Raw genomic sequence first — 106,442 nt, 5'->3', positions numbered from 1 at the left:
CTATGTAAAGGTCAACAGTTTTCATCTGCTCCGACTTCATTTTTCCATTGGTTTGAAAAATTGCTTTTCCTCCCAATTATGTGAGTTACAATGCACAGTAAAACATTTATGGTCAAAACTCCGTGTTTGAGGCTGCTGTTTAAGACCTCGGTTTACAAAATCACATACCATAGACAACAAATCACTACCTTAAACAGAAACCAAAGCTTTCCTTCAACTTGAAGAGATAGATCTTCTTGTTCACCACAAACCATCTAGGCAGAAATTTAAAACTTTATAACCCTAACTACCATTTAAATATTTCTAGAAGTTTAGAAGACAATGATCTAGAAAACTCAGATGGTGATAATGTTAGACAAACATTTGACACATTCTCTCTTTGGCTGCTGTTAAACTTCAACTAACTTATTTATTGTAGGTGGGGTGATATCCCTGCTACTTAGCATTCAGATTAATGTCACCCCTTTGCAGTTAGCAATCACTTGCTAACATTACTAACAATGGTTTCTATGCAAAGAAGAATTTATTTGGTCATGACGCTAGTGGAAATAAAGATAATAACTTGGCACCTTCTGTTTTTGTGGAAATCAGCAGCTGTTTACCATCTGTTTTGGTCTTCCATCAAAGAATCTGTCTGAGTTGATGTCGCCTCTGACCAATCTCAAATGACAAGTGATTATTTATGAACACCAACAAACACAATTCAAAGATCTACTTCATTGCTTTTCTTTCCTCCTTTACTTTTGCCAGAAGGTAAAACTCATGCAGTATTTGTTAAATTACAAGTGACTATCGACACTGTATCACTAGAATCATGTGCATTTTCTTTCTCTTCTGATAGAACAGGAGAAAGAAATTGTACATTTTGTTTTAAACAATAATAGATTGATATCTCTTCAGGTTGAATGTTAGCAGAAATCAGCTAGGTGTCAGTTTTGGTGATTTTTATGCTAGGTTTGTCTCTGCAAGATCTGACAAGCTTTCTCATGCTTTCTTCCCAAACACATTGCGTATTGACTAAATTATTGATGCCTATGCCAGTCCACTCCTCATAATTCTCTGAGTGGGAGGTGCAAGTGGAAGTGCTGACCACTGGCAGGAGACATTAGGATTCATGCACCATGCTATCCCTGCATGCAGGGGTGGCACAGTGGCTCAGTGGTTAGCACTGTTGTCTCACAGTGCCAGGGACCTGGATTTGATTCCACCCGCGGGTGACTGTCTGTGTGGAGTTGGCACATTCTCCCCACGTCTGCATGGGTTTCCTCCCACAATCCAAAGATGTTCAGGCTAGGTGGGATGTCCATGCTACATTGCCCGTGGTTTTCCGGGATGTGGAGATTAGGAGTTAGGTCTGGGTGGAATGCTCCATGTGTCGGTGTGGACTTGTAGGGCCGAAGTGTCTGTTTCCACACTGTAGGGTTTCTATGATTCTATTCCAGATGTTCACCTGGTCACATGCTGGCAATCCAGAGCTGACCTGTACAGTTCCTATCAATTGGTGAGGGGGAGTTCCACGTATGTGCCTGAGGAATGTAATTACTATGTATAACATTGGACTGCAGCAGTTCAAGAAGGCAGTTCATCACCACTCTCTCAAGGGCAACTTGGTATAGGCATTAAATGATGGCCCAGCCAACAATGCCCATATCCTACAAATGAATGAAAATTTTTAAAAAGGGTAATCCAGGACTGTTGGATTTTTCAAAGCCATGATGCCCACACCAGATTTAAAACCATAAGACCATAAGACATAGGAGTGGAAGTAAGGCCATTTAATCATGGCTGATGGGCATTTCAACTCCACTTACCCGTACTCTCCCCGTAGCCCTTAATTCCTTGCAAGATCAAGAATTTATCAATCTCTGCCTTGAAGACATTTAACGTCCCGGCCTCCACTGCACTCCGTGGCAATGAATTCCACAGGTCCACCACTCTCTGGCTGAAGAAATGTCTCCTCATTTCCATTCTAAATTTACACCCTCTAATTCTAAGGCTGTGCCCATGGGTCCTAGTCTCCCTGCCTAATGGAAACAACTTCCCAGCATCCACCCTTTTTAAACCTGGCATTATCTTGTAAGTTTCTATTAGATCTCCCCTCAACCTTCTAAACTCTAATGAATACAATCCCAGGATCGTCAGCTGTTCATCGTACGTTAGGCCTACCATTGCAGGGATCATCCGTGTGCATCTCCACTGGACACGCTCCAGTGCCAGTATGTCCTTCCTGAGGTGTGGGGCCCAAATTTGGACACAGTATTCTAAATGGAGCCTAACTAGAGCTTTATAAAGTCTCAGAAGCACATCGCTGCTTTTATATTCCAACCCTCTTGAGATAAATGACAACATTATATTCGCTTTCTTAATCATGGACTCTACCTGCAAGTTAACCTTTCGAGAATCCTGGACTAGCACTCACAGATCCCTTTGTACTTCCGCTTTATGAATTTTCTCACCATTTAGAAAGTGGGTCATGCCTGTATTCTTTTTTCCAAAGTGCAAAACCTCGCATTTGCTCATATTGAATTTCATCAGCCATATCCGGGACCACTCTCGTAAACTGTCTAAATCTTTCTGCAACCTCCCCGCCTCCTCAGTACTACCTGCCTGTCCACCTATCTTCGTATCATCGGCAAAATTCGCCAGAATGCCCCCAGTCCCTTCATCCAGATCATTAATACATAAAGTGAACAGCTGCGGCTCCAACACTGAACCCTGTGGGACACCGCTCGTCACCGGTTGCCATTCCAAAAAAGAGCCTTTTATCCCAACTCTCTGCCTTCTGTCAGACAGCCAATCCTCAATCCATGCCAGTAGCTCACCTCGAACACTATGGGCCCTCACCTTACTCAGCAGCCTCCCGTAAGGCATCTTATCAAAGGCCTTTTGGAAGTCTAGATAGATAACATCCACTGGGTTTCCCTGATCTAACATACTTGTTACCTCTTCAAAGAATTCTAACAGGTTTGTCAGGCACGACCTCCCCTTACTAAATCCATGCTGACTTGTTCTAATCTGACCCTGCACTTCCAAGAATTTAGAAATCTCATCCTTAACAATGGATTCTAGAATTTTACCAACAACCGAGGTTAGGCTAATCGGCCTGTAACCTTTCATCTTTTGTCTTGATCCTTTCTTAAACAAGGGGGTTACAACAGTGATTTTCCATTCATTTGGGACTTTCCCTGATTCCAGTGACTTTTGAAAGATCACAACCAACGTCTCCGCTATTTCCTCAGCCACCTGCCTCAGAACTCTAGGATGTAGCCCATCGGGGCCAGGAGATTTATCAATTTTTAGACCCTTTAGCTTTTCTAGCACTTTCTCTTTTGTAATGCCTACCGTACTCAACTTTGCCCCCTGGCTCTCCCTAATTGTTGGCATACTACTCATGTCTTCCACTGTGAAGACTGACGCAAAGTATTTATTAAGTTATTCAGCTATTTCCTTATCTCTCATCACTAGCCTTCCAGCATCAATTTGGAGCAGCCCAATATCTACTTTTGCCTCTCGTTTGTTTCTTATGTATTGAAAGAAACATTTACTATCATTTCTAATATTACTGGCTAGCTTACCTTCATATTTGATCCTCTCATTCCTTATTTCTCTCTTTGTTATCCTCTGTTTGTTTTGGTAGCCTTCCCAATCTTCTGATTTCCCAGTGCTCTTGGCCACTTTATAGGCTGTCTCTTTTTCTTTGATATATTTCCTGACTTCCTTTGTCAGCCATGGCTGTCGAATTCAGCACCCCCACTGCCACCCCCCCCCCCCCCCATGGATAATCTTTCTTTCCTTTGGGATGAGCCTCTGTACTGTGTCCTCAATTACACCCAGAAACTCCTGCCATTGTTGCTCTACTGTCGATTTTCATCAGTTCCTCTCTCATGCCCCTGTAATTCCCTTTATTTAACTGTAACACCATTACATCCGAGTTTGCCTTTTCTCTTTCAAACTGCAGACTGAACTCTACCATATTATGATCACTGCCTCCTAAGTGTTCCCTTACTTTAAGATCTTTTATAAAGTCTGGCTCATTAAATATGCCGTAGGAAATAAAAATGGTAAATATTGCCATATCAAGTAAAAAAACACCATGTTGGAGACAAACTCACACCATATGGTAATGTTCACTAACTTGTCACTGAGCTCAGCAATGCAATGGAATTTCTTCAGTGCAAAGCCATAAACCTGGCGCATGGGATCTCAACTCTGTCAACTTCAGAGCAGAGTACTGATGATGCCAATAGCAGGTCTTCAGAAAGTAAGTTTCAACTGCTCTCTACTGCAAAACTTGCAGGAAAATGGGTATGAATTCCTTCCAGTTGTGCACCAAATTCAGTCCCCTTTATTACTGGATGAATACATAGAGGTTAAGCAAAGTTTGGAAGCCTATCTTAACTGAGGTGAAGGAACCTCAGGCCCTTGCAGTGCACTCATTTTCAATTTTCCTGAGCACACGCAGCTTGAATTGGCAGAATCGATTACGTGGCTGAAGTGACTCAGTGTACAGTATACACTCAGGTTTGGGTCATGCCTACTAGAAATGATCTTGCAAGTCCTGATTCAGGCTAGCCAAGTAACCACCAACAATAGTCTGCCAAGTTTAAGGAGTGCCCTGATTAGTAATCTACAAACAAAGCCACATTGCAGTACCTTCACATTGCAGACTGGCTTAAAAAAAACTAACAATGAACTGTTTATTTCAGGGCTCAGTGGAGCTGCTGCTTATAATAAGAAACACTAGCTTTATTAATTTCTGACACATGGAAACAATTCACATAAAAGGCACAACATCTCTTCATACAGGGAGAAACATGATTGCATGTTCATTGTTCCAGGTCTAATAACTGGAGTCGCCTATAGCAATCATACTAAGAGCCTGGTTATTAACAATGTTCTAACACTCCAGTTTTCCATGTGACTCGAAAGCTTGAGCCACTGGTTTCTCACATTCCTATGGACAGCTGGAGACCTTGAAAGCTAACCAATTCATCAGACAAAACATTTCCTTCAGCATAATGACTGTGTGTGGGTAGAGTGCTGAATAATGAAAGTACAGTTCAGTTTGCTGTATCGTGCCCTTGTTTTTGCTGACACCACTTCCTGTAAAGTGCTAGTTACAGATTAGGTTGGATTTAGCCATATTTTTGGATGAAGCATATGATCCAATCAATCCATAGGGGGAAGCTGCATGTTATGAAATGCATTACACAGAAAAGACACAGTTATACAAGACTATTGGTCAGAAGTGTTGATGATTACAAAGTGTTATTTACAGTTTTTTGTCAACTGATGCAGCATGAGTCCAAACGCAGCAAAATTGGGATAAAAATCAAGTTTTAGATGGTTAAGTGACAAGTAAGAATAGTCCCACATAATTGCCACGTATTGACCATCTTCAAGAAGAGAACGTCTACTCAGCTCTTTTTGGGATTACTGCCATTGAATCCTAGAATCCTCCATGAACATTATCCTAGGGATCACTATCAACCAGAAATTTAATTGGTCCAGCTGCATAAATACTACAGCTACACAAACAGGTCATAGGCTGGGAATTCTGCGGTGAGTGACTCACTTCCTCACTTCTCCAAGTTTTCCACCACTGAGAAAGCACAAATCAGGATTGCAGTGGAATACTCTTTGCTTCCTTGCATGAAATTCCAAATAAAACTCAACAGCATCCACTGCAGAGCAGGATAACAAAGTGTGGAGCTGGATGAACACAGAATGCCAAGCAGCATCTCAGGAGCACAAAAGCTGACGTTTCGGGCCTAGACCCTTCATCAGAGAAGGGTCTAGGCCCGAAACGTCAGCTTTTGTGCTCCTGAGATGCTGCTTGGCCTGCTGTGTTCATCCAGCTCTACACTTTGTTATCTTGGATTCTCCAGCATCTGCAGTTCCCATTATCTCTCTTCACTGCAGAGCAACCCACTTACTGAACCCTATCCACCAGCACAGCAAAGTGGCTGCAGTGTGTATTATCTAAAAGATAGACTGCAGCAACTCACTGAGGTATCTTCAATAACATCTATCAAACCTACATTTTCTACTACCTCAGAGAACAGCAGCAACACCACTACCTCCAAATTGGAAATATATTTCTCCTCATTTCTGGTTCAAAGTCCCTAACAGTACTGTTGGAGGACCTTCACTACCACACAGAGTGCAGTGGTTCAAAATGGTAGTTCATGTTCACCCTCTCAAGGGCAATTACAGTGCTGGCCTTGCCAGTGAGACTTTCATCCCTTGGGTAAATCAAACACTGGGTTTTGCAAGTTAGTACAGTACATCAGGGTGAGATACAGGGATAAATTTTTAAAGTATGAGTTATTGGACTTTTTCCCACTGGGAGCATATTTCCTCTAAGCTGTATGTCATTACATGCACACAGTCAATTTGGTGCTCTGCACATGGCAATCGGCCAGTTCCAGAGGTCACTGCTGCACATGGACCTCAGATGGCATGTGGTAGAAAGAAAAATTAGACGGAATACTGAAGGGGGAGTATATATCAAAAATTATGGGCAAGAATCAGCCCACTCTAATGTTCGATTCTTAGTGGAAAATTACAGGAATGCACACAAATTCTCAGGCTGCCAGATCAGTGTGTTTTTAAGTTTTATACTAGAAACTTTGCTTTCTGAATAACACTTCGCTTTATCATTGGACTTCTCCTGTTATAGCAAAGATAAATCATAAAAGAACACAAGCGATAGGTGCAGAAATAGCCCATTCAGCCTATTGAGCCTACTGTCTAGTCAACATGATCCTGGCTAAACTTCTGCTCTGGGTCCTTCCTTTTTTAGCAGCCCCTCAGAACCCTTCTTTCACTTGGAGGTTGTGGGTCTTGAGGGAGATTAACGAACAGTCCAGTGCTGGATCCACACATTCTGTCATCAGGGAGGCCAGGTAGTGTCTGAAGAGGTAGGTGAATGGAATGCTCAGCTTTTCACACACTCTGCCAGCCGTTTGCACTTGACCTCCAGCTGGCCCTGTCGGAGATGGGCAAAATGGTTGGCTCCTTCATGAATGCTCACTCTAGCCCAGAAACAGCGCAACCCTGTCAGCAGTGTATATTCCTTAAGCCTCAATGCAATGACGAGGTCAAAGCAGAATTTTACTCCAGCCTTGACTATCTGCTGTCGCATATTCCTAATACCAGATTTGGGAGAGACTCAAACTTCGGGAAAGGCATAATTGGCAAGAAGGTGGAAGAAAAGCAAACACCAAAAGCATCCTTCTCCTGATGAAATTCCCAGGAGAAATGGCCTGGTTACAACAAACACCCTATTTCATCAGAATGTTCACAAAAATGTTAAAGTCAATGGCAACAGTGTCAAACATGCTCGAGCATGTCATTGTCCAAGGGAGGGATTGCAAAGGTGTTCCCATTCCCCATACCACGGTAAGAACTCAATACTGCTGGATTGACCATTAGGTAATCCAGTCTATTATGTTCCTTAGCATGGTCCAAAAACAGTAGTGCAAACAGAAGTGCTGCTGCATGAAATTCAATGTTAATGAACTCATTGACTGTGTGAAGACTGGCTCAGTCAGCACCCCCAGTCAACCTGATGATGCTTAATTAACAGGAAACACAGAATGTCGACAGTGCCTGGTCTGGTGTTAAATCCATCATAAACAGCACTTGCAAGGAAACAGAAAACTTTAAGATTGCTTGCCAAGAATGACCAGGAGATCCAGAAACTATGAACACACTAGCATAATGTTTTCCTGAACTGCAAATGCCTGTATAATTCAAAGGAAAGAAAGAAGATGTATAGAAAAATCATAGAATCCCTGCAGTGTGGAAGCAGACCATTCGGCCCATTGAGACTGAACAAACCCTTTGAAGAGCATCCCATCCCCTTATTCTATCCCTGTAACCCTGCATTTCCCATAGCTAATCCATCTTTTTTTTCTTTTCATTTGTGGGATGAGGTCTTGCTGGCTGGCCAGCATTTATTGCCCATCCATAGTGGCCCATGAGAAGGTGGTGGTGAGCTGCCTTCTTAAACTGCTGCAGTCCTCCTGCTGTGGGTTGACCCACAATGCTATAAGGGAGGGAATTCCAGGATTTTGACCCAGCTAAACAGCATATCCCTGGAGACTATGGATAATTTAGCATGGCCAATCTACCCAAATCTGCTCATCTTTAAACTGTGGGAGGAAAGCAGAGCTCCCAGAGGAAACCCACTCTGACACAGGAAGAACATGCAATCTCCATACAGACAGTTGTCTGAGGGTGGAATTGAACCCAGGACTCTGTGAGGCAGCAGTGCTAACCACTGAACTACTGTGCTCAAATGGAAGGGGAGAAAAAGCATTCCACCCCATGGGGTGCCAACTCTTCTCTAAAAGCATTGAGTATCGGTGAGTGTCACATGCTCCCTCTCCAACAACATTCAGACACGAACATAACCATGGAAGAGAGATGGCACTTTATTAAAATTAATTACATACAGCTTACTATTTCCCCTCATTCTTAGCTGGCTTAAGTTCACTGCTATTTGTCTTTAGTCAATTCGAATGATGAATAACCAACCAAAAACACTCCTCTCCCTATGGCCTGCCAAATACTTTAAGAACTTCCTGGTTTTATTTCTGATTTCCAGAAGCCACAATATTTTACATTAATCTCAATCTGCTGTTGGACTAAGTGGACTGAAACTGCAGCTACATGTCAGATGCTAAGATGTTCTTGTTACTTTGAGCACAGGAGTATCACATTGTTGCAGCTAATTCACTCTTGACATAGCCACCCTGATGGACCTGGATCAGTGTCCACACATGATTGGAGAAATGAAGTCTAAGTAAGCGAGCAGGGTCTCAAGCTCCTTTCTGAGTAGAATTAGTCAAAATAACCAGTTGTTATAGGTTTTATACTTCGATCCTGAACCAGTTGGTCAGAAGTTTAAAAAAACTCAAATGTAATAGCTAGTTGGTATTTGTTATTCCAGTCGTCTAAAATGAAGAATGTGTACCACTAGCTTGTGGCGATGAAATCTTGAGAGTGTCAGAAATGAAGGCCCATCTACTACTAACGCTGAGGGTCAACAAAATGCCTTTGACATGAAGAACAGATTGTGGATAGAATAGCACAGGGAAATCCAGCAAATCACCAAAGCCATGACTTGCAAGGGTTTTTTTTAAGGCAGTCAAGGCTACCTACAACCCAAGCACCAAAGGACCTTTGCAACTCAAAGCCAAGAACGGAGTAGTGCTCATGCAGGACAGAGAAGTATTCAGTACTTTTTGGAAGGATCACTTTGACGGTCTCCTCAACCACGACACAGCCCTCAAACATTGATACTCTTCACCCCACCTCACAATGTGCTATCCACTGCCACCTCATTATAACCTCTGTCAGATATGATGATGAAGTGATCATCCAGCAGCTGAGAACCAACCGGGTCATTGGTGGAGATAAATTCCTGATGTGATACTGAAATACAGTGAAGACACATTCTTGGCAAAAATACATGGCCTCTGTGCTTCGTTTTTCCCTGTGGCTGATCTCACTATTTCTTATTGTTCCCACGCTACATTCTTGTTGCTTCAGCTCTGCCTTTATCTCCTGCTGGTCTCAATCTTTCCCATTTCTCCCCTGTTGTGTCCGCACGATCTCTGAGTCACTTTTATCCATGTGGCTGGGCTTGCTCTTCTCCACTGTTCCTCAATGGGCTTCAAATTAATTTTCCTGCCTGGTCCCCTTTGATTCCCAAAGAGACCAAAAATCTGAATATTCCTGCCTTAAATATATTCAACAATGGAGCATCCACAACTGTTGTTTGCAAGAATCACCATTGTTGGAGTGAAAAGGTCTTCATAACAATCTTCTTGCATGTTCTGTTTCAGATGTGAGTCATTTCTTTGTTAAGAAGTTTAATATTTCTCAATACTTAAGCAAATAGGAATACCTTATCTAATCTCCATTTTCTGTATTTTGCACTGTTACATTCAATATCAGGGAATACATTTCCAATCTGGAGGTTTCCCTTTTATCTCCCCTTTTGTCTACCCTGTCTTATGCTATATCCACCAGCAAAAGTTAGAATTACGAAAATTACGTGAAACATCGCCCAGACAGAATTCTGAACGCATGGTAAAATTAGGTTGTAATGTTCCATCATGTCAGTTTTAAAATCATGGAATTTTAAATGAAAGTTACTAAAATGCACTGTGTTTTCCAATAATGTGGAAAATATACAACTAGACAAAGTATGATTTATTCACAAATATGTATTTTGTTATGTCAAATAACACTTTAAATATTACATGTCTAGCAGCACTAAGACCTACCAGGAATAGATTCTTTCTCAATAAAGTAATCTTCTACAACAAACCACTCTAAGTTTTATTAAGTGCTAAGATTTAAAAATAAATTGTAATCTAATTATCTATGTGTTCCTGAAGTAGCAACAAGGTAAGTCAGATGAGTGATGTAACAACACAGTTCTGCCATCATTCTAAAAGCAAGTAATCTAAGCAGTGTCCAATCTCTGTGAAAAATGTGTTGCCAATCTGTTTTTAGAGACCAACATATTACTGTCATCCCATTTCATCAGGTGTTCGAAAACAAACTAATATGTGGTTGCCAAACATTTCTTCCACTGAAATTTTAATTATTCCTGTTTTATTTTACTTGCTGTCACTTCATCGTCTTCTGTGATTTATGCTTATTCAAATGTCTTGTCAGATCTTCAATTCGGAGATCTTTCAGCTGAACCAGATGCTCAAGTCTCTGCACTTTCATCTGCAGTATCTAACAAAATAAAGAACAACATTTCAGCATATGTGACTACATTTGCAGATAGCACAAAGATAGGAAGAAAAGTGTTAAGAAGACAACATAACAAGGCTGCAGACTTACAAATAGGTTAAATGAGCAGAGCAAAATTTGCCAGATGGATCATAATGAGGAAAAATATGTAGTGGTTCACTTTGGCAGGAAGAATAAAAAAGAAGCATTATTTAAATGGTGAAGAACTGCAGAATTCTTAGGTGCAGACAGACCTAAATTTTCTTGTACCTGAGTTACAAAAACTTAGTATGCAGGTTACAGCAAGTGATCAAGAAGGATGATGGAATGCTGAACCCAGTTCTGAAGGAGACTCATACTGGACTTGAAAATATTAACTTCATTCGTCCTTCCATTTATAGAGCAAGACCTACTGAGTTTGTCGAATGTTTTCTGTTTTTAAGTGGAAAGTTGTCCTTCACTATCAGAGGATTTGAACACAGAAATAAGGATGTTATCCTTCAATTATACAAGGCACTAGTGAAGTCATATCTCTAAATACTGTGTGCAGTTTGGGATGTAAATGCTTTGGAGGTAGCTCAGAGGATGTTTACCAGGTTGATAACTGGAAAGAGCGGATTGTTTTATGATGAGAGATTGGACAGACTAGGCTTGTTTTCACAAGAGTTCAGGAGAACAACAGGTGATTTGATTGAAATATATATTGTCTTGAATAGTGTTGACAAGACGCATGTGGAATAGATATTTACTTTTGTTTCCCAGTTCCAAACTGGCCCACATCATGAAAAAATAAGGACTCACCCCTTTTAAGACAGAGACAAAGGGAATTTTTTTTCTCTTAGAGAGTTGTGTGGCTTTGGGATTCTGCCTCAGCAGGTAGTGTAAGTGGAGTCATTGAATATTTTTAAGGTGGAGATAGAGAGATTTTTGTTTAGCAATGGAATCAAAGGTTATTATGGGTGAATGGGAATGTAGAATTAGGAACACAAACGAATCAGCATTGATCTTATTGAATGATACAGCAGAATGGAAGGGCTAGATGGTCTTTTTCTGCTCCGATTTCATATATTCTATAGCTGTCTCAGTTTTTCATTTGAATTTTTGTTATGGAACACAGACCTATCAAGGAATTTAACAAGGAATCCTCCAGCTCCCACAATCAGAATTAAATGAATACCTTGAACTCATATTTACTGCTTTGTGTGATTTAGCTTTTGAACACCGGAAGCTTAAAAACATTATGGAGTCAGGACCAGCAACATATTATATTGTTCAGTTTACATTTCATTAATATTATGTTGGCAATGAGTACATCAGTGCATGGGTCTCAACACAAATACAGTTTAACACCAAGCAAAGTCTGCAGCTTATTTAACTGTCTAAAGTGATGATGTAACTTTGCAGAAAATGCAGAGTTGGGTTTGGGTCAGAGCTCGAGATCCAAACCCATGTAATTCATGGGGATATAAGATAAGGTAACAATATGCTTATGCATCTTAGCCATGTCATTCACATGTTGGGCAAAGCTTCAATTCAAGCAGGACACAAACATTTGAATCAATCAGGATTAGACCATTCAGCCCCTCAAGCCTGTTCCACCATTAAATAAGACCATGGCTGATCTGGCCACAACCTTAAATTCAAGCTCCTGACTAACATAATAACTTCGCAACCCTTGACTTCAAGAAATCTATCTACTTCTGCCTTAAAAGTATTTAGGTCCTCTACTGTTGCCACCTTTTCAGGAAAAGTGTTACAAAGACTCAATACTTCCTGTGAGAAAAATAATGGTCTAATGTCTGTTTGAAATGACAGGTGACTCCTGACATTTAATCAGTGACCTTTAGTTCTATATCTCCCATCAGAGGAAAAATCCCCTCCACACCTACCATGAGAAGACTTCTCAGGATTTCATCTGTTGCAATTGAGTAATCTCTTATTCTTCTAAACACGAGTGGATATGAGTTTAGCCAGTCCAACCTTTTTCATAAAACAACCTGCCTATTTCTGGTATTAGTCTAGCAAATCATCTCTGAACTGCCTCCAACACATTTACGTGTTTCCTAAAATAAGGTAACCAAAATTGTGCAAAGTGCTCCAGATGCAGGCTCACCAGTGCCCTGCATAATTGAAACCTCACCTCCCTACTTTTGTATTCAATTGCTTTGTAGTAAATGATAATAACAATATCACTGTAGTCACTGAACAATCCAGTTACCAATTTAAACCTTCAACTATAATGATGCCTGTAGCAAAATATATATCTCATTTTGCATCAATCCCAACCACCCTTACAAATGGCTCTTCCTGTGTAACATCAGATTTAGCAACGGAAAAGATTAATCGTCCCTGAACCACTTTTGATTGATCACACAGCTCTTTGCACGGTTCTAGATTCACTTTGTTGTGAAGTTATCATTGAATATTGCCTTTGTCTGTTAATCGTAGGCTGGGTTTGTGTAAAATACTTGGTCAATTTCATCCATTGAACAAAATAAATAAGATTATAGGTTAAAGCTGTCTGAAACACTGATTCCTCAATTATACTGATGTGTCAGTGAAAGAGTCAAACAAAAGGAATGTAAGTTGTGTATAGACAAATACCAGAGGTCTTCACTGTTTAAAATACTAAGAGCTTAAAGTTTTACTTTTACTGAGTAAGCTACAAACATGTTGCTATGAAATGCTTGCTTGCTAAAAAGATAACTTACAGAGAGAAGATAGTAATTTTATAAACAAAAATTTGGATGAGACACAGAACATATTTAAGTTAACATTATGTCATAATATGAAATGGGGTTTCATTTGTGATTCTTGTTACTCATTGGTGGGACATAGACATTGCTGGTTAGGCCAGCATTTATTGCCCATCCTCAATTGACCTTGAGAAGCTGACGATGAGTTGCAGCCCATGTGGTGTAGACCTCCACCCTCTGATCACAACCAAACAGCAGGCCTGGTACAGGAAGTCCACATTTAGTGCTGCTTCACTTTTAATGTCAGTTTATAAGGTCTTTTCATAGAATAGAATCAGCAAATTTTACAGTCCTGAAGGAGTCCATTCGACCCATCCAGCTCACTAAAGAGCTAGCCAGCTGGTCCTATTCTCTTCTATCTCCACAACCCTCTAAATTCATCACTTTCAAATATCTATGCAGCTCTCTCCTGAAACCTCCTATGGAATCCACCTTCACCAGTCTCCCTGGCGGCACACTCCAAATCCTAATAACCCTTTCTGTAAAGCAGTTTCTCCTCATCTCACTCCTAGCTCTCTTGCTGACAATTAGAAATCTAGAGTTCCTAGACAATCTAGAGTTACTGATATATGAAACTAGTGAAAACAGAATATCCATCTTTACCCTTGTCAAAACTGTTCATTATTTTGAACACCTCAATAAGGTCACCTCTTAATCTTCTCTGCCCAAAGAGAATATGCCTAATTTCTCTAATCTTTCCTTGTATCCAAAATCCCTCATTCCTAGTATAATTCTAGTAAATCTCCTTCAAACTCTCTCCACGGCTTTAACATCCTTCCTTGAATAAGGTGCCCAGAACTGAACACAACACTCCAAATGTTGTCTGACTGATGATTTATAGAGTTGGAGCATCACTTCCTTGCTGAAATATTCTATGCCTCTATCTATAAACTCAGAGATCCAAACACCTTCTTAACAACTGTTTCAGCTTACCTGCCACCCTAATGTATGTAAAACCCAAGGTCCCTTTGCTCCTATAGAACCCTGAAGGTTGTACCATTGAGCCTGTATTGTCTCTCCATGTTTTGTCTACCAAAATGCATTACCTCACACTCGTCTATATTGATATTCATGTTCCAGGTGTCTGGCCATTTGGCCAATTGTCAATGTCTCTGAAACTGCGCAGCATCATCCTCATAATTCACTGTTCTCCCAAGCTTAGTATCATCTGCAAACTTAGAGATTTTGATCTCAACACTCATCTCCACATCATGTATTTAAATTGGAAAAAGCAAGGGTCCCAACGTTGATCCCTGGGGAACACCACTTTCAACTTGCCTCCAGTCTGAGAAACTCTCATCTATACTTATACTCTGTTTCTTACCTTTTAGCCAATTTCTAATCCATAGTGCCAAGGATCCATCAATTCCAAACAATTTCAATTTGCTAACCAGCCCACCATGTGACACCGTATCAAATGCTTTCTCAAAGTCCAAATATACAGTATCCATAGCACTACTCTCATTCATTGTTGGTGTCACCTCCTCCAAGAATTCAATTAAATGTGTTAGACATGAACTGCCCTGACGAGTATTAACCTACTTTTCTCTAAGTGTGTATTAACCTTATTGTGCCATCACAGTGTTGGGTTCATTTTAAAATTGTTTCACGCCAATCTGTCATCAGGTCACATGACCCAATTAGGCCATTTTGAAGTGGTCTTTCCCACTCTATGACCCATATCTTGCTGTCATGTTGTTGCATTGTGAGTTTCTATGAACTGTGCCAATGACAGTTGTTATGTAAGGAAGCAGGGATCATGATGGAGTAGTTGTAGAGATGATCTTTCCTGTTATGAGAGAATCTAGAACAAGGGTCATTTTAAAAATCAGTGGTCACCCATTTAAAAGAGAGATGAGGGGAGATTTTGTCTCTGAGGGTTATGAGTCTTTGGAACTCTTTTCCTGAAAAGGTGGTGGAAGCACAGTGTGTGGATACTCATAAGGCTGAAGTGGATAGAATCTTAATAAAAACTGAAAGAACTGCAGATGCTGTAAATCAGGAACACAAAAACAGAAGCTGCTGGAAAAGCTCAGAAGGTCTGGCAGCATCTGTGTAGAAAAATCAGAGTTAAACATAGAACATAGAACATTACAGCACAGTACGGGCCCTTCGGCCCTCGATGTTGTGCCGACCTGTCATATCAATCTTAAGCCCATCTAACCTACACTATTCCATGTACGTCCATATGTTTATCCAACGACGACTTAAACGTACCTAAAGTTGGTGAATCTACTACCGTTGCAGGCAGAGCGTTCCATTCCCTTACTATTCTCTGAGTAAAGAAACTACCTCTGACATCTCTCCTATATCTTTCACCCCTCAATTTAAAGCTATGCCCCCTCGTGCTCGCCATCACCATCCTAGGAAAAAGGCTCTCCCTATCCACCCTATCTAACCCTCAGATTATTTTATATGTTTCAGGTTCGGTGACCCTTCCCCAGAAAGACAGAATCTTTTTCAGCAAGGGAGTGAAAGATTATCGGGGTGGATAGAAAAGCAGATTTGCGATTACAATCAGATTAGCCATACTTTCAATTCATATGTTTATCTGTAAGATGAGAGGAGAAAAATTTAAAAAAGTCATGAGGGGCAACTTTTTTACACTGAGAATGGTTCATATGTGGAATGAACGCTCAAAGGAGTGGTGGATGCAGGTACAGTTACAACATTCAAAAGACATTTGAATAAGTATATGAATAGGAAAGGTTTGGAGGGATATGAGCCAAATGCATGCAGGTGGGACTAGTTTGGTTTGGGAGTATGGTCGGTGTGGACTGTTTGGACCAAAGGGTCTGTTTCCATGTTCTATGACTCCACGTATGTAACTATTTTGTACACAGCACAATCTCATAAGCAAGTGATAATGGTTACACTGTTTGATAGCTTGCTATTTGACTTTGAGGAGTACTGAGCGATTTCAAATATGAAGCTAAGTTCTAGAATATGGAGATTGGACCTTAGGTTAAAGTCTTACAATTACATACAGACTGTAAATTTATGTCCTACTTCAAGATCTGACCACCAGTTGTTCATAGAGAACGTGAGAAGCTTCAGTCAGGAAACTTTCTGACTTGGTGGACCAGTCTCCTTATTAAAAAGCCCCAGAAGCCATATCTCCATTCTGGGAGGTAGGGGTAGATTCTCCAGTAGCAAGCCTGAGGTGGCGATGGAGGTGGTTCTACAGCCAGGCTCTGTTTATGGAAATGTTGGCCCAGTTGTAATGATGAACTTCACGCACTTTTAATTATCCCACATGGCCAGCATGTCTCCTCATCAGCCCCATTTACCCTCCCATGCCATGTGTAGACCACAAACCCCAACTCAAACCCTCTGGGTCCCACATTGGGAGATCTGAGGTTTTAACTGGGAAGAAGCCCAGGTATGCAGGCATCGTGTTTCTAGAACAAAGTGTAGGTAGGGTTAATGCAGCAAAAAGCATGAACGGTGATCCTGTGACTGGGAACAGGAGAAGTTAACATGACCCAGACTGTGGTGATAGATTAGATTCCCCACAGTGTGGAAACAGGCCCTTCGGCCCAACAAGTTCACACCGCGCCTGAACAGGAACTTTAAAAATGGCATGAGTGAGCATTTTGGCATGTGATTTGAATTATGGTGTGTTTGAGTTTGAGAGTTAAACAGGGACCATTAGATCTAGATGTATTAGGAATGAGTGAATGTCTGAACAGTAGGTATGCTGAGAGTGCAAAGCAATGTCATTGAGGTGAAAATAGGTGGTCTTGGTGATGACTCCAAGTGAACTATGGGACACTGTTTTAAAATCATGGGTCACCCTTTTAGGACAAATTTTTTTTTTTCGCAGAGGTCTGTGTGATTTTGAAACTCTCTTCCTCAGAAGGCAGCGGTCATTTAAATTATTAAGGTAGATGTAGATGGCTTCTTATAAGGCAAGAAAGTTAAGAGTTATGGGAGTGGAATGTGGAATTTGGAAGGCAAACACATCAGCCATGATATAATGGAATGGCACAGTGGGCTTGAACAGCTGAATGGTCTACTTCCACTCCTAACTTGTATGCATGATTGTACATTCTCTCCATACCCACTGCTTTAATAGAAGAAAGCCTCAGGAACCACATCACAACAATGACAAGGCTTTGAAATGGACATGAGAAAGAACTTCTAACAATCTAATGGCATTGTCACTTAAACACAATGGATACTAAGAAACATACCAGATCCAATGAAAAATCATAAATCCCCTCAAGTGATCATTTGTTTGAAAAAGAATAATTCATGGGCCACATCAAAGATAGATAATGCTTTAATAACCTTATAAAACAGACAACTGTTCATATAAACCCCTACAGAGACAAATTCTTTAGATTTTTAAACTCAGCCAAGCAGCATTCATAATTATCTCAGCTGTCAAACTGAAGCACCACTATTTTATTACAGCGTATTAAAACACAAAGAATAGACTTTACTCTTTATTTCAAAATAAATGATCTATCAATCAAAGAATTCTAGAATCAGGTGGCTTCCTTTTTGGTTCCCTACTTGTAAGTGGGGCAGTCCTACCATTCACGACTCTTCTGGAGTAGCATGAAGCATGCCAACATATGAAATAACATGACTCCATAACATTTTCAGGATGGGTGGGAGTTTTGAATTGCCTACTCCTGTAATGAACCTAGAAAGGCGAGGAGTGCTGGGTGTAGTTGAGCTATGTGCACCCTTACTTCTTGCTTACACAAGTTGTTGGAAAAAAATAATAGGAGTGGGAATCTTCCTGCCTTTTTAAAGATCTCCCAAGTTGCCCCAACTTGACAAAAATGCAGATCAGAATCTGGGCTGACACTCCTTTGCAGCGCTGAGGGAGGATCAGTGCTGTCTTCCTTTCAGAGTATAAACATCATGTTTGCAAATACTTGAAAATTTGAAACAAATAGAAAAAATCAATATAATAAAACAGAGTCAATGCATAGTAGATAACAAAGTGTGGAGCTGGATGAACACAGCAGGCCAGGCAGCATCTTAGGAGCTCAAAAGCTGACATTTCGGGCCTAGGCCCTTCATAGATTAGACTTTGACCCCCAAAAAGAAATTATACTGAAATATACTAACCCCTGAATATTTAACCTGAAAGTCTTCCTTTTGTTACTTGGTGAGAGATTATTTCTGTTATGTGAAACACATATACACATGTAGAATTCAGAAAAAAATTGTTAAGCAACCATATTCTGGTATTTAATAATACAATTATGGCGTACGTGATCTTGTTAATGCATAATAAATTCTTTTCTAATCCTACGAGAGGTAAAGCAGGCAGTGCATTCATGCAAAAGTAATTGGCAAAGCATTTTTTTTGCATGGGATAAGCAAATGGTCTGAGGAATCTTACGTTAATTTGCAAAATGCAGGTGATCTAACAATACGTTTTAATGTGAGTCAGATCAGTACAACTGAAGAGTGATTTGCCATGAGATGATGACTGTTGAATGAAGCACAGCTTTATTTCCGGACAGGAAGAGACAGCCTCTTTCTTCAGCACATCACGCTTATGGTTTTCCCTCCCACTCACTGACACAGTATTACATGTTGTATGCAGAAGACAAGTTAGGTAAAAGGGATATGACTTATTTTATGAACTAGGACTGCTTGTCCTGCTCCATGCTCCCCTTACCACTGCTTTGTTGAGTCTAAAGACTAACACACTGCATAGTACTAGTCCAGCCCTTCCTCTGTAGGATTCAACATGGGAAATCAAAGATTTATTTCAGTATATTTCAGTATAATTTCTTTTTGGGGGTCAAAGTCTAATCTATGAAGGGCCTAGGCCCGAAATGTCAGCTTTTGAGCTCCTAAGATGCTGCTTGGCCTGCTGTGTTCATCCAGCTCCACACTTTGTTATCTACTATGCATTGACTCTGTTTTATTATATTGAACCTGAGGAGGTAGGGGAAGCCCAAAATGAGTTTTTTGCTTCTGTCTTTACGAAAGAAACCAACTTTGTAGTGAATGAAACCTTTGAAGAGCAGGTGTGCATGCTGGAATGGATAGAGATAGACGAAGCTGATGTGCTGAAAATTTTGTCAAACATTAAGATTGACAAGTCGCCAGGCCCGGATCAGATTTGTCCTCGGCTGCTTTGGGAAGCGAGAAATGCAATTGCTTCGCCACTTGCGAAGATCTTTGCATCCTCGCTCTCCACTGGAGTCGTACCTGAGGACTGGAGAGAGGCAAATGTAATTCCTCTCTTCAAGAAAGGAAATAGGGAAATCCCCGGCAATTATCGACCGGTAAGTCTCACGTCTGTCGTCTGCAAGGTGTTAGAAAGGATTCTGAGGGATAAGATTTATGACCATCTGGAAGAGCATGGCTTGATCAAATACAGTCAACACGGCTTTGTGAGGGGTAGGTCATGCCTTACAAACCTTATCGAGTTTTTTGAGGATGTGACTAGAAAGGTTGATGAGGGTCGAGCTGTGGATGTGGTGTATATGGACTTCAGTAAGGCATTTGATAAGGTTCCCCATGGTAGGCTCATTCAGAAGGTCAGGAGGAATGGGATACAGGGGAACTTAGCTGCTTGGATACAGAATTGGCTGGCCAACAGAAGACAACGAGTGGTAGTAGAAGGAAAATATTCTGCCTGGAAGTCAGTGGTGAGTGGAGTTCCACAGGGCTCTGTCCTTGGGCCTCTACTGTTTGTAATTTTTATTAATGACTTGGACGAGGGAATTGAAGGATGGGTCAGCAAGTTTGCAGACGACACAAAGGTCGGAGGTGTCGTTGACAGTGTAGAGGGCTGTTGTAGGCTGCAGCGGGACATTGACAGGATGCAGAGATGGGCTGAGAGGTGGCAGATGGAGTTCAACCTGGATAAATGCGAGGTGATGCATTTTGGAAGGTCGAATTTGAAAGCTGAGTACAGGATTAAGGATAGGATTCTTGGCAGCGTGGAGGAACAGAGGGATCTTGGTGTGCAGATACATAGATCCCTTAAAATGGCCACCCAAGTGGACAGGGTTGTTAAGAAAGCATATGGTGTTTTGGCTTTCATTAACAGGGGGATTGAGTTTAAGAGTCGTGAGATCTTGTTGCAGCTCTATAAAACTTTGGTTAGACCGCACTTGGAATACTGCGTCCAGTTCTGGGCGCCCTATTTTCAGAAAGATGTGGATGCTTTGGAGAGGGTTCAGAGGAGGTTTACCAGGATGCTGCCTGGACTGGAGGGCTTATCTTATGAAGAGAGGTTGACTGAGCTCGGTCTCTTTTCATTGGAGAAAAGGGGGAGGAGAGGGGACCTAATTGAGGTATACAAGATAATGAGAGGCATAGATAGAGTTGATAGCCAGAGACTATTTCCCAGGGCAGAAATGGCTAGCACGAGGGGTCATAGTTTTAAGCTGGTTGGTGGAAAGTATAGAGGGGATGTCAGAGGCAGGTTCTTTACGCAGAGAGTTGTGAGAGCATGGAATGCGTTGCCAGCAGCAGTTGTGGAAGCAAGGTCATTGGGGTCATTTAAGAGACTGCTGGACATGTATATGGTCACAGAAATTTGAGGGTGCATACGTGAGGATCAATGGTCGGCACAACATTGTGGGCTGAAGGGCCTGTTCTGTGCTGTACTGTTCTATGTTCTATGTTCTATGTTCTTATCATCATGATGTAAGTGGCCAGATAGCAGCAGTGCTATGTTTAAACAATGTATTCAATCAAACTGATTCTACATTTAAATGAATTAGATCATTATTAGCTGGTCAAAAAATCCTGCAATAATGCACATTGGAATCAGGTAATAAATAAAGTTCATTGCTGCCTACATTTGATTTCTCTACTCCTGACCATCACCCACTGTTTCAACGTATACAATGATTTCATACTCACATGCTAAGTACAGAATAAGTAGCATTTACAGTGAAGAAATGGGGCTGCTTTTTAAGGCCATGATGTTGGAGAGTACAAGCTTCAACTGACCATTGGATTATGCAATAATGATTCCGCTGCAGAATTTTATATTATGTTCTGTTAGATACTCCCTCACAATGCCATTTACCTCAAAAAAAACAGGCCTACCAGTGTTTGGCTTGTCTACAGACATTGTCTTCTTAAAGCTGTGCCACAGCTTTGAATGTTGACTGTTGACAATTTTTTCTTTTATTCAAAATCTATTGATATAAAACACAGGTAGCCAACTCATTCTTTCTACATTTTTCTATGTGCTTTATTTAACATAACTATCTTAATATAACTATATGTCTAAGCTTTTTTTTGCATTGTAAAACACTTTGCTTTGCTTACTCTCACACCGTGTCTCCAGCAATTCTCAGCTTAGGGTTTCCTTTGAGAATTCCAACAGAGTTCCATAACTTAGAGTACAGATTCCATTGTAACTGTTACTAATTATACCAACTGAACATTACATAGTTTGCATCAAAATTAAACTATTTTTGTTACTGTACCTACCTCCACAGTTTCACGAAGGGCTAGCAGTGCTTGATCTTTTTCCTCTAACAAGAGACGAATTTCAGGATTCAGATGGGAATACTGGTCACAAAATGACCTAAGATAGATAAAACAGTCATGGGTTATTCAAAAGGAAACACATTCTATGCCCTTTAATGAAGAATCTGCACCATAGCACTATGATTTACAAAGTTAATCTGGTACAAAGAATGTTCACCAGCCTGAAGATAGCATGGAAGTCAGTGCAAATTGAAGCAAAGTCCAGTGAATTTGTACTGAAATAAAAACAACACACTCTGTTCATGGACCTTAATGTACACTGTCCAGGACAAGAGCTTTTTGATCACAGTATGGCCAAAATTAATGGAAGATTGAATGTGGATTCTAGACAGGTGAACCTTGGACAACCATGTTCTTGTGTTTCTGTGGTGCAGACGATAATTTTCAGCATTAAGATGCTCAGGACCAGATTGTTTTCAAGTATCTCAAAACCTTTATCCCAACAGATTCATAATATAAATTCATTTACAGCAAACTTACAACATATACATTTAAAATAAGTTTCAAGTACTCATCTACAACAGAAATGCAAATAACATAAATCCTCATTTATTAGCCGATGCCATATATTTGATTGATATTGAAGAAAACATTATTAGTCCTTATTGTTCGATTTTTAGTTAAAAGCAAGATTCCAATTCTTCACGATCGGTTTGTTTTCCAGCGGTCTTCACTAATTTTGAATATTTATTAACATGTTCACACTTTTTTCACCATCTTGGTTGGAGATTTACTGACTGTAAAATTTTACTTTAGCCACGTATTCATCTTTCTTGCTACGTATTCTTGTGTGTACCTATGACTTTTATTTTTGAAACAAGTTGTAATAGGTTGTGATAAACTATGGCAAGTAATTGTAGTAATTACTACATTTAACAAAACTTTGCTCAGAATAAATTGCATATTGGACCATTGTGCACAAATAAGTAGGCTGATTATGCCATTGAATTGTCCATATCATGGCACTTAGCAGTGCCTGAACGAATATATTCTATTCTTAAATGTAATCCTGATTTATTCTGTTTACCTACTTCCAACTTCTCCCTGTGGTACATTAGCCAAGAGATTATTTTTCAAGTCGTGAGCCTAAACATTACCTCAATGTGTAATTTCAGTTAGGCTATAGATGGGAACTTGGCCATCTCACTTTCTTAGCGCATGAACACTGAGCCAGCTATAGTTTATTTTATACTGTTACTTTATATTGTTTGTAAGGCCTGATAGCATTTTCATTATTTTCTGTTATCCTTTACTTATTCTTTATCTCTTAAATCTACTGATGTCAAGTCTTGGTTCCATGGACCATGCCAGCCATATCCCTCTCACAGACTGATATTTTTCACATATGAATGTGATAAATTGCAGATCACTTTAAAAAATGGCAAAAAAGTCAATCACATAGAGTGAATAATGCTGTAAATATATTATTCAATTGCTGAGTGAACGCCCTGTAGCAAAAATACAGTTCAGGGCATTATGGTCATTGCAAAATGCTTGAACTGTTAACTTACTTGTAGTCTGCCATCACCCTGTGATATTGTTGCTGACTTTGACTTCTGCTCATTTCATGATGGACAGCCAAAAGAGTGTTTTTGACATGCAATACTTGCCCAATGCAAATTATTTTTACACATTACAAACAGTGACCTCAAAACAGTCAAACGGCTGCCCAACTTTTATGCTGTGAGACTTCAATTGGACTCTTGAATTCTTTCACTATAAACTACCTAAAGCTTGTTTGTATCAGTGTGAAAAAACAAAAATTGTTATCGTAAGTTCCATCTGGGTGTCTCAGATAAAGTAAAAACCACAATGTCATAAAAACAGGAATCAATAGGCCACAGATAAAATATGTGCTTCTAACAATGAGTGGTATTTTACAGTCTACCACACACACTAAATATTGAAGCACTGGTGCTACTGGAAGAGGCTTAAATGTGTTCATTTGACCTGAAATTCTAATTTTTTTAACAGCAAAATCTGGCTCGTACATGAATTAAGTAAAAACAATGGGATGAATTTTCCCAGCAATTGAATCACACAGGCAATCATAAGTCAGATGAGAAACTATGCTGAGTTCAAAAAATTAGTTTCTTGGTGCCAGGAATAAAATGTCTATTTTTCATGGCAGGCCAAGCATCATCTTAGGAGCACAAAAGCTGACATTTCGGGCCTAGACCCTCATCAGAGCTTTTCTGATGAAGGGTCTGGGCCTGAAATGTCAGCTTTTGTGCTCCTAAGATGCTGCTTGGCCTGCTGTGTTCATCCAGCCCCACACTTTGTTATCTCAGATTCTCCAGCATCTGCAGTTCCCATTATCTCTGTCTATTTTTCATCCAAGGTGTGAAAGGAGAGTTGAAAAGCTCACTAGTGAAAAGTGAAAAGCCTATTTGCATCTCGTTAGTGCTTCTTCTCACCTCATTTATAAGCAACCTTTTATTCTCCCAGAGACCAGAAGCTAGACAGGAACAATTTCCTACATGAAAGTCAGACTGTGTACATGGCCGTTCCAGATTGGGGCATGCTTCTCTGGACCTTCCTTTTGGCCATCAATCACCAGCATCTCCATGCATGTTCAGGGATAGCGACCACCTGCACTCTTTTCAATGGAGGATGGCAACAGACTTGCACCAGCCTCACCACATCACCATGGCACATTTCAGACTGACTTGGAATATAGTTCTCCTCTACAATGTTGCACTTTGGAATGCCCCAACACTTTACATTGCAATGCTCCTGCCAGGCTGCAATATGCAAAGGGACAGGAAGTCATTTGCATTGCACTATGGTGCATCTCAGGGCTCTTTACTTTCTTTCTTAACGCTCACTCACTTCATATATACTTGAATGCTCACAGGATCCCTGCCTGGCCTTTTTGCTTTGCCGCCTCATTCAGAATTTAAGGGTTCACTGTAATTCTGTCTTCCCTTGTCTTTTAACAGAGACAAATCCAGGCAGCTTGTCCTGGATGTCAGTAGTTATCAGCGAAGGGGATGTACAAGATGCTACATCAATGTCATACCTATCACATGAGCCAGCATTTTGCACAATGCATGTACTTCCAACAAATGGTCATGTCTCAAACACCTCAACATCTCAAATGTGGGGTAGGCCCCAGACAAGTCAAGGTGGAATGTTGTCAGTCAGGGCATATCATCACTGACAGTTAAAGGCAGTGTCTGATCTCAGTCCAGCAGCTTGGAAACAGTCAATCGTTCATTTGGGATGGTCAGGGTCAGCGGTTTTATACCACTACAATGTGGGGAGTGGGTTACTCCTGGAGGCCCAATGCAACCAATCCAGGGATTAGTGGTAAATCAGTCAGGGAGCTGTTCAGATTTTAGCCAGGGCTTTTGGTCACCCATCAGTCAGAGCTTTTCTTCCAAGTTGGTCAGGGAGTGGGTCAAAGTCAGTTCTTCGGGGTTGCTCACTGCAAGTAAAGGCTGGGGTATCATCAGAGGATGGTTGCTGTTATAGGGAAATTGTGGAAATTAATTGTGGGGATTGGAAGCAGCATGTGGGAATGCAGGGGGGAGCAATAATTGAGAAGAGAAGCAACTCAACATAAAATGGTGGCAGATGATAGTGCTTTGGAGGACATCAGTCACTGCAGGAGAGAGGTTCTTCATGGTCACCGCCTGACTTCTATATCAGGTCAATTTAGCATAAAGGTTGGCATGGCTAAGCTGCAGGGCTGCAGTTCAAGGGACAGTTTTGGAAGATGAACACGTAAGTTAAGTGAGAATGTGTAAAAGCTTAGAACTAATAGTGTCAACAGGGAGTAGGAGGAAGAAAGGAAGGCAGATGCGCGCGCGTGTGCGTGCGTGTGCGTGTGCGTGTGTGCGTGCGTGTGCGTGTGTGTGTGTGTGTGTGTGCGCGCGCTGGGGGCAAGCGGTTGGGGGAGCGAGATTATCATGTTGTGCCTATGACTCTGTCTGTGAAGTGTGACCTGTGTTGCCTTCCATCCCCATCCAAATGTGCAACGAAAGTGGAAAATGGCCGTGACCAGACTCAGAGTGTGCAGACTACGTTTTTTTTCCTGGCAAAATGTGGTTACTTGTGAATGATGTGTTGTCCTTCAAGATACTATTCCATTAGCTGGCAGTTATACAGTATAGGTTCAAGACATTTGTAAACACAGTACCTTGCATGTGAAATGCTTACAACTGTGTGGAATGCAAATCCTGGCCACAAGGAACCTTCATCATGTCATTGACCATTATAGATTATGATCATTACCATCTTTGTGAAGCAGAAGTAATGACAGGTGATCATAAAAGACTTATCCACGGGCCACAATTCACAAGAACAATCCAAGATCTCAAGAGCATGGAGTTGAGTTCTTCTCACCTTGAATGGTCAATATTTGACAATATGCTATCATATAGGGGTGAGCAAAGGTTTCAGTAATCCTACTGCACTTACAATCTCCTCTGGCTTGTGCTGTACATATTTGAATGACACCTACGATGTCAAAGGTCCAGCTCTAGCCTTCCATTTTAGAGTCCTCCATATCCCATTGTATTGAGAACTACATTAAACTCTCATCTGGATGTGACGTGAATCTTGACTGCTCACATTACCAATGAACTGTTCTGATTCTGATATTCCCCATGTAGGTACGTTGGATAAAGCTGCAGCAAGCATCATTGTTACTGTTGCTATGATGCAACAAAAGCACAGAAAAATTGAGATGGAACAGATGGGTCAGCAACTTCCAGTAGCTGCCAAATAGCCTCTACATGAAGAAGTCGCACCTGAAGGTCCTTTTGGACTTGCAGGGGAGGTAGAGAAAATCTAGAACCTATTGTCCTCTATGCTATTTCTTTCAGCAAAGCAAGATGCATTTCTGTCATAGACAGAGAATATCTCAGGACAATCTCATAGAACCATGCCATTGGCTGAAGCAGGAGCAGCGACTTGAAGGAGTGGGGTCCCTCCAATCCTGGTGCTGTCAAGAAGAAAGCTGCACTAAATGTTTACATTATTGGGTGTCTCCAAGGATCCACTTGGGATCTGTGTAGGATCTCCTCATCTTCAATCCATAAATGTACCAAGGTTGTTAACTGATGTAATATGTGCATGGTTACATTGCTACATCTTGTTTCCCTGTGAAGAGGTCAGTGCTGTGGAATAGGCTGTAAGTTTTGAAAATATAGCTGGCTTCCCACAGGTTCAGGGCTCTTTAGGTTAGTTGTGGTATATTCCTGTACAAAATGCAATAGCCCATAAGTTCTACAATCTTCTAATGGTACAAACTACAAACTAGGAATTTCTGAACTTGTACTTGGATGAAAAGACACACTGCCAGTGTTACTGGTGAACAGCACTTCAGATAAGTTGAGCAAAAAATCTACTCAGGGAAGATCATGACAGGTCAAATTAAATGCTAAGTATGAAAGTGCAAAGCACTGCGCATAAGAAGAAAAACAAACGGGTAGCACAAGTAGTTCATGAATGGTCTTAAGTAGCTCAGCAAGAAGTTGAAAGCAATTTAGCAGGCTTATTAATCTCTAAGGTTTTAGAGTAGATTTGTAGCTTGGGTTGTGGATGTTGTGGTTGTTTGGCTTGCCGAACTGGTTCTTGTTCTGCAGACGTTTCATTACCCTGCTGGGTATCATCATCAGCCTCCAATGAAGCACAATTGTGTTTTCCCACCTGTCATTTAAACTCTGGAACAGGCGAAGCAGAGACAAGCACAGGAATTCCTAGAGGTCCAGCTCTCCACTTAGAAAGCCATCAACTAACTCATAGAGGTAGACCCCATATACACTTCATTGCGAAGGAAAACCGGAAGTGAGGTAATCCAGCTGAACGGACACCAGAGTTTAAATGACAGGTGGGAAAACACAATAGAGCTTCATCGGAGGCTGCATTGATGATGCTACCCAGCAGGGTAATGAAATGTCTGCGGAACGACAAACCAGCTCAGTGAGCCAACCAGCCACAATTTATTAATCTAGCCAATATGGCGCAACAGTCAACAAAGCTATCACATTGCAGTTAAGCAGCCAAACACTACAAGTCAGAACTTGTAATCCATTTTATAGTGTTTTGGTCAGTTCCCATCTTGGTTTAATGTTCAGTTTGACTAAAATAAAGTGCAGGAGGTGGTGCACAGAAGAGCCACAAGTCCAATTTCTGTGTTGGAAGACTAAATTATGAAGAAAAATTTGGGTTTTTCGGCCCTTCATCAGGAAGGAGATGTGAACTTATAGAAATATTTAAATAAATCAAGAAGTGAAAGGCACAAGTGAAATATTATTTTAAATTACTTTTCAAAAGTAGGTCTGAGGACAATGAATTAGTTTAAAGTAGCAAAGTTTTTGATTGATCACTACAAGAATGGATTTTCATATATACTGAGCAAAATATCTCGAACCATTGAAGAGGAATTTTCTGCATGGATGAATTAAGATGAATGAAATTGTATTCAATGTGCATGATGCATTTCCATTCATTATACAGGATGAATTACATTTTGGATGCTACTCTGTTCCTTATGTTCTACACCCTATAATTCATTCTTTGCTTGAAAGACAAGATAGTAAAAAACAGAACAAATATGAAAGAAGGCCTTGAAATTTCATTCAGTCTCTATGAAAAAGCTACTTTGGACGTTATAGGTTGTAAGAACATAGAGGTAATACAGAAAGGTGAAGTTCAAAATTATCACTACCCTGTTTTTATTACATCTTTCACAAGGGGATATTGATCAGCACAAAATCAGCTCATAAAATGCAATTGCTCAATGAAGGTGGCTCTTCCATCATGGTAACATTGTCTATATTTTAGGTGTAGAAAAGTGGATTACCCAATGCTGCAGGTGGGCCTGAGCAATCTAATTCTGTGCAATATGCCTCATCACTTACACTGCCTGTTCCAAATGCCAGCACAGCTACACCCACATCAGAAGGGAACAGCAAGTTCTACTGTGAAAGGAGAGGAAGATCAGTGTTGTTGGCAGCAATACTATCGGAACCAGCTGGCAAGAAGGCCAAGTCATTTCCTTCCTCAGTTGTAGCGATTAAATATTAATATCTCACAGGGTCTTATTATAAAAACATGAAAGACAACCAATATATAAACGGACATGCTTTTGTGAGTTACTTGACTCTAAACAAAATGCATAAGAAAAATATACCTTTACATTACGTATATTTATTTATATAACATTATATGTTCTAAATACATAGTATACATTGTCTTTTGGGACATCTTTTGCACCGAATTAATTACTTTTGAAGTGTAATCACTGTTGTGTTGCATTTACTGTAGCAGTCAATCTGTACACCAGAAGCTCTCCAAAAAAAGTGAGAGAAATGAACAGTTAATGTCCTTCCATGCAGTTGGTTGAGGAATGAATATTGGCTGGAAAACTGGGAGAACATCCTGCTCTAGTTTAAAAAGTGACCAGTGAGCAGTTATTCCTGTAAATATCAATATGGGTCAGCAGTAACCAAAAATACCTCGTGGTTTTAGCATGAAATTGTTTCAAAATGGAATTACATTATAACTTTGAAGGTACTGTCTTCTACAAACTAAATTCAACAGGTCTAATTGGAAGGTTGCGGTGTGTACAGAATTTTGACAAATTAGACCACCTGTTAGGGATACATTTGCTCATGTAGCACCACTTTGAGTAACACATTGCAAATTTGCATCGATTCCCCAAGGTCAGATTAACAAGCTGCTGCCTTCATAGTATTTATTCATCGCTATATTTGAGGAATACTGCACAGATCAGACAGGTAATGGGTCAGAGCATTGCCTGCCTCTGGGTATTTGACATTTGGCTTGGAGCGGCACTATGTAAATATATCTTTGGCATGCTGTGTTGTTTTTTTGAGACTGTTTTAATGAATCACAGCTAAAAACATAAACAATTAGAAATGGATCATTTTGTACTTCCAGGTCCAATCCAGTATAAGGTAAATGCAAGATGTAATTCCATATGTTTCCCAATAATGTTGCCTCATCTGAGGACCCCACTGAACTTTTACAATATTTCTCTATTCCACATGCATTATTCACAGGACTGACAACTTAGTAGTGATAAGTTGCAAATCGGATCACTTTATTCTTAACTTGGAACTGGACTGAAACTGCCAAAATATATTTGAGAGCTTTCAGAGATTATACACATACAGTCTGGGCTAGATTCAAATTAAATATGCACAGGCGAAAAAATAGTCGCTCTAACTTTCTTTCCAGGTTTACAGTATTTGAGAGCAAACACATAAAATTAAAATGTTTACAGGCTACTTATTCAATCTCTACAAATAGATGGCAGGCAACCTTTTATCTTTATCAACTGGAACATATATTCTAAATTACCTCTGCTTCTGATTGTTGTACCACATTTCTGGTTGGGATTGACATTCCTTTGTAAACAAGTGCATGTTGGGTGATACATAATCTAGAAAAAAAAGAATAACTTTGTGCAGAACGTGTATTGCATTTTGCTTTAAGTGCAATAATTGATGGCACTCACACATTGAAAGATAAAGCTGCACCATTTTTTCCTGACACCAGGTATTTCTGGTTACCTCCAACATAGTTTTAATAGTGCACAGAGCATTGTACCTACATTTTTAAAAATACATTTATTGTTGAACTACCACGGCAGTTTAAAAAAGGTCAAGCGAATCAGTCATATATCACTCTGGTTTCAGCTTAACCAGAATGAGATCATTACTTCTGGCAGATTTTGATTCTGTTGATTAATATTAAAGGAAATCCTGTTCATTTGCATTTCATTTGTCAGTGCAATGATAGAGGAATTAGAATTGAACATCCAGATTTTATATAGCCAAGGATGGAGTCAAAGTCAAAAAGGAACATTCTGCAACTTTCACAGCTGATGAACTTATTTCCTTTACATCAAGCTATGCAATATTAAAATAATGCAATGCAATACCATAAACCTCTTAACTAGAGACTGATGGGCCATATTAAACAATCATGATTCAAATTTTAGAGCCACTAACATTTTTAAAACTCTATTTTTGTTTGGGTCAAACCCCAACCTCCCTGTTTTAACATTTAACATCCCTGAAGGTTTACTCCTGATGACATGATGGAGTATAATGCGTACATATTAATGGTACTCTCCTGAAATCTCAACTGAACTTTAATCCTTTAACAATGTTCCCAAGGAAATATTTTAACTTGCATTAAAGCTCAGCTAATCTCTTCAAATGCAGGGGCACAATGGACATCAATGCATTTTCTGAAGCTATTCATTTTATTTAAATATAAGCAATTTATTACCAAGTTTACTTTGACAGCAAGCCCATCCAATTCTAACTCTACCTTCAAGAAGGACAATGGCAGTAAAGTCTTCCTGACTTGAATATTAACTGCCATTACTGTTGCTGGTTCAAAAATCATGAAATTCCCTACCTTATACTCTCATGCAACAGTACCATCAAAGTAACTCCAACTGTTCAAGGAGAGGGATCATTGCACTTTCATAGGGTAGCAATAAATGCACTTTTATCAGCATCTCATCCACATCCCAATAACAAGAAAACAAAACATCAAGAAGTTCCTTTCCAACACAATATTGCTGCTTCATATTTTTTTTACAAATAACAAATGTCCTTAAAAAAACTCCAAATGTTTTTATCATAAAATGCCTCATTTATGCTTACTGCCAATGTATCTGTGTTAATTTAAAACATATGAATCAGTGTATTCTTTGTCTAGTGGCTGTGTAACTCAATAATTATTAAGCGCAGGAAAACAGCTTACCTAAAATGTTCTTGTCAGCGTAAGTACTGTAATTTTCCACCTCCTGCCAAAATAAAGGAATCTATTTATGAATTTGACAAACAAGTGAGCATTTAACTATGTTTAATGACTCCATAAGAATTTTCTTCAAGTTGTCATTCCCATTCCAGGGAAGAATGTGGATGGGATCATCTGCCGTAATGTTATGCCGCATTTTCAGAGTTCTGCTGAAGTTATGGTAGGTAGTCAAGACAGTTTATACTGAAACTAATGGTGTTGATTTACACTTATACTTAAAGCTGATCATCTTATTCTTATGAGGAAAGTGATTATTTATACCATCCTCTACACCAGCTGAGATTACTATGAAGGACTGTCCTTCTCAACCGTTCCCTTAGCCTGAGGTGTGGTGACCCTCAGGTTACACTATCACTATCAGTTGTGTGTCTCTCCAATAAGAGAGCTGCCCTAAAGTCTGACAGGACTAAGGTGTTTTACCTTGGCTTATATGGGATAACTAACAACATTTAATATTAGAAAATAGTTCCTTTAAGGGTCAATGCAATCTCCCATATATATCTCTATCAAAACTGCCCTTATTTTATTGAATATAGTTTTTGCAACAACCATATAAACTATGTAACAATGCAAATGCAATTTTTCACAATTTACTACTCATCTTTTTGCTGATACCTTGCTATGTGGCTGTGCAAAGCTTATGCAGAACAGTGGTTGCAAAATTGCTTTATGAACATTATAGAATATATCTTCCATTAGCTCCAGTACCAACATTTATGTAGACACTGAGGTGCCGCTGCAGGTGAAGGCATGGATATTAACTATATTCTTTGACATGGTGATTCCCATCTGTTGGCAGCCATGCTCACATTGCATAATTGCTGCTGATTTCAGGAGGTGTCATCAGCAGCAATTTGCAAACATTTTTCAAGCATCAATAAGTATGTGGACAATTGGTAAAATTCAGGATTTTATCATATCTTGGAGTATTAATACACTGAAGCCTTATCAGCACTGAAGCAGTGAATGCTTGGGGAACATGGCACGTCAATCAATGGATAATGGTGAAAAGACAAGGTTGCATTTCAGATATGTACTGTTATGACCATTCCCAGGGTAAGGGTAATTTTTATAGTTAGCACAAAAACAGACTGCCTCAATAACAAAAATGATGGTCGAGAAGTATTTTCCCTTGATTATTAATCCAGACATCCAGGTAATGTTCTGAGACCTGGGTTCAAATCTTACCATGGCAGATGGTGGAATTTGAATTCAATAAAAGTCTGGAATTAAGACTGTAACGATGATGATTGAAACCACTGTTGATGTTGGAGAAATCAATCTGGTTCACTAAAGTCCTTTAGTGACATTAATGAACCTTACCTGGCCTGGACTTCATAAGACTTGGGATGCACAGAAATGTGGTTGACACTTAACCGCCGTCTGGGCAATTTCAGGATGGGCAATAAAAGCTGACCCACCCAGTGATACCCACAACCCGTGAATGAATTAATAGAAGGCTATTTAATTTTCTCTGCTAATTTGTTGGAATTAATGGATAATTAAAAACAAAATATGCACACTCTGATAGAAAAGAGAACAAAGAACAGTGCATCTTTTTACTAGTAAAGAACAGTTTTGGAATAATAATTTGGGGCAGATCATATTGAAACACCAAGGAAATGGAGTGCAAAAATGTTTATCTGGATGCGGAAAGCAGACTATAAAATTTTGACTGGTGTCATAATTTCAAGGAATCAGCTCCAGTAATTCTTGAAAATAAACACCACAATATAAATGGTGACCCTGTGATCCTGCACTTTTGGGTAGGAGCGAGGTTGGCACAATGGCTCGGTGATTAGCACTGCTACTTCACAGCACCAGGTTCAATACCACCCTCAGACAACTGTGAGTATGGAGTCTGCACATTCTTCCCACTTCTGTGTAGGTTTCCTCCAGGTGCTCTGGATTCCTCTCACGGTCCAAAGATTTGCAGGTTATGAGGATTGGCCATGCTAAATTTCCCATAGTTTACAGGGATGTGTAGGTTAGGTAGATTAGCCATGGGAAACAGGGATGGGGTGAGTCTGGGTAAGAAGCTGTTTGGAGGGTTAGTTTGGATCTGATGCTCCAAATGGCCGATTGGGGTTCTATGTTTCTAACATGTGAGAGTATAAATTACAATCATCAACTTCATGTTCAAATGTTTGACATGAATACACAATTATATGCACTTTATTTTTAATACAGAAATTACCCAATTTGTATAATATTGAGTGAAAATACTGGAGTACATTCAAAACAATTTATGCGCTTATACATGAAGTTTGCTGATGGCAAATTCCACTCTATGGACTTACACCAGCAGAATAAAGATGACGGCAACAGACACAGATGAAAGGATTCTTGTAAAATGTCAGGTTTATGTTACAAAGCCACTACATGTAGAAAGAGTCTTAAAATATCAAGGGCTGCTGACACAGTGAAATCCAGCTGTGGTGAGGGTAAATACCACAGCCCCTGCAGGGGTGCGTGAGCACAATTACTGAGAAGTTTCAAAGATGTAATTTCTTTATGGATGCTAGACATACCTCGACACTGCCATCAGCAACTGGAAAATTGCATTGCTGCCGAGGTTGAGCAGGGTGAGCACTCAGATTGCTCATGCCTAGAATAAGTTCTGCTATATTAAACAACACCTATACTCATTGTCCACTGCTACTACCTCTAGTGATGGATGGTTACCTCTTCAACAAGGATATCAACTTGCATTTATATAGCACCTTTAAATGTAATGGAACATTCCAAGCTGCTTTAGGACACTATTAACAAACGAAATCTGACATGAATCACACAGGCAGAATTGAGGAGAGGTAGCCAAAATAGGCATGGTTTAAAGGAGCATCATAAAACAGGACAAAGGGGTTAGGATGGACAGGCTTCAAGAATAAATTCCAAAGTTGAGGACCTAGGCAGCCAAAGGTACAGTTGCCAGTAGTGCAGCAAGGAAAATCATTGAAAGAGAATCTTGGTACCTCTAGAGTCAGTTGCAATGCCTCATTTAAACTGACAATGTTGCTGTACAGAGCATGTCACCAAAAGCATCAAAGTAAAATAAATGCACCACATGGTAAAGACCACTGCATAAGATTAGCAGGGTAGCAAGGTAAACACTTAATATCTGAGTAGCAATTGAGTAAAATGCTTGAAATTATTCGATTGAACCATAACTGAAATTAAGGACTTCAGTTGCTTGTGTGGTTCAGTAATATTATGTCGCCTCTGCATCAGGAAGTGTAGATTTAAGTTCCACTTCAGAGGTTTCAGCATGTAAGCTTTAGAATATAGGCTGGTATTTCAGTGAAATACTGAGGGAGTGCAGCACTGTCATTAGCATTGTGTTTTGGATGGTAACTCAAGGTCCTGCCTCTGAGGTACTTTATTGTAAAAGGATCGAATAAATACAAGCATTTCTTTCTAATTTTACCTACGTTTCTGCATGGGAACACATCTGGCCAGCTGTCATTCATTGGCTGGAGAGGTAAAGAGAACAAAGCGCAAATTTACATTAAAGACCAATATTTACTTGAACTACTTCTGTCATGTATTTCTAGTGAGGTTGTTGACTTGCTTGCTGAGCTGGCTTGTTCTCATTCAGATGTTTTGTCACCATGCTAGGGAAACATCATCAGTGGAGCCTCCGAAGGAGCAATGTTATTCTACTCTGCTTGGAATTTATACTGTCTGGTCCTTTATGGTGAGTACTGTCATTTCCACTTTTGATCTGTACGTGTTTGTACTCACCATAATGGACCAGACAGCATAAATTCCAAGCAGAGTAGAATAACATTGCTCCTTCGGAGGCTCCACTGATGATGTTACCTAGCATGGTGACTAAACGTTTGAATGAGAACAAGCCAGCTCAGCAAGCAAGTCAACAATCTCCTCCACAACCCTAGGTACAGATCTTTGCCAAAGCTTTAAATGTATTTCTAGTACTGTGGAATCCTGCTTGATTGTACAATTCAGGTGATAACACAAAAATATCTGCAGTTATGAACTTCCTCATGCATGGATGGCTGTTTGAAATTTGTGGCTATGAACCTCTTTCCAGCCACAATTGTGCGCAAAGAACTATATAAATGATTATTGACAATAGTGCACCACCAGCCAGAACAGGCAGGCTGTAGTTGGGTAGCTTCACCAGTCCTTTTGAAGATAAACAAACAGTGGCTTCTGCTCTGTGTTTCACTGACAGTAAACTGAGATCACAATGTGGGGCATTGTAGGCATGAGATGTTCCTCTGAGCTGGCTATTGAACAAGGTATTTAATTAGTAACCATCTGGGAAGCCTGCTTTTTAAATGATTATTAGCAGCCTTGGATATAATTTTCAGAAAAGGCTTTCTGAGTAGATCATTACCATGAGCTGAAAATAAAGCAAGGTTTGCGTGCTTGCTGTCACTAGTTTAATGGTATATATAAATAAAGATTCACATCTTCACCTTCACAGTGCATTGTTGGTGATTAGTTAGTTACAGAGCTCCAATAAAAATAAAGACATTTGAATATTACACAGTAGTAAAATGTACCTGCATATGAAAAAAGTGTCTGTTTCTTACTTGTGTGCGATTGAGTTCTTCCTCAATCTTCTGTCTTAACATGTATAAAACTGTTTCAATAACTCCAGGAGAGCTCTTAACCAACTTTGTTAACATGTCTTCTGAAATATGAAAATGTAATTTGGAAAATACTTTCCTGCATAAAAGAATTGCGAAAGAAGTTTAAATGAAATATACTTCTAAATATCATACTTTTCATCAATGTAAGGCCCTATACAGATCTCACAAAAATTAATACTTTGTGACATGATCGTAGCAGATTGTTTTAGGAAGTCAATGTCATATATTATCAGTCATTGTTAACTACTTGATTTCCAGTTTCTAATAATCTCATCTATAAAAAGCTATCCTTGCAAATAGTTAGTGCAGAATATCTACTTTGAAAAAGTATGTAAAAGACCACATTGTGGGAACATGGGTCAATAATACTGATTTTGGATAGTATACCATGAACAGAGTGGATTCCATGATTGACCCCTTTACAGTGAGAAAATTAAAAGCAAAGGTAAATTCCTCACCTAGTGACAGAAGACGAAACTTTCTAAGCACATTAACAGTGCAGCAAATGGGAACATAACTATTATCCGTGTTAGGAGAAACTGAAAAATACTTGGCGTAAAAACCAATCAGAAAAATATTGAGAGAAGTTTGTCTATGAGAAAGAGTCACACGTAAGGTCTAATCAAGAGTGGACAGGATCAGGGAGAGAGAGGGAGACAGTCATATGAAAGAGCTAATCAAAGGGAGAGGAGATCAGGCAGAGAGAAAGAGAATCAATGTCAATATGACCAAGGAAAGATGAGATTGTGGAATAAGATGGAAAGATCTATTTAAAGATGAAGCAGCTGGTCACATGAATTGACTGCTCAAACATCATACTGGTGGAGTCTCTTGATCAAGAGAGTAGGTCTTCTCCTTCCATGCTTGTATCTAATAAAGTTGGCTCGAGTTGAACAAGGAGTCTGATCCTCAAGGCTTGTTTAGGTGCCAGGGCAAGCGCTCACCCTTTGTACATAGTGACAGGGAGTAAATGTACTACACTGGGACTGCAGTAGTGAGCAGATCATAGGTTGAGTATCTTTATTTTATAATCTGTCATTAGGAAAGGTGTACTTCACGGTCACAGCACTGGTCATTTAAGTAGGTGACGATGAATCATTGAGACCTATGTGCCAATACAATAGAGTGAGCTAGGGGTACAGGACAGCAACCAGATAGATCAGAACTGTGACATGACAGGTAAGCCAGAATCATAAGGACTTATATCCAAGCTGTTATATGAGAAGTCAAAATCACCATGGAGCAGTAGCTAGAGGCAAAGAGCAAGAATAGGGAGGAGCCGTGAGCTATCAGGTAGATTAGAACCATCACATTGCTGATGATAGATCAAGATGTCATAAGGGCAAGAATCATTGTAGGGCAGGGACTAGGGCAAGGAATGGCTACAGATATAATGTGATGCCCTGTAAGGTGGTGATCAGTGGGAACATAGTGATATGTCAGAAAACAACATCTTCAGTTTGGGACCTGAGGAGTCAATAGTTAAAGTTCTGATGGATAAGAGAGAGAATTGAATAAATAGGATGAAGAAAAAGGGTTGCAAGTCCAGAGCTACACTAGAGGCGCAATCTATCTGGTGGGATACCCAGTAAAGGGATGAGAAAGATAAAAGGATTGTTATCACTATTTGTTCTTGAGACTGAGGAAACAAATCCAAAAACAAAGCCAGACAAATAATAGAATCAGTGGCAAAACAGACTTGGACAGGAGTCAGGAAAGGTTAGTAAAATTTTTATTGGAAGCAACCACAATAGTCTGGAAGGCTGCTGAAAAGACAAAAAAGAAACAAAACAACTTGTCTGTGTAGGTCTTTGCCAGTGTTTAGTCTTTTTATGTGTTCAAAAATTGATAAATGGCAAGTGTGAATGAGTGGGAGTGTGTCTGAACAAAGTTGTGTTAAATTGCTGTAAATGGAGTTTCTGGGCTTGGTCTGGCTTATACAGATGTTGGAGGAGCATGTTGGTGAAGCAAAACAGCAGATGAAAGGTCCACACATAAAGACAGGAAAATGGAATCAGTCTGGCTGCTGGCTAAGTGCGAGAAGCAGGGGAATAAATGTAACCAGTTAGAAGAAATGTGTGCCGTAGTTGACAGGACAGAGTCCACTACAGAAAGAAAAACGTGAATGATGGCTGGAATGATACAGGCATATAGACAAGACAGGTTGGTGGATGGGGAAAATTGAGCTTATGAAGGCCTGTTGTGTGGACATATCAAGACTGGAGGGAAAGAGGCAAACAGATCACAAGTAATCGAAAGAGAAAAATAGCAAAGCTGAGCAGGAAAGAGAGATAACAAGTGTGGAGATGGATGAACACAGCAGGCCAAGCAGCATCTCAGGAGCACAAAAGCTGACATTTCGGGCCTAGACCCTTCATCAGAGCTTTTGTGCTCCTGAGCCGCTGCTTGGCCTGCTGTGTTCGTCCAGCTCCACACTTTGTTATCTTGGATTCTCCAGCATCTGCAGTTCCCATTATCTCAGGAAAGAGAGAGATGATTTCAAGGCTACCAGCCATTCCAGGTAGAATACAAGATCAGGGCAGAACATGCATTATGTATTAATTCATTCAAAGGCAAGTTACGGCAAAAGTGAGGGATCATTTGTGCTTGGCAACCAAATAGTAGAAGGACTCTGAACCCAGAATAGGCAACAGGGTTAGAAAAGGAATTTGTAATTCCATTCACGTCCAAGGAACTAGACATAGGAATTGGGAAGCTGGCACGTGGCCAAGAGCCATGTGGTAACTTTCTAGATTATCAAAATACCAGATTCCATAGTTTTGATAAGACAGATGAGAATAAGTTGTTGCTGGTCACACTAGACTCAGTGACTTACTCAGTCCTGCCTGAGTAAAGAACGGCACAAAACACTTAGGATGAAATGAAGATGTGGGTATGATGGGATATAGGTCTCAAAAAATGAGAATCATGTCAACCTGTTCAGAATACGAGGCAAAATCTGTAATATTGGGATGAAGCACATTCTTTGTTCTATTCCGGAGTGAGACAGAAAGAGAAAATGAGGCAGACAGCCTGGGCAAATAGTCCTTCCAGTTCCACGTGGATGCAGACTAATGTCTACATTACCCCTTGTGGTCTGTTTTGTGGCTGGTTTTAAAGTAATTTATGTTTTAGAGTGTCAATTGTTTTTTTCTCTCTGTTTTGCTTCCTTTAAAAGCATGTGCTATTCTTTCCTGTTTCTGTAGAACAAATGCATTTATTTTGTGGACATGATGTTCACGCGTTTGAAATAAGACTTTATGATTTGGATTAAAGGAGAAATGTATTATATTTTAAATGGTTTGAGTGATTATAATGAATTCTGTTCTGAATTGAATTTATCTTGAGGTTAAAAAAATATACTGCAAGATTTAAGGATTTGAGGATTTTTGATTCTTGCTCTAGCTCTGGGAAGACTATAGAGAATTTATTTTAATTTTGGACATTGCTAATTGGAACCTCAACATGAACATTTCAGGTGAAATAAATTAAAAAAGAAAAGAAACTGAGAAGGTTGGAGAGGCTTGAGGATTAATCTAAAATACTGCAATTAAGCTACAGAACGGAGGAAAAATTACTAGAATTAAAGATGTAAAATACTGTTAAGAGAGACAGTGTGACCTTCAATCTGAAACTCAGTGGCACAACTGTTGATGAAACTCTAGACGTTTTTAAAATTTGAAATATTCACATCAAAGTCAAAGAAGCAATTCAAATGCGATCAACTCCCAGGGATCCCTGAGACAAACAGACTGCCAATATGAAAAGGTTATTGTCTGTGATCAAACAACATGCACTTTAAACAAACTGATTACCCAGGCAATGATTTTAAAAGTTAGTGTAAGCCAGGTTGTAGAATTTGTAGCACTAATTAAACTCTTAAAGGGGAAGGAAAGCAAATCAACATGTACACAGATAGTAGATATGCATTTGGAGTAGTGCACGATTACCTGATTGTCTGGAGCAGTAAAGAATATTTATTGCCTCAGGGAAGTCATATAAAATGAGAAAAGATAATTCGGAAGCTTATAATGGCAGAAGGAATTTGTGGCAGTCAAAGCTGAAGTTCACCAGAAGATCATTATTCCAGTTGCAAATATATAAGGGGCAAGCAAATAATTAGGAACCCAGTGATGACCAAGGAGCAAAAGAAGTGGGGGATTGTGGGGTGGGGAGGAGGTAGTGCAGTGCAGTGAGTACAAAGTGAGACTAATGAATGGAGATCACGGGATATTTCTTATAAAAGCCAAGTTGGTAGTACTTTAGGCAAGCTGGTCTGTGAGAAAGACAGTCATATGAAAGCTAATCAAGTGGAGATGGGATCAGGGAATAAAAAAAGAGATTCCATTACAATGTGATTAAGGAAAGAAGAGATTGGGAAATAAAGTGGAAAGATCAAATGGAAGATGAAGCAGCTGATCGATGGCTTGATTGATGGATTGATTGATATTGTAATAAAAAGAACAGTGGATTCTGGAAATCTGAAACAAAAACAGAAATTGCTGGAGAAATTCAGGAGGTCTGGAAGGATCTGTGAAGAGAAAGGTGAATTAACATTTTGGCTCCAGTGACCCCTCTTCATTTAAGTTCCTGACTGCCCAAAAAGCGCCTCAAAAATCGAATGATCATTTGTGACCTCAAATCTGCATTGTCTATTCCTGATAATCCTTTATCCCCCTTGCTTAACAAGATTCTAACTACCTCTATTTTCAAAATATTGAAGGGCCCTGCTTCCATCACCTTTTCAGGAACAGAGTTCCAAAGATACGCATAGAAAAAAATGGTCTCGGCTCCAGCTCTGTTTTAGCAGACATTCAGTGAGGGTTAATAGGCCCTGGTGAACTCTGTTTTATCGCCTCGGATTTTCCAGACTTTGCTTTACTAATCCACTTCATTCAATATGTTCAGAGAAGTAAAACTTGCTGTTGTATAGCCTGGAATGGCCAGGCCATTTTTCTGACAACATTGCTGTTCGATCAATGCTGTACCACCACCCATTTATTCTGCCGTCTTAAGCTACCTTTAACATGAGCATTACTATGCAATTTAGAATTTGTACTCAACAAATTCAACAAAATAGCTTTTGAAAGGTGGACAAAAATGAGCAAAATCTCCATGACTAGTCAAGAATGAAATTGTTATACATTAACTATTACTGATTATGTCATTAGCTTCAATATTGAGGAATTTCACCCCTTTGGGATACTAATCATCAACACTAATGACTTGCATTTATATAGCATATTTTATATAGTATACATCCCATGGTGATTCACACAGATCATTCTCAGACAAGATTTGTCACAAGCCTCCTAAAGATGTATTAGGACAGGTGACCAAAAGTTTAGTCAAAGAAGTAAGATTTAGGAATGTTCTAAAGAAGAGAGAGAGAGGTGAGTAGAAAGGCAGAAAGGGTTAAGGAGAAAATTCCAGAGCTTATACCTAGGCTTATACCTTGGAAGAATTTGACTGCATTAGAGTGGGTGCAGAGGAGTTTCACTAGACTAGATTCACCAGAGTAGATTCTGAAGAAGGGTCACAGGACCTGAAATGTTAACTCTGATTTCTTTCACAAGTCCTGCCAGTTCTGCTGAGCTTTTCTAGCAATTTCTGAATTTCTGTTTTTGTTTCTGATTCGCAATGGTTTCTAATTTTATATTCACCAGATGTTGCCTTAGCTAGTGCAATTCAGTTATGAAGGGAAACTAGAAAAGCTGGGGTTGTTCTCCATAGAATGGAGAAGGCTGGGGGTAGACCTGGTTGAGGTCTGCAAAATTATAAGGGATGTAGACAGGGTAGGTAGGGAGAAACCTTTTCCTCCCCTTAGTAGAGGGGTCAATAACTTGGGAGTAAGAAGGTGAGAAGAAAGATGCTTGGGCCAGTTTTGAGGAAATTGTTTCCACTCAGAGGGTGGTGGGTATTGGGAATTCAGTTCCTAAAACAGCAATACGGTTGGAAAACCTCTAGATCTTTGAGGACCAGTTCAATGAACACTCAAAATGCCATAGCATACTAGGCACAGGCCAAGTGCCAGAAAGTGGGATTAGAACTGATAGTTACTTAATGCATGACATAGACACAAAGAGCTAAAGGGACTTTTCTTATGACTGTGCTCAGGCTGCTGCAGGCACAACAGCCAATGATGGTTAACAAAAATCATTCCAGAAAAAGGGGGGCACACGGGTTAGCATTTTTGAAAAAAGGTTGCTGACCACCCAAACATTTCAGAGTTTTTATCAGAACATTAACTGGCATCATGCTGCAGAACAGTAAACTGCAATAAAGCAAACTTTTAAAATAGAGTGAGAAGAGGGCAGAAAAGTTATTTCCTGTTGTTTTCTTCTGAAAGTTGAGGTAAATCGCGGAAGCTGGTGAGATAACTTAGAGACTTTCAAGGAGCTGTCAATCCAAATAGAGTTTGAGTTGTTCCAACTCCAAATGATACCAAGACTAATTTTAGTCATTTTATTCTAGACAATTCCTGAGGGCGCTGCACTGTGAAACAAAGAAAAACTATTTGTCGCAGACCATGAAATATTAAATATCAAAGCACTTGCCTGTCTAATATCTGCCAATTGCTCAGTTTTTGCTGGGTAGAGTTTGCTGGAATATAGTTGTGTATTTCTACCAGTTTTGGCAAAAAATGCTTCACCACTTCAGCAACCAATACTTGAAAGAAATGAGTAAAAACTATTTTGAGATTCTTTTCAGTTAGCAAATTATCATTAAGATTATTAAAATAATTCAGAATTCTGTCAAAATTAGTTTTGTAAAATGATTAAATCATTATATTTATTTTCTACATTTGCAGTATACATACATAAAACAACTTATTTCATCGAATTAAGTTAATATGGTTAATTTTCCAAATACATATTGATAAACAATGATGATTTTCCAAAATGTATCAACCACAAAAGGCTCAATGTCATTTGCACAGTAATAAACCTTTTATCTTTTTCAGTTAGGGGATGTGGTCATCACTGACTGGGCTAGTTATATTGCTTATTGAATGCCCTTGAAAGGGTGGTGAGCAGCATTCTTAAACTTCTACAATCTATTTGGTGTCAGCATAAGGAGGGCTATTAGACAGGAAGATTCAGGATTTTGATTCAGCAAAAGTGGAGGAACAATAACATATTTTCTGAGTCAAGATGGTGAGTGAACTGGAAAGGAACTCTGCAGGTGGTTGCAAGTCCCCTGTATCTGCTTTCCTTGCCCTTCTAGATGGTACTGGTTGTGGGTTTGTAGAGTGCTGTGTAAGGAGCTTTGGTGAATTTTTGTAGTGCATCTTTTAGAAGGTACACAATGCTGGAATAGTATACAGGTGGTAGAGAGACTAAATGTTTCTGGCTGTGATGCTAATGAAATTGGCAATGTAGTCCCAGATGGTGTTAACTTTCTTCAGTGTTGTTACAGTTATGTTCATATGGGGGAAACCAATCACATTCCTGACTTGTGCCTTATAGATGGTGAACAGACATTGGGGTGTCAGGTAGTGAGTACTTGATACAGGATTCCTAGTATCTGACCTAATCTTGGTGGCCACAGAATGTATACGGCTCATCCAATTGACGTTCTGGTGAATGGCATCCCCCAGTACATTGATACTGGGGAATTCAGCAATGGCAATGACATTGAATATTGAGGACAATGATTACATTCTCTCTTGATGGAGACAGTCAATGTCTGGCATTTTTGTGGTGCGAAAGTTTCTTGCCACTTGTCACCCTGAGGCTGGATATTACCCAGATCTTATTGCATCTGAACATTTACAGCATCAATGTCTGAGGAGCTGCAAAAAGTGCTGAACGTTGTGCAATCGTCAGTGAACATATTCACTTCTGACCTTTTGATGGAGGAAAAGTCATTAATGAAGCACGGAAGATGGCTGGGGCCAAGGACATTACTCTGAGGAAATTCTGCAGAGAAGTCCTAGAGCTGAGATGACTGACTCCCACAACTAAAACTATCTCCCGTTATTGTGAAGCAAGTGATGCTCCACAGCACTGTTGATGACCCTTTACATCACTTTATTGATGATCAAGAGTAGATTGATGGTGTGGTAATTTGCCAAATTGATTTTGTCTCGATTTTCTTGTATAGAACATACCTGGACAATTTTGCACACTGTCAGTAGATGTTAGTGTTGTGACTGCACTAGAACAGTTTAGCTACAGTTGCAGCAAGTTCTGGAGAACAAGTCTCCAGTACAAATTTTGGAATATTGCCAGGGCCCATAAGCATTGCATTATTCAATGCTTGTAGTAGTTGCTTGATATCACATGGAGTGAATTGAATTGGCTGGAGATGGCTATCTGTGATGTTAGGGACCTCTGGAGGAGGCTGATATAGATCATTCACACAGCACATCTGGCTGAAATCAGTTGCAATGTTTCAATCTTATATTTTATACTGTTATCCTATGCTCCTCCATCATTGAGGTTGGGGATATTTGTGGAGGTCACTTCTATACTGAGTTGTTTAATTGTCCATTTCCATCCATGACAGGCTCTGGCAGGACTGCCCAGTTAATTCTGGCCTGTTGGCTAATCAATCTCTAGCTCAATCTATCACTTGCTGGTTATGCTGTTTGGCATGCAAGTTGTCCTTTGTCATCGCTTCAGTTTTTTTTAGCTGATCTTGGCATGCCCTCCTACACTCTTCACCAGGCTGATTCTTCAGGCTTGATGATGTTGGTAGAGGGAGGATTATGAGATTACAAACTGTTTTAATTCTGCTGCTGCTGATTTTGGCCATTTGTCTCATGGATGCCCAGTTGCATTGTTACATCTGCTTGAAATCTATCCCATTTAGCACAACGGTAGTGACACAAACATGATTGAGGATTTCTTTAAAGTGAAGACAGGACTTTGTCTCCACAAGGAATGTGTGGTCTTCACTCCTATGATACTGTCATGGGCAGATACGTCTGCAGCAGATTGGTGAAGGTGAGGTGAAGTAAGTTTTTCCCTCTTGTTGTTTCTTCACTACATTCCCCAGACCAGCTCTGTGCTGTAGGATATGGCAGCTTGGATGGTAGTGATTTGAAAATCATTGTAGACATTGATATCCCCCACACATACTACATCCTACCCTTGCCACCCTCGGTGCTTCTTCCAAGTGATGCTCAACATGGAGGAATACTCATCTGTTGAGGGGACTGAGTGGGAATGATACATCTCCTAGAGCAACTCCCTTTCTTACCTGTATGCTAATATGCTGCCATCTCTGCTGGTGGGACAGGGCAAATCGTCATTTCCAGTGCCCAGGTTGATGCCAGGTGTTTTATGCAGTTTCATTCCTCTGAATCTTGTCAGTAGTTTTACAAATGATTGAAATTGTCTAGCAAGCCAGAGGGCAGTTTAAAGCCAACCACATTGCTGAGCGTCTACAGTCATATAGAGACTAGATCAGGTAAGGATGGTAGGTTTCCCTCCTTTAGTGAACCAGATGGGTTTGTTTGACAATCGACAATGGTTTCAAAGACTTTTCATTCCAGATTTTTATTTAATTCAAGTTCCACTATCTGCCATGGTGGGATTCGATCCTGGGCCCCCAGGTCATTATCAGGGTCTCTGAATTACTAGTCAATCATCGATGGTCTCGCACAGACAAGGATGACTGACTTCCATTCTCAGGGTGAGTTCCTAGGTGGACGTACAGACTGATGCAGCTACCGCAGGCTCTGTTACACTTGGGGCAAGTGGCGGTCACAGGCAGGAGTAGGTGGGGCATCGGTATGGCAGTGCTCTCCTTTTGCAGTTTTCATCTGGCTTCCATTTTTTCCCAAAGGCAACGCTCAAGGTGCTCATTGCCTTCCTGGTTGCTCTTCCTCCACTTTGGATGGTCTTGGGCCAGTGACCCCCACCAGTCTATAGAAATGCTGCACTGCACCATGATGCCTTGAGGGTGTCAGGGAAGTGCTTCTTTTATCCACCTGGGGCTCGCCTGCTGTTTCAAGCCTACTAATCGATACCGCAATGTCCTCTGTTATGACCATAGGTCAGATCCTCAAACTACTATGGGCATTCTTAACATTGCCAAAATGTGTTTTATTAAGAGAGCTAAATACAGCCAAAAATGGTTGTCGATGTGATTGTATGGTTGTCTGGAAAGAGAGACCCACAGGGCATCACAGCCAAAGATGTGAAGGGAACTTCAAATAACAACGCTACAAGTGGTGAAGAAACATGTAAAAATTGACAGGACTGTGACCTCTTGTGATACAAAGATAACAAGGGGCTGACAACCCCCTGCCCAATAACAAGATACCTGCTGAAGATTGTGGCAGGCATAGTTTGTGTTTTCCTTTGAAGAATGTACAAGGTTAATAGTTGAACTGGCAGTAAAGAAAACTGGACGACCAAAGGACTCTGTCTGACCCACAATTTGGAATTCAATCATAGAAAAAGGGAAACATAACAACCAAAACAGCTCCCAAGTTTTTTTGTGAAATAAATGATGGACTTATGGGCATATGCTGAAGTACAATTTTATTCAAATTTTCATGAGCTCTTTCAAACATTTTGTATTAACTTTACTTTGTTCCAAGTTGCATCAGATTAAGATGGTTAGCAAAATATATTTTTGTAAACATTGGGGATCATTTTGCTCCCTGCAATTTTGCTTTTAAAGATATAATTAAGGGTGCTCTTCGGTACAGTGTGCAATGCAACATGATCCTGGGTTCTGTCTAAACTACATTCGATACTAATTTATCCAGGAGTCTGTAGGGGCAGCAAGAAGATAGTAAATCAAGATTATTCTCTTGTCCATATCTTAACTGGGAGGTGTTATAAATGCAAGAGTTTAGATTGGGCTGGACAATGCAATGATTTGAATGAAAGTGTTCAGAGTAAAACCTTTGGAGCAGTAACATTTTCTTCAAAACACTTTCTTTCATATCCCATATGAAAGTTTTGGAGAAAGTTTTAGCTGGAATAGTTGACTAATCCAGTCCTTTCTGCCCACATACCCATCAAAACAGGAATAGGTAATTCAGTCATAGAGACAAAATCATAGAGATGTACAGCACAGAAACAGACCCCTTTGGTCCAACTCGTCCATGCAGATCAGATATCCTAAATTCATTAGTCCATTTGCAAGCATCTGGCCCATTTCTCCCAAAACCTATCCAGATGCCTTCAAGCCTTCTGCCATTTTCTTAGCCTGTAGCAGATTGCATCTTGAGCTGTCCGTCTTGGCTCTGTATCCCTTCAGAGTCTTGTCCATCAGCGTTAAAATTATCAGTACACCACCAGAGCTCAATAACATTTTTGGGAGAAATTTCTGCTAGCCTTTAGGAATCAGGAACATTTCTTGGCATCAACTAGCCTAGCTGTAAACATTAAGTATTTTGTTTGGGCTTCCACCAGAGGAAAGAAGGGGAAAAATGGCTTGTATTTTATAAGACCATAAGACATAGGTGCAGAAAGCGTCCACTGCATTTCATCCACCATTCAATAAGGTCATGGCTGATTTGACTATCCTCAACTCTACTTTCCTATCTTATCCCCATAACCCTGGCTAGCTGGAAATCTGTCTATGTGGCCTTGAATATACTTGACAAATTAGCCTCAACAGCTCTCTGTTGTAAAGAATTCTACAGATTCACTTCTTTGAGAGACTTTTTTCCCAAATCTGTTTTAATTGGGTTAATCCTTACTCTGAGACTCTTCGACAATGGAAACAACCTTTCTGCATTTACCCTGTCAAGTCTCCTAAGAATGTTATATGTTTCAATAATGTCACCTCCATTCCTTCTAAACTCCAAACAGCACATTTTCAACCTACCTAACCTCTCTTAAAGAGATAGTAGGAACTGCAGATGCTGGAGAATCTGAGACAACAATCCCTTTGAAGTTTGTGAAGTCCGAAACGTCAGCCTTCCTTATCATCTGATGCTGCTTGGCCCGCTGCGTTCATCCAGCTCTACACCTTGTTATCTCTAACCTCTCTTAAAACAGTTTAGTAAGCCTTCTCTGGCCTGTCTCCAATGCCAGTATATCTTTCCTTGTATAAGAGGCCCAGAACCGTGCTGTACAACCATGAGGTTTTGAAGTGTCGTCATTCTACTCAGTGGCCAATTTGTGGCAAGCTCCCACAATAAGCAACATGATAAGCATCTTATAATGTTTTACTGGAGTTGGATAAACATTGGCAGGGAAATTTGTGAGTCATTCCCTGTTATCAATTTAAGTAATGACATGGGATCATTTAAAGCCAACGGAGAAAAATGGTCAGTTTAAAGTCAAATCTGGAAGGCTGCTCCTCCGGTAGAGCAGCACTCTCTCAGTGCTGCAGTGGAATGGTCAGTCTTGAGACACTCTAGATTGTAGGTGAACCAACTAAGGGTTGCAAATAAACAATTTCTCTGTCAGCACCAATCACCCCCAAGGAAGCCTAGCAGTCCAGAGAAATTCCAGCACCCTTGCCTGTACCGCAGCAAAAGAGGACAGAGTACTACATAGTGAAACCAGGCCCACAGCTCTGGATCACCACGTGGAGGGTGCAAACAAGATCTCCCCACCCCGGTCCTGGACCCCGCCCCTTCAGCAATGGCTCCTCCTACCTGGGCCCGAGGTAACACGCTCTTAGCCAAGGCACCACCTATCCAGCCAGAGACCCCGCCTCCTCGGCTAGGACCACGCCCATTTCCCCCTGACCCCGTCCCTTGGTCAAGGGGGCAGTGACACAAGCAATGGCACCGCCCAGCCGTAGACCTTGACCCCGCCCCCTTTAGCCATGGTCCAACCCACCTATGACCACAACCCCGCCCCCACGGCGCCCAGCGGCTCATGCGTTCCAGGAGTGACCGTTAACAGTTCGAGGTCTGGGGAAGTGCAGGGTGGAGGGGGCAAATGTTCAGCTCAGTCTGCGCGGCTGCCCCTCATTCCCCCACCAACCCCCCCACATCACCCCCGAATCCCCCCTCGTACCTCCGTCACTGAAATCCCGGGCAATGTTCCGTTTCGGCCTGGACAGCGGGATTCCGTCAATCCAGGCGTATAGTTCCTGCAAGGCCTCCTTGCTGAGCTCCCGGGTCATGGTGAGCACTCTGTGGGCTCTTGGGACCGGCACTTTTCGTTTAAACTTGCCGTTAGTGGTGGCAGGCTGGCGGGCGGTTGTGTGTTTACAGTACGTTGCCTGGTTACAGCAGGGCAGGTCCTGAGTACGGTGCCAGAAGGGGGTCATACGGCACGGCAGAAGCCCAGACAACCTCAAAACCAAAAACAGACATTCACTTAACATAAAGAAGTGCCATGGTGGAAATCGAATCCAAATCCGAATATTGCTGCAGAAACTCATCAAGACTGGCAGCATCTCTGCAGACAGAAACTTTCGAGTCCATGCTGCCAGACCTGCTGGGTTTCTTTGTTTTTGCAGCACTGACTGATATCAGGTCTTTGCTAATCATTTAAACTTGATTTTATTTTAAATGTGCCCGTTCACCTACTTGTTTGCCATCAGCTGCCATGCTGTCATTTATGAACAGATTCATATCAAACCATTAGGGCATATTCTAACCTTAAAATGATTATCTTGATGTCACCGCATTATAACTGATTCTGCTTATAAACCACCTTTTTAAAAAATATCGTTCCTATCGGATAATTGGGCCTGATACAATTTGACTTTATCAAGTATCAAAAATAAACAATTAATATTCAAATTGGGTTCATTTAGTGCCACAGACGCCCTGGCCTTGCTTTCTTTTTATTGAGATGTGCTAAATTTAGGGCACTATAAAAATTTTTTACTATAAAAAATGTTTTCTTTTCTGCAGCTTTGATACTGGTGCTGTCAATGGTTGCCCACTGAAACATAGCCTCAGTCTCAGAGACATTGATTTGGAAACCAAGAACGTTGTAGGGAAAATGACTCAATTTCTTTTCTACAATGTATTGTCATGGTCTGTCAATACATCATTGTATGCCCATTATGGCCTTACAGCAAGAGTTGTGTCCATCATTTTGTCACTACCTCTTGTAATACTTGGAGATTTGTATCTTGGTGGATACCTTATTTGACTTAATTAGGGTGCTTCTCTATTAAGTTCAATGTACGTGCTGGACTTGTGACTTCCAGAACATGCTGCTTCACGTTGGTGCAAAGGCTGATTGGATGTGGAGATTAGAAGAATAAGAGGACACCTCAATGGAAAAAAGGTCCTAAGAAGACTCGATAAGGTAGATGTAGAGAGGTTTTTTTCCCCTTTTTGGAGAATCTATGAGCGGCGGGCATAATTTCAGAGTAAGGAGTTAAGACAGATGAGGAATTTCTTCTCAGAGAGTAGTGAATCTGTGGAACTGTTTATCACAAAAGACTGTCAAGGCTGAGCCATTAAGTATATTCGAGTCTAAGCTATATTTTTAAATCATGCAAGGAATCAAGGGTTATGGGGAAAAGACAAGCATTGAGCATTATTAAATCAGCCATGATCTCATTAAATGGCAAAGCAGAATTGATAAGCTGAAATGTCTACATTTGCTTGTACATCTTATGGATCTGGAACATTTAGCGTAGCGTAGTATCCTCTTACCTTCTTCATTGGTAGTGATGCTCTCACCAGTACATGTGCACATCTGCTAATCTGGTTTATATGCCAAATTCAGATGGTATATCTGTAACAGGAGTAATATTCTTTAAAATCACAATGGAACAGATAGCTTGAGGAAAATGCTTTAATTTCACTTGAGAAAACGGGTATTGTTTGAAATATTCACACAACAAAGCAGTGGCCAGGTGCTCTGCTATGATCCAGAGAGAATATGCCCAGTTTATATTAAAGATGTGGGTGTAAATGCAACTCGTTGTCTTTGCTGCATTTGGGTTACTCCATGTTCTGTTCTGCTGGTTTTATACTCCGCGGGTCACTTCATAATTTACATCATTGTATTTCAGCACTATTGTTTTTACTGGTAGTTAATTTTAGTGAGTGTTGCTTGTTATTCTATGCACAATACCAATATAATGTCCTTTCCCACAAGCTGGTATTATGAATCACCAACAATGAATTGGGCAATAAGTTTGCCAAAAAGTGGATCAATAAGTTGCTGCACTACTTTTACAGCTCTCACATTTTTAGGATTCAGACAAGGACTATTTTTTGTCACTATATCATGTACATACTTGATATCAGATGTCTTTAATTGTACCTTTTTCTTGTTCAACTTTAGATTCATCTGTTCAAGCCCAGTCTAGGAGTTGCATCAGGTTGTGTTTCTGCAGGCATAAACTAGCAGATCCTTCCATGTAGCTTCTACTCTTGAATGGTCAGTAACTAGATTATGATGTCTGCTTGATATTCCTTTGGAAAAGAAGCTATGCCAAACTGCATACGCAATCCTTATCTCCCAAAGGTATCCAGAATGGAAAGCTGTAGCTTTCACCCCCCTTCATTTATCAGTTACCATCCTTGACACCTAGGATAGTCAAGACTTTTGCCTTTTGCAAGTTGTGGCACAATTCCTTTAGTAGTTGGCATGGACTAGTGGGGCATCTTCAGAGCTTTATTTAGATTATTTAAGTCAGTGTATATTCTCAGCTTTCCAGGTTGTTTCACTGTTGTCATGCTGCTAATCCATTCTGCAGGAACTATTATTTTCTTGACAACTTAATTCTCTTCCAGCACTTCCGTCATGCCTTTAAAGCTCGCCTTGAGGGCAGCTGGAACTTTCCTGAGTAGATACAGAATTGTTCTTAACCTGATCTCATTTGAGACCATACTCTCTTGGAAGACAACCTACCCCTGTGAACACAATCAGTTTACTCCTCCAGGATCTATGCCATGGTCAATACTGTGTTGTGTTGCAAATCTCTTTGCACGTTAGAGATTGGACTGGTAATGCTCCAACTTGCTCTGGCTAACATGAGTGGCTTTTGCTTGCCATTTATAATCGGAAATGCCAGACTATTAGAGGAATCTTAACCTCACTTTCGAGGTTTTCATTTTTGGAGCACCACATTGAGCCATTTTGGACAGACCTATGAAGATCATAGTCTTGTATGACACACGGTGTCTATCTGACAGTTGATGTTCTCCTTCTGCAACCCTTATTTCAATAGTCTAGAACTACATTTCATTGGTTCACCTGACTGAACCAAATTGCCTATATGGTGTGTAGGGTACTTCATCAGAATCTTCAGCTAGTATCTCTCTGGTGGCCATCTGCTTCCTTCAGGCAAGACAAATGTGTGCGCGCGCACACACACACACACACACACACACACACACACACACACACACACACACACACAGCTTTTCTCATGCTGCTTTCTCATCTTTATCATCCTAATTTAAAAAATGCTATATAAAATGCTATAAAAATATATTTGCAACATATTAGAGTTGCATGATCGCTCAGCAGTTAGCACTGCTGCCTCACAACGCTAGGGTTCCTGGTTCACTCCTACCCTTAAGGGAGTCTATGTGTGGAGTTTGCACATTTTCCGTGTCTGCGTGATTTTTTCCTGAGGGTACTCTGGTTTGCTCCAGCAGTACGAATATGTGCAGGTTAGATGGATTGGCTGTGCTAAATTACCCTAGTGTCCAGGGTTGTGCAGGCTGGGTGGATTAGCCATGGGAATTGCAGGATTATGGGGATAGTGTATGGGGCTGTGTTTGAATGGGATGCTCTTTGGAGGGTCAGTGTGGACCTGAAGGGCTGAATGGTCTACTTTCACACTGTAGGGATTCCACTCTATGATATACAAGATCCTGAGGGGTCTTAATGGGCCAGTTGTGGGGTTGATATTTTCTGTAAGAGAATACTGTTGATTTTGATTGATCTTATTGTCATGTGCACCGAAATGCACTGAAAAGCTTTATTTATGAGTGGTACAGGCAAATCACAGCAAGCAAAGGATGTACATATCAAAAAGACTTGGAGGCATGCAGGTTACTTGCAGGCAACATTATTTGAGGCTAGAGTCCATTCAACAGTCTGATAATAGCTGGAAAAAAGCTGTTCCTGAGCCTGCTGTGCATGAGTTCAGGCTTCAGTATCTTCTTCCCAACGGAAGAGATTGTAGAAAGTCATTACCAGGGTGCGATGGGTCTTTGATGATGTCAACTGCCTTTCCACAGCAGTGAGCCATGTAAATAGAGTCCATGGATGGAATGTTGGCTTCCATGATGGTCTGGGCTGCACACACAACCTTTTGTAGTTTCTTATGGTCCTGGGCAGAGCAGGTGCAATACCAGACTGTTATGCACCTGGACAGCATGCTTTCAGTGGTACATCTGTAGAAGTTGCTGAGGGACCTTATGGACATGCCAAATTTCCTGAGTTGCCTGAGGAAGAAGAGGCATTGTTGTGCCTTTTTGACTGTTACATCAATATGGGAAGTCCAGGACTGGTTGTCGGTTATCATCACTCCGAGGAACTTGGTACTCTTCACCCTCCCAACCTCAGTTCTGTTGATGTAGATGGGAGTGTGTTCTCCTCCTTTCTGAAGTCGATGATCAGTTCTTTAGTTTTGCCGACATTGAGAGACAGATGGTTTTCATTGTACCACGTCACCAAGTCCTTGATCTCTCTTCTGTATTTTGATTCATTGTTGTTAGGTATTCGTCTCACTGTGTTGGTGTTGTCAGGGAACTTGTAGATGGCATCCGTTCGGAATTTGGCAACACAGTTGTAGGTTTACAGGGATTACAGTAGGGGGTTGAGGACGCATCCTTGGGAGGCTCCAATGTTGACAGTTATTGTGGAGGAGGTGCAGTTACTGATCCTCTCTGATTGTGGCCTTTGGGTCAGAAAGCTGAAGATCCAATTGCAGAAGGTGGGGCTCAGACAAAGGTCATGCAGTTTTGACCCCGGTCTGGAGGGGATAATGGTGTTAAAGGTGGAGCTGTAGTCAATGAGCAGGAGCCTTATGTAGCTGTCCTTGTTGTCCAGATGCTCCAGGGATGAGTGCAGGGCGAAGGATATGGCATCCTCTGTGGATCTGTTATGTTGGTAGACAAATTGTAGGGGATTGAGGCAGGCTGGGAGACTAGAGTTGATGTGGGCCATGACCAGCCTCTCGAAGCACTAATAATGATGAAGTCAGAGCTATTGGGCGGTAGTCATTAAGGCACACTGCATTTGTTTTCTTGGGTATGGGGATGTTAGTGGTCTTCTTGAAGCAGATGGGGACTTTGGCTTGTAGGAGGGAGACGTTGAAGATGTTTGTGAATACTTGCGCCAGTTGGTCTAGACAAGATCACAGTGCTCGGCTGGGGTCACTATCTGGGTCTGTCACTTTCCTTTGGTTGACTCCCAGGAAAACTGATCTACTTCTGAAGCAGTGACAGAGGGAACACATGTGTCTGGGCCTGTCAGGGCAGGCGTTGCCATGCCAGCGGTATTCTGCTCAAACCGAGCATCAAAAGCATTGAGTGTATCAAGGAGGGATGTGCCATTGTCCTCTATGTTACACGGTTTCATTTTGTATCCTGTAATATCATTTAGGCCTTGACATAGTCAGTGGAAGTCTGTTTGGTGGGTGTGGGCTCTAACTTGGTCTAGTACTGCTTCCTGGCCTCCCTGATGGCTTTGCTGAGGTCATACCTGGATCTTCTGCATTGGTCCGGGTCACCAGACTTGAATATTGCAAGTCTGGTCTTCAGTAGGGAGTGGATTTCCTGGTTCGTCCAAGGTTTACGGTTGGGGCACTCTCCGACTGATTTCTTTGGTACACAGTCCTCCACATATTTGCTGATGTAGTCTGTGACAGTGGTGGCATACTCGTCTAGGTTTTCAGCTGAACACTTAATCGCGGTCCAGTCTGCCAAGTCCAAGCAGTCCTGGAGACAGAAATAATGGGAACTGCAGATGCTGGAGAATCCAAAATAACAAAGTGTGGAACTGGATGAACACAGCAGGCCAAGCAGCATCTCAGGAGCACACAGTCTTCTGCTGCCTGGGACCAGCACTGTACTTCATTTTGTGAAGGATTCTCCCATTTCAGTTTCTGCTTTTAAGGTGGGAGGAGGAAAACAGTGCTGTGGTCAGATTTTCTGAAGCGTGGGCGGGGGATTGAGCTGTAGGTATCTTTAATGGTTGTGTAGCAGTGGCCCAGAACGTTCGGTCCTCTAGCGGGACAGGACATGTGTTGGTGATATTCTGGCATCATCTTCAGGTAAAATTCTCTTTGAGGGGATGATGGTCTTTGGAATTCCCTTCCTGAAAGAATATTTTTAAGTCAGAGTTTGATAGATTCTTGTTTAACTGGGGGTCTCAGTGTTGTCAGAGATAAGTGAGAACACAGAATTGAGATTACAATCAGATCAGCCATGATGTTATTGAACGATAAGAGCAGGCACAAGGGGTTGAATAGTTTCTTACAGCTTCTAGTTTGTACATTGATGTTTACAATTGCTTTTCTGTGAGTAACTTTCTCACATCTAATGCAATCAAGTCTTTAACTAGACCATCTTCTGGTTGGGCAAATTCAGAGCTGACCAAATCAATGGACTCTTTTTCAACTTAGACCCTCAACATATGAATGGTGCATATTTAATATTTGAGATTCAAAGCTTGTTTTTGAGACTTGACTTTCTGCAGGTTTATTTTGTTCTTCAGAAAGATTCAAGGTTCAATACACTTTGAGCCAGTCTCTTCCCAGCAGTGATAGTGCTGTGACAGGTAGCCGTTTTAGTTTGTTAAACTCAGGACTTATACTGGTAACGTATTGGGGAGAGTTGCTGAACAGAGACCTCTGAGTGCAGTTTCATAGTTCCTTTAAATTGGAGTTGAGGGTAGATAGAATAGTGAAGTAGTAATTTGGTATACTTGCCTTTATTGGTCAGTGCATTGCATAAAGGAGCTGGAAGTCATGTTGTGGCTGTATAGACCACTTTGAGTATTGTGTGCAATTCTAGTCTCGCTCCTATAGGAAGGATGTTGTGAAAAGAGAAGGGGTTCAGAAAAGATGTACAAGGATGTTGCCAGGGTTGTAGAGTTTGAGCTATAGGGCGAGGCTGAATAGGTTATGGCTATTTTCTCTGAGTGTCAGAGGCTGAAGGGTGACCGTACAGAAGTTTATAAAATCATGAGGGGCATGGATAAGGTTGATTGGCAAGGTCTTTTTCCCAGGCTGGGGGAAGTTCAAAACTAGAGGGCATAGGTTTAACGAGAGGGGAAAGATATAAAAGGGACTTAAGGGGTAACGTTCTTGTGTAGAGGGTGCTGCGTATATGGAATGAACTGCTAGAGAAAGTGGTGGAGGCTACTACAATTACAACATTTAAAAAGAATCTGGGTGTGTATATGAATAGGAAAGTTTTACAGGGCTATGGGCTAAATGCTGGCAAATGGGACTAGATTTTAATCTAGGAAAACTGGTCACCATGGACGAGTTGGACCAAAGAATGGGTTTCTGTGCCGTATATCTCGATGACAGAGCTGTCACTATTTTGTAATTTGCTGCAAAGGGAAAAGCTGTGGTCATTTTCTTTTTCCTCAATGTTTCAACTGTGGCCTGTTGCTTGATTTTTTCAGTTGCTTGCAGTGGTTTTTGCATCATTGAACATAATAGTGTAGCTATTGGCAGAGCCAGAATTATGTTTACAGCTCTTCAACACAGTCACACTTTCACTTTTGGCACTACATTCTGTCTTTGAGGCAGCTGTCTGGTCATAAGTGTCTTCATTGAAATGCTGCTAGGGTGGTTGTCTGTATTTTATCTCTGTTATGGTAGAGATCATGTGCCACAACAGACCCAGAGGACATTTGTTCATTATTGTAGTTCAATTCAAAGAAAAACAATATTGTTTGCCTAATGAATTTAACTCATGAAAATTGTCTTCCATAGCAAGATAGATAGGCCTTTGACCTCTAGATCCTGGTTCAAATGCAACATAATTGAGTGAGGTGTTACGGCAAGAAATAAAAAAATGGCACTAGTGCCATAGTAGGCAATCTTCTGAAATTAGGATTGGAGTAGTGAGAGTTTTATTGCGTCTAATATCAGTCAAAAGGGAAAACTTAAAAATCAAGTAACTCTGTTCTGCAATGGAAATGGAGTGGCAAATAATGTGAATATTGCTGCTTTGCTAATGGATGAGACCTGACTCAGGCACAAGTCTCAGTAATATATACACACTAACCAAGGTTGGCTGATCTGCAAAGGACCTGGATGGCTTTTTAAACAATGCAGCTTACTTGTGACAGGTTCAGCACTTGATTAATCTTGCAAGGAAGAAGCAGAGGCTTTAAAAGGAAGGCCTGGGTTCAATGCTACTGAGGTGTGTCATAACATCTCTGAAGAGGTTAAATCAGAAAAGGTTTCTATACTCTGGAATGGCTGATTCACATCACCCTAGTATGTTGTATTCTGTCCAACTGGAGCAGGTAATCAGGGAATATTACAGATACCGAGGAACCCAGCATGGAACAGTCTTCATCTTCATGAAAAAGAAGAGTTTTAAAAACTTATTTTTGAAAGGTTTGGAAAGACTATGAAAAAAGGTGTTTCTTTCAGATGCGCAAGAAAAATCTGGGTGTCCACAGTCCTGCAATGAAGCCTACCAGTGTTATCAGTCAATGAAAAGAATACTTCTAGGTTTTCAATTTAAAATCATAAGCAGCACCTCTTGGTTTTGGGATCGGAGGGTATCCTGAAAGGGGAACTTGCATAATTCTGATTTTTAAATCAAGGTATGAGAAAAGGCATAAAATAATGGCATAAGTTCCTGTGGTTTTGCCTATGACTTAGAATTCTATTTTCAACAATCACAGCAAACATTTCTACAGCCATTACATGGGTTCAGTTGTACTTCTGAGGCAGAAACACAAAATAATCAACTTCTCAAAAGCAACTGCAGTGCATCATTACAAGTACAATATTTATTTGCTAAATAAAAATAAATAACTCATTGCACACTGACAAGTATTTGTTCAGTCCAGCTGAAAAGTGCAAATAATTTAATTATGAACATCTGTGGGATTTGACAAAATAGAATTGAAAAGTCAAATGCTAAAACTAGATAACAATTGATATCACAGTTCACCAATTTTGGATTTAAAAGGTTAGGAAAGAAATGAGTAATTTTTGACAACATAAAATCAAAACTGTTTTTTGGCTCTGATTAAAATATAAACAAGATTTTAAAAACAAGATCAGTGCAAAATATAGGTTCCACAAATACAGTCAAGACCTGTTAATCTGAGGATATTCATTTTTGTTTTGAAAAGAAGAAAGTGCACCTGTAGCAATTCTGAATCAAATTTATGGAAATCATGTTTATTTAAATGGAAATATGAGAGGCCTCTCATCTCCACTACTATATCTTTGATATGCTCAAAAGCATTCCTACCAGTACAAATACCATGGAAATGCATTAGAAATTATTCTATTGTTCCTATTATAAATTTTACATGTATGTCATTAGCTAGCTAAAATACTAGTTCAATTCAGACATTTGCACGATTTTTCTCCTCAGCTTCATATTTATTACATTTTTAAAAAAACTCTAGCGAGTTTTGAGAGTCATTCAGGTGAAGCTACAGTTAGTGATATTTGCACTACATTCAAATTTATTTTCCCTCTGAATTGTCTTTGAAGTTGTTTTTGAAATCTGTTAATCAGGAATGCCAACCTCTAAATCAGAACTTTGACACTATTTTGTTTCCAGTATTTATCTCTCGCTTTCTCAAAGTGGGTGTACACAAACAAAAAATCAGAATTTTAAAAACTGTTCCTTGCATTAAAAATGGACAAAAGCATTGACAGAGGATAAGTACAATTGTAAATACTTTTGTCGCTATTAAAATTTATTTAAATATTCTTCAAGCATGTGTCACAATTCTAGCAATCTGTGTTAAGGCACAAATTTCAGGGGAAATAATGTACATTGTAATAATGAGTTCTAAAATCTAACTATATCTAAAACAAAGCATTGTGGATGCTGGAGATCTGAAACAACATATACAGAAATTGCTCAGCTGGTCTGGCAACATCTGTGGAGAGAAGACAGTTAACGTTGAGCCAAGCGACCCTTCAAAATTCAGTGCTGAAGAAAATACTTGAAACTTTAACTGTCTTTTCTCCACAGATACGCTAAAATTCTCCAGCATTTTCCGTTTTTGTTTGTTTCTGCCTAAATCTAAACTGATTGGGATTTGCTTATTTAAGATTGGCTAATTGAGTCACCTGTAGGCTTACAGCTATATTTCCAATTTCAGTAATTAAATCCCTGTAAAAAGATACCCAAGGGGACTGTGCAATATATTCTAACTCTTTTTTATAAATAAAATATGTACTTTGTCCTTAAAAGTTGTAAACTTGCATAAATGAAATGGTTCAGTATTATTGAGCGGAGAAAATGGTAGGACAATACACAGCAAAGATAAATCAACCAGCATTGGGAGGGTTGTTCAAATCATGGGCTATTTAAAGCAAGGTCACACTGACATGCAGACAAAAAGCGTTCCAACATGAATCTCATCCTAGGCTGATTTCCAATTGTTCTAAATGAAAATTTATTGCTGGACAGAACAGAGATTTGCAATGAAGACAAAATGCTGGAAATCTCAGGTTTGGCAGCCTTTGGGGAGAGTGTAACAAAGTTAATGTTTAAGGTGAGTGACCTCTCACCAGAGTTTGTTGGTTCTGTCCTTGGCATTCTGACATTTAGCTTTTATGTTAGAGACCAATTTCATCAAACCCTAATGAGATATAGTACAGAAGCAGGCCACTTGTCCAGTTAAGTCTATAATGTATTGTTCTCCATATGAACCAACTAATTTAAGCAAACCTCCAAAAATTGAATCAATTGACTTTAAAAAATCCTTATTTTGATCAAGTCAGACTAATGACTTTAACTGGACAACTAAGTACAAAGTTGGTCCTTCACCAATACTGGAAAGAGGGCTTGAAAATGATCCATCTGATTCACATCCATGTATAGTCTTCGTGCAAGACCAAATCAAGCAGACAAATGTAATTTATTACTGGATTTCCTTTCTTCAAAATAGCTTCTTAGAAGGATCGCTTCACAAATTGTATCTCAATACTGTTTATGGGAGAGGATATTTTAATTATGTAAATTAAAAGAAAAAATCCTTAAATCGTACCAAGACAACAGTACCATGAAAGCACCATTAGAAATATTCAGTTTTTTTTCCCCCTTGTTGAACCTGTCACTGTCTTGTACTGTTCAATTGTTTTTTCCAAAAAAACTGTACAAACTTGTAGGACAAGGAACCAAAGATAATGCTTTTATCCTCTTCCTGACATGACAGAAAAAAAGACAGCGAGTCTACCAGCTCTACAGCTGTGCGTCTATAAGACAGTGGTGTTGATGCATATTTCGTCTTCATCTGGGCAGATTTGGTGGCTTTAAAGCCACTTTTGGCTTGTAACCAACCTAGCAAGACAAAGAGTATATCGTTTAGTCACAATGACACTTTATATTTGACTTCTGTTACAATCATCTTCAAATTTTTTATCTGAAGGCAGGTCCAACTAGCGAGTTGAGAAGATTTGTAGCTCAGGTTGAGGTTCTGGATGTGAGTTTGCTCGCTGAGCTGGAGGGTTAGTTTTCAGATGTTTCGTCACCATTCTAGGTAACATCAGTGAGCCTCTGACAAAGCGCTGGTGTTATGTCCCACTTTCTGTTTATCTGTTTAGGTTTTCTTGGGTTGGTGATGTCATTTCTTGTTCTTTTTCCCCCTCAGGAGGATGGTAGATTGATTTGGAGCCAATGTGTTTGTTGATGGAGTTCCGGTTGGAATGCCATGCTTCTAGGAATTCTCGTGCATGTCTCTGTTTGGCTTGTCCTAGGATGGATGTGTTGTCCCAATCAAAGTGGTGTCCTTCCTCATGTGTATGTAAGGATAGGAGTGATAGTGGGTCTTGTCGTTTTGTGGCTAGTTGATGTTCATGTATCCTGGTGGCTGGCTTTCTGCCTGTTTGTCCAATGTAGTGTTTGTCAGTTATCTACAAAACATCATCTACAAAATACCTTGCAAGAACTGTGACAAACACTACATTGGACAAACAGGCAGAAAGCCAGCCACCAGGATACACGAACATCAACTAGCCACAAAACGACAAGACCCACTATCACTCCTATCCTTACATACACATGAGGAAGGACACCACTTTGATTGGGACAACACATCCATCCTAGGACAAGCCAAACAGAGACATGCACGAGAATTCCTAGAAGCATGGCATTCCAACCGGAACTCCATCAACAAACACATTGGCTCCAAATCAATCTACCATCCTCCTGAGGGGGAAAAAGAACAAGAAATGACATCACCAACCCAAGAAAACCTAAACAGATAAATAGAAAAGTGGGACATAACACCAGCGCTTTGTCGGAGGCTCACTGATGATGTTACCTAGAATGGTGACGAATCATCAGAAAACTAACCTTCCAGCTCAGCGAGCAAACTCACATCCAGCAGGTCCAACTCTCAGCATTTCGTGAAGAGGACAAGAGGCAGGTCCCAAACCCTCTCCAGATCAACAGGAATCAAACCATGTAACTGTTGGTGCCAATTTGATCCATACCAGTTCTCTGGCCAACTAAGCCAATTGGCTCTTAAGAAGTCAGAGTTGCTACAGCAACATACATTTCTAGATGCATGTTGTACTGTAAAAATGGTAGGGGCTTCAACTTCTTTCCATCACATTCTGACCTGGAGCCTCTCCCACTGTTATCACCTGCCATTGTTATATGCTTAAGTTGACATTCAGTTGGTTTGGCCACATTATGAAAGCATCTTCCTCGAGTGGGACTTGAACCTGGAGACCTGGCTAGGAGTTGTGAATGCTACCACTGCACCCAAAAATTCTCACATTTCAAAACATTTATCAAAATGATTCCAAATGACAATTTAACCCCATGCATCATCTCCACATAATAACAATTCCTGGTTATTAATGTATTGAAATTGCAGAATAACCCGATTTCTCTCTCTCCAACCCCATTCATCTTCCCCCTGTCTGTTGGGTTGACTCTGGAGAACCCAATATTGAACTGGCCCATATCGAGCACCTGTTTGGAATATGGATCATGGTAACAAATTGCTTTCAAGTTAAAATGCTGGAGGGATTACTGTCCCATTTATATGATAAATATAAATTTTAGGGTCAATTTTAATGTTGTAAACAAGTAAATAAAAGCACACATACTTATAGAAGTTTTCATTTAGTTTTTGTCATCTTTTCTTAATCACTGTCTTTATATAATGGCAATGCAAAAGAACATTGATTGTTTCTTCATTTTCATCACTGCGGAAAGAGTGATGTATCTTGAAAGTTACAAACCAATCTTCACTAATTTGAGCAACTCACTTTACTTATAAAGTAAAATTCTTTGGATTTCAAATATTGATAATTCAACTGGTAACAGATGTCAGAGGTAGTTTCTTTAGTAAGGGAATGGAACGCTTTGCCTGCAACGGTAGTAGATTCGCCAACTTTAGGTACATTTAAGACGTCATTGTATAAGCATATGGACGTACATGGAATAGTGTAGGTTAGATGGGCTTCAGATTGGTATGACAGGTCGGCACAACATCGAGAGCCGAAGGGCCTGTACTGTGCTGTTATGTTCTATGTTCCTGATCATTATCTATAACTGAACTGTTTATGTTTGAATGATATAGCTTTGTTCTTCAGGGAAGTTACCTCAGATTTGAGCTATCAAGAGGTGCGATATTTACGCTAGGGATATGGAGTCTAATTCTAATTGGTGTATGTATTATTTTTTAATATTAAAAAGATAGCCATCATAACAACTAGATGAAGAAGTCACAGACTGAACATTGATCATCCAGCACAAATTATGCTATTTATAACTGTAAAATAAAAGTAGAACTAAAATGAATGCTCTCAGTTAGCAGATTAGAATATGATATGGATATTTTCTAATCAACCTGTTCAGAAATGTTATTACACACCAGGTTGGACTTGAACCAGGTAGACTTCATAATTAGGCTCATCTAGCTATGAACAATCCGAATTCAACCTATGGCCTGGAATTACAAATCAGTCCTGGTTTATAGGGTGGAAGTGGTAGTTTTTTTTAAAAAATGTATTGGAGAGACTTACCTGTGTGTATTTGGAGGATGCAGCTGGAAAGCATGGTTTAACAGGTGGTAGGGGAGGCTGAATAGTAGGTTTCACCACCTGGAAAGCAAAAAAGGTTACATTTGTCATCTTGTAGAAACTAGTTATTTCCTAATTTTTTGCTAACTGCATCAATTTAGATCATGTAGAAAGTTAACTGCACAATTTATTTAAAAAAACAAACTCAGTTTTGAAACAGGAGCATCAAGCTAAAATTAATAGCATGAAATGAATTAAGAATCTAATGTGTCTAACTTGGCTATTGATAGATAATTTAAATGTGTGCATAAATATATTGTATGCAGATGCATTGACAGTTATACAAAGAGGCACATGTGAATGCACACGTAAAAAGTGTTTTTCTTTTCAAGTGTTTCTTGAATAAGTTTAAAATTTAGAGCAAAGGCATTCTGAAAATATAATGAAAATTGTTTTATTGTTAAATAATATTACCATACTTTTTGAATTCAGGTCTTTTTAACTCTTGAGGAACATGCATTTGAGATTTCATTCTGACTCTCAGTTTTAACTTAATGTTAGCCACTCCAATTCTCATCCTCTAAGCATCACAGTAGCACTGTTTCACCAAAGTACAGTAGCAGCCAAATATTTTAGCAGTGGTGTTACTTCCCCAATATTCATTAAAATTGAATAAAAGTTGAAGTGCATGGGATTGGTCGTTGTATATTGAAATGGATTGAGAACTGTTTGGCAAACAGGAACAAGAAACAAGATAGAATAAACAGGTCTTTTTGAGAGTGGCAGGCCGTAACTTGTGGAGTACTGTAGGGATCAGTGTTTGGATCCCAGCTATCCACTGCATATTTTGATGAGAAAATTGTCATTATCTCCAAGTTTGCAGATGACACAAAGCTGGGTAGAATGCCAAGATTCAGTGTGATTTGGACAAGTTACATAACTGGGCAAATATGTGGCAAATGTAGTATAATGTTGATAAGTGAGGTTATTCACTTTGGTAACAAAAGCAGAAGGCAGTATTATCTGAACTGTGGTCAAATCGGGAAGGCAGGGGTGCAACAAGACCTTAGTGTTATCATGCATCAAACATTGAAAGTAAGCATGTAGGTGCCGCAGATGAAGATGTCAAAAAGTATGTTGGTCTTCATTGAGAGAAGGAGGGTACAGGAGCAGGGCCAGTTTCCAGCAACTGTACAGGGAATTGGTGAGACTACACCTGGGTATTATGTACAATTTTGGTCTCCTGATCAGAGAAGCAAGTTCTGGCTACAGAAGGAGTGCAAAGAAAGTTTGCCAGACTTATTCCTGAGATGGCAGAACTGACATAAGGGGAGAAACTGAATTCCAATCATATTTCAGATAATCTGCCACCCTGTTTTTGCTTGTATTTGGGGAACTAGGAAGAGACTAAAAAGCAAGGGACGTCCAAATACAATCATCTCAGGATTGTTCCAATACCACAGGTTGGGCGAGTACAGAAATATAATTGAATGAATTCACTCGGTAGGGAAGATAATGCAGGAGAAAGGGCTTTAACTTCTGGGGCATTGGGACCAGTTATGGGGCAGTTGCAACCTGTGCAAGAGTTAAACCTTAGCAGGAATAGGTTTAAATATTCTTATGGGGAAATATGCAGGTGCCATGGGAGAGGGCTGAATCTAGGCTTTCAGGAATTGGTAACCAGAGAGGAAATTCAGAATTGAATAAAAACAAAAAGTTTATTATGGCAAGCAATAAGCTGTAAACAAAAGTAAAAAGCAACAGAAACAAATGCTGTATTCAACCAGAGTCAATTACAGAAGTGCTAAAAAGGCAGATTTTTTTTTTAAAGTCTTAATGCGCACAGCATTCACAATAAGATAGGTGAATCGATGGCACTAGTACAAGGATATCATTTAATTGCCAATATGGAGATTAGTGGAGGCAATGACCCAGTGGTATATCACTGGACTGTTCAGAGTCCCAGATAATGTTCTGGGGCCTGGGTTCAAATCCCACCACAGAAGATGGTAGAATTTGAATTCAATAAATGCCTGGAATTAAGAATCTAATAATGACTGTGAACTCATTGTCAATTGTCAGAAAAACCCACTGGTTCACGAATGTTCTTTAGGGAAGGAAACTCCCATCTTTACCTGGTTTGGCCTACATGTGACTCCAGACCCACAGCAATATGGGTAACTCTCAACCGCCCTCTGGGCAATGAGGGATGGGCAATAAATGCTGCCTAGCCAGCAACACCCTCATCCCATAAATGAATAAAAAAATAAGACATGGCTGCAGCGTGACGAAGACTCAGAACTGTTGATAATAAGAGGTAGGATCAGTATTTTAGTGAAAGAGGATCTGCTACCAGAAGAATAGGATATAGAATCTGATGGAGTGAAAAAATATCAAGAAGCAGAAAACAGTACTCAATAGTATGAGCCATTGTACAGTAATGGTAAGGCAGGGTAAGGTTTAAATCAAGACGTTAGAGAGGTACATATAGTAAAGAGCATGCAGTAAGCATGGGAGACATCAATTTACATATAGACTGGGTAAATCGAATGAATAGCAATACTGTGGCAGAACAATTCTATTAAGCTGTTCATGTTGATTTTCTGGAGCAATTTGTTGGCACACAGTATTTTAAATCTAATGTTATTGCAATGACAAAGGGGTATTTAATAATCCAATTTTGATATCAACATTGTTGAATAGTGATCATTGTAGGATATAATTTTCCATTGGAAAAGTAGTAGTTAAAACTGAAACTAGGATCTCAAATCTAAACAAGGACAATTATGAAGGTATGAGCATGAGGTTGGCTGTAGTTGATTAGAATAATACATCAAGAACAGAAGGCCGCCATTCGGCCCTTAGAGCCTGCTCCACCATTCAATAAGATCATGGCTGATCTTTTCATGGACTCAGATCCACTTACCCACATTCTCACCCTATCCCTTAATTCCTTTATTGTTCAAGGAAAATACCTACCTTAGCTTTAAAAACGTTTACTGAAGTAGCATCAACTACTTCACTGGGCAAGGAATTCCATAGATTAACAACCCTCTGAGTGAAGAAGTTCCTTCTCAATTCAGTCCTAAATCTGCTCCCTCTAATCTTGAGGCTATGCCCTCTTGTCCCAGCTTCACCTGCCAGTGGGAAAAATCTTCTTTACTCCCATCTTATCAATTCCCTTCATAATTTTATGTTTCTATAAAATCCCCCCTCAATCTCCTGAATTCCAATGAATATAATCCCAATCTACTCAGGCTCTCCTCATAAGCCAACCCCCTCAACTCCGGAATCAACCTAGTGAACCTCCTCTGCACCCCCTCCAGTGCCAGTACATCCTTCTTCAAGTAAGGCGGCCAAAACTGCACACAGTACTCCAGGTGTGGCTTCATCAGCACCTTGTACAGCTGCATCAATAACCTATGCTTTTAAACTCAATCCCTTTAGCAATGAAGCGCAAAATTCCATTTGCCTTCCTAATTACTTGTACCTGCAGACCAACCTTCTGGTGATTCATGGGCAAGGGCACCCAGGCCCCTCTGCATAGCAGCATGCTGCAACTTTTTAACCAGTCAAGTAATCCCTTTTACTATTACTCCTACCAAAATGCATGCCTTCACATTTATTTACATTGAGTAGGAAAAGGTCTGGCAGATGGAATACAATGTATCTCTGTTCCTCTGCTAAGTTTCACAGTCCTCTGCACACTTTACTCTGCCACTCATCTTAGTGTCATCTGCAAACTTGTGGTCCCCAACTCTAAATCATCTATATAAAATTGTAAATAATTGTAGTCCCAACACCAATCTGAGGCACACCACTAGTCACTGATTGCCAGCCAGAATAGCACTCATTTATCCCCACTCTCTGCTTCCTGTTGGTCAACCAATCCTCTAGCCATGCTAATACTTTATCCCTAACACTATGCATCCCTATCTTATATAGCACCTTGTCGAAGGCCTTTTGGAAATCTAGGTACACCACATCCACTGGGTCCCCACTATCCACCTTGCTCATAATGTCTTCATAGAATGCCAAAAGATTTGACAAGCAAATGCATGTGAAAGAGGCAATGGCTAGTATATAAAAGAATTAGTGCTGGTTTTCAAAAACCACACATTCCTTTCAGGCAGAAATACCCAAAGGAAAAGAGAGAGTTCTATAGCTAACAAATTTTAAAGATCATGTTAGATCAAAGGCTTATAAAGTTGTTAAAGGAAGTTGTATGCCAGAGGATCAGGAAAATTTTAGAATTTAAAGGAGGATTAAAACATTGATTTAAAAAGATGAATGTAAAACAGCAAGAACAGAAAATAGATTGTATATCTTCTATCTGAAGAAATAGGATAGCAACTTTAGAACTCTTAATGAAAAGGACCAAATGAAGTCTCAGTTAGTATTGGTAGATTCAATGGAAAACCAGATACTGAAAAGAAAAAAAAACTTAGCTTGAGAGAGGAAAAAAAAACAATATCTTCAACCACCATTGGAACTTGAAGTGAGACTTCACAATTAAGAGTTCGTTTGCAAGGCCAGAAACATTGATTTATTTCTAATAAAATCATTAAATAAAAGGTTACTTAGGTTGAAATGGACTCAATTTCCATGGCAGGCTTAGTACATTTCTACCATTCAAATACCATGAATCCTATTCTGCCCAATTTATTTCATTGATAAGGCCACAAAGCAAGCAGTGAAGTGGCACAATTACAACAGAAACCTTTGAATTTCTACTTGAAACCACACATCTACCCTTGTCTGAAGTCACCGCAATATTTGCTTTGCCAAAATACAGTACTGTTAACTTCAGGCCTTTTTTTCATAAAATCAGGCAGTTGTTTCCTGCTACTTAAGTATATTGGTGTTTAAATGGAGAGAGAGAGAGAGAGAGAGAGAGAGAGAGAGAGAGAGAGAGAGAGAGAGAGAGAGAGAGAAAGAAAGAGACTGCATCACCAGCCTGAAAATGTTGTGTGCGCCGACTGAGTCTGTAACATTTCATACCAGATGAATGACACTGTTTCATAAGCAGTGTATCAGATATTTCCTGTTGAGTGCTATAATCATTTCCCCCCCAATTATACTTTAAAATAAAATGTGACGTTATAATGAAACAAAATGAATAATAATCTTAAAACTCACTGGTACACGTGAAGGTGGATATTGTTTGGAAGGTGGGACTGGAGGTGATGCATGGGGTTTTTCAACTTTTTGCTAGGATTAAAAAAAAGAAAATTTAACTTTTTGTACTTACTTTTTCCAGAAGCTATTATTTGAAAAAAAAAAATCACAATAAATTCAGTTTTGTGCATGTTTAGCTGTCTATGGTTGTGGCCACTAGGATTATTTACAACTTGTCTGGATTGGGGGGGTTCACAGAGCCAGTGAGCATCAAGTGCTTTATCCAATAATGGACTCATGCTCACTCTCACTTTGAATCAATAAGTAGTAGTATATAATTACAGCTCTTTTCTAACTGTCTAAGCCACTGCTGAATCCAGGATTCAAGATATATAGACTAAAACAAGTATTGAAAATATTCACTGACACATGGTAATAGTTACCCAATAGGCTAAGACAATAATGTAACAAGGAAATAATAAACTGAGCATGAAACAAAAAGCAGTTTACAACTAATATCCAAAAATATTAAGCTGCCCTTTTGAAATTCCTCAAAGGAAATGTTTTATTTTTGTTTAAATAAATGGTGTGAACTTTCCAGGAAATGGTTTTTGGCTTTTCAGTTTTAGCCTACAGAGGATGCTGAAACCTTTAAAAAATTACCTCTGGTGAAATATCATTGACCAGATTTATTGACTCTTTTTGTTCACAGATACTGCCTGACCTGCTGAAAATATTTCCATATATTCTGGCTTAATTGTGGTAAAATTGATAATGCAACAAGCACAGGTTTATTGCTTACCCTGTATTAATAACAGTTTGCAAGACGACATATTCACTCTCACTCACACGCACATACCTGCACAGGTCTTGCTGTAACGGTTGTAGAAAAACTCTTAAGAGGAGCTGGTTTTGGGGGCTGGAAGGAAGTTTTAAAAAAAACAAAAAAAAAAACTTTGATTATAGTATCTTCTGTATTGTCACAACCTTTGCTCATTAGGGTTTTATTTGACGTGTCATCAGATACTGATTCTATTCTTCATCCCTGTAATTAACTAATGATTTCAGATGACAGGACATATTTTTCATTTTATTAAATATGCATATTATTAACTGTCATTGTGCTGCTATTTTTCATAAAATGAGGCTCAAAGATCTGTTCACCAGTCCTAAGTCAAATGATTGCAATAATACCAGTAAGCAGACTTAAAGTAGCCAATTAAATTGGCCTTATGATCAGTGGGTATCAATTACAAACCAACTACATGTTTCAGATCAAGTTTTCCACAAGGGAATTTATTGCATTGTAGTGTCTTATTACACTCATTATTTGCTAACTGTTCCTACAGATATAGTTTATTATCCTTTGTGTTAATGTACAAACTGAAAGCATGACAGAAAATCATGACATTTATAAGTCTAGATTTGCAACCAGAAAGCTATAGCCTTTTTTGGGACATACTCCCTTCAGGTTAAATAGACTAAGAAACTGAATGTTTTCTGTCCTCACTTCTGATGTAAAGGGTTAAGCAACATTACAATGCAGCAGGTATCTCAAGTTTTTTTAAAATACAAAGCAATCAATAAGAAGGGGCCCATCATAGTTGATCATTCCACAACTCTTTCCCATTATTAAATTGCAACTATAGCACTATGCCCTTTAAGTTCAGGACAGCAAATTTGAAGCGGGAAATCAGATCATGCTCTGTTTGTTTAAAGCTTGTAAAGTTCTGGGTGAAGAGGAAGATTGAACAAAGAAGTTTGATTAGCTTTCAACCTGCTATCCTACCCATAACCAAACCTACTCTGTATTAATCACATGACTGCAGCCACCACACCACTTGCCACTCACCTCTCATCCAATCACCGAAATCCTTGGGCATGCTTTTGATGTCAGCTCCTGACTGGTGTGCAAGCGCTCATGGCTGACTGCTCATCTTTCACTTGTCATAAACCTCTGCTAATCAAGGGTTTGGCTGGTCACATCCTAACTTGTCCCAATCGAATTAACTTAGCAACGTGAGGTTGTTGACTTGCTCACCACCTGCCTTGTTTTCGTTCAGATGTCTTGTCACCATGCTGGGTAACGTCATCAGTGAGACCTCCAATGAAGTGATGTTGTTCTACTCCACTTGGAATTTATACTGTCGTCTGGTCTGTTATGGTGAGTAGTGTCATCTCCTATTTTGTTCTGTATGGGTCTGTATATGGGATCCAATTCTTTTGATTTGTTGATTGCATTACAGGTTGAGAACCATGCCTCTAGGAATTCCTGTGAGCATCCACATTAGACTTGGGTTACTTTGGTCACGTTGCCCAGTTAGACTGATGGCCTTCATTGTCTGAGTAATCTGGATCAACTACTCACCATAACAGACCAGACAGACAGTGTAAATTCCAAGTGGAGTAGAACAACATCATTTCATCAGAGGCCTCACTGAAGAAGTTACCAAGCATGGTGACAAAACATCTGAACAAAAAAATAAAGGCAGCTTGGCAAGCAAGTCATCAACCTTCCCCTCAGAAAGGGGAGGCAATGGCTAGTAGTATTATCACTGGACTGTAAATCCAGAGACCTGGATAACATTCTGGGAACCACAGCAGATGGTGGAATTTGAATTCAATAAAATATCTGGAATTAAGAATCTAATGATCACTATGAAGCCATTGTTGAATGTCAGGAAAAATCCATCTGGTTCACTAATGTCCTTTAGGGAAGGAAACTCCCATCCTTACCTGGTCTGGCCTACATGTGGACTCCAGAGCGACAGCGATATGGTTGATTCTGAACTGCCCCCTGAGCAATTAGGGATGGGTAATAAATGCTGCCTAGCCAAGGATGCCCACATCCCATGAATGAATAAAAAAAGCCTCTTTACCCTTCCTTATCCCTAACATCCTCCAATTCTATAATCTTTCCTAGAATTCTGCTGTCCTCCAATTCAGGACTCCTGGGCATTTAATTTTTTTTCAGCTCTCTGCACCCAAATAATTACAGCTCCAAACTTTGAAATTTCCTCCCAGGCCTCTCCAAATCTCTTTCCCTCCTTAAACAGTCCCAAAAACCTAACTCCTTTCTCACCCTTATGGTTCAGTAGAATTGTGTGTGATAGCATTCCTTTGAACTGCCTTGGCTAGTTTCATGTTACAAGTTACCGTTTGAGTTTTGTTCGAGTTGTTGGGTACATTACACTGATATGCAGGAAAAATGTAAATAGCAAATTTGAAACTTGAAGAACAACAAGAGAAGAAAGTTCACAAGAGCACTCAAAGGTTGAACTGATAAAACAGAAGGTCAAACAATGAAGATGTGAAGAACTGAAAGAGTATAGTTTCCTCTCCCTGTGAGAAAGGGAAATACTGGGGTGAGGTGGCCTTGGAGAAGTACTTGCCCACTTATCACCACCTCAGCAACTGAGTGCTGGGTGAAAACGTCCATCAGAGGTTCTCTCAACTCAACAGTAACTAAAGCCTTTAAAATGATCAATTAATGGAAATTTCTTGGCCTCAACTCACTACCTCCCCAATCACCTGCCTCTTTAGCAAGAGAAAAGGTGGCTAGTTTCCACCTAGGAAACAAAGTGACCTGTCTGCTGTTTTGAAAAGCAGTCCGGTGGGGTGGGCACGGTGCCAGAGCAGTGGCATGCAGACCCACACATTTTCCCCCCCCCCGACCATGGCGAGAAGAAAAAAAATTCTTAACTTCTCCTGCTGGATCCCCCAAAGTGCAGGCCTCAAGTAGCATGCTTTGGGATCTAGAAGCTGCCAGGGTCACCAATGTCAAGGCCTGTGATAAGATGAGAAATACACTCTCTCCTGTTAGGTCTCAATGAGCTGATTAACATGAGATACAGTAAGTTACAGTAGAGGTGTGCATTAGCCACCACCTGACATGATTGCCGCCACAACTAGAAAACTTGAGAGAATGCAATCTTCAAAGTGAGAAAAGCATTGCTCAGCAATAAAAAAAAAATTCTCTTAGGCAGGAATGAGAAGCTTTTAGATTTAGGATCAGTATTGAACATTTTGGAAGGACAACTGAAAATGTTGCAGATGTAGAAGAGTGCCTGATTATATTAAATACATGTAACAGTGTCATGGAAGCAGACCACAGATAGATACATAACAGAAGTGTTACCAGAATTAACAGGAAACAGTTGAATTTATCATGGTGACGGATTTACCTGAGGTGGTGGACGTTTGGGTATCACTGTAATCTGCGGTCGTTGATCATTGCTTGAGGCAACAAGTAATGAATGTTTTACATGCGGACTTGTGTTGCTAGAATACATTGCTTTTGATTTGGTTCGGTCTTTTCGTTCAAATGTTGGATTTGACAAACCACACGAGCTAGATTTTGTTTGCATGGGGGCAAAAGATGAAAATTTATGAATAACGTTTGAACCCAAATTAGTCACTAATTTTAACTTTGGTACCATGGGGTTTGCAGTTTCATTGCAACTCTCACAGGGTGCAACAAAAAGCTGTGATAAGCAATTCCAATGTCTGCTACTTTCTAGCAGTGGAATTATCTATACAGTGCACATAAAGTTAATATTTTAAGCATAACAGTTACCTTTTCAATTACTTTCAATGCTAACATCACATACTACAAATTCAATAACTCCAATACATTTTTGCAACCAGAATTCAAAATAAAGCCAGTAGGAAGAGTACTAGATCAATATTGTTTAAATATGTTAAACAGATGGTTAATTGGGAAGTGATTGGTAATGAGGGTGTGGGGGCATGGTGGCTCATTGGTTAGCACTGTTGCCTCAGCTGCAGGAATCTGGGTCCGATTCCAGCTTTGGTGACTGTCTGTGCAGTTTGCACTCTGTGTCTGTGCAGGTTTCCTCCCACAGTCACAAAGATGTACAGGTTAGGTAGATTCGCCATGCCATATTGTCAGGTGGTGTCTGGGGATGTGCAAGTTGGGTTGGTTAGTCACAGTAAATTTAGGGTCTGGGTAGGATGCTCTTGGGAGGGGAGGGTCTGTGCAGGCTCTATGGGCCATTAAGTCTGTAGGGATTCTATGAGGTGTGGCTGATTATCTACAATTCTAAATACAAAAAGAATGCATAATAGAAAACGCTCTTGCTCAAGTATCTTCAATACTCATTCGCATTTGTAATTTTGACCTTTTATCATTTAATTAACGAATATAAAAAAGATGAAAAGCAGAGTGTGATGGTGTATTTTATCTTTGGTTGCTACATAACACAAGGGTGAATTAAACAGGTAAAAACATCATACTTCAGCATCATAAGACACTAAGGGCTGCAGTAGCGCAGTGGTATAGTCCCTACCTCTGGGCCAGAGATTTTGGGTTTAAAGTGAGAACTGCTCTAGCTGAATGTCATCATGTTAGAACTGGTTAAAATACTTGAAAAACACTTCACACTACAAGGAAAGGGAAGTTGTGACTGTGATCAGCTGAACCAAACTACCAGTAAAGAGCAGTTCCTACATCCTACAGATGTATCCTCACCCCATGGACTGCAGCAGTTTAAGGCAGCAGCTCATCTGCACCTTCACAGGCATGACATCAGTGATCTAGACAAAATTCTTGGTCCTTGCTGACAGAATGAGAACATGCAATTCTACTTTAAACAACTGACCATAGAATTAGAAACAAAGATTTTTGTTTGCTTGCTAAAACAGAAGTGAACTTGGTGAATAAAGTGGTGATTCATGTGTAACATGCAAGTGTCAAGATTAGTTACTTTTTCATCGATGTAGCATTTTAAAACAGTTGCATTAGGATCACTTTGTGGATGATTCAAACTCAATCCTGATGGGTCAAAATTCAAATGTTGCATCATTTCTGATTTTGTTAACTTGTATGCACTTGAAAAAAGTATTCATGACAATGGAAATCTGCTACTGCTTATACACTACTTCTCAATTGCCTGAAAAGTAGGACAATTCCTTGTTTAAACCACATTCAGGTAACTTTTGAGTATAAAAACAGAACTATTTTGAAATGTGCACTTGCAACAACAGCATAAAAAAGCAAAACACTGCAGATACTAGAGAAACTCAACAGGACTGGCAGCATCTGTAGAAAGGGAAATGCAGTTAATGTTGATTTTGTAATGTCAGATCTGACGACTTCCTCCAGCATTTTCTGTTTTTATTGAAACAATAAAACCCTTGATTCACACCAAGATTGTCATGTCTAAAAAAAACAGTGCAATGCTAGTAACAGTGACTGAAGTGGGGAAAACATTGGTTCCCATTCTATACTCACATTTTGCTTGTATGGTTCTTCATCAAGCATTTTTTATAATACAGAAGTGCACCGCTTATTAGGAAAAGTAAAATGATGAAGGGAAGGACCACTGAGAGAATGATTGTGGCAGCATTTCCTAGTAAAAAGAAGAGTATAAATTAATTCATTTCTGCAAGTACACAACACTGCCCTTTGGGCTGTACAAACAGAAGGCAGAGCTAAACCCTTAAAAATAACTTTCAAAACCTGGAAACACAGAAAAATCATGGGATGTGTCTCAGAAACTACAAAAGAAATTTGTTAACCCAACTCCTCACATTATCAATTGGTACAACATTGAGAGAAATTGCAAGAGTGAATTAATGTTCTTCCGATCTCATTCAAAATGTGATGACAGGGACAGTACATTCACACAAATGGAAGGGAACACAGGGGGAAGGATATGGCATAGCAAAATGGAGACTAGCATGCCGTCTTCTTACACGACTAGCTCAAAAAGCAGCTTGGACCCCATCCAAAGGATTGTCATGGCTTCATATGCAAAGTTGTCATAGATAACACAGTCACAATGCTCAGCTATGGGTTCTGAACAAGGCATTGAGCGGAAATGAGGCTCTCTTTCTGTCAGGCTTGTCATAATATAGCATTCATGCCAGTTATGCAGAAATGCCTATCAGCAGTGAACATTAGGGTGAATCTTCAAGTAAATTCTAAGAAACTCATATTTGGAACTAAATGTAGTTTTTGAATCTTGTAGGGTTGAATAAATCAAATTATTACACAAATGTCTTGGGGGAAAAAGTGTGTCTTGTGACTATTGTGAATATTGAAGGAAACTAAAAAAGTTAGACTAAAATTCTATGCAGATGTGGAAATGCTAAAATAGTAACAGCTTTTTGGATTGGGTGAAATTGAACATTTTTGAACAGTTATATTCTTTAGCCTAAAATGCATCATGTGTTGTGGAATGATTATCATTGAATCAGACAGGAGGGCCATTCAGCCCATCATGTCCATTCTGGCTCTCTGAAGTAACCAAAAATAAAAGTACAAAAGAGTCACCTCATTTCTGTAAGGCTGCTGGGATTCTTACCTGTGGATAAGCTACCATTTTGTCTAAGACAGTAGGGTGGTGCCCAACCTGCATCACAGTGACACTCTCTCTTGTGATTACAAACCTGAAAAATAATTTAGAACATGAGCAACAACCTCACCTGAAATGGAATAAATTTACAAACATGTTACATAGTATTAAGTGTAGTTTCTGAATGCCCTTTCCCCAAAATGTCCTGCAAATGTATCTCCTTTAAGTGCATGTTGAACTTACTCTTGAATACTACTATTAAATTTGCTTCTACTGAGAGTTCTACATCAAAAACATGTAATGTAAAACCTGACTCATGGAAAGATTACCAACAGGAGTCTATTCAGCCCAGTCATGCCTGAGCTGGCTCTAAAAGAAGAAGAATTCTGCATGAGCCATACCCCATGATTATTACATTTTCCTGAACAGTTTCTTGATCCATAAAGTACAACGCTCTGGCAAAAACCATGGTAGCAAACCTGGAAAAAAATAAATACAATGCATCATAGGCACATCTTAAATGTTAGATAGTCAGCTGTTTAAGATTAATATATCAGTAACCATAGTGCATTTATATTATTGAAACATTGCTTTCTCAAATAAAGAGATTTATGCGTTTATGTAAAACTTTAATGATCTCCTCAGAGCCTTCCAAAGGACAGCTCTTAAATTGCAATCACTAGTTGCGAAGGCAAAAACAGCAACCAATTTTTAGGCAGCAAGCTGCCACAATGAATTTATAGACTGACAGACCCAGACAGTCAGTTAAATTCATTCCAACACCAGTGGAAGTAAAGAGGAATTTTGTTTAAGATACTATTCTTCTTCAAATTGTCCCATGAGCAGAGAGTCTTTCAAACCCAGATTGTCTCTATCAGAACGAAGGTACATTGGAATGCAGAATGCAGCATCCTTAGCTCGCCAGTCTAACTCATAGGACTGCTGAAATCCAATTTCAATAGATCCTGTCTGTTCAGGTACAAGGATTGCGCCCAGATGCCAGTTTTCACTAGCAGACTGGTCCTATACTATTTCTACCAAACAAAAAAAAACTTAGTGACTTTCCATGGTAGTTCCTGCTATTATTTCTTACCATCCCATCTCCACATTTTGTTCCTGAAGGGACCAGCCCAGGGTCATTTGTTGAATCACTCCTTTCATTTATTGTTGCAACTCTGCATAATTTGTTCCAGGACAGTTTCACTTCATACATTGCTTGAGTGATTGGAAATTTGTTTCCTCCAATGCAGTGCATTTTACCACATTTAACATCCCTGTAAAAAGAATAAATACATCATGGAGAATTGAAAAGAATGATACTCTCCAGACCAAGCTCTAGAAGTCCACATAAATAGATACCTTGAAGCTACATGGTTTCCAAAAGCAAATTCATGTAATTTCTAAATATTTACACAGCTTTAACATGATTTTCACAATGTTTCATTGAAAGCAAGACATTCCTAATGAGATTTGCAGTGCAATCCTCTCACAGTAACTGAAATACTTGAATTCTGTGTATTACAATAAATGGCAGACTGTCTCAGAAGTGTGGAGACAGGGTTAACTACACACTTATTTTAAAATTAGTCCAATCAGTCCATGCCAAAACATAATCCCAAACTGAACTAGTCCACCTGCCTGCTCCTTGTCCTTCCAAACCTTCCCTACACATATAGCGATCTAAATTCCCAACCTTTTCAGCATCAAGGCACCCTTCAGAGAGACAAAAAACAAAAACCATACACTCACTTTTATTTAGCTGAATTGATAGCAATGCTCATGTACACGCAGTACTAAATTACCACAAGCGTGGTATCAGGTGGTTAGGGACATGCAGCGTTGGAGGCTTCTGTCAATGGGGTGCCTGATGTCAGACAGTGTCTTCAACAATAGACCCGGAGGCTCTGGAGGAGATCCGAAGCACGGACACAATCGATGCTCAGATAAAAGTGGCAATGCTTCCCAAATCTTTCACACGCACTTCTCACTGTCATAATCCGGCATACCATATGAAATACACTGTTGTAGTGATCTGGAGGCCGAGTCTGAGATAATAGGAACTGCAGATGCTGGAGAATCTGAGATAACAAGGTGTAGGGCTGGATGAACACAGCAGGCCAAGCAGCATCATAGGAGCAGGAAGGCTGATGTTTCGGACCTAGACCCTTCTTCAGAACCCAAAACGTCAGCTTTCCTGCTCCTGTGATGGTGCTTGGCATGCTGTGTTCATCCAGCTCTACATCTTGTTATCTTGGAGGCTGAGTCTGTAGGGTTCCTGAAGATGTCCTCTCTTACCATCCCTGATTCATAGTAATAAAATGTGAGGCTGGATCAACACAGCAGGCCCAGCAGCATCTCAGGAGCACAAAAGCTGACGTTTTGGGCCTAGATCCTTCATCAGATTCATAGTTATGTTTAACAAAGTGTGTTAATGTTCACTTGCAAGTGTGTAGACCTCATCTTACTTCATGGCTAGTGATGACCTCACCTGCAGAAACAGAGGCAAGCAGCAAGGAGTGCCTATATTAAAGGCCAGAAGCAGCACAGGGCTATTGAAGCAGGGTGAGGCTGGCCCAGAAATGGGAGCTCTACCTGAAGAGAAACTCAGTGGTGACAGGAGGGAGCTGGTGGTCTTTCAGGCCTTCTTGGGCCATAGAGGGGGACTACCCACACAAAAGCTGAAAAATCATGTGGAAATCCCACAGCAAGCAACAAAAGTAAATAAATAAATAAAAATTCAGTCTGCCACAGCAAGTAATAAAATCCTATTGCAAGTTTCTACCGAAAGGGATGATGCCACAAAGGTAGAAAACCCACATTAATAAGGAATTCCTTATTCTTTCATAAGATAAGAGCATTGCTCACAAAGCCAACATTTTATTGCCCCTCTCTAATTGCCCTCCAACTGAGTTGCTTGCTGCACCATTTCAGAGCACAGCTAAGAATAGACCACATTGCTCTGTGGGTCCAGAGTCACATGTAGGCCAGGCTGGATAAGGCCAGATTTCCTCCCCTAAAAGGGCATTAGTGAACCAGATAAATTTTTCTGGCAGTAATTTCATGGTCACCTTTAGGCTTTTAATTCCAGATTTAGGCCAGACCACGTAAGGATGGCAAATCTTCCTCCTTTATGGGCCCCTGAGAACCAATGAATTTATGACAATTGACAATGGTTTCATTGTTACCATCAGAGCTGTTTTCAAACTAAAAATCCAGATTTAATTGAATTCAAATTCCATCCTCTGTCCTGGTGCAATCTGAACCCATGTCCCCAGAGCATCAGACTGGATCTCTGGATTATTGTACAATATCACTGCCCCCAAGAATATTATTAAAATCAACATACATAATCCATGTCGAAAAAGCCTTCTCTTTATCCTCTGGGCCCTAACCAGACCATATGTTGAATAAACTGGTACAACGATTTAGCATTTAGTCTAATGCTTCAAGGTTTAATAAGGTGACAGAGAGAGACCAGGCCAAAATACTGTTGTATTCGATCATCGGCAGTGCAAATGCTACTGCCACCAGAAGAAATTGCAACAGTGATGTCATTAAAACCTTTGACTCCTATTTCAGTTTATGAAATACTGACCACTATAGATCAGGCAAAGATTAATTGGCTCAATCAGGAATCAGTGAGAAGTTATTTTTTGTTTTATTCAAGATGTACATCACCTCATGGTGAATTGCCAGTATGGAACCTTGAAAGAATTCATATAGACTTGCATCATAATAGGGTATAATGTGAAGCCCTTGTAGATTGTTTTGCTTTAAAAAACAACTTTACCACAGGCAGTGCAGTTCAGACAGGTTGAACTTGGCGAGTAGAGCAGAGTCCTTGTTAGAAGGCACAGAGTTGCTCTGCAGTCAGTGTACTGACTCCAACTCCGTCAACCAGTGCACTACTAATGCACTCAGGAAGACAACTGCCACAAGGAGAGAGGGCACTGCTCCTGCCATTGCTTCATGTCCATATTGTGTTGGGAAAGCTCCACGGTAACTCTAAGCGTAGTCTGCAATACTGAATGCCACATATGCCAGAAGATTGGATGCCACCCAAAAAATGACCTAAGCAACAATAGGATATTTTAACCTACAGCCAGGAAATTTTAAAATCAGGCTAATCTACTCTGCAGTTGTCCAAGAAGTAAATGCTGAGGACTAATAGGCATTCTTATTGGGAGATATAGTTTAAAAAAAAATACTTAATAAAAACCTATCCTAGAGAAAGTGATATGCTTTGATCCAAACTGGATCATCCCCTTTATAAAATGTTCAGAAATGCGAAGGCTGTGATTGAGCCCTATTAGCAATATTTAGACACACCCAAGACTTCTTTTAGCAAAGAGAAAGCAGACTGAACTAGAGAGCTTTTGGATAGGGAGAATGCCTTGACAAAGCTTAAAGTTGAATCTCAAAAGAAGCTTGAACAAATTAAAGTTCGATAAGAATTTGCGCTACCTTAAAAAGAGAGTCTGCTGACCTGCAAAGCTATTAACAGTCACAATGCAATCAAGCCTTGAAGGCCAAAAGGAGGAAAGTTACAGAAGATTTCCAAGAAAACTGTAAAGAGATACCAGTTTTCTCACAATTTGACATAAACACAGCTACACTGTGACCCCTCTGACCTTTCCATGGCTTTTATAGACCCAATGTCAACTTAATGTCAACCCATGCCATCGATAGGCTACCTTATAATACAATGCCAATTACCCAGTGTACATCACGTTCAGTTCTCAAGATTCAGTCTGTGATAGCTTCAAGTAGAATTTGATTCAATCGATAGGACTGTGAAATGAAATGTGCCCCATGACAAGAATGAAAGATTTGTAAATTCAGTCATGGAACACTAATCTTGTAATGATAACTGTCAGACTTATGTCAGAGTGAAATAGCAAGTAGCAAACTAGTTTTTAAAAAAGTGTTGAGATATTTTTTGCAACAGACCCAAATGAGCTTTATGGTCACAATGAAATGTGATTTTGAAAAGATATTTGTACCTATTTTTAACAATTCCAACAGGGCACCTTGCCCCTCCCAAAATGGTACTTTACTCCTCAAAAGGAAGTTAGCAAGTTTAGATCTTTTCCAGTTGGTCATAAAATGCACAAATTGTGTTTTGGACATCCCACAAATGGAAACCAGACCTCACTGACATAGCTGGCTTAGTGAACCACAGATGAGTAAATAGGAAGCCATGCCCATTCTTCATGCTATCACAGGAATAATAGATGGTGTGTTCTGGGGTTGGGGGTGGTGTTCCTCACAAACTACTAGGGCTAATTCTGCAAGGATAGAGAGGCTGTTCACCTTTAAGAAAATACAGGTATAAAATCAATTTGAAGCCGCTCAGCATCATTGACTATAACACAATAAAATGCTCCGACGAGCTTCAGGGTATTTTAATCAGTTAAAATTTAAACAGAACCACAAAGTGTTATGGACCAGTAACAAAGAGCTTGATCAGAAGGGATATCTGCTGTCACTAACTTAAAACAGAGGAGAGGCAGCTGGCACATATTTATCAGTGGCTCTGAAAACAAAGTTGTTGTACTCACTTGCTCCGGCAAGCATCATAACCACTTCCAGCTGCTTTGCAATGACCATATTTATCTCCTCTCATGTTCTGTTGAAAGCAGTCATCGTGTGCCACCATAGCACCTGTACAGAGAACATCAGATAACCTATTACTCTCAGCTAATCTGCTGAGTTTAATCAATGTCTGTTTGGAAATAAGTGAAAGGTAGCACCTACTGATGTGTATGCAAAGCAGGAAATATCGTGTGAATACTGCGAACCATGGGTATAAAAGATAATTCCCAAATTAGATAATAAAAAAAAGTGTTAGCTCCATTTTAAAGAGCATCAGCATCAGGTTGTATGCATCCTCAGATGAGGTTGGTACTAAGGTGGACGTATCCTGCTGACATTGGGGATACATCCATTTCTCACTGTTTTATGTCAATGCCTTTGTTAATCTGGTTCCAAACTAGTTATACACAAGGGCTGGAGCCAATTGATTCCAATGGCTGGAATGTCAAGAGTGTAGGGAAGGCATGGGGATTTTTCAATGAAGCTACAAAGCAGGAGCAAATTGAAGTACGTTGTATGTTTCTGCAGTGTATTGGTTTTAGCAATTTACCAAATTCATCACTAACATTCCTACTGCATCATCATTTGAATTCTCTTAAGAGATTTTACTGTGTTCAATCACACCAGAAACACATGGATACACACACATCTGGAAAAATAATGACCCCAGTGATCAGTGGGCACTCATCAGGAAAGGACTGACAGGCTTGAGAAAAGGTGGTTGTGACAGAACTGGTCAAGTTCTGTAAAACGATGAAAAAAGTTTTATTAGAGGGGCAGGAGGAATGATTCCTCTTTTGGGAACAAATTAACCAAAAATATAAGCGATACAAGATAGTCACCATGAAATCCTGCTGGATATCACAAGAAACTATTTCACCCAAAAGTGGCAAGAACGTGGAATCTACTATAATCAGGAGTGATTGAAGCAAGCACAATAATGTGTTTAAAGAAAAGCCAGAGAGGAATGAGGGACAATTGATAGTTGCAATGGATGAATTAAAAGTGAGGAAAGATGGGTCTTTGAATCCAGAATAAACACTGGATGGTTTGTGTTGCATGGCCTGTACTTTTGCTGTATATGCTATACAATCTCTTCTAATTCTATTCAGCAACATTCAAGGCTCTTCAATTTCATTAACTGACCTTTCCTCTTTCTTTTTAAATTGGTCTTTGCAGTTTTCAGAATATGTACATCTCCCCACTTCTCAGTATTATTAACATGATGATTCAATCATGTCACATTGAAATTTGAAAGTAAATCATCAAAGTGTTAATATCAAATTAGATGTACTTAATATGGTACAGTATGGCAAACCTGGCAAGAGGAAGAGTGTGTTGTGGAGCTTTAAGTGCCATGTAAGAAGAAATTGTAAATTAATTTTGGTCCTTAACTTGTTCTTAAATAAGCAGATTGCATTCTAAAGTGAATTATAAATTACAGCACTATATTGAAAAACAGTGGGCTGAATATAACTGTATTGTACCGACTTCATTGGCAATGGTTTCTCACAGAACAGAATTTACTGCTGTGTTTAGTAGAAGTAGTTTATATAAAATAAAAAAACCATTTTAAGTGACAAAAAAATTCTTAAAAAATGTTAAAAGTTGGACTGTTTCCTTCTTGGAATTTGATAATTTAAAATAAGGACACAAACAAATGCATCATGTGGCATGGTCCAAGTTTATAACAGCCAAGTTGAAAGACTCAGCTATTGAGATCCAGAGCAGGACTATTCTACAAACTGAAGTGGCCTCAAAAATGATTTAAAATTTATCTATTTCAAAAACTAAAACATGAAAATGGTAACAGAAGAGAGAGGCTTGAACATGATTAATCCCAGTTGGAGTGGAAGATGCTAGGCATAATGAGACAGTTAACATTTTGGTGATTAAGTGAGTGAATTTTTTGTAGAAAGTACCTGTTCCCCATAGAGTAACACAATGCTGTTGATGAGTAGGGCATTGTCCATTGTAGCAGTAACCTTCCCCATTGCTGCAGGGAGAACCATTCATTTTGAAGGCATCTTCTGGACACTCTGCACTCTCACCATTGCAGTAGTCAGGTAGATCACAGTCATGCTGTGCGGACCTACATATTTGTCCTGCTGTCTTAATCTGAATTAAAAACAGATGACCTGAAGCATCAATTCCCAAAACGGTAGAGTTAAATATATAATTGAAGGTGATAAATGAGGTGTGGTCACCTTGGCACACAATGCAGATTACAAAACCTGAATCAGTAGAAACTCCTGACTTGCAAATGATTCACATAAACATGGATCAACAAACAGACTAAAGCTATTCATCTTGCATCAAAAGTACATCGTCATCCATACTAACAAAACTACACTAGGTTGCCAGTTTTAAACTTAAAGATAACTTTAACACATTTGCTTTTTTTAAACTGTCTGATTTTACTGTTCCATGAAATATTTTATACTTGCCAATACGTAAATAAATAGATAATGAGCATTAGAACAAACTTGTTTAAAAGAAAATTGAACCATTTGTGCACAGTACACCACCACAAACTTAGCGAAATTGGTTGAAGAGTCAAATCTAAAAATACACAGAACACAATTATTTCCAATTGTGCCACGCAATCTTGAACAGCCACCCGAACAAGCAAGAGGAGGCATCATGGGTTAACTGCTCATCAAGATCAAGGCTTCCCCAACTCCCTCAAATGCGGCACCACAGCGCCAGTCTGGATTACAACCTCAAATGTATGGACTGTGGTGATTAACAAGAGTTAAATAGGGGTCACTGGAATTTGTACCTTGCAATTCTGGCAGCAAGCTCCAGCAGCACATTCCGCTCCCTCCTTGAATTTGCAGGTTGTAGCATTACAACAAGGATTGGTACATTCCTACAAGGGCAAACCAATCAGCATTACACTCTATTGTGGACATTATTAATTGCAACAAATCCTTAAGTTATTACTGTACTTTCAAACAATGTATATTATATGTGTCACTTCAAATAGAACTCAATGAAAAATGACAGGTGGAGCAAAATTTAAAAGTAAATTTAAAAAATACAGCAGTGGTTCCAAATGGATTGTAAAAAGATCATTATGGCATCAACAGGGAACTCTATTTCTCAAAAGACATAGGCAGCAGAGGCACAGGAATACATCTGAAATTCCTCTGAGCCACATTCCATCTTGACAGGAGTCTAATTCCTTCAGTGTCACTGGTTCAGTATTCTAAAACTGCCTTCTTAAAACACTGCGCGTGCCTCCTTACCACGGACTGCAGTGGCTCAAGGAGGCAGCTCACTGTCTTCTCCAGACCAATTAGGAATGGGCCACAAATGCTGACCTGGGCTTAGAAACACACACATTCCTTGTGTAAAAAAAAATAAAATTTTACAAAAAGCAGGAAACAAGCTGGTCATGAATCAACAGCTAACTTTTATTACACCTGACTATCCATCAAAGCTCTTGTAACAACGCAGTCAAATTCCTTTTGGAGACATGGTTTACATCATTTCAATTTGATATTACATAGGTTTTAGCATATTTTCCAAGTCAAATACACACCAGGCTGCTAATTTACAAATGAGGCAGCCTCATACAGCTGGCAGAGACCAGTTTCAACTCCAAAATACAGCATTTACCCATTTTCACAGAAAATGTAGAAGAAACATAAATCATAATTACGTGTTTCTATGATACTAAGGCCAATCTTCTGGGTGGATATTCCCACTGCAGAGTTTCAGCAACCAGGAGAAACAACCTAGTGAAAACCTCCAAGAACTCAACTCTGGTTTCTTTGTTCCTTAATATTAGTTGATAGAAAAATAGGGAATAGCAGCTAGTGATTTCCTCAGTATCACTCCTTGGTAGCAGATTTCTGACCAGATGCATGCACTCTGAAAAGGAGTCCTTTATTCTCTCAATATTCAATTGATTTCTCAATTGATAGTACAGTAGCTGGCATATACAACATTCAGATAAGAATAATGATCTGGAAACGACGAATCATTAAGCAAGGGAAGTGGGTGGCACTAACAAAGTTAGCTCAAGCTGACCGCAAGTTCATTAAGGGGCTGTATATTTTGCACTTGGATTGTACATGTGTCATTGTTTCAAACTGAACAGGAACTCGATGGCAGCAATAAATACTCCTTTACACAGTTTTTCTTTGAATTTTTACACACTACCAAGTAACTGGAAAGAACTTGTGGGAAACTGCAGCTGCAGATCTCTGTTGCTGGGCTAATATCCTATTCTGGGAGTCATTCAGTTTAGCTAAAATTAAGAACATGGAAAACTCTTCCTTGGAGTAAATGTAGAAACAACTTAACATTATCTAGAGTCATAGTCATACAGTCATGTAGCACAGAAACAGACTCTTTGGTCCAAACAGTCCATGCTGAACATAATCCCAAACTAAACTAGTCCCACCTGCCTGCTGCTGTCCCATATCTCTCCAAACCTTTTCTATTCATGTACTTATCCAAATGGCTTTCAAACATTGTAACTGTGCCTGCGTCCACCACTTCCTCAGGAAGTTCATTCCACACACGAACCACCTCCTGTGTAAAAAGTGTTTTTTTTAATTTCTCTTTTCACCGTAAAAATATGCCCCCTAGACATGAAATACCCCATCCTAGGAAAAAGGCACCTGTCATTAACCCTACCTATATGTTCATAATTTTATAAACCTCTATCAGGTCACCTCTCAACCTCCTACACTTCAGTGACAGAAGTCCCAGCCTATCTTTATAACTCAAACATTCCAGTAAGTCTCCTCTTTAGCTTAATACCCTTCCTATAACAGGGAAACCAGAACCGGACACACTACTCCAGGTGGTCAGTGATTTTTTTTTAACCTCTTGGCTCATGTTTTCTTGACATGATCTTTCCTGCCCTTAAGCACATGACAGACTGTTTGCAAAAATTTGCTCTTCCCTTCCAACATACAAGTGTAATATCATTCACTATATTTCAAAGTTGTGCATATTATCTGTATGGTACGATATACCCCGTTGAGAGCATTGTTAAACATTCTGTTTCCGGTTCTGCAGCAATGCTGCTCTGAAACTGGCATAGTTTGATTCATGACCCAATTTGAATTTCCTCAAATTGCCTTCAGAGCCGCGGTTGGCACTGTGAATAAACCTGTCCCTCACATGTCAATATGTAATATCGCTTTGCTAGTGGTAGTCTGCTGTATCTTTTCGGTTCTAGGAGACTTGTTCACTGAAACGTTAACCTACCATCTTGTAAAACAGAGTAGATAACTTAAATGTAATCTTACTAAAATATGTAATCTTCCAGATAAGAAATGAATATGCATATTACCGCAACACTGCCACAATCACACTCCTCTCCACGCTCAAGGAACTGGTTCCCGCATGTTGGATTTCCATAAAGTTCATCTGCTCTGGGACTGTTCAAAAGACAGTCCGTCATCCCCGATGCCAAGAACTGCTTCAACTCCTGATGGCTACAACTGCTGAAGCTTTCAGGAAACAGATACCTGAAAATAATGAAAGATGAGAAGAGCCAAATGAGATTGAGTTTAGGTTCACATTACATGCAAAATTGTAAAATGGAATTAGATTTAAAAAAAAAAGACTTGAACTGTCACAAAATTGGAACATTCAGATTGGGAATGTGAAAACAGTTGAGATTTTTGCTTCCAATGATATAATTGCATTAGAAGCAGTTCAGAGAAGGTTCCCAAGAGTCATTCACAGGGCTGAAGGGCTTAGTTTAGGAAGAAAAGTGAGCTTTACCCATGTCAATTTAGGAGAGGAGAGATGGTTTTATTGAAAAGATGGAATATCATGAGGCGACTTGACAGGGTGGATTTGGAGATGGTGTTGTCTCTCCTTGGAGAGATCAGAATGAGGGTACAGTTCAAGAATAAGAGGTTTTGCTTTGAAGACCGAAATGGGGAGGAATGTTTTCTACCAGAAGGTTTCTAGTCTGTCAAATTACTTTCCCCGGAATGCAGTACAAGATAAGCCATTGAATTTATTCACAGCTGAGTTGGGTAGATTTTTGATAGACAAGGAGGTCAAGGCCTATGGGAGATGGAGGGGTTAGGCTGCAGATGGGTAAATTAAGCGGAGATCATGGCCAGGTCAACCAAAATATCACTGGATTGCAGAGCAGGCTCAAAAGGACAAATGGCCCATTCCTACCCTTCAAAATCCTATGTCTCTAAAACACTCGTGACCTCAAATGGAAAAGTCTCTTGCAATGTTATGCTAACAGCTTACAACACAGAATCTTACACAAAGAATACTGTTGCTTTTAACTAATTTGCTATAATACCAAAATAATTGGGGCTCTGTCTTATTTAAGTTAGAAGACAAAATCCATTTAAAATTTAGCCAATAAAAATTGTTCATGTAGAAATTGAAAATATGTCAAATATCATCATTCTTTACAACAGAACATGCTCATGGTTCACTATATTGATAGAAATAATTATATTTACTACAGTTCTTTGGGGAGGTAATACAGGATAGATAAAGGCAAACCAGCAGATGTAATATATTTGGATTTCCAAAAGGCATGCAACATAAGGCTTTTTAATAAGAGTAGGTGGTATTGGAGGTATTAATATTGGCAAGGATAGGCATTGAATGATGGATCAGACCTGATGAGCCAAATGGATTCTACAGCTTATGGGCTTAAAGAATATGCTATTGAAGGGCTCAAAACTTTCCAAACATTTTCACTATACAGAAAAAGCAAAAACTTGAAATTAAACTTTTTTTGCCTAAATATTTAGTCACATAACATTACGCTAGGAGCAGACTTCCTTGTTTGGGCCTGTTGTAGATAGTTATGTTCATACCCTGTTTTCTCTGCCATGATACAGCCACGATTGCTTTTACTTGATCCAGAGCAGCTACAATATGTTGCATGGTCTTCGTCGTGAGACATGCCCAAATTATGACCCATCTCATGCGCAATTGTGGATGCCAATCCTATTGGGTTTGAATTGTGGTCCTGCATATAATGGATAGAATTATTACAATTCTTACCTTCACAAGTCCAATTCATGATATTTGATTAAGCTTAGAAGTATTATATGACTGAGTAAATTGTATTACAAAAATACATGAGCACAAAACAATGATTGAAAATTAAGCCATAAGGGCGACACGGTGGCTCAGTGGTTAGCACTGCAGCCTCAGTGCCAGGGACCCAGGTTCGATTCTAGCCTCGGGTAACTGTCTGCGTAGAGTTTGCACATTCCCCCCGTGTCTGCATGGGTTTCCTCTGGGTGTTCCGGTTTCCTCCCACAGTCCAAAGATGGGAAGGTTAGGTGGATTGGCCATGCTAAATTGCCCATAGTGTTCAGAGGTGTGTGGGTTATAGGGGAATGGGTCTGGGTGGGATGCTTCAAGGGGCAGTGTGGACTTGTTGGGCTGAAGGGCCTGTTTCCACACTGTAGGGAATCTAATCCAATCTAATTGAAAAACTGTTTAACTCCAAAAGATATAACAGGGCAGAAACAGGCTATTTATCCCAAAAGATATGTTTGTATTTGCACTGCTCCTTGATCCTATCATTACCAGCAGAGGTTTCTATTCTTCTTTCTCTGATGTACTAACCAAGTTTCTTCTGAAATGTTTCTTTGCTAATTACTGCGACCATTCTATGTAGTGGCAAGTTCTACATTCTAACCTCTCGCTGGAACCTTTCTGGAATTTCTTCAAATTTATTAAATGACTATCACATATTTATAACCTCCACAAAACTGATATACAGATCATCCCATCAGCTAACTTGTCACCTTTCATCACTGCAATCATAAAAAAGGTTTATTAAAAAAATTGTCATAGTTCCAATGGACCACAGGGTTACTTTCTCATTAGAGAGAGACAACTAGTGATGGTTTGATCTACGGATCACCACACACCTCGGGCTGCAGGAGAGGTTGAGAAAAAGACAGTCCTTGGACTCATACTGTTAGCATTACCCAATGTCCACAAACCAACAGTCCAGACAACTGAGCTAACTGATCCCTAATCATAAATTCTGTTGCTTAGGCAGTCATATAAATCCACTTAAGTGACTTTCATTCCTTTGGTTGGGCTATTGGAAGAAGAATGATGAAGCTGAGGAGATTCACAGATTGGAAGTGAAAAACTAGCATCTCCGAATTTAACAGATTTGATTGTTTCTCCTATTCGTTGCTGGCACCAATAATAATGCAACTACGTGCATACCTGTTGAAAGCTGTAGGTGTTTTATTAAATTCAAATGTTGTGTGATTCTATAAATTATGCAGTTAATTTACAATTTTTGAAAATGTGGGTTTTTTTTTGTAATTGTACAGAGTGCCATGAAGATATCTCACCTCATTCACACCACCAGACTGATAGGAGCACATGGCAGACTTTGTTGCCAATCCAACAGTTGTTCCTTCAAAACCTATTCCACTGAAAAGATAGTTATTTAACAGTCAACTTGAAATTTCTCTTGAAAACATTAATGGCATTATGATAATGACAGTTATTTTTGATCACACAAAAGAAACTTCTGACATTTCTTGAAACATGGGAAAAGGTTTAGCGGGATATGGGTGAAGTGCAGGCAAATGGGGCTATTTCAGCTTAGGAAATCTGGCCAGCGTAGTTGAGTTGGGCCGAATGGCCTCTTTCTGCGCTGTATGACCAATTGCTAGCTCAGCACTGGCTTAACACTAAAGTCACAGAACCCTTCAGTACATATGCGCAATTTGAAACCAATGGTTGTTTATGCTAAATCAATGTTAGGCCATGACTATTTTATAATCTGTTGTCTTTGGAGGTGGGCAAAACTGCACTCATTACCCATTCTTTGTAGTCCTTGCTCCTGTTGCAGTGCTTGTGGTAACGCTGCTCCTACAATGATACTAGCAAGGGAATTCTAGAATATTAGCTGGCAATGAAAAAAGGGTTGGAGACGGGTGTCCAAATCAGGATGGTGTCTTGGGCAAGAAATGGAGTGATAATGTTCCTGTGACGTGCATGTTTTTTCATTCTCAAGTGAACGAGCGTGTTGTTGAAATTAATTTGAGTTACTGCTTTTCAACCCATTGAACAAACATAATGGAAAAGTGTATAATGAACCTGATGAAGGGGTGCCAATGAAATGAACAGCCTTATCTTAGAATGCATCAAGATTCTTGAAGGTCAAGGAGCTGCACCTATCCAAATTACAGCTTCCTATCCCAACAACTTCAGCCTTCTAGATTGCAATTGACTTTGAGTCATGATGCATACCATTTTATTTGAAATTCTCAACGAACAGGCTCCTGGTACCATGATGGGGGCATGAGGAGGGCTGCATTCATTGATGAAGCAATCAACAAAAGTTGGACAGAAGACACTTCCTTATTCTCTTAGAATATTATTCAGGTATGACATGAAAAAACATCTGGTGCTTAAAGAGTTATAATTTGCAGTCTAATTAAATCACATGGAAATAGTCAAAGACGCAACAAGTTCCTTAAAGGATCTCAGTACAATCCCTTCTGCAAAAAAAAAATTAGTCTAACTTTTAGACCAAGCAGCTAGAAACATTGTTCTTATGCACAATTAACTGTTCAGATACTAATGACTATTGCTTTTGGATTGGTGTGTATTTTTAAACCTACATACGTGACAAATTGTGCATTATCATGCCTCTTCTTGAACAGGAGCTCCTTTTGACGCCATTTGAGAAAGTTATCCAGCGTGATATCAGGATTTGAGCTGACAGCAATTTTGTCCGAATACGTCCACACTTCCAATCCGACCAGTGCTACACGGATATTCAATGATCTGTACAACTAACAAAGCGTGAAAAACAAAATGTGAACCACAAACTAAGAGAAAAAAATTACGCATTTTTTTAAAAAAAGTGTTCTAAACAAAATGCTTGGAGTGGCAATCATTTCACAGAGTTCAAACATTATAATCGAATTCACATTAATTACTGCTGCCAAAAGAATTTCATTGATCGTTTCCTATCCTTGTCAGAGCAAATGTCCAACTTTACCTTTGACTAGTCTTTTTGCCATTTATCTATTTATAAGTGCTCGTCTTTGTGACATTTAACATATTTTGATATTAACCTACGTTCTCGTCATCTTTAAAATGGTTTTGCAAGTTCCAGTGACGAGTGCCACTGACTTTTTTGTTTATTTGGAGGCGGTCAGAGCAAGTGCATATTTTATTTTGCTACCGATGTTCCCTTGAAGCTGTGCAGCCACTCAGTCTGTGTATGCCAATCAGCACGTGGATGCATTGACCTCTAGTTCCAGAGGCTTATATACCACAAGGTACTCAGATCTGTGCAACAGCAGGAAAAATGCAAGGCAAAGTAGCTTGCCACATCTTGGAAATTTATTACCTTGTCTACATGATTCACTACTTCCATCATACGCTGTCGTATTGTTAGGAGGTGTCGGAACTTTTTATACTGAAATAGAAAAAAGTAGCGTGATCTCAATTGACTTTAAACCAGAAAGTTACCTAAAAGAGAAGTGAAAACACCATGTTCCCTTGATACAAAAATAAAATCACTGCATTAATCTATCACTGTTCAGTCTCAACTTGATTCTCCCTTCTTCTCATTATTTAATTCAAAAATTTACAGGCATGACTGACGTGTCCGTGGCTTCAAACTTGGATGGTGTCTGCCGCTACTTATAGTAAGACAGGCTTCACACTGAGCAGGAACAGGACAAATTGAGTCTGTCTTAAAGGAACACATTTAATTCACCACAATTATACTCTTCAACAATACAGTAGAGCACTTATGATGCAGTGGTAATGTCCTTTACTCTGAGGCAGGAGGCCTGGATTCAAGTCTTACCTGCTTCAGGAATGTGTAACAACATCCCTGAATAGATTAGAAAATCTCAACAATTTAGTGACAAGGAGTTCATATAAAAGCAGGATAGTAGGAAGCCAACCAACCCTATGACTCTAATGATGTGCTTCAGAATTGTGAAAAAAAATCACATTAATCATTTTCAAAATAGCTTGAAAAATTTATAACTAGTTGCTCAACTGCATAAAGTTTCAAGCTCCTGAGTGATATTGATGAACGTGAGTCAATGTATCCTGTAAAAATACAATACAATGTTAAAGCTGTTCAAAAACGGTGTCTGAATGATCATTTGGAAACATATCTGTTCTTTGAAATCAGATGCTGAAAGATTTTGCAAGTTAGTAAATATATAGAATCCCACAGCATAAAACTCAAGGCAATTTGTAAAAAGTATCTTATTTAAGACTTACCTCCGTATTGTCAACAACTAAGTAAAGTTCCACATATCGAGTGCTTTGTGAAGCCTTTGCAGATCTCTGAAGAAAAAGAAGAGAATCAGGGAATCTGAATGCAGGTAATAATGCGGAATGCTAACTTTTTTTTACATTTATCTGAATGTTTTGCTCATCAACCTAAAAGTATTACAAACATGCACATAGTTCACAGGAATGGTATACCCTGCCAAGAGGTTGGTAAAGTGCTGCCATTTTAGGTCCATGGTCATAAAGTGTCAAGTTGCGTGTGCTGCATGATCCCCGTTTCACTCTTAGGTGCTCCTGTCTGTACAAAGCATGTTGCCCAGTTTGACTTCTTTCCAACGGTTCAATGAGGTAGATGTTACTCCCAGCCATAAGCGCACCCCTAGAAAGCAACGTTAATAAGAATACTGATCCCAACTCCATGAATGCTTACTCCAGTTTATAAAGAATGTTCAAATGTCACAAAAGTTAGAGAGGGGAGGGAAAGTCCAGGAGGAACACATTTTATTAAAACACTTCTCTTCATGGAATTAGAACTTTTGTTTTTTTTGGGGGGGGGATGGAAAATTGAGATACTTTGTCTTCCTGACCTAAAAGGCACATGGGAATGTCAGCACTGAAACAGCACCCTGCCAGGAGCACAGAACAATGTCAAATTGCTCCAATAGATTGTTCTGTTTGACCGTGGGAAACTGATCTACAACTGCCATGAAAATTTATCAGCATGACTGCAGAGTTCACCTGGGTCTGCAGTTGCTAACCAGAGGATTCAAGGCAACTGGCAAAAGAATCAACAGGGAGACCAGGAGAATTATTTTTAATGCAACTGCTTATAATCTGCAATGATGGGCTGAATGTCCTCCTTTAACATGATTCTATGAAATTATCATTTTCTTAAGCAATAGAGACACAGTAAATGCTTCCTCACTAAGAGTTTTGTTGCTGTTTGAAACGTTAGAATTTGTATTAGTTTTGCGAGCAGTTTTCTGACAAAAGTGATATTTTGTATAGTATATTTCAAATAGAAAAACAACATTTTACACAGACATTAATTGTTTAAAACCATTTTCTGGATCCCCTCATCTAGTTATAATGCTTAACACAAGATCATTTGCAAGTCTTCCTCGGCACAGCTTAAATCCAAATGAATGATATTTCTTATTTTTGGTGGGTACAAATGAATTCTTATCATTTCACCATCTTTCTCGATCAGTTTTATCGTTCAATCTGCTGCTTTCTGAATGAATACTTCTTTTTAGACAATTTCTATTGTTCACTGTGAATCCATGTTGGCAAACATCCATAAACTGGCAGTAATTTCCTTGTGCCAGTGTACTGTACCTTGTACAGACTGATCCATTACTCCCTGTATCTTCATCCATCGTGTCACTACTGTAAATCAGAGGCTGTTAAAGCTACAGTAATTTCCAGTTATTTTTTTAAAAACAGGCCATTTTATTCTTTAACCCAATGCTTCCCTATCCACGTGCAAGTGTCACTATACCTACACTGATTGTAATTTAATTGTCTCCGAGTGGTATGGTTACAAAGTTATTAACTAAATTCACCTTCAGCTGTTGGAAGTGGGCTTAGCCTGTTTCCAAGGTGGAGCTTCTGAATGTTTGGATCTCCATCTGGAGACAGGGGACACCCTTTTAACTAGCTTACTCAAGTGGGCCCTAATCTCAGCTTTCCATTTCTATTGTTTTAAAAGCAGTAAAGGAAACCACTGAAAAGCTAAGCAAGTCTTCTGGTGTAAGTTGGGTTCCTAGAGGAAACAGCAGTAGGATAATTACCAATAAAAAAGGCAGCTTCAAGTACTAAGACTATTACTACATACCTGAGTCCAGTACAGGTGCTGATACTGACAGAGGAATCACTGATGCCTTCAATAACACCATGGTAATTACAATGATTCTATGATAAACCACACAGTTGCAAATTGAAATGTTGACAAAAATTATAAAATAGTACAATAAATGTCAAATGATCAGTGCAATTAAATGGAATACCAGTGATTGTGGCGTGGCTACCACTTCAGTTCCATTTTCCAAGTAATGGGTTTCAGAATAATGATCGACCAGAAGACCCCTGTTAAAGCACAAAATAAGTGAGCTGGAGCTTAAGGAGTTTCAATAAGAGTAACAGTTGCAGGGGCTCTCTACAATCAAGTGTCCTCACCATTTTGAAATTAGCCTCATTAGATTGACTTCTGTTCTAACTCATTCTGTGCAATTCCTACTTTCTCCCTGCTTAACTTTGCCTAATCATCAGCTCTTCATCCATTCCTTCTACTCCCACAATAGCTTCACACTTAGAAGTATCCTATAATACAGGTGCTGGGCATTCACCTAGTTATATTAAAATGAAGAAAGCCAAGTGCAACCAGATCGGTTTAAACAGACAAGTGAAGAATGCCAAAGACACAAGAGATCTTCAATTAAAGTTTTAAAGGTTTCATTCATTGTTCATCAGAATTTGATTAGAAGTGTGCTTAGGACTGCCATCTAAATATAGATGCTGCTGGCCATCTGATCTGGTTAAAAAGAACTGTAATGAATTGTAATTCAGCACAAACAGTTTAGCAGGAGTAATGTTTACTGAATCATTAGGAGGACCATAGAAATTGCAGTGTAGCCTTCAGCAATCACTGGCATGGGTAATGGTCCACAGAGCAATCTTATTTACACTTTCTAGGATACTACTTTAAGAATGTTTATTACATTTCACCACTCTTCAACTTTACACATTTATTGCTAATTAGTTTTGTATTTCCTTTGCCACAACAACTTGGATTTACATAGTGCCTTTAAAAGTAAAAAAAATGACTCAAGGACTTTAGACACAAAAGTGAACTGAGCTAGAAAAGGTGTGACGAAAAGGTCAGGCAAAGACATGGGTTTTAAATAATGTCTTAAAAAGGAGGAAAGAGCAGTGTTAAGGGAATTCCAGAATGTGGAGTCTGAGCAGCCCTAGGCACTGAAATGTGGGAGTGAGAGATTTGAGATTCAAAAGGAATGGGATGTTCTGAGGGGGACAGTGGAGGTGGTTAGGGTCAGAGAATAATGGTGCCATTGAATGAATTTAAATTTGGAAGTTAGAGGATCAGAGGTCAATACCATTCAGCATGAACTGGGGCAATAATTGGTGTAGTTTGAGATGAATAGTTCACTGTGAGCTGAGGATTAGGAGCTGCTCTGGATGATTGTGAAATTGAAGAATTGCTGCTGATGGATTAATGGGAAGAATAGAGGTGAGAAATCTGATCAAGGTGGAATTAGGTGGCCTTAGTGGAGAGCTACAGGTCAGGAACCTCACATGAGAATCAAATAAGACACTGAGGTTATGAAAACAGAGTCTGGTTGAATTAGGAGATCATAAAGCATGAGCGAGTCTGCAGCAATGGTATGGAAATTCCGTACTGTTTCTGGTAGCCAAAGGTTTGATGTTCCAAATGTTTAGAAGAAAACTCCCAGCCCTCCAAGATCACATGTCAAACAAATAGTCTCATAATAAAAATTATGTAGAGCGGCAGGGAGAACTGGCAGTCTTCTTTTCTTCCCATGCTCCCAATAAGTGTCCACATCCACCATGCTTAGTGGCCCATTCAATCATTCCGCTCTATTTGTTTATCTCCAGCAGGTGTCTTTACACGAGTCTCAGTATTATTTTCCCAAACTTTTACTGTCACGGTTCTGCATGGTTTTTCTACGAGATATAAACAGTTAATATAGTTATCTTAAGTTCCTCTGTCTGCATTAAGGAGAAATGTTTGGACTAGCTATGTTAATGCTTCAGTGCACTAGCCTCAGAACTCTATTTCATTCTGCCATCCACATTAAGTTTGTGACCGCATTTCCTGCTTTATTTTAAACTGCCTTCCTTTTCAATACTGTTATCTCTGAAAAACAATGCAGACAATCAAAGTCTTAGGTAACATGTTGCACCCTTCCCTCATTTATAAAGTCTGTCAAAAAATACAGACTTCAAGAAATAGTCACACAGAGTAGGTCAGAAAATTACGAACATGGCACATAAGTTTCAACAATCAGCTTTCCTTTGGCACCCTTCTTTCTCCTCAAGGTGCAGTGATAAGCATGTACTATAGAGAGCTGCTGTTTACCTCTGATACCATCCATGCTTTAGAATGGACTTTATTTTAAACTCTAACCATAAATATGTATTTCATTCATGCAACATATCCTTTAATTAGAACAGTGGTTTACACTGACAAATATCTGTTTCCAATAACAGAGCTTACTTCGAGTTATTAGAATGAGAAGGGGACTAGTTTATTTTAAAATTGATTTTCAATTCAAACTTGTTCTGAGCCACATTTTTGTGACTAAACAGCAGAACAATTCATTCATGCTGGTTGACAGGAGTGAACAGAAAATACAAGTGAAAAAATTGATGAAAAACTCTGAAGAGGAGTCATCTGGTGTGGAAACATTAGCTTGCTCTATGTCAATGAATGCTGCCTGACCTGTTGTGAATTCCAGTACTTTTTGTTATCAGTGAAAAATTAATGTCAACTATTTGTATTGCAGGACTCAAAAACAGGATGGAGGGTTGGGGGGGGGGGGGGGGGGGTTGGTGGTTAGTTTGTTCATAAAAGCAGTAGAGTCACGACCAGCACATGATGAACACCACTGTGCAGACGTCTCAATTTTGCTTAAAAAGTTGCAGTGATGAATTAACCAGTGTGACTGTGCATCAGCCCACTCCTCGATACAACCAGTTATCTATGGCTTACAAAGCAATGGCACTGACTTCTAAACAGCAATGTAAGCAAAGTATCTTTATATTAAAATAACCCTACTCTGCAAATGGCTTAAAAGAAAGCAGCACATGCTGCGATGTTGTCAAAGAGAGAAGTCAATCTTACCCATTCTTTTCAAGATGAACATAGACTTCTTTTCCTTCCAGATTTATAGAATAGGTCACTTTTTCAGGATGGACAATCTGAATAAATGTAGGAAGAAATGAAACAACATCATTCTGAAAATCAGGATCATTGTTGCTGTGTAATGTTACACAAGTGAGTAACAATCAACGTTTGAAGCAGCAACTTTATGACATACCTCTTCTGTTCGACTCATTGAATCAAGGACTATATCCAGCAACTACAGACATATATCCCAAATACTTCAAGAGTTTTATAACATGCGCTGTACTGTTCTATGTTCTGCAAACAATTATAGTTATTTATAAATAATCTGGACCACTGTCATTGCCAGGTTTCTCTTTCAAAAAAAAAGGTTAAAGAACAAACTACTGACAACTTGGTGGAATTTTATGTACGTTTTCATCTGGACTATTTTGCAACTAACATCAGGCATGAATAAACTCCACAGGCCTTATCCAAAGAGCCCAGGAATACAGCAATATATATTCATAACAGTTTGCAACATTCGATGTCTAGGCTTGGCAGTAGCATTCTTAATTTGGAAGAAGCAAAAAAAGAGTGAGGCCCCTGTTAGAGATTCACAGAAATGGTGACACTTGAGAGCAGTGCTGAAGAAATGCTGCATTTTCAAATATATTACAGAACGGATTTGTAATGGATATCAGTTTCCAAATGAAACGTTGTGACTTTTTGCATGGGATTCTCTGTTCCAGATGAATTGCACTATTTAGTAGAATTTTGCCCCTAGTGTGTTGAATATGCCTACATGTTGGTTTGTCACTTGATATCAATGTAGCAATCCCATATTGATCCTGATGCTGCTCCAAATGGACTGTCATTGAATCAATTGTGCATTGAACATTTTTAAAACCTCACCTCTGCTTTCAAAAATCACAAACCGAGAGGCTTGGATTAAATCTGCAGTAACTGTGGAATAGAATGGGGGCAACGAAAGTGATTAGATTGCACCAGGGAGAGCTAGCATGGATTCAATAGACTGAGTTGCCTCCTTCGGCACAAAAATATTGAATAAAAACAAGTGTGCCATCTTTCTGATGGCAGACTGCTCAGTCCTAATTATTCATTCTCAGGATGTGGGCACTACTGTCAAGTCTGGTATTTATTACCCAACCCTAGCTACTTGCAGTAGCTTGACATAAATCAAGCAGTTTGCTCGGTCTTTTCACATATCAGTTAAAAGTCAGCCACGTGGAGTTACGTAGGCCAGGTGAGCTGGTAGGCCTCCTTTCCCAGGGGAGGAATGTGAGCCAGTTGGGCTTTTTATCCAAACAAAAAAAATCTTCACAGTTACTTTTACAGATGTGTGGGGCTTTTGTTGAAACTGAATTTGGTTCTTAAACTCAAAGTTTGGCATCTCCAGTCCAGGATATCCGATCATCCGTTCAGCCAAAAGGTTCTGCTGCTCTCTCCAGTGACTGTGAAGATCCTACAGCCTTATTTTGAAGCAAAGTAGGAAAGTTTTCCCACTGTACCATACTGTCCAATACGTCTGCCATGCCTCAAGTGGCGGTGATGGCCTGACACTAGATTATTCGTCCAGAGACCCAGGTAATGTTCTGGGGACGTGTGTTCAAATCCTGCCACAGCAGATGAAACTATGGCCCAATAAAAGTCTGGAAGTAAGACTCTAAATGATGACCATGAAACTGATGCTACTTTTCAGAAGGGAAAAAAAACCCATCTGATTCAGTAACATCCTTTAGGGATGAAAGCTGCTGTCCTTATCTGGTCTGACTATTAACTGCCTCAGGTCAGTTAGGGATGGGCAAACAATGCTAACCTAGCCAATCATGCCCACATCCAAAAAAAAACAAAATCTAACCTGACAAATTACCCCACAAACAGCAACAGACATTGCTGGAAAATGGTCAGGTCTGGCAGCATCAATGGAGAGAAAGCCAACTTGAACGTTCTTCAGACCAGTTCTGAAGAAGGGTCAATAAAAATCAAAACATCTGCGGACATTGTAAATCAGGAACTGAAACAGAAGAAGTCGCTGGAAAAGCTCAGCAGGTCTGACAGTATCTGTTAATCAGAACCATCGGACCAGAAACGTTAGCTCTGATTTTTCCTGAGGTCGGGTCACTGGACTTGAAATATTAACACTATTTGATCCTGATTTCTAGCATTGAGTTTTTTTTTGGTTCTTTGTTTAGTATGCTACTATTTACTTGGTCATTTAATCAAATTTTACTCTATGTAGATTGGCTGCCATGTTTCATAAGACCATAACAAGTAGGAAAAGTGGCCATTCAGCCCCTTGAGCCCTGCTCCACCATTCAATAAGATCATGACTTATCCTACTGTGCCTCTACTTCTACTTTCTGACTGCCTCTCCCTAATCCCTGATAATCTTTGATCAAAAACCTCGAACTCAGCCTTGATTACATACAATTATATGCCCATAACGCAGGTGTTAACACTGTGACAGAACTTAATTAGTTGCTATAAGAGGCAGGTAATCACTCAAGGGGTGAAGAGGAAAATCCACACCATGCCCTTTACTGACTAACTTGCCAATCTGGCAAAACAAGCGATTCCTGGTTACTTCAAAACTTTAACAAAGCTCTTCCTAACCTTCATTATTCCAGCAAAAAGAATCTGTTTCTCCAATTACAAAGAACCTGAAGCTGAAATGACCATTCATATTGGTTTCTGCTTTACTCCTTCCTGTCCTAAATTTCTATCAACATTAAATAGCAACAACCAAACTGTCTTCCGGCATTTAAAATTGTGTGTGTGTATCTGGCCCCTAACATCCCTACCACTCCGTTTTAGAAATTTTAATATATGTGTTACATATTTCTATTTTTTAGAATCAAGAAAACACATGGTTTACTTCTTACAAAAGGTGAAGGAAGTTCATAACTCCAGCTTGCGCGCTGGGGAGAACCTGGTGTTGCTTCTCTCTGGGTGGGCTGGCTTTTCCTCATCGTGTAACACCAAGGCATTTGACACGACAGCAGTGGGATCTTCACTTGTGTCAGGGGTCTCCAGGGGAGACTGGCATCATCAACGGGAGGAACTGGCCAGTAACAGACTGAGCCATTCTTAGGATTATAGCTGGATCCAAGGCCATGGGTAAGTGATGAATGACAGAAAGATTTACTCTCAGTGGAAGACCCTCCACTCACCTACCTTTCTAATACTGCATCAAGTGCTTTTGGATAAGGTACACTTACCAAGCCCCGTCCCAGATGTCCCTGAAGCCTACGTGCCCCACCACCACATCCCCATGGGTTGAATTTTCATGCTCCCTATATGACCAGACTCCCATGTGCTGATGGGTTTACACCTGCAGTGGTTGAATTAGACCCTTCAGTGGGTTTTCCACAATCTTTACCATTATGGGCTTAATTATAGGGGAGATGGTGGGGGGGGGGGGGGGGGGGGGGGCACAGTCCTCAAGGTCACCATCCCAGCAGCCCCAATCTATCAATCACACCAGGGGCAGGAGGTCATAAGATTCCATTCCATTTTTCTGATATAGATTTGATCTCATTTATTGGTTTAGTATATATGAGTCTCTCCGCATTCTCGAGGATACATAGCCCCCTTTACAGGAAAGGCATTCTCCTGGTTTTAGCACCATTTGCAACTTCTGATTTTGTATTCTTGATACCAAGCTCCAGATAAAATTTTATATAATCAATATTGAAGGTACCCGCATTCAACTATGTAAGGCACCACTGTTTGCAGCCAAAGTATATTCATTAATCACTATTCTGTTTTGTTCCCTTTAGCAACATTCAAATTACTTCTAAAAGTCAGTCAATCACAGGTTGTGGGGATTGCTGGGAAAGTCCACGTTTACTGCCCATTCCTGATTGTTCATGAGAAAAAGTCATGAGCAGTCCCTGTGAAGGTATTTCTGTGGTGACATTCTTATTGTCGTTTGACTACGATAAAATGGTTTTTGAGGTGTTTGAGGATGGTAAAGAATTCAACCACTGTGCTAAGGGTCTGGAATCATAGAACAGACTGGATAAAGTTTTGAGATCTCCTTCACTATTAGTAAATCTGAGACATTTTATACAGTCACCATGACTTTCTATTCCAGATTGTTAACAAAACTAAAATTACCTTAATGTAATTCCCCAGTTGCCACGGTGAGATTCAAACAACTCTCCAGATCATCGATTAAGGTATCTCAGCTAATAGTACAGTAACAAATGCTCCAATGTGCTTTTAAATAACTTGATTTAGTTTACTCGCAAGCCTCAAACAGGACTGTATTACATTACTTTGATATAAAATGTGTCAGTTTTTATATATATTTGTTTATGGCATGTAGATGTCACTAACCAGGCCACTACTTATTGGGCAATTGGAAATGAGCAGAGGGCAGTTAAGAGTCAGACACATTGCTGTGGGTCTGGAGTCACATGTAGGCCAGACCAGGCAAGGGTGGTAGATTTCATCCCCAAAAGGGATAAAATGAACCAGATTTTTGTTTTATATAACAATCAACAGCTTTTTGTTGAATTAAAATCTTACCCTTGCTCATGATGGGAAACAATGAAATCCAGATTCCTAAAACATTAGCCCGAGGTGCTGGATTACCAGTCCAGTGACATTATCACTACACCACCCTTATCGTTTATAAATCTGTGTTGGCTGTCCTAAGTTAGTTTTACCAGGCGGTTATACATTTGGCCCTGTAAGATGGCTTCCCGAAGCTGATCCAATTCATTACAGATGTTGTCTGACAGGTCTACAGTTACACGTTGAACCCCCTTGTTAATAGGGCCATGTCACAGGACACTTTCCAAGCTTTAATGTCAAAACTTTAATATCCAAAATTATTGGAAAGATTGCCACCCAAGTCTCTACATTCTAATTTCCTTCCTTTTATCCTTCATCAAAGTAGCAGTGGTGCATTCAGGTTCCTGGTCCGCTTCCCTCGGATTTCTTGATTTCTTTTACTCTTTCTTTTCTCCACCCCCCCAACCCCCACTTTGAAAGCCCTATTCAGCATCTGCGACAAGGAAAGGCCTGGCCTCCCGAACATGTGCGGCACCGGCGACAACAGAGTCGGCTCCTCCCGGCGATCAGCGGTGGAAGAGGCAAACGCGGAGCTTGATAACAAAGTGTGAAGCTGGATGAACACAGGAGGCCAAGCACCATCTCAGGAGCTTGACCAGCTGGAGGCTGACCGAAGCTCCAGGCGAGGGCTAGACCCAGCGAGATCACACTTTAAAATCTCGCTTTCAGATCTGAACGTTTTTCTTTTTCTTTATTTCCACCTTTGATTTTTTAAAATTCCTGTTTTGTATTTTAAAGTGGCACCGTAGAATGGCGACTTTGTACACTTTTCACTGTACTCCTGTATTCATGCATTTGCAACAAAAAAATCTCATTCTACCACCAGGAATCAAAGGCCAGCTGCTTTCCATTTGGAATTCTTTGTTGGAGTTCCATGTACGAAATATTCACGTTTAGACACTAATGGTTTTTTTTCAGAATTCAACAGCAGTCAACTGCGTAACCCAGAAAGTGATACTGTCTAGATTATCATCGGGCGTACTCTGAGCAACTTTAGCTGCTCTGTTCTAAGCTCAGGACTCTCGGGGCCACAAACATGGAGATAAGCTAACATCACAAATCAAAGTTGAGGCCTTCCTGGCCAGAATGCCTTGGCTATTCAATACCTTAGCTGGCTGTCCCATATTTTCTTAGTTACCCATGCCATTACTTTACATCTGTCTCGCTTACATTGTCCCGTTTCAGATTGCTCCAGCCTGACTCTCTAGGCTGTACAGTCTCCCCTTAGTTGTATCCCAGTCAATTACAAAGTCACACACGTTTATAATAAAGCATGCCCTTAAGCGTATTGTATCATATCCCCACCTCTGATTGCGACTGATCTCTTTGAGTCAGGATGCTGTCCACTAAACGAGGCTTCACTATTTCATACTTCTCCACTCCAGGAAGTGGGTCAGACCCGGGAGAACGAGCAGCTGCAGAAAAAAAAATTAGCAATTGAGCGGGTTAGGAGCAACCACACATTATTATTTGCAGTTACACAATGAAACGTCTACTGCAGTACTATTAAAGTACAGAGTAAACAAATTATAACTCAATGGTAAATCAACCAGTATTTCTTTAACATTTGCGATTTGTGCGGATTATTGCGGATATATACTTCCCATTACACTCCATAAAACCAAAACGTTAGTGTGAAGTTCTAAAATCGAGTAGGTTTACGTCCCCTAATAAATCTAGTGATATTTAACGCGCTTCATTGATGAAAAAGCAGACATACCAATTGCAGATTTGGTTAAGAGATTGTTTCCAAAATAATTTGGCCAAGAATGCGTTCATTAGGACAAAAAAAAGGATTTACAATTGGGTTAAAAGGATGGAGTCAAAAGTTGGTTTCAGTACAAAAACTAAAAGGAGATACTTTAAAAAAAACGAAATTCCACTTATGTTGAATGTATCATACTCACAAATAATGTGAGAATTTGAACTTACCACATGTTGAGCATATGATCAATGAGACGAGAGTAACAGGAGCCCAGGGCATTCTGCTCTGAGACAGAGCTATCTCCTACTGAACTATCCCTGAGTGTGGATCACTCTGTTAGACCAAGACTGACTCATTGGCACAAGCCCCGCCTGGCTATCGGATTGCTCAAGATTAATCCAATCAATCGGCAGGACACCAATTAACCAGAAGTGGGTGGAGGCTAGAGTTGAAACTGACGTGGTTTCATTGTTGTTTTGGTTCGATCCATTCCTTGACCCTGTTTAGTGAGGTGGCAGTTCTGAAAGGTATGACTCTGACGGTGATGAAAGCCACTGCGGAAAGAGGTGCCTGGAGGTGGAGAGCGGACCCTGGAGAGGGAATGATTCTTTAAAGTTAGTAGTTTTGGGGTCAGGATGAGTCAGGAATGAAACACGCGAAGTGGGAGCCAGATCCACACCCATTCCTCCCCAAGCAGCAGTCCCAGTTTGGAGCAAGTTAAGAAATACGGACTTGCGTCTAATCCTGAGCAAACATTCGGGAAAGACTTTGAGTGCAGAACGATTAAAGTCACGCATTTGGCTCGCAGACCTGATTATCAGGACAGGAGTTACAGATCAGTTGAGTTTTATTTTCAAACGACTTGCCCCTCAGTGCTTTTCAATTTGAAAATAACACCTAGTCGATGATGAGAACATTTAACAAAAGTTGTTAGAAAATGCGCCTTCTGATGCTGAGAACAGGAAAGCATATAGGGACCCCATACCACATCACGCCCCGTGTTACTGAGAGCAGAGCAGTTTCCCCTAAATAGAAACAACTGTCTGGTGTGACTCTCATACCTCCTAGTGGATGGTCGGGGAACAATAAAGGGCAGCGGCCTGGAGGAGATTGTGTGTTTGCTGAGACAGCGTGAGGGCAAAAAATGAAATCAAATGACTTAAAGGAGTAGAAAGTGGTAAACTCAGAAGAATTGAGTCTTGGCATGATTGCATCATGACGAAAATCACTCTGCAGGTCACAAAGTAGCTGCAGACACAGAAACAAGTGTCTAATGAGATAATGGGAACTGCAGATGCTGGAGAATTCCAAGATAATAAAATGTGAGGCTGGATGAACACAGCAGGCCAAGCAGTGCTCCTGAGATGCTGCTTGGCCTGCTGTGTTCATCCAGCCTCACATTTTATTATCAAGTGTCTAATGAATGTGAACTCTAGTTTCTCCCAGCACGCTTACTGACAGACCCAGCATCCTCTTTTTCAGATTTCCAGCAACCTCAGCTTTTTGCAGGATGGTGGCAGTTGTACATGCTAACAACTCCTCTCCAAGACACTGCCCACACAGTGTTGAAAGTGTGGGCAATTTGATGATTTTGGAAGAAATTGGATAATGCTTGAAAGAAATATACTCGTAGGACTATGGGGAAATGGGATAAATGGGATTGCTCCATAGACAGGTGGCACAGATTCATTCTGTGCAGTTATAATTCTCCTCTTAATTCCTACTTAAACAATAATATGAAAATTAAGAATTTAGCTTCAGTGTAGAAACATGACAAGCTCAAACTTAAATGATAATGAGGCCAAATGAAATTGTTTGGCCTGCTGTGTTCATCCAGCTCTACACTTCGTTATCTTAGATGATAATGACTTTGACTGGGCAGCTTGTCCTTTGTTCCTTGGTGCTGTAAAGTCCTTCAGATTTTTAAATTATATATAATTGAAGGGCATCTTCCCATTACATAAATATAAGTCCATTAGAGGTATCCAGACCAGGACATCTCTGTCTGAATCCTCAGTAAACATATTTTTGAAAAAAAAACATCTGTGCGGGACAATCAATAGCAATAAGTTCATGACTCAATGCCTTCTTTTGTCTCTTTGTAGGAAAAATTATTGCTCCCATCCTGACCCCGACTAATGTCTCAACAGCATTCCACTTGTAATTGCTGGATGGCCTGTACTAGACCTATTCATGGCCAGTCCCCTGTAGTGTAATCAGATGAGCATGTTGACTGATTGTGGTCCCTGCTACCCCCTTGAGAACTCTACACCTCTGATTTTGTCATCTGTTTAGGATGTTGCCATGTAAGCTGCAGGCACATACTACAGCACTGAAGTTGATGTAGCACAGTCCCATACAGCGACATGTCCATCTGCTATCTGACAAGTTACATACCTGTCCCTCTGAGCTCGAAAGCAAGCTAAACTACAGAGACTGGAGTCTCCAAGTAAGGGCAGATGTCAGTGAGCA

At 39.8% G+C, this 106,442-nt stretch overlaps 2 protein-coding genes and 1 long non-coding RNA gene across 9 annotated transcripts; 1 reads left to right on the top strand and 2 right to left on the bottom strand.

Moving 5' to 3' along the window:
- Positions 1-10,287: 10,287 nt before the first annotated feature.
- spef1 (sperm flagellar 1) lies at positions 10,288-49,576 on the bottom strand. 3 transcript variants are annotated; one of them, XM_048563565.2, is made up of 9 exons: positions 49,387-49,576; positions 43,003-43,114; positions 36,386-36,521; positions 35,255-35,296; positions 31,767-31,809; positions 30,348-30,429; positions 21,951-22,047; positions 21,561-21,652; positions 10,649-10,764 (listed from the first exon to the last, which is right to left on the bottom strand). In XM_048563565.2, exons 1-8 carry the CDS (start codon positions 49,493-49,495, stop codon positions 21,593-21,595), a joined length of 681 nt encoding a protein of 226 aa, XP_048419522.1. In that variant the 5' UTR covers positions 49,496-49,576; the 3' UTR covers positions 10,649-10,764; positions 21,561-21,592. The 3 variants fall into 3 exon arrangements, with proteins under 3 accessions (XP_048419520.1, XP_048419521.1, XP_048419522.1); XM_048563563.1 differs by lacking the exon at positions 21,561-21,652 and having other exon boundaries at positions 10,288-10,764; XM_048563564.1 differs by lacking the exons at positions 21,561-21,652; positions 35,255-35,296 and having other exon boundaries at positions 10,288-10,764.
- Positions 49,244-103,130, top strand: LOC132206365 (uncharacterized). Of its 3 annotated transcripts, XR_009443010.1 has the most exons (4): positions 49,244-49,496; positions 70,684-70,784; positions 100,537-100,801; positions 102,686-103,130. It is a non-coding gene; the product is annotated as an uncharacterized LOC132206365 (long non-coding RNA). The 3 variants fall into 3 exon arrangements; XR_009443008.1 differs by lacking the exons at positions 100,537-100,801; positions 102,686-103,130 and adding an exon at positions 91,194-92,712; XR_009443009.1 differs by lacking the exons at positions 100,537-100,801; positions 102,686-103,130 and adding an exon at positions 70,867-74,056.
- Positions 58,348-104,306, bottom strand: LOC125467547 (zinc metalloproteinase-disintegrin-like lachestatin-2). 3 transcript variants are annotated; one of them, XM_048563560.2, is made up of 24 exons: positions 104,198-104,306; positions 103,571-103,680; positions 97,679-97,755; positions 94,803-94,881; positions 94,631-94,707; positions 92,989-93,172; positions 92,782-92,847; positions 91,889-91,957; positions 91,156-91,325; positions 89,871-89,952; positions 88,359-88,513; positions 86,849-87,026; positions 84,317-84,406; positions 83,457-83,652; positions 81,501-81,603; positions 77,033-77,213; positions 76,341-76,418; positions 75,949-76,033; positions 74,874-74,991; positions 72,805-72,970; positions 69,480-69,539; positions 68,642-68,713; positions 63,506-63,583; positions 58,348-60,806 (listed from the first exon to the last, which is right to left on the bottom strand). In XM_048563560.2, exons 1-24 carry the CDS (start codon positions 104,247-104,249, stop codon positions 60,756-60,758), a joined length of 2,577 nt encoding a protein of 858 aa, XP_048419517.1. In that variant the 5' UTR covers positions 104,250-104,306; the 3' UTR covers positions 58,348-60,755. The 3 variants fall into 3 exon arrangements, with proteins under 3 accessions (XP_048419517.1, XP_048419518.1, XP_059496318.1); XM_048563561.2 differs by lacking the exon at positions 68,642-68,713; XM_059640335.1 differs by lacking the exons at positions 97,679-97,755; positions 103,571-103,680; positions 104,198-104,306 and adding an exon at positions 96,213-96,430.
- Between the last annotated feature and the right edge of the window lie 2,136 nt (positions 104,307-106,442).

This window comes from Stegostoma tigrinum, chromosome 37, assembly GCF_030684315.1.
Source record: "Stegostoma tigrinum isolate sSteTig4 chromosome 37, sSteTig4.hap1, whole genome shotgun sequence".
Taxonomy (NCBI): domain Eukaryota; kingdom Metazoa; phylum Chordata; class Chondrichthyes; order Orectolobiformes; family Stegostomatidae; genus Stegostoma; species Stegostoma tigrinum.
This window is presented reverse-complemented; position numbering and strand designations above follow the sequence as displayed.

Excerpts from the sequence above, each read along its gene's own strand:
- LOC125467547 (XM_048563560.2), bottom strand. The coding sequence starts at position 104,249 with ATGCCCTGGGCTCCTGTTACTCTCGTCTCATTGATCATATGCTCAACA. Across the intron at positions 97,756-103,570 it reads GAGATCAGTCGCAATCAGAG|ATTGTCCATCCTGAAAAAGT; the intron begins GTGGGGATATGA and ends ACATTTATTCAG. Across the intron at positions 89,953-91,155 it reads GATAATGCACAATTTGTCAC|TGGAATAGGTTTTGAAGGAA; the intron begins GTATGTAGGTTT and ends CTATCTTTTCAG.
- spef1 (XM_048563563.1), bottom strand. The coding sequence starts at position 49,495 with ATGACCCGGGAGCTCAGCAAGGAGGCCTTGCAGGAACTATACGCCTGG. Across the intron at positions 31,810-35,254 it reads ATGTGTTCCCATGCAGAAAC|GAGGTGGAAAATTACAGTAC; the intron begins GTAGGTAAAATT and ends TTATTTTGGCAG. Across the intron at positions 10,765-21,950 it reads CCCTTCGTGAAACTGTGGAG|ATACTGCAGATGAAAGTGCA; the intron begins GTAGGTACAGTA and ends TTATTTTGTTAG.